The 144179-nt window shown below is 42.5% G+C and overlaps 5 protein-coding genes and 1 long non-coding RNA gene across 7 annotated transcripts in view; 5 read left to right on the forward strand and 1 right to left on the reverse strand.

Annotated features, from left to right (window-relative positions):
- Positions 1-15403, forward strand: part of LOC146274011 (uncharacterized) — a 15960-nt gene extending 557 nt beyond the window's left edge. Inside the window, exon 2 of the mRNA XM_084704468.1 lies at positions 13376-15403. Coding sequence (XP_084560594.1) covers positions 13376-14613 — 1238 coding nt within the window. The 3' untranslated portion in view covers positions 14614-15403. The remainder of the gene's footprint in view (positions 1-13375) is intronic.
- Positions 15404-19859: 4456 nt separating this feature from the next.
- Positions 19860-25760, forward strand: LOC146274012 (uncharacterized). The gene is made up of 2 exons (XM_084704479.1): positions 19860-20107; positions 23776-25760. Exons 1-2 carry the CDS (start codon positions 19915-19917, stop codon positions 24834-24836), a joined length of 1254 nt encoding a protein of 417 aa, XP_084560605.1. The 5' UTR covers positions 19860-19914; the 3' UTR covers positions 24837-25760.
- A 14515-nt stretch (positions 25761-40275) lies between these two features.
- On the forward strand, positions 40276-52370 carry LOC146274013 (uncharacterized). The gene is made up of 2 exons (XM_084704478.1): positions 40276-40560; positions 50013-52370. Exons 1-2 carry the CDS (start codon positions 40368-40370, stop codon positions 51071-51073), a joined length of 1254 nt encoding a protein of 417 aa, XP_084560604.1. The 5' UTR covers positions 40276-40367; the 3' UTR covers positions 51074-52370.
- A 13829-nt stretch (positions 52371-66199) lies between these two features.
- Positions 66200-82725, reverse strand: LOC146274014 (uncharacterized). Of its 2 annotated transcripts, XM_084704484.1 has the most exons (3): positions 80919-82725; positions 75585-76024; positions 66200-66406 (listed from the first exon to the last, which is right to left on the reverse strand). In XM_084704484.1, exons 1-3 carry the CDS (start codon positions 81109-81111, stop codon positions 66374-66376), a joined length of 666 nt encoding a protein of 221 aa, XP_084560610.1. In that variant the 5' UTR covers positions 81112-82725; the 3' UTR covers positions 66200-66373. The 2 variants fall into 2 exon arrangements, with proteins under 2 accessions (XP_084560610.1, XP_084560609.1); XM_084704483.1 differs by lacking the exon at positions 66200-66406 and having other exon boundaries at positions 73802-76024; positions 80919-82047.
- On the forward strand, positions 76577-78336 carry LOC146274015 (uncharacterized). The gene is made up of 3 exons (XR_014766538.1): positions 76577-77278; positions 77361-77415; positions 78202-78336. It is a non-coding gene; the product is annotated as an uncharacterized LOC146274015 (long non-coding RNA).
- A 51433-nt stretch (positions 82726-134158) lies between the features above and the next one.
- LOC146274016 (protein NLRC3-like) lies at positions 134159-139196 on the forward strand. Its single transcript, XM_084704035.1, has 7 exons — positions 134159-134163; positions 134369-134485; positions 136030-136093; positions 136204-136432; positions 136727-138536; positions 138657-138828; positions 139065-139196. Exons 1-7 carry the CDS (start codon positions 134159-134161, stop codon positions 139194-139196), a joined length of 2529 nt encoding a protein of 842 aa, XP_084560161.1.
- The last annotated feature ends 4983 nt before the right edge of the window (positions 139197-144179 follow it).

Consider the following 144179-nt stretch of genomic DNA (forward strand, 5'->3'; position numbering starts at 1 on the left):
AAAGTAGGCCAATAGGCTACGTGCGCACTACATTAGGCTACCATTTGCGACAAAATAAATGGAGACAAAATAAAACATTTGCAGGCTCGCATGAAGTGGGATTCGAACCCACTAGAGCAAAAATACGTGCTCACGTGAGTCCGTTGACTTACAGAGTGCCATACCAGCTCCGAAATGTGAGCAATATGATTACGTACTTGTCAACAACGTTGGCCTTCACAGGTAACATTTTGATTTGGCTACTTCTGAATCAACTGGTTCCCATAGACACTACCCGAATGTAGGCTACAATCACGTATTTCGGGTTTGTTCCGAGGCAATAGCCGTATTCGCCACGACATCAAAGCTCCTTCTGACACCACATAATAAAAATTCATACGAAGAACGTCGCTGCTAACCCAGACAATACAATCAAAATAAGCGTAACACAACATGGAAACATTCGTTTCCTATGCGATTTGTGTAGCCTATGGCTGAGTGTTTCTTCACTGTATCTTTTGAAATCAATTCATTTCATAATTGAATATTCTGAACAAATGTAATGAGCGCTACATTACAGCCAAGCACACCATAATAAATGGAAGCTAAGAAAATAAAAGACGCGCGTTGGATTCAATCCCACGAGCTAAAACACCTGCATGATTACAAACCATTGCATTATACCGTGAGCCACTGAAGCATATGCACGAAAGGGTCACAATTTTAAGTATGTTGGCCTTCAGGCAACATGTTGTTTTGGTTCTTCTGAATCAACTAGTTACCGTAGACACCACCCGAATGTAGGTTATTCATCACGTATTTGGAGTTGTCTCAAGGCAATAGCCATATTAACCACCTATCTTTTGGGGTTAGGCTACTGGAGTTCACCCAAAACAGCTGGTTACCTAGGTTACTTTGCCATGATTATCAGAAGTATGATCATGTCTGTGCCCACGTTTCTATATCAGGCAGCGACGACTTAAGTATTACTTCGCAATATGTGGTGTCATTAGCCTAAGTGTCTGTGATACCGTGTTTTAGACAACTCCAAATACGTGATGAATTACCTACATTCGGGTGGTGTCTACGGTAACTAGTTGATTCAGAAGAACCAAAACAACATGTTGCCTGAAGGCCAACGTACTTAAAAAAAAATTGACCGATTCATGCATGTGCTTCAGTGGCTCACGGTATAATGCAATGATTTGTAATCATACAGGTGTTTTAACTCGTGGGATCGAATCCAACTCGCGTCTTTTATTTTCTTAGCTTCCATTTATTATGGTGTGAATGGCTGTAATGTAGTGCTCACTACATTTGTTCAGAATATTCAATTATGAAATGAATTGATTTCAGAAGATATAGTGAAGAAACACTCAGCCATAGGCTACACAAATCGCATAGGAAACGAATGTTTCCATGTGTTACGCTTATTTTGATCGTATTGTCTGGGTTAGCAGCGACGTTCTTAGTATGAATTTTTAATATGTGGTGTCAGAAGGAGCTTTGATGTCGTGGTAAATACGGCTATTGCCTCGGAACAAACCCGAAATACGTGATTAGTAGCCTACATTCGGGTAGTGTCTATGGGAACCAGTTGATTCAGAAGTAGCCAAATCAAAATGTTACCTGTGAAGGCCAACGTAGTTGACAAGTACGTATTCATATTGCTCACATTTCAGAGCTGGTATAGCACGCGGTGTAAGTCAATGGACTCACGTGCGCACGTATTTTTGCTCTAATGGGATCGAATCCCACTTCATGCGAGCCTGCAAATGTTTTATTTTGTCTCCATTTATTTTGTCGCAAATGGTAGCCTAATGTAGTGCGCACGTAGCCTATTGGCCTACTTTCATATTTGCCGCAGCAAATATGAGATCCGACTTGAAAATCGCCAGTAATATGTTTGTGAATTTGTGACAAATCTGGCGATAGAGGCGGACTGATAGGTGCACGCACAGCTGGGAAAACCAGTTGTCTTGAAAACCAGTCGGCTTGTAACACTGGCCCAAGCCTTTATGGGGTTAAGCTGAATTGATTTCGGGGGCCCCCCTGTGACACCAATATTATTGATTATTTTTAATGCCTGATTATTTGCACACTAATCTAAAGCACTATTTAGCAATGTTATTAGTTATGTTGCTTACATGATAACATTGATTTATTTCACCCTTACACAGTTTTTAATTTTAACAGAAGCAAACCCAGATTGGTCATGTGATGATTTGAACTTTAAGGCAATTGAATCAAGTACAAAATGGCTGAAAGGGGTGTATTTATGTAAATGTCCACATGAACTCAATGTTTGTGTCAATAAATCAAATGTCATTTTGAATGATGGTTTTTCAAACCTAATAGGCTTTAAGGTGACATCACTGACGTACCGTACACAATTTCACCTTGATATGTCAAAATGACTGAATTACAGCTGTTTGAACTTGGACCAAATCTGACAATGCTCACCATTGGAGAAACAACTTACTTTTTTGTACAGTAACTGAACAATACTCAACACTGAGAATAGCTCAACGAGCTGGAACGGTGACCTGCAAAGTATAAGGTTGTAGGTTAGAATCCAGCCTGTCTTAAATTTGAATATATGTTTATCGATTACATCGAAATACCATGCGCAATTTCACCTTTTATGTCAAAAGATCATTGAATTACAGCTGTTTAAGCTTTGGCCGAATCGAACAAGCCATGCTACAGGATATACAGCTTTTTTTTTATTGACAGAAACTGACCAGAATTTCTCAGCCTTGCGGGTAGCTCAATTGGTTGAAGGGTTGTACTGCAAAGCATAAGGTCACAAGTTCGAATTCAGGCACAGTCGTATGGACTGTCATAATTTTGATTACTTGTTTAGTTAAACTGGCAGACATCATTCTGAAATACCATGGACAATTTCATGCAATTTAACCTTGAAATGTCAACTGTTTCTTAACCTTTGTCCCAAAGCTGACCACAAACTAATACTCATCACGCAGTCGGAGCACTGCTAGATAATCAGCGTCAGATCCCTTGGGTACCCGGCATGCAGTGCGGCATGTCCAAAAAACGCAAAGACTTGTGGAAAATAGTTTGGTTGCAACAGCCTTGCGAGGGATTTCAGTTGTTGTGTTTGTTCAATTAGATGTTTGTAATGTTATTGTTGGTTAGTTAATATAATCTTGTTGGTCACCCTGATTGTGTATGTTGTGTAGTTTAATGGGACCAGAGAGTTGGCTGCTAAACAGTCACAGGCTATTCTTGCAAGGAACTGAATATGAACGCTTCCCTATCCCAGTTGCCCACATGACTAGTTAGTTGTGCATTGACTGAGAGTCTGGAACTGTTTTTGGCCAAATATGAAGTCGTTTTGCTCTCTTGTTGTCCAAGTCTCGATCTTCTGCAGTGTACATGTTTATAATATTTTGCCATTTTGCGGAGGAACCCGCATCGCTGCTTGCAGCTATATCTTTTTGTTTTCTTTGTTAAGATAGCAGCCTTATGACCGACTGCTATCTGTTGCGGAATTTTCCTCACGTTAAAGCCGATTTATACTTCTGTGTCTCCGTTAACGGACAGACGCACTGGTTGAATTTATACTACTCCGATGGCTCTGCGTCCTGAAAGCAATTCACAGCCAGAACAGTAGATGACGCTGCACTGCGATGCTAGCTAGGTTATCGAAAGGTCGGAGCAGATGAACAAATGAACCATTTCATCAATAAAATAAGCAAATTTTCAGCAACTACACTGCCCATTTCTCGTCAAATTTTAATTCAGATGCTGATTTACATGAACTTTTTAGCTGAAATAAGAGTTGTAAAAACTTACAACAATGGCAATCAAAGGATTTTGTTCTCTTGTTGGTCACGGCAACCCCACCCCCACCCCTGACGCAAGCGGTTCTTAATACGGACCAATCATAGCCAAGGGGTATCCGTAAAAAGACGCACGGACCGACGGACAGACAGGAAAATCAGGAAGCTTACGCAGAGCTCTGCGAGGGCTCTGCGAGGACACGCAGAGAGCATTTGACGGAGAGGGCGTTCCCCGTGTGCGTGTGCGTAAAAACGCAGAAGTATAAATTGGTCTTTACTCTGTCTGTAACAGTCTACATCTAGAAACTGAGCTTCATGGTGCAGGGAACAACTGACTGGCTCATGGAGGCACGTGAACAGACATTCGGTGTATTGGACTCCACGCAGCGCCGCAGCCTGCAGATTGGAGAAAGAGTTTACAATAGCCCAATACATAAAATGACAAATTTTCCGACTTAAGGAGCCGTTTATAACTCCTCCCCGACAGCAAGCGGCAACTCTCGCTGGTCGTTTCGTGCAGCAACAGCCGATGTCGAACGCACCTATTGGTTTACGGAGCGCTAGATTGGCTTTGCAAAAAAACATTTTGATACGGAGCGTTCTATGAACGGAATGACGCATTTTAAATATCGCTCGATCTTGCGAATTTGATCGTGGGAAGCCGAAATTTTTATCGTGATTAATCGTGCAGCCCTACTCTTTACTGTTTTCAACATTAAAGCCACAGGCCAGAACCAAGCCTCCCGCATGGGATGTCTTCAACTTACTTTTTAGGCAAGAACACAACCTAAGTGATACCCAAAACAAGCAGTGACGTGCAGTGATGTTAGTAAGAGGCAAGTGTAACAAAGTTGAGAACTATACTAAATGGAAAGAATAGGCCAATTGATCAGAAGAAATTAGATGCAAACAAAAGGTAGCAGCAGTACCGAGTTGCAACATGTATTATGATTTTTTACCCTCAAGACAAAGCAACGATCTTACATGCGTTAACAATCTCCCACAGATATCAATACAATCAATTACTTTCTGGGTGCACCCTTTGACTCCAATAACATCCGTATTACACAATTTGGATCACACAGAAACAAAACAATATTCATAAATGTTGGTTCCAGCTCAATTAAATTATACCAAAGAAAACAAATCACCACCATTGGTGGTTTCAGAATCAGCTTGTTACCAGTCCAATATGAAAGAATAGAATAGTTTGTCCTCAAAATGAAGGTTCCAAATCTTCCAGCTTTATCCTCGTGGGTTGGCTCGCCATCCATTCAACGTATCCCAACAAAAAAACATGACCAAGACGGTCAAGTGTGCAATTTTCGTTTCCCAATACCGATGGTTCCAGGCTCTAAAAGATCATTCTCTAATAATAATAAATAATAATAATAAATAATTATTATAAGTTTGTTATTATTACTTAGTTTGAGCACTGATTTCGTTTATAATCGTTTACTCTTTTTTTCCTTTAACATAAGGAAATCTTCCGTTTTTCTCATAGGGTTTTTCCCCACTCTTTTCCAAGGGCGACCCTCAATATCTAGGTGTCATTTAATTGGCCCAAACCACCAAACCATCTTAATCTGATAGGTTAACTCCACAGTCACTTAAGACTAACATCCGTTTAACATTAACCCTTTAGTTTCCCTGCGTTACACTAGGCACTGAGTTATGAAAGCCAGATTACCTAATTTATTGTTAGGCTAATATGTAAAAATAGTAAACGCAGTAAACAGTACAAGCAATAGCCTACAGCTGCTGAATGTTAGCATAGCCACACAGCCAATCTTTTCTTCCATACCAGTCTGTTTGAAACGATCGAAAACATGTTGTCACTTTTGTTGCAGTAGTCCAAGTTTTCCCATTTTAAGAGGTCTGTAATTGGCTGAGAGTACTTTGAGCCATTGCCTACTAACCTGGGGGGTATTCGTCGTAGCTCGCTAAGCAGTTTAGCGAGATTTTCAGGGTAAGATAAAACACGCCCCTATTTTTGGTTCGTGGAAGCAAGTTTAGATAAATCACCATAGTAACATATCAATTAGCACTAACCTGCTCGAGAGCAGGCTAACGTAAGTGTAGCTGGATAAGCTTGCCACACCCCCGGAAAATAATTGGCAGCTCCCTTTTTGAGAGACCCAGCTGACCAAGGAGATATAGTTCGATTAACTTTCCATACCAATATAGTTCTTCACGATCGCCAAGATCCTTTTTCACACGGATGAGTTCTTGTTTGAGCGATATCGATTCAGCCGACAAGGACTCATTTATTTGCAAGACCTTCTCGGGCCGTACATTGCAAATATCACACACCGCAGCAAGCTATGCTTTATGAGCTTATGCTGCTGTATGTGAATATGTAACGCTATGTTCTAAGAAATGTCTTATCTGTTGTGCCTGTGCTTTTTATGTTTCACTGTGGGAGAGTGGAAAACGTCATATAGATTCCTTTTTATGTCTTGACGTGAAGAAATGGACAATAAAGCTACTTGAAACTTTTACTGTGCTTCAGACTCTCTGCATAGCCTTGAGGTTTTTCGCGTCAGGTAGGCTACATTTTTATACAGTATAGGCGATGCAGAAAACATTGGCAAAGCCACAGCATGCGTTGGTGTAAGAAAAGTGTACTTGGCGCTTAACCAGCTGATGAATCAATTCATCATATTCCTGGCCATGCCCCAGTCAATGAAATCAAAGAGGGATTTACACATAGGCCTACATACACATATATAGGGTGATATCAGGTAAAATGGGCCATTTAAGGTTTGGGGGTCCCAGCCCTGACAAGTAACAGGGGATTTGATTGCTTTATGGTTGCTATGGTGGGCCAATAATTCAAACAATACTGCACCAGAAAGCTGCATGGTAAGTAGCCTGGCATACCAAATCTAATTAAACTATTTTAAGGATGATACATCTTAAAAAAAACTATGCATATCTGTCTTGATGGCATCAATCACAAATAATGTTGTTAGTTTGGTATATGAACATATTTTTTGAAAAAGTTGTTTTTCTTGGTGGTCCAATTTACCTTAACCCACTGAGGTAAAATGGGCAACATGGTTTCAGATAAAATGAATAAAATTCAGATAAAAATCATCTGTGTCACTCACAAACGTGTGTGTGTGTGTCACACCATGACCCCCCCAACAGTAATAATGGTAGTAGATATTTTATGTACAGTGAGTATGGTGAAGGAGAAGGAAGCGAGAGGAGAGGAGAAAGGGAGAAGGAAAGAGAGAGAAAAGAGAGTAGGAGCAAGGACCAGAGAGGAAAGGATACAATGATAAAACAGGGATGTAAAGGAAGGCCAAACAATTATAATCTGTGGAAAGAGGAGAGGATGAAGGGGGCCTTAGATGAATACATGGAGGGAGAGAAGAAAGGAATTACAGTGAGTGTGCACCTCTTATCAAGAGCATGGGGTGTGCCGCAATCAACACTGCAAAGACGCATCAGTGGAAAGGTGACTGGCAGTGAACAAGTGTCAGGGCAGAAGCCCTACCTTCCACAGGAGACAGAAAGGGAGCTTGCTGCCACCCTCAACACATTGGCGCAGAGGGGGTTTCCCTTCACAAAACGTGATGTCCGGCAAGTGGCTTTTGATTTTGCAGCCAAGAACAACATATCTGGTTTCTCCAAGACAGCAGGGAGGGCCAGATATTACTGGTTTAAGAACTTTCTAAAGCACAACCCAGAGCTTGGGATGTGCAAGCCAGAGGTCCTGTCTGCAGCATGGGCTGCTCGACTCAAAGAGGTGGTTAGCCAGTGGTTTGACCAGTATGAGAGCTTTTTGGTCAAGCTGGGTATTGAGGGCACACCGTCACATATATATATGGAACTGTGACGAGTCTGGGCTTCAGGATCTTTTTTTAATTTTTATTATGGCACATATGAATATGTTTGTTTAATGCAGTTTAAATGTTTTGTGGCTGTATAAGCAACTGTTTTAAAATTAAAATTGATGATAAATTACTATTTCCCTTTGCAGTTTCACTGGCCCATTTTACCTGAACAGCTGGTCCATTTTACCTGTAACTGCTTGTGCCAAAAAAGTTGGCACAGCTGATGTTTCAGCATTTCACATTTAAAGAAATGTGATCTGATTGATTGGGGTAATAAGGCACTAAAGATGAGCCTATAGCCTACATTTTACCTAAATACGCATTTAGTTTATCGGTAATTTTTTTGCCAAGATGCCTGTCTTGCTCTGGCAGCGGTGGCGGTGTTTGACTTAGCAAAGATAATATACTTATTGTCTTCGGAGAGACTCATTATAATAGTTTGCTCAGATGGCGAGAATATCATAGCTCTCTCTTTCGTCTTTTCCGCCATTTCACCGTTAGAAAATCACGGTTTTGGTGATCGACCTTTGCTGCCTTGAAGTAGGGCGTGGTCGTGCACTTGCCCTGATAAGTTTTGCCTGATAGAAATTAACCACATGATTTGGATGCGGATCAGCCGTCGACAAACCGATATTTGCGGTTCTAAGTTAGCTCGCTAATGTTAACGGGCTAAAGGGACAAATGATTATCTTAGCTTCAACCCTTACGACGAACGGGTCCCTGAACTTCAATGCCACAGCCTCAATTTGATGTCATTGTGTTCATGAAGGTCTCCTCTACAAGACTGAAAACCGCAAACATTTCCCAGCTGGGGGATTTTTTAATAATCGAGCTTATGTCTGAGGAGTGCCCCTGATTTATAGCTACATTTTGAGAGCAAACAAACTCCTTCACTCCATCCAGCTAGTTAGCTTGCCACGAGCGTTCCTCTCCCTGCTTCACTAACAAAATATGTACAGATGTGCCTTGTTTTCGTTCATTTAATCGGATCGACCTCAAAATACGTTAACATATAGTGGAAACGTACATCTACGAATGTGTGGTCTCAAATATACATAAAGATAAACATTTTGGAATTCCAGCGTGTTCAGTCCCCTCAGTTAAGGTTGGCTAGCAAGGTACAGCAGCAGCCTGGCCCTGTGACAGGTGGGGGGAGGGGCGCAAAGGGCAAATTTAAGTGGTATCTTGCTTCCAACTCATTTTTTAGACAACCCATTCATTTGTAGCAGATAAGCATTTAAAAACATGCAAGCTAGTAGTGGGACTGAAAACTATAGGATTGAGAGAGGATTGATATAAAAAGAGTATAAGAGAAGCTGACAATGCTGAATGAGTATTTAATTTGTTTGATGTGCAAGGCAACTAAACACCTATGGGAAAATGTAAATCTCATGTAATGAGATCCAAAATTACTGAAGAGCTCTGGCAGTAGTGCAATGCTTTGATAATGGTTTACTACATCAGAACTTGATGACTAACTTGTTGTATTAGATCGAGTACAACATTTAAAATATAGCTGCAAGCAGCAATGGCGGATTCCTCAAACATTGCAAACCATTGAACAATGTATATTTTTCACAAATTGTCACTATAGAAACATCCATGCTGCAGAATTACCAAGGGGATACCAAATCTGACCAAATCCAAATATAACTGCAAGCAGCAATGAGGTGGCCAAGCAGTCAAATAACCCAGAAAACATTTGACATCCTCAGAAGAGGGTAACGAGTACACGCAGCAAGTTTGGTGTGAATCCATCAAATTTGCTGAGATACATCCCAATTTCCTGTTTGCTGGCTTAACGGCGCATTTTGATTGCCTGTCCCGGCAAAACGGTTTTGAAAATCAGAACCATGTGATAGCTTTTGTGAGGCTTGGTCTGAAGATAATCTCTTCCAAATTTGGTGAAGATTGGACAACATGTGTAGGAGGAGTAGAGAAACGTTTTTCAAATAATTCAAAATGGCGGCCACATCAATTCGGCTATTATCACAAATTATTATGAGTCACACACGGGATGTCCAAAGATATCATGAGACAAGAAATCACTTAATAAAAGCAAACAAATCAATAGTTTTTGGCCAAAACACATTTGCTTCCTGCGGCCACGCCCAGTGATCACATGACACCAAATTGTGTGGACATCCTCAGAAGAGGGTTCTGAGTCATCATACCCAGTTTGGTGTTGACGTCTCAAAGATTTGCCGATATTTGATCCAATTTCCTGTTTGGTTGCTTTGTTGCCAACCGGTTAATGTAAGTCTAATAACAAATGTAATATTGCATATATTTGTGTCCTATTTTCCGTAAAGCAATACAGTTAGGCTACTTAAAGTGGAACAGAACTGATTTATTAAGTATGGCTCATAATTATTAAAATAAGATCCCAAAACTTCATCTGACAACTAAGAGCAAAATGTTCCATTTGTTAATAAAAACATTTCAAACTACTACTTAACTACTGGGCGCGGCCATCTTTGAATCGTCATGTCTGTGACGTCACGAGAATGGTTAGGTACTGTAACTGCCGCCTGCTAGCAGTCATCAAGATTGACATTGATAGATTGCAAGGCACTTCACCCTACTTGCCTCGGGGGGGAATGTCCCTGTACTTACTGTAAGTCGCTCTGGATAAGAGCGTCTGCTAGATTACTAAATGTTAAATGTAAATGTAGATAAGAGGTAGAAATGGCTTTAAAACAAACCAGCTAAAACAAGGTGCAAAGTAGGATCTCATTGGCTGGTTGTACAAACACATTTTACAAGACAGAAGACATTCACTATCATGTCCTACCCAAGCAGCAACCGGTTTTACGAAAATGGCTTGTATCTATACAGCGCCAAAGTCCGCCAGTTGCCCCCCGATTCAGAGTTTGCAGGGATCACTTTACAGAAGTGGATTATATTTACAAACTTAGAATACGATAACGTTACACACACACACACACACACTGGCGTTTGACGCTAGCTAGCTCTTGCTCCTAAATTCACATCTGATTGTAGCCAAAGCTAGCTCCGTTACGTAACATTTCCTGTAGTTTGTTTAACCTAGCAGCGAACAAGTTATCAATTCAACCAGTGAGCATGTTTCACACAACTTGAAGGGGCTACTAGTAACTGAAACTTACCAGTTATGTATAGGGCACTCCAAACTTTCAAGTTCAAGTATTTTATTGTCAGATGAACCGAACAACACAGGGTCAGACTGTTGGCATTGTCCTGCAGTTAGCTAAAACAAGTAGCTAGCACTCCACTCGGTGTTGTTGAACCCGTCAGTGTTAGGCTAACTATATTTATATCTTCCGACAAAACCACATATTCTGCATCATATAGATTTCTGTAAGTCTTTAGCAGACACTCTAGGGTTCTTTTTTTTTACCTCTCTGAGTATTCTGCGCTGAACTGTTGGCATCATCTTTGGTAGACGGCCACTCCTTGGGAGAGAAGCAACAGTGCCAAACTCTCTCCATTTGTAGACTACTTCTCTGACTGTCGATTGATAAACATCCAGACTGTTAGAGATGGTTTCGTATCCTTTCCCAGCTTTATACAGATCAACAATTCTTGATCGCAGGTCTTCAGACAGCTCTTTTGAGCGAATCATGGTGCACATCAGACAATGCTTCTCATCAAGACAATTCTTACCAGGTGTGTTTTATAGTGGGCAGGGCAGCTTTAAGACACTCATCAGTGATTGGGCACACACCTGACTTAAATTGTTTGGTAAAAATTGGTTTCTATTGCTCTTTAAGTCTCCCTAGGCAGAGGGTTCAGTTACTTATTCCTCGCCCTTCTGTCATTGTTTGCATGCTATATGAAATACAATATGAAAACCTATAAATGTCTGTGTGGTTTTAGTTAAAGCAGACACTAATTTTTAATCTGTGTGATTTTGACAAAGATCAGATCACATTTGACGGTGATTTTATGCAGAAATATGAGAAATTCCAAAAAGTTCAGATACTTTTTCATACCACTGTAGCCGAGTAGTGCATTGTGTGCAGCAAGCTTGGAAGAAAAAGAGGGATATGAATAAGGGCCTGTGCCCCAGTAGAGGTGTATGTCTAACAACGCCCCTGGCATGGACATTGTCAATAAGATGCTTGCATTTGCCTTACTGTACTGAATCTGATCCAACTCCATCAACTGCTGGATGTCTGGCAGAATAATGTCTCGAAGCCCAAATCTCAATCAACCTCCTCCCTTGATGTATCATACTCTCATCATGTCTGCTTTATCAAATCTTTCTCAAAAGATTGCTGTAGTGCTGTAGGCCTGTTGTAGATGTTGACAACACCCTGTCTTGTGTATTAGAAGAGGTAATTTAGAAATGTGTACTGTATAGGTACCATCACTATTCACTGCAGTTACACTGGTGTCTGCCGAGTGTGTGATATAAAGTGTAAATGAGAGCCATTTCCTAAGCAAACTAATAGACAAATGTACTGTGTCACTATTTAAGCAAATCCACAAAAAAACTCAAACGTAGAATTCCAAGACAACTGTAATTAACCAAGTGGTCTTTACACCCTTGGCTACTAACCTGAACTTCAATGCCACATCCTTAACTTGATGTCAATCTGTTCAGGAAAATGTCCTCTACAGGACTGTAAAACTGCTAACATTTCCCAGTTGGAACTTCTGAGATATTTGAGTTCATGCCCAATGAGTGCCCGCACCCATTCACTGCAATGAAAAGCTTAATGGAACTCCGACTCTGAATTTGAGCTTCAGGGACGCATGACAACATTTGGCGTGTCGGACGTTTTAGAATTGTTTATGTGATGTGTTCCAATCGTATTTAAGACTACATATTTTACAAACAAGAGGTTTGTTAATTTAACTGTATACTTATCTCACTCGTAACGGCTAATCAGCTAACATGTTAAACTAGAGTCACTGTCGTCCAAAGTCACTGTCGTAAAACTAGCCTCTTTTTCACAAACTGCTGATTAATGGAAGTAGGTTCGAGGTAAAATTTAAAACCTTTAAAAACGTCTAAATTGAGCAAATATTGTTGATATTATTGTGCACACGTATTTCAGTCTAGTTAATATGTAATTTAATTACATAATTTCCCCAGCAATAACTGTTACAACTTATTTCAGGAAAAACGCTCAAATGGGTTTGTCCTCTCTACTGTAAGTGCCATACTGTTTCTGTTAGGCTACTGAGGGGATCAAAAATGTTATGTTTTTTAGTTTTTTTTTAAAGATTTAACATTTAGATGCTTGAGTTCTAAATATTTCCGACGGCCCCCACAGTGCAAGGTTTTTTCCCCAAAACGTTAGTTAGCTAGCTTTAGTTAAGAAAGTGCAACGCACATACATTTAGCTTTGATATACCAAAATATTATAAAAAAGGTAAGGCGGTATGTTTTCCTTAATTTCTATGAACTTTGTGTTATGTTTCTGACTGGAGATCAGTAGTATATCTATATTAATAATAAATCATATAATAATCGCATATTAAATAGCAATGGCAATATTAGTCAAAATAATCGCAATTAGCTTATTTTCTGAAATCGTTCAGGCTTTTTTGGGACAGTCCATGTGTGAGGGAGATCACAAATACTCCTAAAATTATTTTGAGGTCACAATTTTGGGAGCATATGCGGCAGAACTTTCAAGCCTTGGATGTGTAGCATATTATGCTAAGATTACCACAATTGGTCTGGTTTTAGCTGTTAGACATGCGGGTTGCATAATGATTAAGTTGATCACAAACCTACTCTTGTTTCCCCAGATGTGCAGCGTCTCTCTCTCCCGGAACTCCAACAGATTAAAGAGGAACAGGAGCTGTGGACCAGTCAGGAGGAAGAGCAGCTCCAAGGACTGCAGTCTGAAACTACACGCTCAGTGTTCACTTCTACCAGTGTAAAACATGACTGGGATCAGGAAGCCTCCTCTGAATGTTCACATCTTGACCAAACTGTTAAAGTGGAAAACAGAGAAGGAGACTCTCTACCCAGCAACACAACTGAGGAACAAATCAAAGCAGAGCCTGATGGACAAGGCTGTGCAGTACCAGAACCAGGCAGTGACTCTCAGCCCCTCTCTGTTGAAGCTCCAGACTGTCCTACAGCTCAGAGTTTGGAGCAAGAAGAACATGAAGGAGTTCAGCTTTTTCTGAACAGAACACAAGACAGTGAAGCTCTGCTAAGGGAACATATGCCACAGAGACGTCACACAGGAAAAACAAAACATCAGTGTCAAGAATGTAACAAAACTTTTAGTGGAAAAGGTGCTTTGGTTTCTCATATAAGGAAACACACAAAAGAGAAATTGTATCAGTGTCAACAATGTAACAAACCGTTTGCTGAAAAGGGTAATCTGGCTAAACACATGAAGACACACACAGGAGAGAGACCTTTTCAATGTCAGGAATGTAGCAAACTATTTGCTCGAAGGGATACTCTACGGGAACACATGAGGACACACACAAGCGAGAAACCATATAAGTGTCAACAATGTAACAAATCATTTAGTCGTCATTATGGTTTGGTTATACACATGAGAGGGCACACAGGAGAGAAGTCTTTTCAGTGTCAACAATGTAACAAAACTTATAGTGAAAAAAGTGCTTTGTTTTTTCATATGCGGATACACACAGGAGAAAAGCCTTATCAGTGTCAACAATGTAACAAACAGTTTTCAATGAATAGTAGTTTGGTCGTGCACATGAGGACACACACAGGAGAGAAACCTTATCAATGTCAACAATGTAACAAACAGTTTTCAATGAAGTGTAATCTGGTTGTGCACATGAGGACGCACACAGGAGAGAAACCTTATAAATGTCAACAATGTAACAAACAGTTTTCAATGAAGTGTAATCTGGTTGTGCACATGAGGACGCACACAGGAGAGAAACCTTATCAATGTCAGAAATGTAGCAAACACTTTTCTAAAAGTAGTTCTCTGTCTGCACACATGAGGACACACGTTTTTCCGTCAGAGCTTCCTCCTTTATCTTACCATTAAGAGTTCTCTTAAATAGCAGTAAAAGTTCTTCAGTAAGAGTTTCGTCTTAAAACATATTCTCAAAGCTGCTGAGACCAACTTTTGGTGGGAATGGGGAAAAATTTTGAGCTAAAAAAAGGAACTTGTTGCTATGGATGATGTCAAGAAGCAGAGGGGGTTCAGATGGCTGAGCAGTTAAGGAAAGGGGCTATTAATCAGAAGGTTACCGGTTTTATTTCTGGCCATGCAAAATGACGTTGTGTCCTTGGGCAAGGCAATTCACCCAACTTGCCTCGGGGAGAATGTCCCTGTACTCACTGTATGTCGCTCCGGATAAGAGTGTCTGCTAAATGACTAAATGTAAAATCCGACCACTGTCGCAAATGAAACTAAACATTCCAGGGTGCAGTATACACATTCCTCTATCGCTATACTAGTTATAAACGTTACTGAATTGAATAATGTTAAACAGAGGACTAATAACAACAACCAAACCATTTACTTACTTTTATCATGAACGCACCATTTCACTACTTCACCAGAACAGCTTGACTTGTTCACATCCGGTAAGAAAGAATGCGCATGAAGGAGAAAGCGAATCGAACTACTGTTTTGTACATTTTCATTCCCCTCAAATAAGAGAGCGCTAAAATAGATGGGGAAAAGAGAGCTGAGTGTGCATGGTGAAATATTAGCCCCAGACAGAGAAATGTTTCATTTTGTATCCATTTATTTTGTCGTGAATGTCTGTAATGTCGTGCTCACTTATACTTTCACATTTGCCGCATTAAATGATGATATAATTTGAGAATTGCCTGTAGCATGTTTGGGAATTAGTGACAAATCTGGTGATAAGAGGCAGACGGCAGCTGCTGCTGTTAGGTGAACACACAGCAGGCATGCTTATGGAAACTAGATAATCTGGAAACCAGATAATCTGGAAACTAGATAATCTGGAAACCAGTTTGGCGATTTGAAAGAAGTGTCATTTTATTTAGATTTGCTGAAGTTTCTATAATCTACAAAAGTCCTCCAACAGTCTTCAACCAATTTTCAAGTTAGGAACAGCACTGGAATGCAATGTTCGATGCAAAAATGTTTATTGAGCTTCAAGGTGACACACAAATCCCAACAATTCTGAGCTGGTCCCGGGAGCAGACTGACATTTTTCATCCGGATATTTCACTTATATATTTACTCCCTATTATTTTGTGTTACTTTGCTGTTGGTACTTTTGTGATGGTCACAGATTCTCTGCATCCTCAACCAATTGGGTCAAATCCCAATACTTTGTCTTACCCCTAGCCCTTAGTTGTGTGCCTTCACGTGAAAGTAAGTGGTGTCCCAATACTCTTTTTGATTGAGGGGTTGGGCCAAGACGAAGGGGCATACACCCCTTAAAACCAAGTGTTTTCGGGAGCTTACTTGAAACCTAGTGGTATGTGATTCCTGGTTAACCTGCAACAATGGCGGACAGATCATCCAGAGAGTCCCATAAAATGTAATATTTTAGGCTTAATAATTGATAACAAAATTGACTGTCTGGTTTTGTGCTCTACACAGTCCTGTACATCATGTAAAAACTGCCAGTTTACACTACACCGAGAGCCCCGGAGAGCTTGACGTGCACCTCCTAAATTTCCAAACTATCCGTCTTAATTTCGGATACCCCCCTGGCTGTGATTGGTCCATAGTAAGAACTGCTTGCTTCAGGGGCGGGGGCGTGGTTGCTGTGGCCAACAAGACAAACAGAATCCTTTGAGTGCCATTGCTGTAAGTTTTACCAATTCATATTTCAGCTAAACAGTACATGGAAAACAGCATCTGAATTAATGTGACGAGAAATGGGCAGTGTAGTTGCTGTAAATTTGCTATGACTTTTCGATAATCTAGGTAAATAAACACTCGATGACTTCCACACAAAGACGGTTTCTCTAAGGTCGTCTTCAACAAAAAACACTGCGCCACCTACTGTTTTGGCAGTGAATTGTTTTCAGCATCCACAGCCTACAGAGAACCATAAACAAAGTCTATCTGTCCGTATCCGTCGGCCCGCCCATCCGTAAACGGAGTCGGAGAAGCATATTGCGGCCTTAGCCGTAACCAAGTGGGGTCTCATTTCGCCATTGGGGATACCAGGGGAATCCCCGGTGGGCCGACGGGGTTGTGATGGTCCAAAATACCGGCCCACTTTCATCACCAACTGGCCCTCCCTCTGACATTGCCGGCACCTCTAACTACAGGTGCTGGGGCCTGTTCCATAAAGGCCGCTCAAAAAAGCTAGACTTAAAGTCCTAAACCAGACTTGAATAAGTTTAATTATAAAGTGCTGAAACGATTCCATAAAGGCCAATTTCAGCTTACGCAGTCCTACTAATTCAAGTCATATTTAAGTAGTCAAGCTAATTGCGTGTGCACCCTATTCTTAAGCAGCCCGAAAGGTAAAACATGGATCATACAATCCACCATGTCAAAAGCAATGCACACGGCCATGTGACTTCTTCCAGAAAAAACGTTCCCTTTAAATCGTGTACAATGACAGCTCCCTCATCCACCTTTTCAATCAAAATAAAATGACACACCATGATTGACGTTGTGAATGACAGGCAACGTAGGAGGACCTTTTTAGACCTTTACTTCGTTGATCAAAAAACACCCTCTAAACTCATCTAAATTAAATTTTTTGAAAAAAAAAAAAAAATAGCCTATTATTAATCAATACATTATCAAGTATCAACATCCATACATTTAACGGCTGTCGTGCAGCCTATCAAAGCATTGTTCTTCATTGTTTAATGCATTAGGCTAAATGTAGCTATGTAGGCTATTTAAGTTGATTTTCTATAAATGTTGAACATATTGAACTGATGAGAGTAAGAAAATTAGAATATACGTGGTAAATCATCGTTTTCCCGTTAGGGTCAGTGTTACAGGAACGTCTGGTTAAGCACCAAGTCACGTTAAGCCTGACAGTTAGTCTGACCCTGACCAGACTAGTTTTGCAGCCTAAGTTGCCATAGTAACCGAGTTCGAACTACGTTGAGCTAGCTTTATGGAACCGAATTAATTAGAAATGAGTCAGACTAACCAACATAAGTTTGGCTTATTCGGTAAACTCGCTTTATGGAACAGGCCTCTGGTCATATAATTAGAATGTCATCAAAAAGTTGATTTCACTAATTCCATTAAAAAAGTGAAACTTGTATATTATACTCATTCATTACACACAGACTGATATATTTCAAATTGTATTTCTTTTAATTTTGATGATTATAACTGAGTAAGGAAAATCCCAAATTCAGTACCTCAGAAAATTAGAATATTACTTAAGACCAATAGAAAGAAAGGATTTTTAGAAATATTGGCCAACTGTAAAGTATGAACATGAAAAGTATGAGCATGTACAGCACTCAATACTTAGTTGGGGCTCCTTTTGCCTGAATTACTGCAGCAATGCAGTGTGGTATGGAGTCGATCAGTCTGTGGCACTGCTCAGTCGTTATAAGAGCCCAGGTTTCTCTGATAGTGGCCTTCAGCTCTTCTGCATTGTTGGGTCTGGCATATCGCATTTTCCTCTTCACAATACTCCATAGATTTTCAATAGGGTTAAGGTTTTAACCCTATTGAATGTGTCCGTATCTGTTGTTCTGGCTGTGATTTGCTTTCAGCACGCAAAGCCTTCGGATTAGTATAAATTCAACCAATCCGTCCGACTCCGTGCGTGCGTCTGTCCGTAACGGAGTCGGAGAAGTATAATTCGGCCTCGAGTCTGAAATTTTCGTATGCGTTTTTTCGCAATCGTCAGCCTCAAAATTCGGTGGCTCTGAATTTTTTTTAAAAACTATCAAAATGCTGGCTACGGATGCAAAAAACGCTGAAAATCGAACCCGATCCTAACTTTTTTTTGACGGACGAAAGTTTCGGAGGCAGTGTGCAAGCGCGATTGACATAACATGAGGTTGTATTAATTTTTTAACGTGCGAACATTTCGGATATGAATTTCGGACTCAGTGTGCAAGGGCCTTAAGGGCTAGGGGTAAGAGGTAGGGGTATTTGGCCTAAATCCCTTGTTCTGGGGGTTTTAGATTACAGATGTTTTTTATACAAAGACCTTTCTCCCAATACGGGCTGGTAGTACTGACCACTCAGCTGCAGATACTGGCATAGGGACGTAAACGTGCCTCTAGATTTATAGCTGGGCCCTTTTGCCTGTGAAGGAAGAAGCATAACTGTAGCATCCCCGGTTGAATAAGATGGTACCATCTTCTCTTTCACTGATGGTTCACAATCCTTTATTAAAACCTTGTGTTGGGAACACACCGTAAGAGCTGAAGATACAAATACATTGAAATTAGTGACTCTTACGTGATGTGCTTCCATTACCTTTCAATATAGCTAGCGACAAAACGACACGTTTTATCAATGGCATTTGCAATAAACATATGCGCATAGCAAATTATTATAAACGTGAAATATTAACAACTTAAACACATTAATCAAACAAATCTTGTTCCCTCATCAACCAGTTGCTAAATATGAATGATCTTCTCCGTATTTATTACACTTCTACTAATTATTTTACTCATGCGCTATCTTTCACAAACTCTTCTTCGACTTCTTCTTCATCTGCAGGGAAGTCCGATCACAGCACCTAGAAGCAGCTTGTTACGCCATCATTTCAAAATAAAAGCAAATACCATATAAAACGGGAAATAAGGAAACAAAGCATATCAAACATTTGCAACCGTAAGAAATGGTTGTGAAGTCATTTACAATAACTACAACTAGTCTTCTCCCGCATTCCTCAGCCCCTAATATCCAAATCTTCACACTTTAGGCTTAATATCTTCTACCGTTTAGTGGTAATAATAGTCAACAGCTTTAGATATGGTTTCCAGTAATTTAGAATTTAGTATAATAATAAAAAGATGAATGACAGTTTCATTTTAAATCAGACAAATACATAATCATAACCCATCTTCATCATTTTAAGAGTGTGATGTTAAATTCCACTCACTAGCCTACATCAACACAAACACGTGTCAGAGTTGAAACTTCACTGGACCCCTGAGAGAACTTAGCATGGTGAAATATTTTGTTTGTTTATGTTTTTTTGTTTGTTAATGGGTTTATATTTGTTTACGTACTGTATCAATACTGTATTGTAATTATTTGTGTTTTTGCAACAACAAAAAACGTTGGGCGGTAACACCGGAACACCTTGACTTGTTTACATCCGATTAGAAAGAACGCGCATGAAGGAGAAAGCTAAGTTCATCTAACTACAGCTTTGTAAACTATACTAGGTTTTTAACCATCAAAATGTCTCAACTAAATGTGTTCAGGGATTTTCTCAATGAGCGATTAACAACGGCAGCTTTGGAGATATTTGCGGCCGCTGAAAAACTGTTTGCAGAGTACGAAGGGGAGATTTATCGTTCAAAGGAGGAGAGCGCGCGACTGCAACGCTTGTTGGACATTGTTACTCAACCTGAGATAAAGCTTCACCCAACAGGTTCGATTAATAACTACAGTTGATTATAATCTGCTGTATCTATATTCATTATATCCTGAATTATATGTTTGGTCTAGCACGGCCATACCCAGGTGTCGTGTCAAAATTTGAGTATTAAATAGATAGAAGCAGAATGTAGTGAGACCCGTTTCAGGTGTTTGGTTTACTAGCAGAGAGCACTAACGCTCGCTGTGTCCCTAGCTGCTACTACTACTACTACTGCACAATAATATCAGCAATTTTTGCAAATATTAGGCGTTTTCAAAGGTTTTTAATTTGACCTCGAAACATCCGTTAAACAACAGTTTGTAAGAAGAGTTCAGTTTCACGACAGTGACTTTGGATGTAGACTATAGGGCTGCAATAGACTATTATTTTGATAATCGACTAATTTTACTTTTATTTGAACAATTAATCGTCAAGACAGTGTCATTCACTATTTACTTAACTGTATTAACAAGTAACATATATATATTTTGTCACTTAAACATGGAGTAAAGGTGAGTGATGTTTTATTTTTGGATATGAAAAAATAGTAAAAATATAGCTGCAAGCAGCGATGCGGGTTCCTCCTCAAAATGGCAAAATATTATAAAAATGTACAATGCAGAAGTACTATTTTCCACAAGTCCTTGCCTATTTGACATACCGCACTGCATGCTGGGTACCCAAGGGGCGCTGACGCTGATTATCTAGCTGTGCTCCAACTGTGATTTGAGTATTAGCTTTGGTCAGCTTTGGGACAAAGGTTAAGAAACAGTTGACATTTCAAGGTGAAATTGAACATGGTATATCAGAATGATGTCATTCTGTTTACCTAAACAAATAATCAAAATTATGACTGGCCAAAAGACTGCGGATGGATTTGAACCTGTGACCTTGCTCCTTGCAGTGCACTGTCTCAACCTACTGAGCTATTCTCAGTGTTGAGAACCATTGTAGTCAGTTACTGTTTAGGAAAGTAAGCCATTTGTTCTGTGGCAAGCTTAATAAGATTTGGCTGAAGCTTAAACAGCTGTAATTCTGTGATCTTCTGAGATATCAAGGCAGGGACAGGCAGGCGTCCAGGCCAGCTGGATGAATCTGTCTTGGGGGCAGGGCTGAAGAGGAGCTATCCAGCAAGGGGTCTGTGTTGCCCTCAGCATTCTCTATTGCATCCTTCGTTACACTCAGCATCCTCTCCTGTTGCTCTCATTATGCTCTGTTGCACTCTGTTGAGCAGGCCTCTGCATGACCTGTAAAAGTGAAAAAGGTTCCATGTCAGTGGTGAAAAATAAAGCTTTTCCCATCTACACTTGACACAGACTTCAGTTTTGACTGAAATGCAGTGGCAATACTTGAACTTGAATCCAAATGTGTTGGAACCCCATGCAAAGTCACTCAAAACACAGGCTGTAGCAAGAGTATTTAGCTCTAAAATGGTCAATATATACACATCTGACCAAAGACCAGCTCGACCTTTGCCTGTAAACAGTGATTCTGACTGTCAGAGACCTTTAAATAGGCCGAGTTACATCAGTATCGTATCATCAGAGAATGTCATGTAGCGCATGTCGAGCTAACTTCGGGTTTTTGGTAATATCATTATATTTGTAAGTTTACCGAGAGGCACACGGAAGAGAAGTTGCCTTTGTTACCTGTTTGTTTTTACTCCCCTGGAGTTAACGCGGCCAATGAGGTATGCATAGTTTTTCAATGTGTAGTTATCAATGTAAACTAAAGCATAACTGTGTGACGGTTTATTAACAGTCAATCTAACGTTGTGTTTCTTAATTATTAATGCGCTATTCTCTGTGAGAATATTCTTATTTCTGTGACTTATGTGATAATTTTATGTTTTATTTAGTTCTCACTGCATGTTTGATGACATCGAGGATGACATGATTGAACTAATAAATGCCCGTAGACAAGAACGCCTTGTGTCCGTGTCTGTTAACTGGAGGGAGCTACACTTTGTGTATTTCCGACGTTGGTTGGAATGTTTGAAATCGCACATGTTCTGTGAGACCCGCATTCGAACTATCACATATGTGACCATTTTTGTGGGGGAGATCAACTTGTGCAAGTTTATCCATTACAATTAAAAATTGTTCAATGTGAATGTGATATTGGATACTATAGGTGGGAATTATTTTAATTGCGGCCATGGGAACACATTCTTTTGGGAACTTGCATGCGGTTTAATATTTCAGAGTCAATTGATTTCACCTACCAATCATATGAGAGAAACGCAGCTATAACTAACATTACAAGCCTATCAGAAGCAGAGCAGGGGGGTCCTGGCAATACAGTGTGAACGAGATCCATACGTCACGTTAGCGTTGCCGGTGAAAGCATGGAGCGCAAAATCATGAAGCCTGGAAATTACGTCCTACCCATAGATAAATGACTCAAAAATAAATGGCGCTGGGCATGGATAGAAGAAGATAGAGACGGCGAGCCTTTTGGCAGTCGGTGCAAGAAACTGAGAGAGCCTGGTGCTCGTTTCTGCACGTTTTGCTTGAGGAAGCTACTATATGCCAGCAGCGGTAAGAAAGTGCTTGCTCGTCATGAGTTAGACCCCGGTCATAGAGCCGCTGCCCGTGCACTCAAACTTACCACAATGTAGCCGGGAACAACTGTTACAGCTGACACAACGTTGTCTATGACTGACCGTGTCTGCCACTTAGAAATACGTTTGTGCACATTTATTGCGGAACATGACTTGACATTAACAATTTCTTAGCCACTGTTCACCCTGTGCGGATTTTTTCTTCTTCTTCCCTTTAACCCATGGAGATGACAATAAAGGAATGGAAATTTTAAAAAAATGTCCACCGGTCACTGTGGCTGGTGGATTTCAAAATCTACCAGCCACTCAATGTTTTTACCAGCCACTTTCTTGTTTTTAACCAACAATGTGTAACTGCATGTGAAAATTACAATCTACAATATTTAAGCAGTTTATTTAATCTAAAGTCTCAATGAAACACTGACACTTTCTCTTTATTTCTTTTACATACACAAACCACAAACTGATATACATTTCATTAAATGAGTACGGCAGATTAAACAACAAACTAACATTCCTACACCCATCCTCCCCACTCCCAGTACAATTTACAGCAGCTTTGCTCTGAAGGGGCTTATTTTCCCGATAATGACAACATTATCCCGCTTATAACACGGCTACTTGCCAAAAAATTACTTAAAACAGTGTGTCTTTTTACAATTTATATGTTACCATTCGTAGTGCTCATCAGCAGAGAAATAGTTCGCAATAGACGTTGAACATTCTTTAGGCTTCAAATCAGCTGACGTCGCTAAGCAACGGAGTACGCTGGGGTTGAAAAGTTACCGGACGACTTGTGGAGTGCTACATTAGACGTGAATCCGAGGCAAAAAGGCCACTTTTCTTGACAGCGGTCGATAATACATAGCAACGGTCTTTTATCGATAAATAATAGACCGCAGAATGAAGCATGAAGAACAGCCGTGTAATAATTTAATTTACCCGCCACGGTGGCTGGTAGGTGAAGTGAGTTTACCCGCCAGAACACAAAATCACCCGCATTTGGCTGGTGGCGGGTGCTAATTTCCATCCCTGTCACAACATCTGGTCTAATTGTCAGACATGTTGAGTTGCAAAATGACTTAGTTGATCACAAACATACTCTTCTTTCCCCCAGATGTGCAGCAGCTCTCTCTCCCGGAACCCCAACAGATTAAAGAGGAACAGGAGCTCTGGACCAGTCAGGAGGAAGACCAGCTCCAAGGACTGCAGTCTGAAACTACAGACTCCATGTTCACTTCTACCAGTGTGAAACATGACTGGGATCAGGAAGGCTCCTCTGAATGTTCACATCTTGACCAAACTGTTAAAGTGGAGAACAGAGAAGGAGACTCTCTACCCAGCAACACAACTGAGGAGCAAATCAAAGCAGAGCCTGATGGACAAGACTATGCAGCACCAGAACCAGGCAGTGACTCTCAGCCCCTCTCTGTTGAAGCTCCAGACTGTCCTACTGCTCAGAGTTTGGAGGAGGAACATGGAGGAGTGCTGCTTCTTCTGAATAGAACACAAAACAATAAGGCTCTTCCAAGGGAACATATGCCACAGAGAGGTCACACAGGAAAAACAAAACATCTGTGTCAAGAATGTAACAAAACCTTTAGTGGAAAAAGTGCTTTGGTTTATCATATGAGGACACACACAGAAGAGAAACCGTATCAATGTCAGGAATGTAGCAAACGGTTTGCTCAGAAGGGTCATCTGGTAAACCACACAAGGACACACACAGGAGAGAAACCATATCAGTGTCCACAATGTAACAAATCATTTACTCGTCCCTGTGGTTTGGTTATACACATGAGGGCACACACAGGAGAGAAACCATATCAGTGTCAGGAATGCAGCAAATTATCCACTCGAAGGGAGACTTTACGTGATCACGTGATGACACACAGAAGAGAGAAACCATATCAATGTCAACAATGTAACAAATCATTTGGTCGTCCATATGGTTTGGTTAGACACATCAGGGCACACTCAAGAGAGAAACAATGTCAGTGTCAAAAATTTAACAAAATCTTTAGTGACAAAAGTGTTTTGTTTTTTCACATGAGAAAACACACAGGAGAGAAACGTTATCTATGTCAGGAATGTAGCAAACGGTTTGCTCAGAAGGATAATCTGGTTACTCATATGAGGACACACACAGGAGAGAATTTATCAATGTCAACAATGTAAGAAACAGTTTTCTATGAAGTATAATCTGGTTGTGCACATGAGGACACACTCAAAGGAGAGAAACCTTATCAATGTCAATAATGTAACAAACAGTTTTATATAAAGTATGGTCTGGTTGTGCACATGAGGACGCACACAGGAGAGAAACCCCATCAATGTCAGAAATGTAGCAAAGGAAATATTGTTTGATGCATTGTTATATGTTCTATTGATGGATGGCTGAGGTATACCTAGTTCTTCTGAGCTGCATAGCTGCAGTGTCCCTGTGGCCAAGCAGTGTAGAGTTGTCAACCTTGATTTCCAGTGTTACTGGGTTGTTTCTATAAGTGACTTTATCCTTGGGGTCCGTTTTTCGTGTTGTCACTAACTGATTTAATTAATGATGATTTGACATGATCTTGGATTGTTAGGTTCTTCGACGCCCCTCCTGGACTTGCTGTCATAGCAACATGTCCCTTAACTTAGACCTGCTCGGGAGCTGGCTTATTTTATGTAAACCTGATTTGATTGTGGCTTTTTCAGCAGAGATGATACAGGGAAGTGTGTCACAGCCACGTCTGGAAGCCTGTTATAGAAGGTGCTGCATGATGGACAGGATCCTTTAGCACAGCCTGATACTATACTTTTTGAGAAATTTCGATTTTCTCAAGAAGGTGTTATTTATATCATTAATTTGTTTGAAGCACATTAAATTATATGACATTAAAGATGATAAAGTGATTATGAAAATACAAAAACATACAGGCTTAGCATACTTTAATATGTGATCAAATATGTAACGTGATCACTACTACACATTAAGTTTGTCTGCTACTTTTTGCCAGCCCAACCCTCCTTTGCAGACTTTGAGGTGAGGAGTAACCTTCAAGCAAACTCTTTCTCTGTTTGGTTCTGTTGTTGTAAAAACAGGATGCCCTTTTGGTGTCCACTGGTCCTGGAACAGCTCTCACCTCTGTACCCAGAATGCAACGAATATAACTACAATTAAGCTAGTTGTCAGCTCAGCTTCTGTCTGGAACAATGTTCCTTCTAATGTCTTGCAGCACTGAGCAATTAGAAATCTGCACTGAGCTGTTTCAAACCTCAGTACTCGGAGCAAAGTTTGCAGAGAACTCCGCTAGCTTCTTCGTAGCTAAATATATCAGAAAACTTCACCAGCCTACCTGGACCATTGCTTGTGTTCATTTGAACAATTTCATCAAGCCATTCGTGTTTAAATGTAAAATTGCCCTTTTATTGGGCGCCTGCAAAGGTAATGTTCCTGATTTTCGTTGCTAGTCAAAGCTTGAGCTGAGCCAGGGTTGTCGTTTTGTTAAAAGCTTGCGTGGGCTTCGCCGCATTTAACTGATCAACTGAACATTTATAGTTCTTATAAAATGATAATTAAAGATTTATTTTGTGCCCGGGTCCTTCAACTGGTCTGCAGCTTAGAGGTAACATTGTATGTAAAAATGTCTGTGCGTAGGTACAATTCAAGTTTTGGCCGTACGCCATGGTATGTAAACTGCCCAATAATTTATACATGAGGCCCCAGGTCTTTAACAAAACCAGCCATATCTCTTCCCTCAGTGTCTTCTGGGATTTGAGAGATCCTGATATTATTTCTTCTCAGCCTGTTTTGGAGGTCATCACGCTGTGTCAAGAGCTCAATATCACGGTGCAGTAGGTACCTAAATGCCCTATGACATCTGCGTATCCTCAGATGTGCTGATTCTCTCCTCTATTCTTCCCATTCTTTCTTCGTGTTCTACCAGCTGGTCTTTCATGTCCGAAATAGATAGTTCCACATGGCCAAGGGCCGGTTAGTGTGGTTGTCTTGATTGTCTTTTCTGAGTTTTATTAATTCAGTACCAGTACCGTACACAGTCAGTACAGTACAGTACCGTACAGTACCATACAGAGTCAGTACAGTACCGCACAGAGTCAGTACAGTACAGTACCGTACAGAGTCAGTACAGTACCGCACAATCAGTACAGTACAGAGTCAGTACAGTACAGTACCGCACAGAGTCAGTACAGAGTCAGTACAGTACCGCACAGAGTCAGTACAACACAGTCAGTACAGCACAGAGTCAGTACAGTACAGAGTCAGTACAGTACCTTGCAGAGTCCGACTGACACGAGTTGTTACTTGCCGTGTTTGTGCAAGTTGGGCTCGGTGGATTCAGCTTATTAGCTTTCCCTATTAGCTTTCCCTCGTGAGGGGTGAAGTTTCTGCTGTCTCCTTTGCCCAGCGGAGGAAGTCATGTTTTGTGAGAGTATTTTTTATGTTTCAGCGTCAAATTATTGTCTCATTTTCAGTAACGTCTAGCTGAGTCAAGCTACAGTGCTGCAAGCGCATCCATGGCGTCAAAGGAAGTACTGTGCTGCTTTAATGTTGAACTTTACCTGCCAGTAACACCGAGACACAACCACAACAAACTACCCTGAAACAAATGCAATTATGCAAGCCATACCATACTATCATTAGGTTACTCCATGTCTGTGCAGACAAATTATTCAAAGCTGCTCTCTCTAATTCAGTAGAGACGAGAGCAAACTCCAGGATAAACCTGTGAGTTACTTCACCTTAAAAGACTAGACATTTATTGTAAACATGTAATTTTGTTATAATAGCTTTACATACAAATAAAATAGATCAGTGCAGCCAGAACAACTTGGAGCTAAACGCTATCAAGACAGTAAAGATGTTTGTGGAAACAGCTCCACCCACCCCCATTACCCTGTGTGACTCCCCAGTCAACACTGTGGAGTCCTTCGGCTTCCAGGGCACTATCCTCTCCCAGGACCTCAAGTGAGAACTGACATCGGCTCCGTCACCAAGAAAGCACAACAGAGGATGTACTTCCTACGGCAGCGGAAGAAGTTCAACCTGCCAAAGACAATGAGGGTGCACTTCTACACAGCCATCATTGAGTCCATCCTCACCTCTTCTATCACCATCTGGTACGCTGCTGCCACTGCCAAGGACAAGAGCGGACTGCAGCGGATCATCCCCGCTGCTGAGAAGGTGATTGGCTGCAATCTGCCTACCCTCGAGGACATGCACACTTCAAGGTCCCTGTGGCGAGCAAAGAAGATTGTGTCTGACTCCTCCCACCCTGGACACACGGTTACAGTCACTTTCCCCTGGCAGACGGCTGCTGACCATCAGGACCCAAACCCTACACCACAAGAACAGTTTCTTTCTGTCTGCAACTGGCCTCATCAACAAAGCCCAGAACTCCCAACTGCCACTAACACTGTCATAAAGTTCATCCTTCACTTATTGCTCATTGTACATTGCACAAATCAAATTGCAATTTTCTTTATATCTTATTTTTTTAATGTATATTTAATATAATATACATTTACATGACCAGACATTGCTATATATAGGGTACATGACCAGACACTGCTACCTTGTCTATATATAGGTTACATGACCAGACACTGCTACCCTGTCTGGTTATATAGCTGCACAGCCTCCAGTCTTCTCTTGTATCACTCTTTAGAATGGGAAGGAAGGCAGTGGCTGAAGGATAGGTAGATGAAGAAAAGGGCTTCTGTTTTCAGCCCTTTGCCATGTCTGCTGTTTCCAGGTAACATGCTGACACGTTCAGAGGTGCAAAACCTCTTCCTGCCTGTCTGCTTGCTGCTCATTATCATCCGCAGCAGTGTCTCTATTGCTCTATCAACTCTATAGTGGATCTTGGTGGCGGGTTTCTGTTCAGGGGGGTTTACTACCTTGCAGACAGTGCTCAAAACAAGAAAACATACATTTCTGCCATTTATGCATATTCCACAGAAATCTACAATATAAATCAGTTGTTCTGAGGTTAGTGTTTTTATCTGATAGGGCAGACCAAATATGACAATTACATATTTTATTCACAAGGACACAGTGGACGTCAAAAGATGGCTGCCCATGCAGGTTAAAGCTAACTGTGACTCCATGTATATGAACCAGTTCTGTACATGATGTTACTCACATTGAGGTTTCCCTTGTTCATCAGTCAGACAGCCAGAGATGGGAAGTAACGAAATACAAATACTTCATTACTGTTGATATTTATGATATGGGTAAGCTACTTTACTGTGTCTGGTCCAAAAATATTTTTACAAAAATTGCTGTACTTTCTACTTACATTTTAAAACCAGGCTTGTTACTGTACTTCAGTTTTAATCTGTATTTGGTGGCATGATAAATATTATTTCATGCCACTTTGTTTTGTTTTTTTGAAGAACAGCAGCAGTGACTAAAAGGAAAGATAGACAGAAAAATCATTTTGGGCAAAGAGAGGAGGGGGATGTGGGTGTGTGAGACAGAGAGAACATGTAGAAGAGGGTAAATCTGTCAGTGTACCTCATAGACAGTAAACAGTCTACAGTCAGTGTACCTCATAGACAGTAAACAGTCTACAGTCAGTGTACCTCATAGACAGTAAACAGTCTACAGTCAGTGTACCTCATAGACAGTAGAATGTCCAGTCAGTGGTGTAACTGAACAGTGAGGGTGCAGACAGCTGACTCAGATGTTGAAGTCTCAATGTGACAGATGCAGCTCTCCACACTGAATGTCCTCACAGCTTCAAGAGGATGATGCCTCACACACTCAAATCACAGTAACATTAAAATACTTGATCAAGCACACTGATTTTGTATGCTTTGGTGTAATAAATATAATACAATAATCTAGGGGATTTACAAACAATCAAATATATCCTATCTTAATCAACCCCATTCGGCAGCACTGATATTTAAGGGTAAATACAATCAATGATGGTGGAAGCCATGTTGGGTCAGGTGCAGTATGGGCACACACATAAGGATACACACATAAAAGTACACACATAAGGGTACACACAAACTTAAGTAACAGTAAAGTATACCAGAGAAACCCTTCCAATTTAAAATGTATTGAACCTATTTTTTTTCTTTATATTGCATGTGTGGCGTTCAGAACACAGAGAAAATATGTAACATATTTGGAGATTGCTATTGAAGATAACATTTTTCAGAGGTTGCTTTTCATTTTGGTAACACTTTAGATGAGCTCACCAAATTCATAATTTATTAACCAATTTGTTACCTATTAGTTAACGGTTTGTTCACCATTAGTTATTTATTGTTTATACAAAATGTATCATTAGTAAAGCATTTGTTCACACAGTTAGGGTTAGGGTTCGGGTTTAGGGCTAGAGTTTAGGTTAAGGGTTTACGTTTTGGTTAAGGTTTAGCTTTACTAATGCTTTACTAATGATACATTTTGTATGAACAACAAATAACTAACGGTTTGTTCACCATTAGTTATTTGTTGTTCATACAAAATGTATCATTAGTAAAGCATTAGTAAAGCTAAACCTTAACCAAAACGTAAACCCTTAACCTAAACTCTAGCCCTAAACCCGAACCCTAACCCTAACTGTGTGAACAAATGCTTTACTAATGATACATTTTGTATGAACAACAAATAACTAATGGTGAACAAACCGTTAACTAATAAGTAACAAATTGGTTAATAAATTAGGAATTTGGTGAGCTTATCTAAAGTGTTACCATTATTTTTTCTAGTCTTGTCTCAATCTTCCTAACCGAACTAGTAGTGATTGAGGCTGCCATGATCTTGAGTGCTATGCCTTTGACAATTATAACTTTTGTGATTATTATGGTATGGCAGCTCAAAGTGTCAAAAAACAAACAAACAAATAAAAGACAGTGGTTTTCAATTAGATTTTTCATTTTCAAGTGTTCGTCGAATATAAGTGTCTTTAGGCTTACCAGCTGTTTACAGCTGTACACCCCCATCTTTTATAGTTTATACTTTTCATGAAAAAAATGAATGGAACACATTATTTTCATCATATTTTATTATTTTTTCAAGAATAAGGAACTGTCACACTTTGCAAAACAATGACATTAATTCTTCCCTCCTGCATGTTGAATTTGATTGCAAGTACCTTTTATATTATTTATACCTTCATCCCGATTCAAGCTATCAAAAGAACATTATTTCGAGCGCTTTCAGCAAACATGCACATTTTCTTCAGAAAACATACCACCTCATGTTAATTAGGCTATATGCTTTGCCACTGACCACTTTCTATAGAAACTAACAGGACACCATCTGTAAACAGCTTTGATGCTTGGTCTACTTAATCATTGGTCTATGCAGAGCCATTGAAATGGAAAATTGCATGTTTTTCTAAAGCTCTGGGTCTATGCAGTCAAGCAATGATTTAATAAACTCCACCACAGCAGATGACGCCAGAATCTGTTGGTTCGAAGAACCCAGTGAACTAATCACCGAAACACCTTGACTTCTTTACATCCGGTTAGAAAGAATGTGCATTCAGAAGGAGAAAGTTAACTTCTTCTAACTAAATTTTTGTAAACTATACGAGGTTTTTAACCACCAAAATGTCTCAACTAAATGTGTTCTGGGATTTTCTCAGTGAGCGACTAACAACGGCAGCTTTGGATATATTCGCAGCCGCTGAAAAAATGTTTGCCGAGTTCAAAAAGGAGATTTCTCGCTCAAAGGAGGAGAGCAAACAACTGCAACACTTGTTTGACATTGTTACTCAACCTGAGATCAAGCCTATAAATAGTGAATTTTAATATAAAATGTGAATGACTGACGATCGATTAAGACAATTTAATCGAATGCCCATCCCTAGTTGCTAGCTACGATGGCTGACTGTACTAAGCGGTCAAAGGCTTGGCTACATTTTAATAAAGCCATAGATAAATACAAAACATTAAAACATGTATTAATATATCGTGATATACATGATATTGCAAAATCCATATCATGGCACAATGCCATAGCGGTATTCACGTTCATACCGGTATGACTGCCCACCCCTACGCCCTAGGCAAGATCATCAGCACCCCCACCCCCCCAGGGGGCGCAAATTGGGGCGCCGCCCCCCCAACCACAACAAGGATGTATGATGTGGCACGGTTGGCGCCCTCTGCTGGTAGTGAAGAGGGTTAATTAATGGATGCACTTGGGAAATTGCCACCCCCTTCTTCATGCCGCCCTAAGCGGCTGCCTATGTCGCCTATAGCAGTGGTTCTCAATCCTGGTCCTCGGGACCCCCTGCCCTGCATGTTTTAGATATTTCCCTGCTTCAACACACCTGATTCAAATAAATGGGCCTGATAACAACCCATTGATTTGAATCAGGTGTGTTTGAGGAGGGAAATGTCTAAAACATGCAGGGCAGGGGGTCTCGAGGACCAGGATTGAGAACCACAGGCCTATGGGAAGGACCGGCACTGCGTGTGGATGTCTGTCGTCCATCTTGGATTTAGCGGAGGTTCACTTACAACAACTAACCACCGAAGGGGGGAGCAGAGAGCATTCTAATGGCTGATATGCAATTTCCATCATAGAAACAATTACATTTTGAAGAAAACAGCTGTCTGGCTGTATAGTGACCGCTATGCACCAGAGGGTGCTGATCCAATGTAAAAAAAAAGTCTGTTTTCCTAAACTGTTTCACTTGGGGGCACATGTACCCCTGCAAAAAAAAGTTCGCGCACAACAGTGTTCACATCTCTGGAATATGGCAAGTTATATGTGCCAAAACCTGTAATTTTGCGTTCGCACACCCACCCCTTTTTGAAATTGGGACCAACATACCCATCCGCTTTTTGATGTAGTGGCTGCGTTGGGCTCAAACGTAGGCCAAGCTATCATGTTTCTTACATGCACATGTGAAAAAATATACATATATTCGAATATATTCAAATTTCTGGTTGCACATTAGGTATGTCAATAACAGGATAAATTAATACAACGAAACACAACTACTTGTATACTGTAGGTTGGTAGGCCTAATTTATTTAAGTTTAAACATATTTGACAAATTACCTACACAAAAATAAGTTAATTAACTCATGGCGAAAACTGCAGACCTCGGCCCCTCGATCGCACACACGCACTCTCTTTTTCTCTCTCTCTACCGCACCGTCACGCTCTCTGAGCATAGCGGTGTAAAATGAACGACAACAATAAACAAATGCTGAGTTCTGAGCAAGCAATTTAAGGTCGCGATTCTTCTCCCAAATATGGCAATTCAGTGATTGAAAAAAATATTAACATTAGTTTTACAGTATACCGCTCCAAGCGAGCTGTGCTGTGGTAAACATGGAGATGTAGCCTCAAGTTGCTACATTTACATTTATTCATTTAGCAGACGCTTTTATCCAAAGCGACTTCCAAGAGAGAGCTTTACAAAGTGCATAGGTCACTGATAATAACAACAAGATAACCCCAAAGCATTGCGGGTAGCTAAAACAAGAAGTGCACATTGTGAACAACCCAAAAATAATTGTTAAAGGGAGGAAACCATAAGAGCATGTAGTTAAACAGGTTACAATTAAACAACATGAAACTCTAAGTGCAAGTGTACCTGTAGGAAAGCAATAAAAATAGGGTTAACTAAAATAGAAAACAGTTTAAATCAGCTACTACTAACAAACAAGAGCAACAGTCTAAGCAAGAGTCTTTGTGATCCTTGAGGAAACCAGTGTTGGGTTCAGCAAACCATTCCTAAGTACCGTTGTACTCCCGGAACAAGTGCGTCTTGAGCCTTCTCTTGAAGGTGGAGAGACAGTCTTTGTCTCTGATGGAGGTGGGGAGTTGATTCCACCACTGGGGGGCCAGGCAGGAGAAAAGCTTGTGTTGGGATCGGGCGGTCTTGAGCGGTGGGACCACCAGGCGGTTGTCTGAAGAAGACCGTGGGTGGGGGTGTAAGGCTGCAGGAGAGACTTGATGTAGTCGGGTGCAGTCCTGTTCACTGCTCGGAAGGTCAGTACCAGGGTCTTGAATCTGATGCGGGCCGTTATGGGTAGCCAGTGGAGGGAGATGAGGAGCAGGGTAACGTGGGAGCGTCTGGGTAAATTGTAGACTAGGCGGGCCGCCGCGTTCTGAATCCTCTGAAGAGGGCAGGTTGCGCATGCTGGGAGACCGGCGAGCAGCGAGTTGCAGTAGTCCAACTTGGAGAGGACAAGTGCTTGGACAAGCAGCTGGGTGGAGTGCTCAGAGAGGTATCTCCTGATCTTCCGGATGTTGTAGAGGGTGAATCTACATGACCGGGAGACCGCAGCAATGTGGGCCATGAGGGAGAGCTCGTCATCCATGGTAACCCCAAGGTTCCTGGCAGAGGATGAGGGGGTCACCGTTGCAGATCCCAGGGTGATTGAGAGGTTGTGGGAGATGGAGGGTTTGGCCGGGATGATGAGAAGTTCTGTTTTGGCGAGGTTCAGCTGGAGGTGGTGCTCGGTCATCCAGGCGGATGTCTGCGAGGCAGGCCTCAATCCTAGCTGAGATCCCCGGATCGGTCGGGGGGAACGACAGGTACAGCTGCGTGTTGTCAGCGTCGCAGTGGTAGGAGAAGCCATAGGAGGTGATGATTGGTCCAAGTGAGGTGGTGTACAGGGAGAAGAGGAGAGGTCCAAGGACGGAGCCCTGTGGGACACCAGTGGAGAGCAGGCGAGGGTCTGACAGTTTGCCTCCCCAGGAGACCTGGTATGATCTTCCCGACAGGTAGGATGAGATCCACTGGAGTGCAGTGCCAGTGATGCCCATCTCAGAAAGTCTGGAGAGCAGGATCTGGTGGTTAACCGTATCAAACGCTGCAGAAAGGTCCAGCAGAATGATGACGGATGACCTCGAAGCCGCTCTGGCAGACTGGAGGGCAGTGGTGACTGAAAGGAGGGCAGTCTCTGTGGAGTGGCCGGTCTTGAAGCCCGATTGGTTGGGGTCAAGCAGGGTGTTCTGAGAAAGAAAGTTAGACAGTTGGTTAGATACAGCACGTTCAAGTTATTGCTAGTTGTTGAATGGTAAGCTAACTCCAGCTTACATAGTTTACACACTACTTTAGCTGCAGGCTCAACAAGTGTACCATCAACTGACCAAAATCCGAAATATTTCCAGACATCACTTTTTAGATTTTTGGGGGGTTACAATCACTTTCTCTGCTGTGGTCAAGCTGGGTTCTGCACTTTCTGCCATCTTCCACGTAAGTCAACTGTCAGCAGACGCTGAGGCGCGCGCCCACCCGCAAAGCAGACAGACGCGCTGCAGTTGTGTATTTTACATTCAAATATTAATTTTCACATTCGAAATTTGGTTTTTAACCACTATTCAAATATATATTCGAATTTAGAATATGCGTTGACAGCCCATGTCTGGAGATCAACTTGTTTAGGTTAATCCATTTAAATTTTAAATGTACATTTTTATTTAAATGTGAATATGATATTGGATACAAGCTTGATTTTTTAAGTAACCAGTAGCTCACAAAATAAAGTTATCCTTAATGTCACTGCCAATTCATATAATTTGTAAACCTTAATTAAAACAAAATAGGGAATTGTTTTCTCTCTTTTAATGCTAAAAATGTAGTTTTCCCTTCAGAAATGAATGAAGTTGTAGCACTCAATTTTAAACGTCAAGCAGTTTCTGTCAACATAAGACCGCCATGTGTCGTCTTAACCCAAATGTTAAATCACAGGTAATCACAGCTTTCTATAGTGGAACAGCACATAACCTACCACCAAAATCACACGTTGACCAATGCCTACTTTAGAATTTTTTTTGGCCATTAGTCTAATCCTGTTAATAAAAAATGTAATTGCTCCCCAAATTTGTTTTGAGGTCACTGATACATTTTGGGAGCACATGCAACTAAAATTTATCCATTTTCAAGCCTTGGATGTGTAGCATATTATACTAATATTCTCATTATTGGACAAAAACTCTTAGAGCTAACAACATTCTGTTTATTTCCTTTCTCCACACCTTTCTCTCCGTCGCTGTCTGTGCACGTTATCAACATACCACACCGTTCAACAACAACATTATAACTAACAACCTGCAGCACTGTATATTTCAACTCTACATTACCCATAATAAAAGGGGCATTTTGTCATTTGAAGTTTTAGTTAATGATAAAAATAAGAGAAGCTTTTTCTTTAATAATTTAAAAGAAAACATTTCTGTTTAATGTTGTTTTACATGGGGTACTTCCATATTGTGTTGAAATGCAAGCTGCATTGGTTATTGCATTGTTGATAGAAAGTCATATTTGTGACAGATTTTCATAAAAAATTTGAGAAGGTAATTCATCTGTTGATTTTAGATGTTCAAATCATCAAACAAAGTAGGAAGTAGCAAACTCAGATTTGAGACTCTGAGTAGCAAACTCAAATGTTTTAAAAATCGAGATGCATTGATAATCATTTTATTGGTTTAGAATTTATATCAATAATTGGTATAGAATCAATCATTAGTTTAGAATCGAATCGTTGACCTTGTGAGGTGACAAGATATTCCCACCCCTACTAAGATCACTACAATCGGTCTGGTTTTAGCTGTCAGACATGTTGGTTTGCACAATGACTATGTTAATCACCAACATACTCTTCTTTCCCCCAGATGTGCAGCAGCTCTCTCTCCCGGAACCCCAACAGATTAAAGAGGAACAGGAGCTCTGGACCAGTCAGGAGGAAAAGCAGCTCCAACGACAGCAGTCTGAAACGACACACTCTGTCCAGTTCTGGTGCTGCATAGTCTTGTACATGAGACTCTGCTTTGATTTGCTCCTCAGTTGTGTTGGTGGGTAGAGAGTCTCCTTCTCTGTTCTCCACTTTAACAGTTTGGTCAAGATGTGAACATTCAGAAAAGCCTTCCTGATCAGAGTCACGTTTCACACTGGTAGAAGTGAACACAGTGACTCTCAGACCCTCTGTGTTGTAGTTTCAGACTGTCCTACAGTTCATAGTTTGGAGGAGGAAGAACATGGAGAGCTGCTTCTACTGAACAGGACACAAGACAATGAGGCTCTGCAAAGGGAAAATATGCCACAGAGACGTCACACAGGAAAAACTACATCAATGTCAAGAATGTAACAAAACTTTGAGTGGAAAACAAGCTTTGGTTTTTCATATGAGGACACACACAGGAGAGAAGTTCGATCAATGTCAACAATGTAACAAATGGTTTGCCCAGACTGGTAGTCTCGTTATTCATATGAGGACACACACAGGAGAGAAACCTTATCAATGTCAACAATGTAAGAAGAAGTTTTTTCAGAAGTGTTATCTGGTTATTCATATGAGGACACACAGGAGAGAAACCGTATCAATGTCAACAATGTAACAAACTATTTGCTCGAAGGGATACTCTAGGTGAGCACATGAGGACACACACAGGAGAGAAATCCTATCAATGTCAACAATGTATCAAACGTTTTCTTCAGAAGAGGAGTCTGGCTAAACACATGAAAACACACACAGGAGGGATCTCATTGGATCTATCCATCGGCTGTGAACCAGGACAAAGATGCAGCCTCCTGGTTGGATTGGTCCAGTGTGGGCAGCAAGGGGAGATGCAGTAAGACAGTGGTGGTGTGTTTGGTAGAACAGAAAGAATAATAGAATTGCGCTAATAAAAAAAGCGCAAAAAAAACTACACAGTGTTTCCCCTAGGATTTTTTTTAGCAGTGGGGGCAGGTCTGTCCGACCCCTCACCCCCCCCCCCCCCCCCGGCCGAAATAAAGTTCTAACCCTATATTTTGGAGTAGGTTAATGTAATAGTCTAATAACAAATGTAATATTGCATATATTTTTGTCCTATTTTCCATAAAGCAATACAGTTAGGCTACTTAAAGTATGTTCTAAATGGCAGAAACATGCTGCCAACTAATAATTGACGTAACAACTTGTAAATGGTCAGTAGCCTAGCCTATCGATCAAGGTACTCTAAAGCATGTACACTGTCGGCTTCATTTGATCTTGATAGGCTAAGCATTCTGTAGCAAATAATAACAATATACCCACTATTAAATTAAAACTACTTCAGCATGATAATGCACCTAAAATACAAACGTGAGCAAGGGCAGCAATCGCTATCGAAATCAACAGGCATGCAATTATGCTAGCAGGGGGAGAATACAAACAACGAAAATCACCAGTTAACTTAAATTTGCAATAACTGACTAATACAATAACAGGCTTTAATGAACTGAAAACACAAGCTATACGACTTACAGTTCTCAAAGACGCACACACGCAATCTCAACTGCGCTGTGAAGCGCGTGTTCTTGCTATTCTCCGACATGCACTCTAACAATCACTGCTGATAGACGGCCTAAAATCTTGTACAGCCTTATTTCTGATACCGTGGCGGCAGAAATTTTGCCGTGGCGGGCCGCCACGACAAAATCAACATAGGGAAACACTGCTACACCTTGACTCAGTACAAGTTTGTTTGTGTGTATGTGTGAGTGTGAGAAAGTTAGTTCTCAAACAAGTAAGTAAAAGTACAAACGTTTAACTATTTGTAAGAACTGAACAATGTAAGAATACACAATTTAAATATAAAATATATATAAAAATAAGAATAAAGAATGAGCAGCATGGATGGTCAACATAGTGCAATCGGATATTGAGATAATGTGGCTTATGCGTAGTGTAATAATAGATAAATAAATTAATGTCAGTGGAAGTCCCTGGCCTTGTTGAAGAGGCCAGTAGCAGATGGAAAGAAACGGCTCCAGACTAACTTTTACCCTTGGTTGCACTGGTGTGCCTAACTTATTTTTTATTTAGGTGCACCAGCTAAAAATTTAGGCACATCCAAATTTGTCTTTGCGTGGCCATAATTTCAGGGTGACCTTTTTATCACGCTCTATATACATTCATTTATATTATGTAAATGATCTTAAACAAGAATAAGGTGTAGGTAAATCTTTTTTTTATTCGAAGCACAATTACACTGTGTATGAATTTAAAGTGAAGCACTTAGTCTTTCAAGTGCTTCACTGAGGTGCCAAGCTAAAACATTTTAAGCAAAACAAAACATTTCAAAATTGAAAGTGCTACTATTTAAAAGTGCTTCCCTGAACTGAGACCTAACATTTCATGGCTCAAAGTCTTATAGCAGGTCCCCACTTGCTGTCGTGTGCCCTTCATATGACAACACTTGTAATTCTGCCTTCTTGCCCTTTGGCCTTGGCTAAACCAGCTTGCCACACTCTCCCAAGCATCAAAATCCTACCTCCATGGGCTAGCTCCATGGGTTACCTCCATGGGCTAGCTCCATGGGCTACCTCCATGGGCTACCTCCATGGGTTACCTTCCAGGGGTTTTTCTGGGTCAAAATGGGTCTTTGGTGCTCCAAAAGTGTTTGGCATCCCCCCCCCCGTCAAAACTAAACCAATATTTCGGAACAGGTTAAAGTCTAACGTAATATTGCACATATTTTCGGCCTATTTCTAGCCTGACGTTGTCATACTCATAATTCTAGTCTAGTAGAGTAGTAGTAGTAGTAGTAGAGTCTGATAACTCTCTGTTGGGCTGTGACTATGGGGTGTGTTTCAACCGAACTTGTTAAACAAATGCCTCTTCGCTCAATTGGATAGACCTACAACCAATCAGAGCAACATAATATGTTGTTTGTTGAAAACAAATTCAACCCAAGCGTTTCGTGACGTTGTTGATTACGTTACCGTTGATCATCTGTCCATCATCGTATAAAGCCCGCCATGGCAATTTCATTGGTCCGCCCAGATCCTGGTTTTATATAGTTTGTCCCCAATACGAGTAGCCTGGTCCTAACCAGACCCTCGTACATTTCACTTGTACAGAGGGTCTGGGATCTCTCGATTGACAAACGTTAACTTCCTTGAAGGCGGGTCCTCTGTTGAAGTTTAAAACTATTGGATCCGCCCAGAGCCACTCTGATTTGCCGTAACCAATCGCAAGCGTTCGCCTTAGCCAACTCCTTCACCACTACTGTAACGGAGCTAGCTGCCGTAGCTGGAAAATCCAACTTTTCCCGGACCCCGTGGGGAGGAGGGCTACAACATCATGGCCACCTACAAAACTCAGCAAGGAATGTTCTTGCTCCGGCTTTCACCTATATTCGCCAGCGAATTGCCACAAATGCGCAATAGTTTCGCTTGCATCTTTCTCCGCCGCCATTACTCAACTAATCAAACAAGTGCACGACGTCATCGTTCTCAGCCACTCCCTCTGTTCGCTGATTGGACCTACAAAAAAATTGTTTCTGGAAACCAACTTCAGAGCCGAGCTCCCAGACCTTGTACAGAAGCGAAATCCAAATTGAGCGGAAGTACGTAGGAGGGCAGAGCCAAGCTACAATACGAGCCTCACCAGACCCAACTTCCCGACCAACTTTTTTTGTGGGCGGGGTGAATTGGGCTAACGGGCTAACACAAACAAGTGTCAGAGCTGAAACTTAACTGGATCCTTGAATTAAGTTAGCATTGGTGAAATATATATATATTTTTATATTAGTTTTGTTGTTGTTGATGAGTTTGTTTAATTACGTACTGTATCAATACTTATGTAATGATTTGTGTTTTGCAACAAACAAACAAAAACGTTGGGCGATAACACCGGAACACCTTGACTAGTTTACATCCGGTTAGAAAGAAAGCGCATGAAGAAGGAGAAAGTTTAAGTTCATCGAACTACAGCTTTGTAAACTACACGAGGTTTTTAACCATCAAAATGTCTCAACTAAATGTGTTCAGGGATTTTCTCAATGAGCGATTAACAACGGCAGCTTTGGAGATATTTGCGGCCGCCGAAAAACTGTTTGCCAAGTACGAAGAGGAGATTTGTCGTTCAAAGGAGGAGAGCGCGAGACTGCAACGCTTGTTGGACATTGTTACTCAACCTGAGATCAAGCTTCACCGAACAGGTTCGATTAATAACTAGTTTATTATAATGTGCTGTGTCTATATTCATTATATCTTGAATTATATATTTGGTCTAGCACGCCAATAACCAGGTGTCGTGTCAAAATTAGGGTAGTAAATAGGTAAAAGCTGATGGTAGTGAGACCCGTTTCTTGCGATTGAGTGGTTTACTAGCACATAGTACTAGTAGGGAGGACAAACGTTCTGCTCTCAATGTGATCACAACAGTGTTAACAAATGCTAAACTGAACTTATTGCTCATTTAACATTGTGATTAAAAACACAATTGGGATATTTAATGTACAATACGATGTACGCTGATATTATTAGTACATTTACTTTCGAAAACAATAGTCAATTTTCACATATTGACTGAGGCGTTAGCATAATTGACCTCTGTTCAACGATAAACGATAGCGGTCTGTGATACACCCGTTTTCAATAAATAAACATGCCTCACATATCGATGAATGTTTTATGATTTATTATTAACTAACCTACTTACTAACCGAGAGTGAGGTCATGCCGGGAAATAGCAAACTGAGACTGGAACGTATCGACCGAGCGATAGCGAGCTGAGGTTTGATATTTCCCGGCACGACCGAACGGTCGAGGTTACTAAACTAAAGTAGTTTATTATATGCATTAGGCATTTTTAGCTTTTTTTCATTTTGTAAACGAAAATAAATGGTACCTCTAGGCCAATTGTAGCTAGCTCTCAAGTCTTCTCACGCTGTGTTTCATGTGTTGCCTAGCAACTCATTACTTATAGAAAGCGGACAACATGGTTCTGCTAAAATGGCTTTAATTTCAACACAAAATAACGACACAAATGTTAAAAAGAGTCTAGTCTTCATCCTCACTTTCGATGACAAGTCTTTTCAGCATCATCTGTATAGTAAAACTCAGTAACTGACCCGTCGTTCATTTTGAAGATGACGTCAGAGGGCAATACGGAACTGTATTGACCGCTGAGGAGGGCAATCATAGAGTTAATATAACTAGAGACAGCTACTTCTGTCTTCCAAGATGGCGTCCCAATTCATTTCTATGAAAAGTGCTCAGTGGCGCAGTGAGGCAAGCGAGAGCGCGAGACTGGACGCAGCCGTCTTTCCACTTCCGTGTCTTCCGGTCTAGCTTTAAACAGTGGCTCTTTTTTTCCCTAGCTCCGAGACCTCGTGCACGCTTGCAATTAGCTGTACACGTCATACTTTGCGACAACCAGTCGCGAGCATAGATTGAGATGGTTACGAGCCTATGTTACGAGCGTGTGAGCTAAGGCATTGCAGTGGCAGAATGGGGTACAAGTCCGATAAGAATCAGACACATGATGCAAACATAACAGAAATTTATTCTGTCACTGTATAGTATTCCTTTCACTTGTTTTTTAGAAATAGGCTATAGGGCTAAATATAGGGCTATTCTAGATGGAACTCATCACATAGGTTGCTTTTTTTCTTTGTGATATAAGTATGATTTCCAACGCATTGTATCGGATGAAATAAACTGTTAGCATGAACAGCTCCGTCTTTGTTCTCGCCAGCCAAAGAAAGCTTTATAGTTATTTTGGTAACCGAAATCTTCCATAATGCAGACTTAGCTTAGCTTACTTTCTTCACACTGCCTTCAATTTAACATCAGTGTAGAAATATGGCCATGTGTTTTATATGTTCATCCTAACCAAACGCCTATTAATGGATATAACGTGATCTAACAAGACTTGGTAATAATGTAATAAATATAAGCTTGAGAACTGTGTCTAAAATATACTTTGTTGGACATTTGCCTTTGAAAGGGGAATATTCGAAGAACCATATAGGCTACACAACGTTTCCATCAGATGTAAGTGGGGGTGAAACATTTAGTCACCGAGGACCTTCATTGTCCCACAAAAGCAGTCTGGCTTGATGACACGATCAACAAAAGAATAATGGGTGTGTTTAACAAAAGCTTCTGAAGGCAAGACTAATATGATTTAAATATAGGCCTATATAATTTCCTATTGTGGTTACCGGTTAAAGTATTAATCTTTGTCTTAGCTCCAGATAGACGTCAACAATCTATGCTCGCGCTTAACATATTATATTTGCCATCATGTCATGAACGTTTTTACGAAAAATCAAATCTGTTTTAAAATAACGGGAATAAACTATATTAACAACATGTCATGTATGTGTGACATTTGCTTAACTTGCTGCAACAGGGCAGGCAACTCAAGCCAGTTCTCCCTGTGCTCATTCAATATAAGTCTATGGCTCATTCAGCTCCATGTAAATCGGCTATCGGCCAATGTGAACTATTGTGCTCGTGCCCTGTTAGGATCCGCAAGCACATTTGCAGGCAACTTTTATTGACGTAGGCAAATAAATGGGGTGCTAGTTTACACATTTCGGATTGGTCTCAAACTTAGCAAAAATCGGGATAAATTATTCTATGAAAAAGCTAGTAGTATGAGCCAGGTTCGAGAATCGAACAAAAATTATTGGGGGAGATAGTTTTGTAAATGTTGACTGGAGTTAATAGAATAAAAACGACCGGAAGAGTCGGAAACCTAACCGTAATGCAATACCACCTACATCCACCGGGGCCGTTGCTTCAAGCCGAGGGGCGAAGGGTGGGGGCTTGAGGGCAATACGCGTCTGGCATGACTACCCATTAGCCAATCAGAAAGCTCGTACCGTCGTTGCCATATAATAAGACATTATATTACTAATAAACAACTCATGTGTACAATTGTCCTTATACCTATGGTTTTAAACCAGTGCAGCCCACTAATGCTGTACGCCAGAGGTCTTCAACAGGGGGTCCGCGACCCCCAGGTGGTCCACAGAGGTACTGCAGGGGGGTCGCGAAATGTTTGGTTGCAGCAGCCTGGGCCTGTGACAGGTGGGGGGAGGGGCGCAAAGGGCAAACTTAATAGTGGTATCTTGCTTCCAACTCATTTTTTAGAGAACCCATTCTATAGGATTGAGAGAGGTTAAAATAAAAGAAGTTTAAGAGAAGCTGACAAAGCTGAATGAGTATTTAATTAGTTTGATGTGCAAGGCAACTAAACACCTCTATGTGAAAATATAAATCTCATGTTATTAGATCCAAAATTACTGAAGAGCTCTGGCAGTAGTGCAATGCTTTGATAATGGTTTACTACATCAGAACTTGATGACTAACACGTTGTATTAGATCGAGTACAACATTTAAATTAAAGAAGCCAATGACAAAAGGCTCTCACAAACAAGCTACAAGTGGGTAGTAGCTTACTTGTGCTTTCCAATCAGAATCTAGTTTTGATTGCTGTTACCAAGACTTGTCCTGCTTGAAAAGCATCAAACTCTAGTCTGCTGTTTTTATACCTTGGTTCTATGAGAAGCCTTTAACAAAACATGTAAGTCACATTCACTGTTGACCATTCTCCTTAGAAGTTGAGGCAAACTGACCCTCCACATCCTCAAACACCAAAGTGCCATGTGCTCATAACTGCTCATCTGTAAATGTAACTGTTTCCTCTGTGTATGTAAAAAAACATTGATTTCCCACACTGACAATAAGACTTATGTTTGTCTAACATAAGTCTTACAATAACTTTGATCAGTGCATCAAGCATCTTGACAGTGTGGGAAATGTACACAGTACCATTTACATGTACACAGGGTGATGTATTGTGCTATCAGTGTTTCCCCTAGGATTTTTTTTAGCCCCTTCCGGCCAAAATAAAGTTCTAACCCTATATTTCGGAGTAGGTTAATGTAATAGTCTAATAACAAATGTAATATTGCATATATTTGTGTCCTATTTTCCGTAAAGCAATACAGTTAGGCTACTTAAAGTATGTTCTAAATGTCAGAAATATGCTGCCAATTAATAATTGACGTAACAATGGCAACAAAAATGGAGACTGGAGGGTTGGATGCTTTTCAAGCAGGACCAGTCTTGGTATGGCCATCAGAATAGACACTGGCTGTAAAGCACAAGTATGCTACTATAACTAGAGCTTGTTTGTTGGAGCAGAGATCATTTTGTCATTCTCCTTTTTTAATTCAACCTAATCAACACAATGAAGTAGGCTCGTTTTGTCCTTGGCTAATGCATGGACCAGGGGCGTCGTTAGACCCTTTTTAATGGGGCACAGCCGATATGTGAAGAGGTGTTATGCCAAAGCATTATCCCAATTAGAGGTGGGCGATTTGGCCAAAATCTCCTATCACGGTCTGAGTAATTTTATATCACGGTTACGGTATATATCACGGTATAGTAATTGATATATTAAATTCAATTAAGAAATGGTACGAAATAACCATACCGTACTTCATCATCACACTTGATTATTTATTACAAGAGTAAAAAAAAAAGTTTAGTATGAGCATTCCGATCGGCTGATGCGCAGTCATGCCATCCGCCGTTATGCCCTCAGACAAACGGGGGGAAAATAATTCCTTTGTTTATAATTTGATACACAGAACTTTATTATATTAAATATTCATCCAAAATGATTCACACCTTCACAAAATCAACTACAAACAAATAATTTCCATGATGCCGGGTAAGTAGCTAGCTCCTGAGACTTTTCACTAAAAGAACAAAGGGGAAGTGCAATGAAAAGCTTAATGGAACTCCGACTCGGAATTTGAGCTTCAGGGGCGCTTGACAAAAAATAACAACATTTGGCGTGTCGGACGTTTTAGAATTGTTTGTGTTCCCATTGTCTTTAAGACTACATATTTTACAAACAAGAGGTTTGTTAATGTAACTGTATACATATCTCACTCGTAACGGCTAATCAGCTAACATGTTAAAGTACACTACATCCAAAGTCACTGTCGTAAAACTAGCCTCTTTCACAAAACACTGATTAACGGAAGTTGCTTCGAGGTAAAATTAAAAACCTTTTAACATCTAAATTTAGCAAAAATTTTACTAAAAATAAAATAAGACAGTATCATTCCAGTACCAACTATTTCAGTTGTAATAGAAATTAAAATATATAATTTGGTCAGCTCAGCAGAGGTTGTTTTAACATCTGCTGTTTTTGTGTTTGGAGCAAAAACTGATGTTAAGGAAGAGCGCCCGGCAGAACTACTATCATCCTTGTGCCCTTGCGTAGAGCAGGCATGTCGCCCTTAAGCCCCTTTCCCCCTACTACTCACGTCTATCAATGCAACAGAGATTACAGAAGGCATGATATTGATCTTTGCTGCTCTTAAAGGCAAAGTGGAGTTCATAAAGCCTGGGGATGATGTCCTACCCATAGATAAATTATTCTAAAATAAATGACGCTGGGCGTGGATAGAAGAAAGTACTCTCATCTTCCGAATAAACGTAACGGTACGTTTATTTTTTTTACCCGAAAATGTACCGGGTGGATTTCTTATTTTGGACGGTACGTTAATTTTGGGGGGGGGGAATCGAGACATGATTATAGAAAATTCCATGCATTTTTTTCGGAAGGGAAGATAAATTTGAACTCTTTGATGTGAAAACGTTAGCTACCTTAGCTAGCTAGCTACTGGCAAGTAGCTTACATTAGCCGATGACATTATCTACCAACTGGTTGTCAGTGCAAGCTAGTAAATGTTAGCCAGAGCCTTATTATGGCTCTGACGTTAGCTCTGGCTACTGTACACTTACATAACGGTTCCCATTCAGCACACCAGCATGACAGTCACAACCTAAAGACAACGACCCTCTCGTCAAATAGAAATCCCAGGGCATTTACTTCTTTATATTTTGCAAACTCAAGTAAAGTAGATACTTTGAAGGTGTAACTAGTACTGGTGCAAGTTCAGGATTTTATGCCGCACAAGACGCGGAATATGAGGTGCTGCGAGATGATGTCATTAGGAATATCACAGCACCTGCAATTGTGCTGTGCGGGAGTTGCGTCTAGTTTGTTGAGGTACCGTATACCAGTAGTCATGGCATGTTTGTTATTTGACAGATTTGTAACTGTATTTCCAAGCTACAAGCATTGAAGTATTTTCCTAGCAATGCTTTATTTGGTAGTGGTTGTCACGTTGACTGTAAGCTGTTTAAGGAAAAGTGATAGTACTAGTACATGTATGTTTGTAACTAGACAGCCTCTTTTTTTACTTTGTAACAACTAAGTATGTCCAGTGGTTTTCATGTTATGTTGCAGTCATGTTGACTGTAAGTTTTTGAGGAAAGGTACTACCATATATTTGTAACAGCTTCTTTTTTGAAAATTTCTAATAATGATTATGTATTTCCAAAATACAAATGTTGAAGTTTTTTCCTAGCAATGGTATATTTGCTGTCCATTTCTATTCCTGATTGCAAGTGACAGTAAAAGATGCACACTTACACTGATAGGAACACATTTTGATCGCATATGGACACAGTTTGCGGGGGGTACTTTTATTAGATTGAGGATTTGTCTGGGGGGTACTTTTATTCCGGGGTGTACTTTTATTAGGAAGATAAGAGTAGAGACAGCGAGCCGTTTGGCAGTTAGTGCAAGTGAGAAACTGAGAGAGCCTAGTGCTTGTTTCTGCACGTTTAGCTAGAGGAAGCTACTATATGCCAGCACGGGTAAAAAAGTGTTTGCTCGTCATGTCATAGAGCCGCTACCCGTGCACTAGGGGTGGAACGGTACATGTATTCGTACCGAACCGTACGGTACGGGTGTCACGGTTCGGTGCATCAAATTACACAGAGAATACACGGTATAAAAATAAATAAAATTTGCATGCAAATTAATTAATGTAATGCGGAACTACTATTACATACTCGTGTTCTCTAGGAACATCTAATCTGTCGTTCTAAAGCTCTGATTGGTGCCGCCGTGAGTCAGAGATAGCTAGCAGCACTAAGGATAAGTATGATTGCAAGTTTGGGAAAACTTTGGTTTCCCATTCAGGTACTGTAATACAGGCGAGAGCACTGTGACGAGCACTGTGTGTCGGCGTTGTTCAGCAGTTGTGGTCAGTGACGTGCAGTCTGGGTGGGCAAGGTAGGCACTGCCTACCCTGCCAAAATTCAAACGTAAAAATGTTTATTAAATAATTTTATTTAAGAAACTTGTATATGTATTTTTACTGTTTATTCTTGTGATTTATATATGCAATATGTGTGTTATTCCAATTGTTTAGACGTTATAATGACAAGTGTAGCAGTTATGCATAATCAACTACAAAAAAGTAAAATAAGCAGTGCTTTTACTTTCCGTTCACTGAGGACGACAAGAAAAAAACTCAGTTGCGCACATCGATCCTGTATCTTTCAACATGTACGTTGAAAAGCACAACTCATTACACCAGCTACATTGTAAGCGTAATCCGAGCAAAATTCAAGTCAAAATGACAGCAGTGGTGTCTGCCGATATCACGGAGTTGAGGAATATCTCTAGGCTCGATTTTATTCAAAAAATGATTTAATAGCAAGAGGGAAGTCTACGCCAGACCTAGATGGACTACTGCAGCAAAAGAGACAACATGTTTTTGATTGTTTCAAACAGACTGGCATGAAGAAAAGATTGGCCATGTGGCTCAGCGGCTGAAAGCTACTGCTTGTACTGTTTACTGCGTTCACTGTTTTGACATATTAGCCTAATTAGGTAATCTGGCTTTCATAACTCAGTGCCTAGCCTCTTACTGACATAACCGCACGTTACTGGTTGTGGGGTATGTGAATGGAAATACATCGAACATGCTAACGCATGTAACTCATCTGGTGTGTGCTTAATGACAAAAAATATCCGACGCCACATCACCCAGGTGTGCCAATCACTGGAACGTGACAAAAAAAAAACTTCTCCTCGCTACAATGCTTAACCAGCTATTAGATACACATACAAATAGAGCCAAAAAAATCACTGATGCCATCGGAATTTACATGTCATATTCAACGCGCCCGTATAGACGAACCTGCTTTGTTTCGCTTTTCCCTCCTTTGTACCGAACCGTGATGTATGAACCGAACCGTGACTTCAGTGTACCGTTCCACCCTTACCGTGCACTAAAACTTACCACAACATTGCCGGGAGCAACTGTTACAGCTGACACAATGTTGTCTATGACTGACAGTGTCTGCGACTTAGAAATACAAATTACGTTTGTGAACATTTATTTTGAAACATGACATGTCATTCACAATTTCTTAGCCACATACATACCACATACACCCTGTGCAGATTTGAGTTTTTTTCACTTTAACCCCTGAAGATCACAACAATTGGTCTGGTTTTAGCTGTCAGACATGTTGGGTTGCATAATGACTACTAGGGCTGTAGTCAACCAAAGAAATGCTTAGTCGACCAAAGTCTTGTCCTGCCCAACGATCAGTCGACTAAAAAAAGAAAAGAAAAAAAAGAAAAAACAGACGCGATGTTTTGCATTTTGATTGACCATTTATTAAACAATTGTCATAGAGCTTTTATAAAACAACGAAAAAAACAGCAATAATACATAAAACTTTAATAATAATTTAAAAAAATGAAAATTAAGTGATTTTTTTTTAACTGCAAAGTGAGGAGCTCTGTCCTAGGTCTATAGTGACCGTCACAATCGCGCACCTGACCAACTCCATTCTAAGCGAAGACCACAAATCAGTTGTGAGGCTTACCGCGAATGTAGCGCACGCATGACAGTATCCCGTGCTGGCACAGTATATCTTGGCTCGACGATTTTAAACATGTTCTTAAAGCCCTCTCCTTCCACTGTGTTGACTGGCCTCATATCTTGGGCAATGTAATGCACAATCCCCGTAGTGATTTCCTCCTTTCTCTCCGCAGACAGAGGATGGACCAACTCCAGTTGCGTCTGGGTGCTTCCTGACGCCTGTGGCATGGCCTGGGGATGCGCCTAGTACATAACCAATACAATATATAAACTTTTAGACATAGCAAGCTCAGCTGTCTGACACGTGTATAAATCGCTTACCGCTTTTAGGTGATAGGCCATATTGGTCGTTGAGCTATGGTAAATTAGCTTTAGGCCGCATAGCTTGCACTCCACAGTCTTGTCGTCTTTTTTTGTAAAATGCAGCCAGACAAAAGATTTAGATTTCTTGGACATTTTGTCGACTAAAGACAAAACACGAAGCGTTCTAACTGAATGAATACAGCAAAACTACCCATTTTCCTTAGGCTACTGAGCGCGAAGCAGCAGTGCAGCCAGCCACGTGCGGTTCCCGAGTGTTCTACGTGGTGCGCTAAACTGTGGCGCTGTTACGAAATAGCCTAAATTAAAGCATTTAAAGTTGGGGATAAAACATAGGCTAATTATATTTTGAATACAGTAATATATAACTGCTTATAAAGGAATAAATATCAGAGTAAATCAATGAAAATTTCTTTACTGGTAAAAAAATAAATAAATGCAACTGGTCGACCAATGAGAATGTCAGTCGACCAAGACGAAATCGACCGATTAGTCGACTAAACGACTAAAGTTGACAGCCCTAATGACTACGTTAATCACCAACATACTCTTCTTTCCCCCAGATGTGCAGCAGCTCTCTCTCCTTGAGCCCCCACTGATTATAAAGGAACACAAGCTGTGGACCAGTCAGGATGAAGAGCAGCTCCAAGGACTGCAGTCTGAAACTACAGACTCCATGTTCACTTCTCCCAGTGTGAAACGTGACTCTGATCAGGAAGGCTTTTCTGAATGTTCACATCATGACCAAACTGTTAAAGTGGAGAACAGAGAAGGAGACTCTCTACCCAGCAACACAACTGAGGAACAAATCAAAGCAGAGTCTGATGGACAAGACTATGCAGCACCAGAACTGGACAGTGACTCTCAGCCCCTCTCTGTTGAAGCTCCAGACTGTCCTACAGCTCAGAGTTTGGAGGAAGAAGGACATGACAGAGAGCTACTTTTTCTGAACAGAACACAAGACAGTGAGGCTCTGCCAAGGGAACATATGCCACAGAGACGTCACACAGGAAATACAAAATATCAGTGTCAACAATGTTACAAAACCTTTGGTAGAGAAAGTGCTTTGGTTTTTCATGTGAGTACACACACAGGAGAGAAACCGTATCCATGTCAGGAATGTAGCAAACGGTTTACTCAGAAGGGAAATCTGGTTATTCACACAAGGAAACACACAGGAGAGAAACCATATCAGTGTCCACAATGTAGCAAATCATTTAGTCTTCTATCTCGTTTGTTTAAACACATGAGGGCACACACAGGAGAGAAACCATATCAGTGTCAACAATGTAACAAAAGCTTTAGTAACAAACACATTTTGTTTGTTCACATGAGAACACACACAGGCGAGAAACCTTATCAATGTCAGGAATGTAGCAAACGGTTTGCTCAGAAGGGAGGTCTAGTTGTTCATATGAGGACACACACAGGAGAAAAACCATATCAATGTCAACAATGTAACAAACTGTTTTCAATGAAGAATAATCTGGTTGTGCACATGAGGACACACACAGGAGAGAAACCTTATCAATGTCTGGAATGTAGTAAACTGTTTGCACAGAAAGGTAGATTGGCTATTCACATGAGGACCCACAGAGAAACCTTATCAATGTCAGGAAGGTAGCAAACTTGTATAAAAGTTAGCTTCTATAAAATTGGCAAGTATTTTTATGTACGTTCTATTTGCTTTCTTGCTTGTAGCACAATTTATCAGGGTCAGCTTCTCCATGCAGGGCTCTAGACTGAGACCAAATGGTCACAATTGCCATTGTTACTGATAATGATCACTTCCAGCAAACTTATTTTTTTGAATGAACAATTTCCCACTAAATACATTTCAAGTTTATTTACGTTTTTGGGGGCATATTTCAGTTAGCAGATGGTACTGTTTGAATCGCGATTCCATTTGAAATACTGCTGGTGACAACATCGTTAGAATAGCTTGTTTCAGAGGGGGTTCAGCTTGTTTCAAATGATGGTTCTTAATGAATGAATGCAATATGAGTAGGTTAAATGCTTGAAAATATCAGTAAAAAGGGAAAACTTAAGGTGACATTTAAGTCACAATATATTACTTATCATTATCATTCACACTGGAATGTCTTCCTCTTCGTGCCCTCCCCCTTTCATTCTCTCTCCCTCATTCTCCCTCTCGTGATATCTCACTACCACTCTCTCCACTCTTCCTCTCTCCCCACCCTCCTGACCTCTTTCCACCCTGACCCAATGTCAACAATGTGACAGGGACCATATTACATTAGTTTAAAACAGGGAGGGGTTGACCTTGTTGCTATGGATGATGTCAACAAGCTTTGGTTACAGTTATTGCCTGATAGGGGAATGGATTTCAGTCAATTATTTTATCTACAACATTTTGTATAACAAGTTATGTTGCAATACGATTTTTTTTTTTTCATATTCAAATGAAGATTTCAATCGTAGGTTTTAAGAGCGTCTGCTAAAAAAATGACTAAATGTTCATTACTACTTAAACAAGTTTATGTGTAACTTCAGGCAGTGTTTTCCTGCTCTGTCAAGTTTTATGTGTAATTCAGTCTTTTACCTCAAGGTGGACTCACTTACTATTTTTTGTAAATGTAACTGTTGCTTTATTTCTTTGTCTTATTCGTTGTTTTTATCCGGAAGTTGTTCCGAAGCTAGCGAGGCAACGGCAGACGAGCCACGTTGTTATTTGTTAAGGTTTATTGCTAAGATTTCCTCCAAGCAAGATTTTTGTTTAACCCGATTGCTACAAGCAGGCAAAGTGGTCTGTTTTGTGTATTTGTTCATTTTAATTTGCTGTGAAGAACTTATGTGCTCTTAGATAATTGTATTAGTATTAAGCTAATTTCATGTCTATCACCAGTTCTACGGTGTGATGATGTCTACAAGACTGCGACATTAAAGCATCAGTAAAAGGATCCAGAGTCTCGTGTAATCAATGGGCGTTATAATATGTTTAGCCAATTGTTTCTTACACGAGCATCTAATAAACAAATAGCTAAAACGCATAAACACAGCTACATGAATTGTGGAGTCTGACTATCCCTGATACAATAATAGAATAATAAAAAGAATACCCAGGGCTTGGTTTACACCTTTCGCAATTTTTTTAGCCACTGGGGGACCTAAGGCAGGCTTGGGGAACTCATATCAATGTTAAATAACCTCCTAAAGCAGATGAATGATTTTACAAGCCGCTCGAAGCACTTCATGATGACGGAGGTCAGTGCTATTGGGCAATAGTCGTTCATGCAGGTGACCTTGGTGTTCTTGGGCACAGGGACGATGGTGGTCGTCTTGAAGCAGGTGGGGAGTACAAACAGGCTGAGGGAGAGGTTGATAATGTCACTGAAAATCCTTATGTTGTCATAAGGAAGAAATGTACCTCCCCTTCTCTGCTTTGCCCGCCCAGAGAATCTGACCCACTCATGAGAAACTGAGCTATGACCGTGAGAGCGCGATATCTGTTTTCCTCGAGAGACATCATGGCTTGCAAACGAACGAAGCATAACAGTTGCTCAGTGTTACGGTGTCTGTTTCTCTTCTCCTGTCTGTCAGCTCTCAGGTGTGGTGCGTTCCTGGCCTGATGACGTGGGCGTGTCCAGCAAGGCTCATCGTTATCCAATCGGAGGAGCTCATCACACTGTATTTAGCTGTCAGTATGTGTTTGTGTTGTGTGGGGAGAGGTTGGTGTTTGTTGGTAACATTGAGCATTTGAGCATACGATTACTACTGAACATTGAGCGTTGTTTATCGTATTCGGTTATTGGTTGTTGAGAACCGTAGGAGTTTTGTGTTACCTGTATTCTGGCCCTTGCCCTGGACGTCTGGAGTAGGGCTAGGTAAGATACCCTGGGGTATACATACACCCGTAGGTAACCCTCTGTTATATACACTAGGTTAGAAGCTAGCGGCTGTCACCCTGTGTCTTGTAGCAGTGAGGTTAGTTGTAGTTTAGTTGGTGTTAGGAAAGAGTATAGGGGTAGGGAAGATTAGGGACCTTTTGTATTATTTCTTTGATTTGACAGACCGCTGGCACTGCCCTACTCCTACCCCGTTGTTGTTGTCCCTCCCCCATTGTTTGTTTTGTTTGTTTGTGTATGTAAATGTACATGCGTACTTATTAAACCTGTGTACACGGCATCCTTGGTTGTGGCAAACACGTTTGTTGGGGCTACCCTCTCGCATCCCTCACCACTGTGCGGCCTAGGGCAGTTGCGTGCTCCTCCTCACCCGAGCCATTGGAGGGGGCGTAACAGTTGGGGGCTCGTCCGGGATCAAGTGCAGGCCTTCGGTCCGCACGTTGGTGAGCGCTGAGGGTGGTTGGCGTGGTTGTGAGCCACGTTAGTTTGTTGGGTTGTTGTGTGTGTGTGTGTGATGGCTACCTCGGCCGTGTCCTCTTTTTATTGAGGAGCCTTCCGTGGTTCTGCTAGAGACGCTGCGTGTTGAGGACCTTCACGCCATAGCGGACCACTACGGTCTGGAGCCCCCGAAGCAGGCCCGTAAGGCTGAGCTCCTGGCCTTGGTCAGGGAAGGCTTAGAGGAGAAAGGGGTGTTTGTTGAGGGAAAGGAAGACGTGGAGGAGTTTAAGAACAGCCTGCCAGAAAGGCTGGTGGTGTATGTGAACGAGCAGAAGGTAGCGACATTGTCCCAAGCCGCAGTGCTAGCTGACGAGTTTGCCCTAACGCACAGGACAACGTTTAGCGCGCCCCGTCCCGAGTCTCGGGGTGTTGCAGCCTCTAGTATCACCACCACACCGACCAAGAACGCTTCTTGGCCACTCCCCCCCCCAGGTCGTCGCAGTGAGGAACGCGAGTGCTATTACTGTCACCGCAAGGGACATCTCTTGGCAGACTGCAGGAAGCTGCAGAGACAGAACGCGCCTAACGCGCCGTCTACCAAACCCTTGGCGTTGCTCCAGACCACGTCTGACAACAAGGGCCAGTCGTGCATACCACGTCAGTCACCCGATGCTGGTTATGGCCCATTTACATTTGCTGGGTCAGTCTCGTTGACTGGTGATGCCGAGTCTCAAGTCCCCGTTCAGATCCTGCGCGACACAGGAGCTTCCCAGTCCGTAATTCTGTCCGATGCGTTGCCATGGACTGATGGGTCGTATTGTTGTGGAAACGTTCTATTGCAAGGAATAGAAATGGGCTACGTCCCAGTGCCTTTGCACTTTGTGTATATCCAATCGGATCTAGTTAGTGGACGTTTTAGAGTCGCTGTTGTGCCTAGTCTCCCGGTAAAAGGGATCACCTTAGTTATGGGGAACGACATTGCAGGAGGCCTGGTGAAGCCAGTGTTGGAGGTCCTCGATGTCCCTGAGGTACCTGCTACCTCATCTGGTTCGTGCGCTGTGTTCCCAGCGTGTGTGGTGACGCGAGCACAGTCACGGCGGTTGGGTGGTGTGGTTGGGCTGGACGACACCATTTTTGCCCCGGTCTTTCGTGCTGACGAAGTACCTAAGGAAGCACCACATAGCCTGGATCGGTCTTCCACGGCTGGAGAGTCCATGTTGTCAGCTACGCGGGACGACTTGGTTAACGCGCAAAAGACAGATCCCACACTCAGGGCTTGTTTTTCTGCGGTTGTGCCTCGTGAGCGGGCTGATGTGCAGCCCTTGGCTTACTTCTTAGAGAACGGAGTTCTGCTACGAAAATGGGCTTCACACCAGGGACCCGACACAGAGTGGAGCACGGTCGTTCAGGTTGTTGTGCCGACTCTGTTTAGGTCACAGGTCCTGTCCTTGGCCCATGACACTCCCTGGTCAGCACACATGGGCGTTACCAAGACACACAACCGTGTCCTGCAGCACTTCTTTTGGCCGGGTTTGAAAGGTGACGTGGCCCGTCACTGTAGAACCTGTCACACGTGTCAGCTCATGGGTAAACCCAACCAGGTTATTCCGCCGGCTCCACTCCACCCTATTCCTGTGATGGGTGAGCCTTTTGAGAAGGTGATAGTCGACTGTGTCGGTCCATTGCCCAAGACGAGGTCTAGAAACCAGTACCTCTTAACTGTTATGTGTGCTGCTACTAGGTATCCTGAGGCTATACCGCTGCGTAACATCACCACCAAGGTAGTGGTTGCAGCCCTGTTGAAGTTCTTTTCCACATTTGGTCTGCCGAAAGAGGTACAGACAGACCAGGGTACCAACTTCACTGCTAAGTTGTTCGCCCAGGTGCTTAAAACCCTCTCTATCACACACAGGGTGTCCAGCGCTTACCACCCGGAGAGCCAGGGTGCTCTAGAACGCTGGCACCAGACTCTGAAAGCGATGTTGAGGAAGTACTGTATGGACACAAAGAACGATTGGGACGAGGGTGTTCCTTTTGTTCTGTTTGCGGCTAGGGAGGTAGTACAGGAGTCAACAGGTTTCAGCCCTGCTGAGTTAGTCTTCGGGCACACAGTTCGAGGGCCCCTAAAGGTTCTAAAAGAACAAGTACTAGACACGTCAAGTCCTCCAAAACACGTCTTGGAGTATGTGAGTGTGGTCCGCGAGAGGCTGCATTCAGCGCGCGCTCTCGCTGCAGAGATGTTGTTAACCACACAGGGGCGGATGAAGGCGCGGTTTGACCGCAAGGCTGTGTACCGTTCCTTGCAGCCTGGTGACCGTGTCTTGGTCCTACTGCCTGTGCCGGGCTCATCCCTCTCTGCCCGTTTCGTTGGTCCCTACAAGGTAGAAAGAAAGCTGAGCGAGACAGATTACGTGATCAAGACGCCTGATCGTAAACGTCAGAGCCGTGTCTGTCACGTAAACATGCTGAAATTGTACCACTCCAGAGATGACCCCCCAAACGCGACTGAACCTGCGGTCTCCTCGGTGGCTGCAGTGGTGCTGTCCCAAGATGCTATTGACGCACCTGTGGACGACGAGGACGGGTTGAGTCCTCGTATGGCTTCAGCTCAGCTCAGTGCGCGGTTGGCGAACTCCGAACTACTGCCAAACTTACCGGCGCTATTAGTGCATCTGTGTGGGGAGCAACAAGCCGATATTGTGAGGCTAGTAGACGCTTTCCCATCTATATGCGGTGATGTCCCAAGCCGCACTACCGTGCTAGTGCACGATGTTGATGTGGGCGATGCCGTCCCGATAAAGCAGCATCCTTATCGGGTGAACGCAGCAAAAAGGGAAATAATGAAACGGGAGGTTGCTTACCTGCTGGAGAATGGGCTAGCCACTCACAGCTCCAGTCCTTGGAGCTCACCGTGTTTGCTGGTACCGAAACCTGACGGCACCCATAGATTTTGTACAGACTATAGAAAAGTAAACACTGTCACAGTCCCCGACTCCTTTCCGTTGCCGCGCATTGACGATTGCGTTGATACCATCGGTTCTGCTACCTACGTTACCAAGCTGGACTTGTTAAAGGGCTACTGGCAGGTCCCCTTGTCTCCGCGTGCTGCGGAGATATCTGCTTTTGTGACACCTGACAGTTTCATGCAATATACAGTGATGGCTTTCGGTATGCGTAACGCTCCAGCCACCTTCCAACGCCTAGTCAACCTGGTGTTGGCTGACGTCCCTGATTGTTGCGCCTACCTAGACGACTTGATGGTCCATTCATCCACCTGGGGAAGCCACCTAAATACCCTACACACTGTATTCAGCCGCTTAGCAGCTGCCTCACTGACCCTTAATCTGGCGAAATGCGAGTTTGGGAAGGCAACTGTTACCTACCTCGGGAAGCAGGTGGGGCGTGGACAGGTACGTCCAGTTGCCGAAAAGGTCTCTGCAATAAGTGCTTTTCCTGCCCCTACTACAAGGAGAAACCTGCGTCGGTTCCTGGGTATGGCGGGCTACTACCGTTCCTTCTGCAGGAACTTCTCGTCTGTGGTGGCCCCGCTGACCAGCCTACTAAGCCCTGTCCGCCAGTTTCAGTGGACTGCTGAGTGCCAAGCTGCCTTTGACGCTGTGAAGGTACTGTTGTGTAGTTCCCCTGTTCTTGCAGGTCCCGATTTCGGCAAGCCTTTTAAAATGGAGGTTGATGCCAGTGCTGTCGGGGCAGGGGCTGTCCTGTTGCAGGAGGACGACGAGGGGGTTGACCACCCCGTGTGTTACTTCTCAAGGAAGTTTACTGGTGCTCAGACCCGCTACTCCACCATCGAGCAGGAGACTCTGGCGTTGTTGTTGGCGCTGGAATACTTTGAGGTTTACGTTGGTTCTAGTGTGTTACCAGTTGTGATATATACCGACCACAACCCTTTGGTTTTCCTGAATCGTATGTACAACAGCAACCAGCGCCTTATGCGCTGGGCGCTGTTCGTCCAAGGGTACAACTTGGTTATCGAGCACAAAAAGGGAGCTGATAACGTGCTCGCTGATGCCCTATCCCGTGTGTGGAGTCCTTAGGCAGCCCACGCAGTGGTCAGTATCTGTTGTAGGTATACTTTTATCTGTGGCACTTACGATGATGAGCTAGTGAGTGGTACATTGTTGTGTATGATGTGTACTGCGTATGTATGTTCTGGCGTGTGTTCTGATGTGTGTTAACGTGCTTGTTCTGCCCTTTATGTACCCATCCTTGTTTTTCCGGGTCGAAAACCCTGGGTTTTCTCTTTTTGGGTGGGCGTGTTACGGTGTCTGTTTCTCTTCTCCTGTCTGTCAGCTCTCAGGTGTGGTGCGTTCCTGGCCTGATGACGTGGGCGTGTCCAGCAAGGCTCATCGTTATCCAATCGGAGGAGCTCATCACACTGTATTTAGCTGTCAGTATGTGTTTGTGTTGTGTGGGGAGAGGTTGGTGTTTGTTGGTAACATTGAGCATTTGAGCATACGATTACTACTGAACATTGAGCGTTGTTTATCGTATTCGGTTATTGGTTGTTGAGAACCGTAGGAGTTTTGTGTTACCTGTATTCTGGCCCTTGCCCTGGACGTCTGGAGTAGGGCTAGGTAAGATACCCTGGGGTATACATACACCCGTAGGTAACCCTCTGTTATATACACTAGGTTAGAAGCTAGCGGCTGTCACCCTGTGTCTTGTAGCAGTGAGGTTAGTTGTAGTTTAGTTGGTGTTAGGAAAGAGTATAGGGGTAGGGAAGATTAGGGACCTTTTGTATTATTTCTTTGATTTGACAGACCGCTGGCACTGCCCTACTCCTACCCCGTTGTTGTTGTCCCTCCCCCATTGTTTGTTTTGTTTGTTTGTGTATGTAAATGTACATGCGTACTTATTAAACCTGTGTACACGGCATCCTTGGTTGTGGCAAACACGTTTGTTGGGGCTACCCTCTCGCATCCCTCACCACTGTGCGGCCTAGGGCAGTTGCGTGCTCCTCCTCACCCGAGCCATTGGAGGGGGCGTAACACTCAGTGTTTGGATATACAAATGAAAACAAAATGTATTTTTTTGATCCTTCATCCGAGCCTCTGAAAAACACATTTCTTAATTTTATTGTTGTATGTCTGCGCCAAACATTTCAGCCACTGTTTCCTCAACTTGGGCCAATACAAAGCTGGCCTTGCTGACCGTCTGAAATTAAATTCTGGATCAGGACCAACCCTTCTCGGTCCGGCTACAAACCTCGAACAAGTACGTCAACTAACGCTGTATCATTTTGTTGCTTTACTGTTACCTAGCTTGCTACCCTTGGAATGTGGCTGTAACATTAGCTCTGCAGCTAACAGCTAACTGAATTTTGTGAAAGAGACAGTATTAGGGGACAACTATGGCCCATATAAAAGCATCCAAAAACAGCATGCCATGGGACCTTTAGGATAGCTCCAGCCCCCGAGATCTGTTCCAGGGAAGAGAAACTCTAAAACATGAATAAGAAGCCCCGTCTCCAACTAGCTACAAACACAACAACAGGAACAAGATACAGTAACAGGTTTACTTTATTTGTGAATTCAAGTTGGGCCTCCAGGGACATATAGATGCTTTATTTGTAATTGAAGTTATATATGATAAATATACAAACACACTCTTCAGGTTTACAATAAAAGTACACACATTTAGTCATTTAGCAGACGCTCTTATCCAGAGCGACACACACACACACTTTATCAGTCGTGAAGATGATGCTGAAAAACTAATTCATGCATTTGTTACATCCCAATTGGACTACTGCAACGTATTATTCTCTGGCCTCCCAAGCACCTACATAAAATATTTAAAGCTGGTGCAAAATGCAGCTGCTAGACTACTGACCTGAACCATAAAGTATAATCACATAACATCTATTCTTGTCTCTCTACACCAGCTCCCAATCCAAAGCAGAGCTGATATCAAAGTCCTATTACTAACCTACAAATCTCTGCATGGAGTAGCACCACTCTACCTTTCTGGTCTCCTTGCACCCTATCACCCCGTAAGGACACTAAAATCCCAAGATGCTGGCTATCTGGTGGATCCCCAAATTAATATAAAACTGCTTGAGGCATAGAGTACCTCTTCTCTGGAACAAATGACCTGTCTCAATTAGGGAGGCTGATTCTGTTTCAACATTAAAAGTTAGGTGTTTTTTTTGTTTTTTGTTTAGTCAGTTCTACGACTGCTAAAGTTTGTGTGTTCTTTTAATGTAAACCTGAAGTGTTTGTAAGTGTCTTCGTCTCTTTGTCTACATGAAGCTAGGTCACTAAAAACAACCCAAGTATATTTGTACTTAAAAATAAACCTATATACCTAAAATGTCTGGTTCTGTTTGAAACATTTTATGATAATGAGCTGCAAAAAAGGTATTGTCAGTTTTAATTATTGTAGTAGCGTTATCAGGGATGGTTCCTTACAGAAACAACCCAGTCAAGGTCAAGGTTGACAACTCTATGCTACTTAGCCACAGGGAACTTAGCCACACTATGCAGCACAGCAGAACTAGTTATATCTCAGCCATCCATCAGCAGAACACATTACAGCATCAAACAATATGCTCTCTGCAGACCCCACAATTCATACAGCTGCCTTTATGTATTTTGGCTAATTGTTTATGAGATGCACGTGTAAGAGACAATTGGCTAAACACATACTTGTTTAATTAGTGACCCAACCTACAATTGAACACCTTCATTTGAATATGAAAAATAATAATAATCGAAAACGTAATATATCATAACATAACTCATTATACAATATTTCTAGGATTAAATAATTGACTGAGATCCATCCCCCTATCAGCCAATCATTGTAACCAAAGCTTGTTGACATCATCCACAGCAACAAGGTCAACCCCAACCTGTTTTAAACTAATGTAATATGGTCCCTGTTACATTGTTTACACTGATACGGTTTCTCTCCTGTGTGTCCTCATGTGTTTTATCAGAGAACTATTTTGAGAAAAGGGTTTGCTACATTCCTGACATTAATAAGGTTTCACTCCTGTGTGTGTGCTCATATGAAAAACCAAAGCACCTTTTCTACTCAAAGTTTTGTTACATTCTTGACACTGATGTATTGTTTTTACTCTTCCTTTTCGTCTCTGTGGCATATGTTCCCTTGGCGGAGCCTCATTGTCTTGTGTTCTGTTCAGAAGGAGCAGCACTCCTCCATGTTCCTCCTCCTCCAGACTCTGAGCTGTAGGACAGTCTGGAGCTACAACAGAGAGGGGCTGAGAGTCACTGTCCAGTTCTGGTGCTGCATAGTCTTGTACATGAGGCTCTGCTTTGATTTGCTCCTCAGTTGTGTTGCTGGGTAGAGAGTCTCCTTCTCTGTTCTCTACTTTAACAGTTTGGTCAAGATGTGAACATTCAGAAAATCCCTCCTGATCACAGTCATGTTTCACACTGGTAGAAGTGAATACGGAGTCTGTAGTTTCAGACTGAAGTCCTTGGAGCTGCTCTTCCTCCTGACTGGTCCAGAGCTCCTGTTCCTCTTTATCTGTTGGGGTTCCGGGAGAGAGAGCTGCTGCACATCTGGAGGAAAGAAGAGTATGTTTGTGATCAACGTAGTCATTATGCAACCCAACATGTCTGACAGCTAAAACCAGACCAATTGTAGTGATCTTAGTATAATATGCTAAACATCCAAGGCTTGAAATTGTGACCATTTTGGTTGCATGTGCTCCCAAAATTGTATCTATGTGACCTCAATTTTTTCTTCTTCACATAATTAATATATAATTAATATATAATTTTCACAATTAGGGGCACTGAGCAGCCAGTGATTTTTTGGTTCTGTGTTGATTACCCTTTGGAGGGCTCTCGTCTGCTGCAGTGCAACCGGAATACCACACAGAGATGCAGTAGGTTATTATACTTTCGATAGTGGTGCGGTAGAAGGCCACCATCAGTTTACACTCCAGGTTGTTTTTCCTGAGTCCTCTCAGGAAGTGTAGTCGCTGCTGTGCCTTTTTGACTGTCTCTGAGGTGTTGGCAGACCATGAGAGGTCATCTGAGAAGTGAGCTCCTAGGAACTTGAAGGTGTGGACCTTCTCCACCCAATTGTGGTGGGCCTGTTGACCTCGAAACGGGCAAAGAAGTGATTAAGTTCCCCTGCCAGTGAGGCATCAGCGTGGACAGTGCTGGCGTTGCTGTTCTTGTAGTTTGTGATGTTTTGGATTCCCTGCCACACTCTCCTTGGATTAATATTAGTGAGATGGTCTTCCACTTTTTCCTTGTAAGCCTTCTTGGCATCTTTGATGCTTCTCATGTGCTGAGCAAATTGTGTTTTCACTGAGTGTGTATCGTGACGGTCTCCTAACGAAGTAAGTGACTTTAAATTTGTAGCTTCTGTTGTGTTTTTGCTAAATCTTGTGTCTGGGTAGAGCTGAGAGACAGCAGCTATCCAACCCGTTTAGTATCTAGCTAGAGTTCGAGTTTCAGGGTACTCGCCGCCGCGTAGCACTACAGAGGCAGCCTTGCCTGGCAGCCTCGGTGCACGAAGACTTGGTCGAACAAAGACAGGGAGTCTACCTATCGAGGAAGACCGACGGGGCCGGATCACCTCTTTTGATAAGTATCAACCTATTTATATTTTATTCTACCTAGAACTTATTCATAGCTAGCATGTGTTTCCTTAGCATTCCTGTTCATTACACTACCCGTAGACGTAGATATGTCACAAAGTATATACGGTCAACTTCTAACCTTCACTACCTATCCAGATCTTCTCCACCTGCCCTCTCTCTTTCTTTAGGGCTCTGGAACTGCCAGTCTGCTGTGAACAAGGCAGACTTCATCCCGGCGTTTGCATCTCATGCTTCTTTTCATGCCCTTGCACTGACAGAGACATGGATCCACCCAGAGACCACTGCAACTCCAGCTGCTCTCTCCGTCAACCACTCCTTCACTCACTCACCCCACTCAACCGGGCAGGGTGGTGGGACAGGTTTGCTTATTTCCCCACATATTAAATACACATCCACACCACTCTCTGTTACTGCCAAATCATTTAAACACCATTATGTGATGCTAACTGATCCTATCAAAGCATGCTTAATTGTTCTTTATCGCCCACCAGGACCGCTAGCCAATTAATAATTGACGTAACAACTTATTGTAAATGGTCAGTAGCCTGACCGATCAAGGTACTCGAAAGCATGTACACTGTTGGCTTCATTTGATCTTGATAGGCTAAGCATTCGGTAGAAAATAATAACAATATACCCACTATTAATTAAAACTACTTCAGCATAATAATGCACAGAAAATACAAACGTGAGCAAGGGCAGCAATCGCTATTGAATCAACAGGCATGCAATTATGCTAGCAGGGGGAGAATACAAACAACGAAAATCACCAGTTAACTTAAATTTGCAATAACTGTAGACTATTACAATAACAGCTGTTATTGCTGTTACAGTAGGCTTTAATTAACTGAAAACAAGTTATACGATTTACAGTTCTCAAAGACGAACACACGCAAGACGAACACACACAATCTCAATCTGTCTTTGCTATTCTCCGACATGCACTCTAACAATCACTGCTCATAGACGGCCTAAAATCTTGTACAGCCCTATTTCTGATACCGTGGCGGCAGAAATGTTGTCGTGGCGGGCCGCCACAAAATCAACATAGGGGAAACACTGGATCTGCAAGTCCATCGAGATGGATATGCTACCCTTAAGTATTGTTGAGGGTGAAGGTTTTTATGAAGCTTTGTTAATTAGCCGGAAAAAAACGAGGGTCAGTTGTGTTTGAGCACCAACTTCTAGCTGTCGGCATTGCTAGGAGATACAGAAATAGTTATTCTTCTTGTAATACAGATCTCAATGCGAAAGCAGGTTGTGTTTTTTCTATTTTCACTGCATTTTAATATAGCCTATAAATAGTGAATTTTAATATAAAAATGTTAATGATTAATCGAAAATCGATCGTTAGTTCTCCAGACGTTCGATTAAGACAATTTAATCGAATGCCCATCCCTACCTCATATATTTCATTTGTACAGAGGGTCTGGGATCGCTCCATTGACAAGCGTTAACTTGCTTGAAGGCGGTCCTCTGTTGAAGTTTAAAACTATTGGATCTGCCCAGAGCCACTCTGATCTGCCATAACCAATCGCAAGCGTTCGTCTTAGCCAATTCCTTCACCACTACTGTAACGGAGCGTAGCTGGAAAATCAAACTTTTCCCGGACACCGTGGGGAGGAGGGCTACAACATCATGGCCACCTACAAAACTCAGCAAGGAATGTTCTTGCTCCGGCTTTAATTTATGGATATTCGGAAGCATTGCCACAACCACAGAATAACTTAGCTCGCATCTTTCTCCGCCGCCATTACTGAACTACTCAAACTAGTGCACGACATTTACGTCATCGTTCTCAGCCACTCCCTCTGTTCGCTGATTGGACCTACAAAATATTGTTTTTTTCTGAAAACCGACTTCACAGTCAAACTCCCAGACCTAGAACAGAAGCGAAATCCAAATTGAGCGGAAGTACGTAGGAGGGCAGAGCCAGGCTAGGTATGGCCGTGCTAGACCAAATATATAATTGAAGAATTAATATAGATACAACAGATTATAATCAACTGTAGTTATTAATTGAACCTGTTGGTTGAAGCTTGATCTCAGGTTGAGTAACAATGTCCAACAAGCGTTGCAGTCGCGTGCTCTCCTCCTCTGAACGAGAAATCTCCTCTTCGAACTCGGCAAACGATTTCTCAGCGGCCAGGAAAATCTCCAAAGCTGCTGTTGTTAATCGGTCATTGAGAAAATTCCTGAACACATTTAGTCGAGACATTTTGATGGTGAAAATCGTAGTAGTTTTCAAAATCGTAGTAGTTTACAAAACCGTAGGTCGATTACGTTTTTTTTCCCCTTCTTTGTGCGCGCTTTCTCTCTAACCGGATGTCAATAGGTCAAGCTGTTCCAGTGATCAGTTCACTGGCTACTTCGATCCTGGCACTGGCCATTTGCTGTGGTGGAGTTTGTTAATTCGTTGCTTGACATAGACCCAGAGCCATAGAAAAATATTCATTTTTCAATTTCAATGGCTCTGCTGCATAAACCGATTATGAAGCATGTAGCCCAGTAGCGGCCTAGCTGGCCATCGGGAGCACCGGGAGAATTTACAATGGGCTAAACAACTTCTGGGCCGGAGGGCCACTTGCCTTATCATTTTTTGACTACTAATAAAAATGTCGGCAGAAGATTGAGTGACACAGTTGGCCAGCAACACGGCTATGCAGCCCATTGTGCCGCTTATACACAACAGTGACACTGACCGATTGAAAGCTAGCTAGTAAAGACAACCTAAAGATGGAAAACCAGGCTAAGAAACGTAAACACCTTCACTAGACAATGTTTTATAAATTGAAAAAACGTCTATGTTCGTTTGTTTTACATAAAGTTCCAAAAATGATTTTTCGCTCCAATCAGCCCCAAAAAACGGCTCTCGCGCTACACATGCTCACATTAAGTGTGGAAGTCCCTACCTAGCATCACATCAAACAGAAATTGCATGCATTAGCAGGGCGCTCGCTGTGGTGGCATATGCGGGACCGGTTCTGGTGGGCCGGTCTGGATCATAGTGCAGGGCCTATTTATACTCCCAGTCCGTCCCTGATGTAGCCTAATTAACTTGATGAGGTACGTTTTCTAAAGAAAATGTGCCTATTTGCTGAAAACGCTTGGAATGGAGACAAACACTTAAAAGTACTGTATGATTATCTAGAAATGGTAATCCCCATCTCCTTACACTGACTGTCAAATGATGCAATGGTGGATGGTGTTTATGTCAAGGCTCATGCCCTTGTCCATAGCTATTTATGGATTCCATTCACTTCTATATAATCACCTCATGTGGGTGATTTCATTGCTATCTGGGGGTTTATCTAATGCCCTCATTTGGCCCAAGTGTTGCTCCACTAGCCTATATTAAGGTGATGTAATGTGTAAGTGTGATTCTGTATGGATTCTCGAGCCGTGGTGTCATATTGATGGTATCATGAGGTGTATTAACCCTTGTGCTGCCTTTGGGTCACATGACGACCCGAAGGCAGAAGAAAATGCTTCACTTTGTTTTTGAATGCGGTAACGGTATCGCAATATGACGTTGGGTCACAATGACTGATGGGTCAGAATGACCCAAAGCTAACACAAGGGTTAATTTAGGTAGGACTAAGTATGACGTCACTGAAGGCCTAGGCGTGAAATGCACAGCCCTTCACTGCATTTGGGTGATTTCATTGTTTATCTGGGGGGGGTTATCTATGTATCCCCTCATTAAGGTGATATCATTGCTCATCTATGGGTTGGTCTGATCACTTCATTTCAGTGATCTCATTGTACTGTGTGTGTCATATGCATGTCAGTCCCCCTCTGTTGGCAAGGTCGGATTAAGAATAACAGGGAAACAAAACAATTTGAACACATTTCCATCTTTATTAATTACCTTTTTATTTTATTCAAGATAAACCACCTTTTGTGACAATATACTTTATTTAAACAACCTGCAGTCTCCGTTTATCCCTCTACTCTCCCCGCCCAATCAGAAGCCAAGAGGCACTCCACTTCCTGCGGAACGCCCAATCATGCTTCATTTCTTCATTTTGTGATCTGTGGGGCATCCCTGATAAACAGAAAAAATATTTTTCTTGTCAAAATGCTCAAATATGCGTTTTATTTGTTCATAACATTTGATGCACCTTTGATATAATTTGGTTCTTGGTCTGGGGCACCTTCACTAGGCCTTAAAGCAAAAACAATGTTACATTTATGTATTAGTTCCACCTGACAATTATTTCTTAAAATGACCTCTTATCTAACCTATTTTAAACATCAACACATGATATTTTAAGTTAACATGTTAACTGTCCTGTCGGGTACCTCACTCAACGCTTAGTTTGGTACCTTCAAGTGCAACCACCCTTTGTTCTCTTGTTATTCTATAATGTGTTGACGTATTAGCATACTGATGAAACAAAAGTTCTGCACGACTTCAGTCACTTCTCAAAATTTAAAAACAGCACTGGAACTCCGCAGGGTTGATGCAAAGTGTTTTATTGGTTCTCAGGTAACAAAGATTGCCAATAGAACGTGAGCGTGATCCCGGGATCAGACTGAAGTTTTCTCCGGACAATTTAACTTATATAGTCTTCTCCCCATTGTATGTTAATATGGTACGATATTTTGTTGGTTTCATAGACATTATGCATTCTTACAAAGCGGATCCCTTGTGTCAGGGGATTAAAACAGGTACTTTCCTACATAGACACTTCTTCCAATTAGGCTCTTTCTGACCTTGAACAGCCAGCTGCATTAGGCTTCTGGGCGTAAGGCCACAAATATGTCTCATAAGTTACAGCTATGCATCCTGGTCCTTTATGAAGGCATACACATGCTCCTCTCCCCCACTCATCCTTTAAACCTTATTTTTGGGCTTCATGTCTCCGACTATTGTTTAGGAATAACAATAATCAGCAAACAGCTTTGCATCTGGTTTCCTATAATATAACTTGTAATAATATGGTTTCCAATAATATATCATATACCAAAGAGTGATTACAAATATCTTTAAGTCCACAATCATTAACCATCTTCATAATTACAACAGTATGGTGTTTTTTTTCCACAACAATACAAAACTACTAATTTGCAGACTCCATATCCTATTCATACATTCAGTACAATCATTCACTAAACGTTCACCATGCAGTCAGTAGTATACATGGGTTTCTTTTGAACTTAATTCCTTCAGCATTCCCTTTCACTCTTATCTAAGTTAGACAATCATACATTTTTGACAGCTTATTTGGTTATATTATTAGACTAACAAAACAAACGCAGATTTTTACCTCATACATCAATAGCATCGTGCGTTCATGCAGCAGCACACAACCACTGTTTTGCCAGATTTATATTTCAGTTATTCTTCATGCTTGGTTACTCTGCACTCACATGCGATTACTCATTCATTCATATAGCCGATGTTAGCCATGACACTTAATGCTAGTCCTGGCATTGATGCTGATTCCTTCAGTAGCATGGTTTCCTCCGGAGACAGTCCAGCTGCCTGCAGTGTTCACACATCAACCAAAGCCTTCCTAGCGAATCCTTGGTCATTTGTTCTAAATGCTGGCCCTTCATTTAGCTCTATACTGTGCCTGCACACTTGTTCAAGTTCAAGTCTTTTATTGTCAGATGCATAAAAAAACAAAGGGTCAGACTGGGCACTGAAATTCTTTGGACAAGACAACCTAGGTTACAATGTTCCCTCTAAATTGCCGCGCAGACCAGTTGAAGGACCTGCACACTAGATTTTTCAGACCGCGCACAAAATAAAATCTGTTTTTTTATTATTTTCGTAAACTAGTAATGTTCAGTTGATTGGCCAAATGCGGCGAAGCCCACTTCATACATTACTTTTACAGGTGCCCCAAAAAAGGGGCAGTCTTACACTTTTAGACACGAATGGCTTGATGAAATTGTTCAAACGGACACAAGCGATGGTCCAGTTGGTATTCTAAACCTATAATACACACATATCCTATAATACACATATATCCTATACTCAGGGGTGAAAGTAGTTTTTATTTCTTGGTGGTACTATGATACAGGTGTAATGCGCGCGCGCCGAAAATGTCACTTAGCCTAATTATTTATCATTTATTTATTTGTTTATTTACTGTATTATAGTCTACTTATCAAGCATTCACTAGGACTTCTTATCACTCTAGTATCACTCTTTAACCCACCTGTATCTGTTTTTGATGATAGTCAGGCAATCAGGTACAGCACATGCGAGTGCGCAATCGGCAGAGACAAGTACCATCATATGGCAGCTTTGTTGATTTGGGCAGAAAAAAATGTGTCCCGCAGCCCGCTCCCGCTAGAATGACTGTTGAATGTCAATTGTTTTTTTTTTACTCCGATCTATTGAAACAACACGGGACACAGCACTGCGGCATGTTCAAACTAAGTCTCTGTTTAACGGACTAACATAAACATATTTTTGCTAGCCTACCTGCTGCAAAATTACACCAAGACAAGTAGGGCTATTTTATCCAGTGTAGGGCTTAATTTATCACTTACCACGATCCAGTGCCGCTGCTAGCCATTTTGGTGCCCTACGCATAATTCCTTTCCTTTATGATGCCCCGCCCCCCCTCCCCCCCCCCCACCACAGCTACCCTGTCAATGCATTCTGTGTTTGATATGATGCTAGTTACGTTGTTAATGCGAGCGCGCAATGCGCGCGAGCAACATTTTGGGGCCTTTATTTGAGTGCATAATAGTTTTTGGAGCATAAACAAAATATGTTAAATAAACAGCTGTTTTTCAATTGGTAAAACCTTGTCTAGTGAAGGTGATGTATTTTTGTCTCTTAATTTTTCAGCCCCACCCTTACGTTTCTTAGCATGGTTTTCCAAATTAATTATAAACATTTAAAACTGAAAGCATGCAGCCAAGGAGCTCTCCACCTTTATTACTCATTTAAAAACTATTTGATCAATCGAATATAAAAGTATCATAGAATGTACAGTAAAGTAACATCTAGCTGGCGTCAGTTATTTCAAATGCATAGATAACATATTTGAGTATGCTAAAATTAGCAATAACGTCAGCTAGTTCGAGGTGTATGCATAGGCTAACTATAAGTTAGCAGCACATTTCCCGTATTTAACAATAATTAAACATGGACTTACCTGAAAGTGATGCACGGGCATCATCTCGCAGTTTATTTCTTTTTCTGCCCCTGACTCCTGTTGTCTTTTTGAGGCCATTTTCGAAAAGTTTACCTAGCCTACTGTCAAAATTCGTCAGGCCACTGAGGTAGGAAAGGGCACCCACGGCGAGCTTGGAAAGTTGAGTGTGTATTTGTTTTTTTGTGGGGTGGGGGGGAGGGGGGGTCACCGTCGTAACATTTTTTGAGCAATTAAATATATCTCTTGTTTTGCCTGTTTTGTGATTTACATGCCTAAAAGGTGCGTAATAGTTATATAGGCCTATTGAAATAATATCGGCATTATAATTATAATAACTATGATGATTTTTCAGTTGGCAATTTTTTGGTGCCCCCTCAGGCTTGGTGCCCTACGCACAGCGCGTAGTGCGCGTTATGGGAGCGGCGGCACTGCCACGATCTTGTTTTTTATTATCCTCCTCTTCCTTTCTCTTCTTCCTTTTTTGGCTTCCTGAAGCATAATTCCGCTTCATGATGACTGCCGACCGACGAGGTTTTTGTATTTTGCCAGCAGCACAGATCATGAGAGGGGCCTCTTGAGGGGGATCCAGATAACGGTGTCATTGCACTTTACTGCATTGACTATCAAAGGGGCGCTCACACGTTTGTCGTTGCATTTTATTCTTAACCAGTCGTTGTCTTGGGGCCCCAAGCCAGCTCGGCGCCCCAAGCAATTGCTTGTTTTGCTTGCTTTGTCGCAACGGCCTGTGAGTGTGTCGTAATTTCTTTCCGGTACGGCGTACCGGCCAGTACCGGTGTTACGTCCCAACTGGTTCCCAATTTAACTGGTTCCCCAGCTGTGCGTGCACCTATCAGTCTGCATCTATCACCAGATTCGTCACAAATTCACAAACATATTACTGGCGATTTTCAAGTCGGATCTCATATTTGCTGCGGCAAATATGAAAGTAGGCCTATAGGCTACGTGCGCACTACATTAGGCTACCATTCGCAACAAAATAAATGGAGACAAAATAAAACATTTGTAGGCTCGCATGAAATGGGATTCGATCGCACTAGAGTAAAAACTTATACGCACTAGAGTCTGTTGATTAACACCACGAGCTATAACAGCTCACAAAATGTGGCTGAATCGTTAGGTATTTTTTAACTACGTTGGCCTTCAGGTAACATTTTGAATTGGCTTCTTCTAATTCAACTGGTTCCCATAGACACTACCCGAATGTAGGCTTACTATGCACGTATTTGGGGTTGTTTCGAGGCAATAGCCGTATTTTCCACGACATCACAGCTCCTTCTGACACCACATATTACAAATTCATACTAAGAACGTCGCTGCTAACCCAGACAATACGATCAAAATACGCGTAACACAACATGGAAACATTCGTTTCCTATGCGATTTCGTGTAGCCTATTGCTGAGTGTTTCTTCGCTATATCTTTTGAAATCAATTCATTTCATAATTGTATATTCTGAACAAATGGTGGTTGTGGTTAATATGGCTATTGCCTTGAGACAACTCAAAATACGTGATGAGTAGCCTAGCCTACATTCTGGTAGTGTCTACGGTAACTAGTTGATACAGAAGAACCAAAACAACTTGTTGCCTGAAGGCCAACGTAGTTAATAACTTTTTCACTGAATTCATGGAACACTCACGTGCTTCAGTAATTCACGGTGTAATGCACAGGACTGTAGCTTTGCATGTGTTTTTGCTCGTGTGATCGAATACCACTCGAATCTTTTATTTTCTTAGCTTCCATTTATTATGGCGTGAATGGCTGTAATGTAGTGCTTACTACATTTGTTCAGAATATACAATTATGAAATGAATTGATTTCAAAAGATATAGCGAAGAAACACTCAGCAATAGGCTACACGAAATCGCATAGGAAACGAATGTTTCCATGTTGTGTTACGCGTATTTTGATCGTATTGTCTGGGTTAGCAGCGACGTTCTTAGTATGAATTTGTAATATGTGGTGTCAGAAGGAGCTGTGATGTCGTGGAAAATACGGCTATTGCCTCGAAACAACCCCAAATACGTGCATAATAAGCCTACATTCGGGTAGTGTCTATGGGAACCAGTTGAATTAGAAGAAGCCAATTCAAAATGTTACCTGAAGGCCAACGTAGTTAAGAAATACCTAACGATTCAGCTACATTTTGTGAGCTAGTATAGCTCGTGGTGTTAATCAACAGACTCTAGTGCGTATATGTTTTTACTCTAGTGCGATCGAATCCCACTTCATGCGAGCCTACAAATGTTTTATTTTGTCTCCATTTATTTTGTCGCGAATGGTAGCCTAATGTAGTGCGCACGTAGCCTATAGGCCTACTTTCATATTTGCCGCAGCAAATATGAGATCCGACTTGAAAATCGCCAGTAATATGTTTGTGAATTTGTGACGAATCTGGTGATAGATGCAGACTGATAGGTGCACGCACAGCTGGGGAACCAGTTAAATTGGGAACCAGTTGGGACGTAACACCGGCTTACTTTCACCCCTGCCTATACTAACCTATAACTTATACTAACCATGAGACAAGTAGGGTACAATTAGTGCAATATTGTTGATTGTGCAACCAGTAGCTGAAAGTGCAACCAGTAGCTGAATTTACAGTGTGTAAAGTGACTAGTGTGAGTGTCGATAGTGTATCAATGTCCATATCAATGTTCATTCAGACGCCTGATGCCCCTTGGAAAGAAACTGTAGTCCAGTCTGCGTATATATAAACCTTATCGGTTTATAAGGTTGGTATAGGTAATTATGTGTATTATGGGTATTTAGAGGTTTAGTAAACTGTATTGAATAGTGTATAATATTTGTATATTAGGAGATTTACTAAATGTTTGCATATCATAGATGTCATCAATGTTAGGTATACTTATACTTATATGTTATGCCAGGTTGCTTCGCGTTGTCTTGTCCTAAAAATGTCAGTGCCCAGTCTGACCTGTGTTGTTCTGTTTATCTGACAGTAAAAGACTTGAACTTGAACTGAACTTGAAACAGGGTGGGGTGTACTCAGCCCATAGATAGAGACTGTGCTTCTGTCCACAACCAACACATCACTGATTCACAGACTCTGAGAAAGGAACAGGGCCTGCTTGATTGAACTGCTTTGAGTTTGCGCTACTCATGATGAGCTTCGTTCTGCATGTTTGTGACCCAGTCCAAACACCCAAAAAACTTCCAGTATACTTAAAATGAACTCTGTTACAATTAGGATACTAACTACAGGCCCGGTGTTGATTACCATATGGCAGACCACATTTGTGCATACCTGCATTAGACAGCCACTGCTCCTCCTCCCCTTCTCTTCCCCCACTTTCTCTCTCTCCCCGTCTCCTACCAGCTGCAGCAGAGCCAGCTCTAAGGGTCATTACCAGCTGCAGCAGAGCCAGCTCTAAGGGTCATTACCAGCTGCAGCAGAGCCAGCTCTAAGGGTCATTACCAGCTGCAGCAGAGCCAGCTCTAAGGGTCATTACCAGCTGCAGCAGAGCCAGCTCTAAGGGTCATTACCAGCTGCAGCAGAGCCAGCTATAAGGGTCATTACCAGCTGCAGCAGAGCCAGCTCTAAGGGTCATTACCAGCTGCAGCAGAGCCAACTCTAAGGGTCATTACCAGCTGCAGCAGAGCCAGCTCTAAGGGTCATTACCAGCTGCAGCAGAGCCAGCTCTAAGGGTCATTACCAGCTGCAGCAGAGCCAACTCTAAGGGTCATTACCAGCTGCAGCAGAGCCAACTCTAAGGGTCATTACCAGCTGCAGCAGAGCCAACTCTAAGGGTCATTACCAGCTGCAGCAGAGCCAGCTCTAAGGGTCATTACCAGCTGCAGCAGAGCCAACTCTAAGGGTCATTACCAGCTGCAGCAGAGCCAACTCTAAGGGTCATTACCAGCTGCAGCAGAGCCAACTCTAAGGGTCATTACCAGCTGCAGCAGAGCCAGCTCTAAGGGTCATTTGCAGCTGAAGGTCTTGTGGGAAGGGATGATGCCGTAGCCCGTGGTAACAAACACCTTCCCTGAACTGATGGTCGTCTCCTGGGAGACGTTCACAATGAACGGAGCAAACAGGCCTCAACACGCCTCATCAGCTGGACACACTTCATTTGTCACTGTAGATGGCATCTGATTTAGTAAACGCGTTCACAACGGGTGAATGTGACGCTTCCTCGTGACAGTGAGGTCAGAGTTGTAGATGTGAGACGATGCTCTTTTACTAGTTGTTACGGAACATTACACTACAGTACAACACAGCACAGTACATGGTCTGATGTCTGCTTGATCAGCAGTGGGATGATGCTCACCTTACATTAGAATCAGAATCAGGTTTATTCATTTACTATTATTTACATTTACAGTAAGTGTACACAAATAAGGAATTTGCTTTACATTCCTCATCCTTCCTAGCGATGCAGTTGAGCACAACAGCATCATGGACAAAGACATCCATTAACCTCAAAGTAACTCCCTTCCACCCTTTCCAATGTAATACTGCACAATTCTTTTTTGAAACCAGTTTTTTTTTTTAAATGGGGTTTCATTTATTCAAGCAGGAATACATTTTTTGTGTATCAAATGGTCATAAATAACAAGAAAATGCATACATTTCTAGCATAGGTAACTTATTACCTTTACAGTTTGTGGGCCGTAGTCAGTTTGCATAGTCACCCCTCAAAAGCCCATTCTGAGCCAGGAAAACCCCTGGTTAGGCTTAGTGAAGCCAGGTAACTAAAAGTAAAACAGCCCAGGTATATTTGTACTTGCATCGTATAGCCTTCAGCCTTCCTGCAAAAGATCTGAAGCTGTTTTCACAAAACATCTTAAGGCTCAAAGGCGCCCCTAACTTGCTGATTTCGGAGAAACTCTTTAAAATAATGGGCGTGTAAGTCCTAACTTTAGGACTCCACATTTTTTACTGTAATGGTATTTCACAAAGCATTTCAGCACTAAAATCAGCTCCTAAATCTGTGAAAATTTAGGGATAGTCAAGCCATCCTAAAATGTCTGTTGCTGTCAATCCGCCTGGGAACATAAGACATTTTAGAAACTAGAGTTTATGTTAATGAGCTTAAAAATAATTTGGTTAAAAATAGTATTGTCAGGTACAGGTTGTAGTAGAATTATCAGGGATAAGGTCACTTACAGAAACAACCCAGTAACACAGGAGATCAAGGTTGACAACTCTATGATACTTAGCCACAGGGAAACTGCAGCTATGCTGCACAGAAGAACTAGTTATACCTCAGCCATCCATCAGCAGAACACATTACAGCATCAAACAATATGCTCTCTGCAGACTTTGTGTTTTTGCTATTTGTTTATGAGATGCACGTGTAAGAGACTGACAATGAGCTAAACATACACCTATTTAATTAGTGACACAACCTACAATTGAACATCTTAAATTGTATATGGAAAAAAATGTATGTCTAAAACTCAACATATTACTATTAACATAATACCTTGTTATATAATATTTCAATGATTAAATAATTGGCAGAGATCCATTCCCCTATCACTGTGGGCATTGTTAGTATTAAGTAAGCATGTTGACATTATCCATAGCAAGGTCAACCCCATCCTTTATTTTAGCTCAAGATTTCTCCCCATTCCCACCAAAAGTTGGTCTCAGCAGCTTTGTGGATACGTTTGTGATACGTTTTCTCTCCTGTGTGTCCTCATATGTGAAGACAGAGAACCACTTTGAGAAAATTGTTTTCTACATTCACAACATTGATAAGGTTTCTCCCCAGTGTGTGTCCTCATATGACTAACCAAACTATGCTTCAGACTAAACCGTTTGTTACATTGTTGACATTGATAGGATTTCACTCCTGTGTGTGTCTTCATGTGTTCACTTAGAGTATCACTTCGAGCAAATGGTTTGTTACATTCCTGACACTGGTACGGTTTTTCTCCTGTGTGTGTCCTCATATGAAAAAACAAAGCTTGTTTTGAACTTAAAGTTTTGTTACATTGTTGACAGTGATACGGTTTTTCTCCTGTGTGTGTCCTTATGTGCACAACCAGATTACTCTTCTGACCAAACCGTTTGTTACATTGTTGACATTGATGTATTTTTTTTACTCTTACTTTTCGTCTCTGTGGCATATGTTCCCTTGGCAGAACCTCATTGTCTTGTGTTCTGTTCAGAAGGAGCAGCACTCCATGTTCCTCCTTCTCCAAACTCTGAGCTGTAGGACAGTCTGGAGCTACAACAGAGAGGGGCTGAGAGTCACTGCCTGGTTCTGGTTCTGCATAGTCTTGTACATGAGGCTCTGCTTTGATTTGCTCCTCAGTTGTGTTGCTGGGTAGAGAGTCTCCTTCTCTGTTCTCCACTTTAACAGTTTGGTCAAGATGTGAAACTTCAGAAAAGCCTTCCTGATCAGAGTCATGTTTCACACTGGTAGAAGTGAACACTGAGTGTGTAGTTTCAGACTGCAGTCCTTGGAGCTGCTCTTCATCCTGACTGGTCCACAGCTCCTGTTCCTCTTTAATCTGTTGGGGTTCCAGGAGAGAAAGCTGCTGCACATCTGTTGGGAAGAAGAGGCAAGACAACAGTTAGATTTACATTTACATGCAATAAAAACATACAAATACATCTATTGTGTCTAGTCTACACAACACTGTTTTCAACAGATTGACTAGAAATCATTTGAAATGATTACGTTAGTGGTTTCCACTTCAATTGTCAACGCAAACAGGATCGCCTTAGGTGGGTAACAGCACTAGCCTACATCAGTACAGAAACTATTGTGAATCAACTCTAGCTATCGTGCTGTAAAATAGATCTGGACAAACATGCATCTTTTACATGACAACACAGGTTATCTATTTGAATGAAACAGTTAGGAACATGAAATAACGTTAGCCCCATTAACTGGCTAAATCATTAGACATTCTAGCTACTGTACCTATGCTCTTGCGTTAGCAAGCTAAACATGCTTACAGTCTAGATGTTCTCGCTATCTAGCTGTTCTTGCATTCCTTGCAAATCAGCGTTGATAAAAAGCAGATAAGCTGGAGTCTAGCTAACATTTGTCAAATGTGTACCCAGCTAACAAGGGACGTCCTGGGGACGTTCGGTGACGTTCCTATTTGGTCCCCTATAGGTTATACCGTGACGTTATCCTTAGGACGTCCTCGGGACGTCCTTAGGACGTTATTTAAGTTCCTAAAAGGTCACAATTTAGACATTTATTTTTAAACTTTCAGGGGACGTCCCAGGAACGTCCCTGGTTGGTTATGATACAACATTATGTTAAAAAATATCGGGGGACATTCGGGACGTTCCAGAAACGTCCCAGGAACGTCCCTGGTTGGTTATGATATGACATTATGTTTAAAACTTTCGGGGGGTTCCAGAACGTCATTCGTTGGTCATAACGTAACCATCTAAGTTCCAAACTGATATTTTCGTTTGTGTGTCATTCTGTGATGTGAATTGCTCGAGCTATAGCCTACTGTCACTCTGGAAACTGTACAGTATTAAATCAATTGTTTATGTATGGTACCAATAACTTGCATTTGAGCGAAGTAATACATTATAGTCATAAATAATTTGGGATGTACTGAAACAAAACATCTAAGCTGGATCCAGCCTATCCAAGCACCAGCTGTGTCTCTAGAAATGTTCCATACTAGCCTATTACAGCACATCTCTCGCGGACGTCACCGCTCGTGACGTGAGCCCTGTTGTTGAGTGAAGAAGTCGTTGAGAGACAGCAAAACTTTTTGATCCCGCATCCTTCATTTATAGCTATAATACCGTTGGATAATCAATTTGTGTAAATATATCTTCAACTTTAAGTTTTTGTGTTGATAGTTTTGTTCTTTGTTTTTGTGTTTTTAATAGTGTTTTTTGTGTAGTTGGCTATTTAGCGCACTCCTGTGAAGGTGGGCCACCCGAAGGACAGAATTTGAGGTAAATATGTTTTAATACAAACTTTAGCTCTATTATCTATGTATTTGTATGTTTATCCAACGTGAAATAGCCATATCGAAGATGAATGTATATTATTTTCTAGCCAATTTGAGTTGGCACTAGTTTTCTAAGTCGGCTTAGTTGAGACGTCGTACAGTATCATCTTAATTTGTACAGTAGTTAGTGTAAAGGTCCCTATTATCGTCCACTCTAAATTTCCAACGTTCGGGGCCCCATTATCGTCCACAACCGTTTCTTAGGTTAATTTCTTAAAGAAGATATGCAGTAGCAACGAAAGAAAGTAACTCATCGATATGTCTACATCTTATATTGCTAACAATGTTCTCGATAACACTAGCTAACTAGCTAGCTTGAAATCGGATGCCTACACACTAGTGGTGTCTTGTCTTTAAGGATACAGAAAATACAAAAAGGCTAAAGCTCTAGCAAGTCAAGTAGCGTTAGCTCTATTGTAGAGTAGTAAGCTACTTTTGGACAGTTATCTCTAGACTAGAGCTACAATAAACCAAGACGTTTTGCAAGAAAAGTAGCATAATGATATGCTACGTTGCTACGTCGGACAAATGTTCACGATGAGTATGAAGGAAAGTTGATTAGCACTAGCTAGATGGTTGTAAATATCTGGATACTGAAGGTCAGGGAAGTTTTCCGTTTCACTTGTTACGGTCCTAAAAATAACTCCAGGAGCATATAGATAAAATAAACTTCCACTTAATGTTCTTTGCATTTGAACTGCTGTCTAACTGTAGCTAATTCATGTTGCAGGTGTTGATTCCGCACGAACTGGTGGAGGACGAGGAGGAGGAGTCGGGAGACGATGAGAAGGGGTTGACACAATTAAAATATAAGAAAATTAATTCAGGCTTTTATAATGCATTTGAATAAAGTGTTTGTTTATACTGTAAATCGTGTTTTTTCTTCTACAAGTATACTCATAATAAGTTACAATACACAATACTTAGCAGCAGCCTGTTATACTTAAAGTTGATTTTTTTAAATAAAGAAGTTAAATTACCTTGTTGAGTTTAAGTGAACACATTCAGTTTAGTTTTGCACTATAGGCTAATATGCATTTTATACTTTGTATACAAAAATATACATTAAATGCATAAATGTGACTATAAATTAAGGTTGAGAAATTGATTCTGCATTTGGTATGCGAAAGTTGAACGTCCACTAAATGTTATGAGGACGTTACATGGACTTTCAGGGGACCCTACAAAAAAACATCATGGGGACGTTCCCTTGCGACGTCCTGATAACATTCGGGGACGTTCAGGGGACGTCATTTTGTTAGCTGGGTAATTGAGGGTTGAACTGTACAGGGATCTTCTGAATAACAACATCCCACACTAGCCCGTCGAGTGTTTGGTTCCTTAGGAAGCCTCTGAAAAGTGTCAATTTTCAATATGCTAGAAAAACGTTATTCTTTGTAATTCTGTGGAAGTACAGAGCAGCGCGCCGCTAGCTAAAAAAGTGTTGGAGATCTACGCAACATCCGTTTATATTCCCGAACCAGAAAACCAGAGGGCGGAATGTTGATGCTGCACGGCACAACTTGCACTGTTTCAAAAGCTAGCGTTTGCAAGTTGCAGTTTCAAAAAGTGAAATTTTGATAGGAAAGAGGTTTCAATGGACTTTGAGGTTCACTGTATGTCTATTTTACCCACCAAACTGTCATTCTTCAACTATGACAAGGTAAAATCAGTTTTGCAATTAATCGCCCCTTTAAGCTATTTTCAAAGATTAGTGATTTTCGATCATTTTATTTGAAACTTCATTCAAAAAGTAAAGGCTGTTGAAGTATACCAGACACTGTTAATATACTCTGGTGTCTGTTTGAGGTTTTATATTCCCAAAAATATTATAAAAGTCTAAATTTTTCTAAATGGTACGAGTTGTTTTCACACGGCACACGATTGACATTCAACGTCGAAATGCTGGTTGGCAGTCACTCGCTAGCCATACAGTAAATGTGTAGTGGCCATAACCGAGCGAATGTTACTGGAAAAAATGTTTGAAGTTCTGTACAGTACTGTAGCCTATAGCCTAGTTGACATGATCATGCAACATCTCGTCAGCGTATCCGATTCCTTGCATCATGTTGTGTAAAATCTGTATTTTGATCAAGACATGAGCACCTATATCAATAATGATCGCTATTATAAATACATGAACCCAAGTGTGCGCACTTGTCCATGACACCGTTTTACACAAACTACAACAGTGACCTTACTAGAGAACTACAACTCTTCATTAACTTTTTTAACACGCCCCCGAGCGTGGAGCACTGTGGGAAGGCCAGCGGTGCAGAGCGGTAAAAAAAGTCTGCAGTGTGAACGCACCGTAAGCCTACGCACATTTTGGAAACTGTTGTAATTGGCAACGCAGATGACCGTACTGTAGTCAGACTGCAGAAAGTAAATAGAGACACAGACTGTCTCTCCACCTTCAAGAGAAGGCTCAAGACGCACTTGTTCCGGGAGTAAAACGGTACTTAGGAATGGTTTGCTGAACCCAATGCTAGTTTCCTCAAGGATCACAATGACTCTTGCTTAGTTCTCTTGTTGGTTAGTGGTAGCTGATTTAAACTGTTGTATTCTATTTTAGTTAATCCTATTTTTATTGCTTTCCTACAGGTACACTTGCACTTAGAGATTCATGTTGTTTAATTGTAACTTGCTTAACCACATGCTCTTATGGTTTCTTCCCTTTGGCACTTATTTTTGGGTTGTTCACAATGTGTGCTTCTTGTTTTTGGCTACCCGCAATGCTTTGGGGCTATCTTGTTGTTATTATCAGTGACCTATGCACTTGTAAAGCTCTCTTGGAAGTAGCTTTGGTTAAAAGCGTCTGCTAAATGAATAAATGTAAAGTAAATGTGGGAAGAACAATTACTCGTAATATTTATATATTTTGTTTTCCTCACACACGTTTTTTTCACTCGATTTCATCATTATTATGAAGATTAAATCCAGCAGTGTTATTTGCGATTGCACTGTGTGATAATTGTTCCATAAACACCTTATATCCACCTCAAATGTTAAATCAAAATTCAGTGCTGATTGTTTACAGGAGTGCAGGACGGGAGATGTCCTGACAGCATGGAATACAGGATAACGTCACATGTCCTACCTTTAGATAACTGCAGAACAATATATTTCTTTAATACTGTGCATATATCATCATATGCCAAAAACTGGAAATACAGTCGTTAAGCTCCCTCGCAATCGCTATATTCTACGTCCTCGTTATCAGTCCAGACTATAATAGATTACAGGCTTCAAATCAGCTGACGTCGCTAAGCAACGGAGTACGATGGGGTCGAAAAGTTACCGGACTACTTGCGGAGTGCTACGAAAGACGTGAATCAGAATATCAAACCTCGGCTTTGCCGTATCGGTCGATACGTTCCAGCCTCAGTTTGATATTTCCCGGCATGACCTCACTCTCGGTTAGTAGCTAAGTAGTTAATATCAAACCTGTTCGGTGAAGCATGGTTTCAGGTTGATTAACAATGTCCAACAACCGCTGCAGTCGCGTGCTCTCCTCCTTTGAACGAGAGATCTCCTCTTCGAACTCGGCAAACGATTTTTCAGCGGCCCCGATTATCTCCAAAACTGTCGTTGTTAGCCGCTCAGTAAGAAAATCCCTGAACACATCTAGTTTAGACATTTTCGTGGTGAAAAACTCGGAAACGAGCTGGAGGAAGTTTCTGCTCGGTCTTTCTAGCCGGATGTAAACAAGTCAAGTTGTTCCGGTGAATCACTGGCTTCTTCAAACTTACCAGACCCCTCTGCTTGAGGCAACGGCCCCGGTGGATGTAGGTGGTATTGCATTTCCCTATCGACATACCCAAAACTATCTCCCCCAATTTTCTTTGTTCGATTCTCGAACCTGAGTCATAATACTAGCTTTTTCATAGAATACATTTTCCTGTCAAGTTCAAAACCAATCTGAAATGGGTAAACTAGCAGACCATTTATTAAGCCCTCTGTGACATGCTTGCGTGTAAAAAGGGCTATACAAATAAATTGATTTGATTTATTTGCTTACGTCAATAAATGTTGCCTGCAGATGTGCTCGCGGATAGGCTCAGGGCACGAGCCATATTTTATTCCCGTTATTTAAAATTATCCGTTGATGACATGATGGCAAATATTATATTATGTTAAGCGTGAGCATAGATGTTGACATGTATAGGGTGATTTCAGGTAATGTGGGACACTTTTTGGTAGAGGCTCCAGTAGACTTACAAAATAACTGGTAACTCGCCCCAGTGGTGTTTTTGTAAATCGTTTTAGGGCTTAGGAACATTTTCATGCTGGAATGAAATGGGAATACACAATATTTTAGAAGCTACACACTTTCAAACATAACATGACCCCCTCTCTCACTCAGGCAGCATTTTCAGGTAATGTGGGACAGCTTGTCTGGTAAAGTGGGACAGTCATTGTCTGTCGTCCTAGTCTGCTGATATAATAATTATTAGTTTATATACAACACTACTAGGTGCAAGGGTGTGGCAAGATTAATTTAGTTGTGGGGGTTGACTTATACAATAGGCATAAAGTGTAACTGATGTAAGCCTTAGTGATCTGCAGTCTATGTGCTAGCTAGCTAGTCCCGCTGCGTTAGCATTTTGTTGGACTAACGTTTGCGGTCTGAAGTCTGAAAGCGCTGGTTCAATGACAGTGTAAGTTGTTATTTAGTTGGGAACTTAAGTGCAGTATGATGCATTGGTATAAAACATTTGACAACTGTCGAATTAAATTATTTTTATAGCATAAACACAGCAATACTAGATGTCCCACTTTACCTTAAAAATGCTGTCCCACATTAACTGACATGATTAGGTAATGTGGGACAGTCACATTAAATGCTTTTTTTCTTCTAATAAAGCATTATTTTACAAATGTTTTTGTGTGTTTCAATCAGTGGTTAAACCCCTTCAATATGCTGCAATAGTACTCATTGTAACTTCATTTAAATTCCTTTCCCAGCCTTATCATTGAGAAATATAATGTCATGCCGCTGAACTTTCGATGCGTTTTTTCTGTATAGACCTCTTGTCAAGCCAGATCACGCCTACTCTGATGATGTCAGACAAATAAAAACCACTGCATAGTGACTAGAAGTGTTGTATTTACGAGTCAAGATCAGCTCTGGTGATGGGATGTCAGTTTTGCACATATTAAATCATCAAAATGCATAACTGTCCCACTTTACCTGATGTCCCACATTACCTGAACTCACCCTATCTGGAGCAAAGACGAAGATTAATACTTGATAACTGATAACCACAATAGGAAATTATATATATTTAAATAATATTAGTCTTGCCTTCAGAAGCTTTTGTAAAACCCACCCATTATTCTTTTTTTTATCGTGTCGTCAAGCCAGACTGCTTTTGTGGGACAATGAAAGTCCTCAGTGACTCTATGTTTCACCCCCACTTATATCTGATGGAAACGTCTTGTATATAGGTCTATTAATATGGCCCTTTCAAAGGCAGATGTTCAATTAAATATATTTTAGACACACTTCTCAAGCTTTCATTTATTAAATTATTCTAAGTCTTGTGAGATCACGTTACATCCATTAATAGGCATTTAGTTTTGTAGGTTGAACATATAAAACACAGGCCACATTTCTACACTGATGTTAAATTAAAGGCAGTGTGAATTGAAGTTGACAGTAAGTCTGCATTATGGTAGATTTCTGTTACCAAAATAACTAAGCTTTCTTTGCAGTGATGGTTTTTCATGCAGTAAGCGCTCTTCTGTTGGTCAACAAAACTCAACACCTGTCAGCCACTAGAGCACAAATTATGAACTGATTTTATTGACTCAAAGTAACTTTACGATCTATAGATGCTCCCCATTGAATCCAGCTTCATTGTTGCCCACCTCAGATGATGGTGAACCACATGACTGTGAGATGGTTGTAGGGCTGTTTTGTCAGAGACCTGAATGATACAGTCCCTTTGTCACTGGTCACCCAGACACTCGTCTGGGACAGTCATTTTTGGCATGAATGCTAAAATGACAATCACACCTTAATGACACACCTCTGGAGAGGTGGTCTCAACAGTTGAAGAGGAAGGTGGCCCGAGGAAGACTCTGAAATTAAAAGTTGTGTTCTTGTAAATATAGTTCTAAACAGCTTTTAATGTTTGATATGATTTTGTTGATTATTTTATGTATCACATTTTAGTAATACTTTTAATGTTGTAAAATGTATATTTACAGGGTTTACAGAGATTGTGCCTGCGGTGGTTGTCAGAAATATTTATCTATCAAGCATTGCACAGTCAGTCAGTGAACAAGTTTAAGAAAGCTTTAATGCTTGCTGCCGACCAACAAGGAGACAAAAACATCACATGCCATTGTGCTACAAATTTAGTCTGCTAGCCTGTTGTGCTAGCTAGCTATTTAAACAGAACCGCTCTTGACTGTTATTGGCTAAGACAAAGGCATGCAAATGTCCCATGGCTCTTCTTCATTGGCTCACTTGCATAGACCTGGCGCACATGTGTGCGTGCATGTTTGAGTGTGAGTTTGTTTGTGCTCTTTGACCCCTGTCAGCTTGACAACATGATTCACCCAACACATATGAGGCCAGACATCTTGTATGGCCTCTCCAGTAAGAGAGAGTGGTCAGCCCAGGTCACCTTGTTTACATATGCCTCATGTTACCCAAAATTCAGATTTGGGGGTAACCCTTTCTCAAGGAATGCTGAACACAGAATCATTCTTATACAGGATAACAGTTACATCTTTAACTTTCTAACAGTGGTCCAACATGTTAACATATTCCCTTGTCTTGCAAAGGAATCACACCTGGCCTACTGCAGCGTTGAGTGATGGTCCAATTTGAATTTGTATGCGTTAGACCAGTGTTTCCCAAACTTTTTTTCTGGGGACCCATATTTTAAAAGTCACAAGCCTTCGCGACCCAAGCCAATAGAGATGATTCGTAAATCACAAAACAAAGGTGGATTTGACCATTATTGCACAATAATGAGGATATTTTACTGTTATTTTATAGTTATTTCAGAACTATTTTATAGTTATTTCAGTACGCCTACTGCCATTGTTAATAAGCTATCTCAGACTGAGTGATCACTTCTCTCTGAACAATTGAACCAGCAATGTTTAAAGAAGGTATCCAATAAGTGCCTAATTGGACATACAATGTAGGCTATAAAAAAACATATAACCCATGTATTCTTATTTTCAACATTCAATTGAACCAGCAATATTGGAACAAAATATGAAATAATTACAAAAAGATTACAAATTATACAAAACATGTTGTACCATTTCAACATTGCTAATGGGATAGCTGGGCCTGTCTGCCTTTTTGTAGTGCGTTTCAGTCCGTGGTGCAGGAGGAGAGCGCAACACGCGTATCAGACGCAGCATTCAGTCAGTTTCTGTGCTTGTCTTCATTTTTATGAGCACAGAAAATCCCAATTTGCACATGTACGTGGTAGTGACAGGAATAAGCATATAATTAGAAATACTGGCCCTACTGAGGACAGGATATTCTGACTATATGCTTATCCAGAATGATAAGGTCACAGATCCATAGCGTCAGTGCGATCGCAGCTGAGCTGCAACAACTCGGTTTCTTCTGCAGGTCTAAGCATCAACTCAAGTTAAGCCTGAGGACTCTCAGGAGGACCCTATTGTAATTGTTGGTATTCTTATTATTATCAGGGTTCCTCCGTCAGGAGTACCCTATTGTAATTGTTGGTATTATTATTAGGTTCCTCCGGTAGGAGGGAACCTAGTTAGGGTTCCTCCGTCATATTGATATGACTGGCCCACATCAGATCATAGGGGGCGCCACATGCGACGCCCGAATGTCCGATTTTCATGGCAAACAAAAAAGCCTCAAGGACCCATAAGGTCTGCCTGATCGATTTTCCTGTACAGTGATAATTTGGGAAAACCTTCAAAATTCCTCTTCTCTTGAACCAAAGGTCTAATTAACTTGAGATTTTGTACAGATATGTATCATTGACGTATTAAAAAATGTTACTTATAGCAATTGAATAAAATACTAAATAGCTGAAAGGGGTGTATTTATGTAAATTTCCACATTGCCTCAATACGTTTGTGTCACTAAATCAAAGTTCATTTTGAATGATGGGTTTTCAAACCTAATAGGCTTTAAGGTGACACGCCCATGACGTACCATAAACAATTTCACCTTGATATGTCAAAATATAACTGAATTACAGTTGTTTGAACTTGGACCAAATCTGACAATGCGTGCCATTGGAGAAACAGCTTTTTTTTGTACAGTAACTGAACATGTCAATACTCAACACTGAGAATAGCTCAATGAGCTGGAACGGTGACCTGCAAAGTACAAGGTCGTAAGTTCAAATCCAGCAACACTGAGTCTGTCTTAAATTTGAATACATGTTTAGTTAAAAAGGATGACATCCTTCTGAAGTACCACGCGCAATTTCACCTTGATATGTCAAAAAATCATTGAGTTACAGCTGTTTAAGCTTTGGCAGAATCAAATAAGCCATGCTACAGGATATACAACTTTTTTTGTGGGGACAAAAAAGCCTTGTGGTAGCTCAATGGGTTGAAGTGTTGTACTGCAAAGCATAAGGCCACAGGTTCGAATCCAGGCAGTCTTTTGGCCTGTCATAATTTTGATTACTTGTTAAGTTAAACAGGCAGACATCATTCTGAAATACCATGCGCAATTTCATGCAATTTAACCTTGAAATGTCAAACTTTTCTTAACCTTTGTCCCAAAGCTGAAAAAAAACGAATTCTCATATCACGCAGTCGGAGCACAGACAGATAATCAGCGTCAGCACCCTTGGGTACCCAGCATGCAGTGCGGCATGTCCAAAAATGCAAAGACTTGTGGAAAATAGTTTGGTTACAACAGCCTTGCGAGGGATTTCACTTGTTGTGTTTGTTCATTTAGATGTTTGTAATGTTATTGTTGGTTAGTTAATATAATCTTGTTGTTCACCCTGATTGTGTATGTTGTATAGTTTAATCACATCAGAGAGTCGCCTGCCAGATTGTTACAGGTTCTTCTTGCAATGAGCTAAATTTGAACGCTATCTTAGCTCAGTTGCCCACATGATTTTAGTTAGTTGTGCATTGACTGAGAGTCTGGAATTGTTTGTGGCCAAATATGAAGTTGTTTTGCTCTCTTGTTGTCCAAGGTCTCGATCTTCTACAGTGTACATGTTTATAATATTTAGCTATTTTGCGGAGGAACCCGCATCGCTGCTTGCAGCTATATTGTTATTGTTGGTATTCTTATTATTATTATTTTTCTTCTCCTTGCGCCCCAATATCTCAAAAAGTCCTTGGTCATAAATTTTCTAATTTGGCACATTGATACTATATCCAAGTGGGTACCCCCACACCAAATATTGGCCACATCGGACCATAGGGGGCGCCACAGGCCACGCCCAAAAGTCAGATTTTCAAAGTGATGGCATTTCCACCCCATTGCTCCAATTTTTCTGAAACTTGGTGTGCATGTCTCATTTTTCATGAGGAACAAAAAAGCCTCTAGAACCCATAAGGTTCGCCATGATGGATTTTCCTGTACTGTGATAATTTTAGAAAACCTTCAAATTCCTCTTCTCTTGAACCAAAATTGAAATTGACTTGAAATATGGTACAGATATGTATCATTGACGTATTTAAAAACGTTACTTAAGGCAATTGAATCAAGTACAAAATGGCTGAAAGGGGTGTATTTATGTATGTTTCCACATTAACTCAATATGTTGGTGTCACTAAATCAAATGTCATTTTCAATTATGGTTTTTCAAACCTAATAGGCTTTAAGGTGACATCACTCTGATGTACCGTACACATTTTCACCTTGATATGTCAAAATATGACTGAATTCCAGCTGTTTGAACTTGGACCAAATCTGACAATGCTCGCCATTGGAGAAACAGCTTTTTTTAATTATCCAGTTATTGAACTTCGTGTATTCCATGCCTGGGAATGGCTCAATTGGCTGAGATGTTGTGCTGGTAAGCAAAGGGTTCTAGGTTCAAAACCAGTCAGAGGTATTACATTACATTTAGTCATTTAGCAGACGCTCTTATCCAGAGCGACTTACAGTAAGTACAGGGACATCCCCCCCGAGGCAAGTAGGGTGAAGTGCCTTGCCCAAGGACACAACGTCATTTGGCATGGTGGGAAATCGATCCAGCAATCTTCTGATTACTAGCCCGACTCCCTCACCGCTCAGCCATCTGACTCCCAGAGGCATAGTTTTTTTTTTATTCTGACAAAACGGTTTTCTAGTTTTCCGATAAATCCTCCGGTTGTAAAACATAGCAATGCGTGTTTATTTGAGTCCATCACAACACTCCAATCATCTGTTTAGTGAGACTATGTAAACCCCTGCAAAACAAGCCAGGTTCACCACAGTAGCTAGCTACTTGTAGTCTACGCATGGTAAAGATAACGCTAATGGTTATCTCTAATTAAGTAAATTGACTGTTCAAGTGGATCCCTTGTCTGTTGCACAAATTCATTTCAGTAACCTAAGCCAAGACACATCCCCACTAATGCTAGGCATACTTTGAAATTCCCTTCCATGACAAGTTATGGCACTCCAAACAACCTTTTAAAAAAACTATAAGTAAGTTATTCTTTACAGCAGCAACCAAGTCATCCCGTTGTCCCATTTTCTTCGGAAATGTACAAGCAGTTTCAACTTTGGCTGAATCTAACAACGCTTACCACAGGAGAAACAGCTTAGTTTTTAATACAGTAACTGAACATTCAACACTGAGAATAGCTCAATGTGCTGGGATGGTGACCTGTAAAGTATAAGGTAGTAGGTTGGAATCCAGCCATTATGTTTTGGCCTGTCATCATTTTGATTATCTGTTTAGGAAGTCAGATGGCTGAGCGGTGAGGGTGTCGGGCTTGTAATCAGAAAGTTGCCGGATTGATTTCCCGCCGTGCAAAATGACGTTGTGTCCTTGGGCAAGGCTCTTCACCCTACTTGCCTCGGGGGAATGTCCCTGTTCTTACTGTAAGTCGCTCTGGATAAGAGCGTCTGCTAAATGTAATGTTTAGTTAAACAGGATGACATCATTCTGAAATACCATGCACAATTTCATGCAATTTCACCTTGAAATGTCAACCGTTTCTTAAAGATTGTCCCAAAGCTGACCAAAACTAATACTTTACCCTTTCTATTCATACAATCTCAACAGTTGTTGTTTAGCAGAGAGGATAGAGAGACTGACTTGTAACCTCATGCTCATGAGTTCAAATCCCCAGCCTGTTGTTATAGATGTAAATTATGTAATATTATATATTAATATTTTGTAATTTTGCAGAGGAACCTGCATCGCTGCTTGCAGCTATATTTATTATTATTCTTCTTGTAATTTATCTCATGAACACATTGGTAAAAAGTTTTGAAATTTGGCGTATTGATACAACATGCCACAACTACGGCCCAAACACAGACTGGCCCACATCAGACCATAGGGGGCGCCACAGGCGACGCCCAAATGTCCACTTTTCAGAGTGGTTGCATTTCCACCCTTATTGCTCCAATTCTTCTGAAACTTGGTGAGCATGCCTCATTTTTCATGAGGAACAAAAAAGCCTCAAGGACCCATAAGGTCCGCCATGATGTATTTTCCTGTACAGTGATAATTTGGGAAAACAAAATTCCTCTTCTCTTGAACCAAAGGTCTAATTGACTTGGAATTTGGTACATATATGTATCATTGACGTATTGAAAAATGTTACTTAAGGCAATTGAATCAAGTACAAAATGGCTGTAAGGGGTGTATTTATGTATATTTCCACATTAACTCAATATGTTTGTGTCACTAAATCAAATGTCATTTTCAATTATGGTTTTTCAAACCTAATAGGCTTTAAGGAGACATCACTCTGATGTACCGTACACATTTTCACCTTGGTATGTCAAAATAGGACTGAATTACAGCTGTTTGAACTTGGACCAAATCTGACAATGCTCACAATTTGAGAAACTGAACATGCCAATACTCATCACTGAGAATAGCTCAACGAGCTGGAACGGTGACCTGCAAAGTATAAGGTTGTAAGTTCGAATCCAGCCACACTGAGTCTGTCTTAAATTTGAATATATGTTTAGTTAAACAGGATGACATCGTTCTGAAGGGCCATGCGCAATTTCACCTTGATATGTCAAAAGATCATTGAATTACAGCTGTTTAAACTTTGGCCGAATCGAGCAATCCATGCTGCAGGAGAAACGGCTTTCTTTTTTTATGCAGAAACTGACCAGAATTTCTAAGCCTTGAGGGTAGCTCAATGGGTTGAAATGTTGTCCTGCTAAGCGTGAGGTCACAGGTTCGAGTCAGGCACAGTCTTTTGGCCTGTCATAATTTTGATTACTTGTTTAGTTAAACAGGCAGACATCTTTATCATGCGCAATTTCATGCAATTTCACCTTGATATGTCAACCGTTTCTTAACCTTTCCCAAAGCTGACCAAAAACTAATACTCATATCATGCAGTCGGAACACAGCTAGATAATCAGCGTCAGCACCCTTGAGTATTCAGCATGCAGTGCGGCAAGACTTGTGGAAAATAGTTTGGTTACAAAAGCTGTGCGAGGGATTTCAATTGTTGTGTTCGTTTAGTTAGATGTTTGTAATGTTATTGTTGGTTAGTTAATGTAATCGTGTTGGTCACCCTGATTGTGTATGTTGTGTAGTTTAATCGGATTAGAGAATCGGCTGCATTACCGTCACGGGCTATTCTTGCAAGGAGCTGAATATGAGCTCTGCCCTAGCCCCGTTGCCTACATGACTATTGTTAGTTGTACATTGATTGAGAGTCTGGAAAGAGATCAACTTAAGAAGAGTTTCAATATCCTATAAAAAGTTAATACTTAGCCCTTAGTAATTATATTATACAGTCTCAGCAGTTGGTGTATAGTAGATAGGCTAGAGAGACTTACTTGTTACCTTACGCTCATGAGTTCAAATCCCCGTTCAGCCTATTGTTGTTGGCCAAACATGAAGTCGTTTTGCTCTCTTGTTGTCCAGGTCTCGATCTTCTGCAGTGTACATGTTTATAATATTTTGCCATTTTGCGGAAGAACCCGCATCACTGCTTGCAGCTATATTTTACATTGTTTTTCTAGTTCACTGGCTAGTTCACCCTTACGACACTTGCCTAGCCTACTGTATGTATGTATGAATGAATGAATGAAGGAACGATCAAAGAAACAATATTAAACTCGAAGAAAATGTGGGAATTTGGTTCAACTGAAACAAGGCATGTGGTGTATAATTATATGAAATGTATGATGAAAACTTGCTAGCTACTTCGCCAAGCAAATACCAACAAATAGGATGCAGCAGCTCTTTCGACTACACTTACAGAATCCGCGATGGGACTGAGCTTGAATAGCTTCGGTGACCTTTTATAGTACAAAATGATTGTCAATCAAAATAAGTCTTTCAACAGACTCTCCAATCATCACGCGGAAGCCCTGCATCCAGGCCAGCCCATTCCTCCATTCACCCCCACCTGAGCGTCCATGGGCGGGACATAATCGCAGCATTTATCCAATGACCGTATTGTTTCGAAGCACTGAAAAAAACTGTTCAAAGCAGAAGTCCATAGAAGCTGAGCTTCAACACGGAAATGCACTGTGGTGCTACGGGAATGTATGAGAAGGAAATCAGAGGAAAGCAGAGATTCAGATCGTGACTAGGCGACCCCCAAAAAATCTCTTGCCACCCACCCGAGGGTCACGACCCAGTCTTTGGGAAACACTACGTTAGACAACCTTTCTTTCATATGGCCGTTGTCCCCATTTTAGTCAGGTTTGGGTGTGTATAGGGAGAAGTTTTACCAATCACTTTGAGTTCTGTTTAGGATACAGCTCCGGTGCGTTGGGCGCCTAGTCTTCATGGTAACCCTTCCTTTTACAGTCCCCTAAGTACTGGGTATTTACATAGAAAGTAAAGGGTATGTTTTGTGTATTATTGGGTATTACCGATTGGTACCAAGATGGTAAATACCTAGATAATTCGAAGTATTTACCCACTAACTTGCTGGTCATTACTGGGTATGTTTTGTGTATTATTGGGTATTACCGATTGGTACCAAGATGGTAAATACCTAGATAATTCGAAGTATTAACTAAATACTAACTTGCTGGTCATTACTGGGTATGTTTTCTGTATTATTGGGTATTACCGATTGGTACCAAGGTGGTAAATACAGAGATAATTCGAAATATTTACCCATTACTATTTACTAACGTGCTGGTTATTACTGGGTAATTTTCATTGGTCCTAATTAGGTAAAGACAGACGACAAAACTTAGTATTTACCTGTAAACTTATAAATATTACTATTTAAATACCGCTGGTAGTAAGTTGGTATCTACAGGAGATATATGTGGTAAATTATAATGTGTTCTTGGGTAAATACCATGTTTGTTTCCATGGTGGTACCAGGTTCTTACCGTATTCTTTGTAAGCGAATACCACTTTGCCAATGTTACCCTTAGTATGAACTTGTAATATAAGTTCCAAGGCGATACCAGGTAAAACATGGTTATGTTCTTAGTAAGTAATCTGAAACTGGACTGTAAAAGGAAGCCGTGTTTGTTTCCATGGTGTTACCAGGTTCTTACCATATTCTTTGTGAGCGAATACCACTTTGTCAATGTTACCCTTAGTATGAACTTGTAATATAAGTTCCAAGGCGATACCAGGTAAAACATGGTTATGTTCTTAGTAAGTAATCTGAAACTGGACTGTAAAAGGAAGCCGTGTTTGTTTCCATGGTTTTACCAGGTTCTTACCGTATTCTTTGTGAGCGAATACCACTTTGTCAATATTACCCTTAGTATGAACTTGTACTATACGTTCCAAGGCGATACCAGGTAAAACATGGCTATGTACTCAGTAAATAATCTGAAACTGGACTGTAAAAGGAAGCCGTGTTTGTTACCATGGTGTTACCAGGTTCTTACCATATTCTTTTCAACTGTTCATTCCCTTTTCCATGCAATAAACACAAACTTGGATTATGTTACTAAGAAAAACATGACACTTCACTCTCCAAATTGTAACATTATTTAAAATTAGAGCACTGTTTCCATGGCATGACATGAACAAATACAAAGGTTACATCGCAATTGCCCCAATGATGGCAGTCAAAGTGTGCTCTTGTCGACATTCAGTTTTCGGCAGAGGGTCATGCTCCTGGTGCGCCGAACACGATAGCGGTGGACATCATCCTCTGGACTGTGAACAGCAACGTGGACGAGCAACCAGGCAATTTCGACTGAGGTAGCTGTCTAGCAATGTGCTAACATTAGCTATAGTTTATTTTCAAAATACATGTTATTAGCACAAGATCAAAATACAATCATTTAATATGCATTTCTATACTTTCTCTTGACAAATAAATGATGTAATTAGGCTGTGTGTTACTTTGTGACTTGCCTAGTAATGCAAGACTGCTGCTGGAGTTAGCTCACGAATCCAACCAACTGTCGAAACCACTCATTGATAACAGAAACCTTTCAGAATAAAACCCGGAACTTCCATATATTAGTTGCAGGTGATTGGATGAACCATCGGTCTATTATCGTCCATTACCTACTAGTAGAACGATGATTGGTCCAGAACATATTTTCAGGCCAAAATTAGCCATTTAAACCTTTGCTAGCCAGTAGCCATTTTAATCTCACGATGCGTGATATCTGCGTCCACACTGTTTTTCTCGCTAAGAAAAAAAAGCTCCTGAGTGCTAATACAACTTAGACTCATTGAACGTCTGTTTTAGTAGTATGACATTTACAAAAATATTACTTCAGAAGACGGCTCAAGGCGGTAAAAGCTTAATAAGAAGGCTCCAAAGGGAGAGGCTGCTGGCAAGGAAAAAACGATGCCCAGTGTGCAACCACTTCTAAAGAACCAAAACTACCACAGCATCCTTGGCTACCACACAGGATACAGTCAGATAAATGTGGCAATCTATTATTCTATATTCTAAAATAAAATAGGTAGAATCTTAGATATTTGTAGACTATGTTTTATGTTACAGGAGCTGTAGAAAGACAAACCATAGGAACCAAACTAATACTGACGTGTTCTATGGTATGAAGTTATTGAATTTTGAGTTTTAATATGGAGGTTTGTAGGCTATAGATTTAACCTTTGTATTTGTTCATGTTTTGATTTAACCTTTGTATTTGTTCATGTTTGGTCAATAATGTTACAATTTACAGAGTGAAGTGTCACGTTTTCCTTTGAAACATAATCCAAGTTTATGTTTATTGCATGAAAAGGGAATGAACAGGATATAGTAAGAGCCTGGTAACACCATGGAAACCAGCACGGCTTCCTTTTACAGTCCAGTTTCAGATTATTTACTGAGTACATAGCCATGTTTTACCTGGTATCGCCTTGGAACGTATAGTACAAGTTCATACTAAGGGTAACATTGACAAAGTGGTATTCACTCACAAAGAATATGGTAAGAACCTGGTAAAACCATGGAAACAAACACGGCTTCCTTTTACAGTCCAGTTTCAGATTACTTACTAAGAACATAACCATGTTTTACCTTGTATATCGCCTTGGAACGTATAGTACAAATTCAGTGGTATTCGCTTACAAAGAATATGGTAAGAACCTGGTATAACCATGGAAACAAACACGGCTTCCTTTTACAGTCCAGTTTTAGATTACTTACTAAGAACATAACCATGTTTTACCTGGTATCGCCTTGGAACTTATATTACAAGTTCATACTAAGGGTAACATTGACAAAGTGGTATTCGCTCACAAAGAATATGGTAAGAACCTGGTGACACCATGGAAACAAACACGGCTTCCTTTTACAGTCCAGTTTCAGATTACTTACTAAGAACATAACCATGTTTTACCTGGTATCGCCTTGGAACTTATATTACAAGTTCATACTAAGGGTAACATTGGCAAAGTGGTATTCGCTTACAAAGAATACGGTAAGAACCTGGTACCACCATGGAAACAAACATGGTATTTACCCAATAACACATTATAATTTACCATATATATCTCCTGTAGATACCAACTTACTACCAGCGGTATTTAAATAGTAATATTTATAAGTTTCCAGGTAAATACTAAGTTTTGTCGTCTGTCTTTACCTTATTAGGACCAATGAAAATTACCCAGTAATAACCAGCACGTTAGTAAATAGTAATGGGTAAATATTTTGAATTATCTCTGTATGAACCACCTTGGTACCAATCGGTAATACCCAATAATACAGAAAACATACCCAGTAATGACCAGCAAGTTAGTATTTAGTTAATACTTCGAATTATCTTGGTATTTACCATCTTGGTACCAATCGGTAATACCCAATAATACACAAAACATACCCAGTAATTACCAACAAGTTAGTATTTAGTTAATGGGTAAATACTTCGAATTATCTAGGTATTTACCATCTTGGTACCAATCGGTAATACCCAATAATACACAAAACATACCCTTTACTTTCTATGTAAATACCCAGTACTTAGGGGACTGTAAAAGGAAGGGTTACCGTCTTCATTGTGAATACCTTTGTTAACCATGGCTCTGAAAGTATGTTTTGTATTTGATTATAATTCATTATTATTGTATTGATTATCTTACTATTTAATAAACAATTTAAATGTGCATTTTAAGTTACTTGTTCTCCTTGGAAGTATCTATCACGCTACAGTGGTGAAAACCTTGATCTAGAATTGATGATGCGGCTAATACTGATTATATACATACAGTTTTGAAGTAGGTTTAAACTTAAGGCCTCTGAGTCACATACAGTGGACTTCCATGCTCTGAAGGTAATACCTTAGCCTCTGAGGGGTCAGTTTGCATACTGTGTTGGTGATTAAATCCACATCAAGGTTACAGGTAATGCACTTGTGGACATTTCTATAATTGGAGTCAGATATTAACGAGTCAATGATCTCCTTGAACATAAAACCAAATTGTTTTGAAAGCTGATAGAAACGCAAGCATCTCCGGCCTTACAATTCGACACTACAAGGTTATTGAATGTTATGTAACTTGTGAAATGTAAAGCACTACAGCAGGCCCCAGTTAAACAGTTCATGAATGTTTGTTGTGTTGACATTACATGTCAAAAGGGGGGACTGTGGAAGGAATTGGGATTTCCTGTGTGCTTACATTATTCACTAATCAATAGAACTAGTCATTGGATACTAGTTAGTATGTTCTCATGTGAGCTTGCTATTAATAAGAGTATATTGTGTCTATGTGTCAGGGTTAATAGATGTTCAGGGTCAGAAGAAAGTTCTGGCTAAACGTTCCTTGTCATGACTACAAGGAGAGTTCCAACTATGAACTCTCTAGTCTGAGTGGTCATGTGTTGGGAGCTGTTAATCTCTTTCTCTGAGACTGTTGTAACGTCATTACTGCCTGACTGTCACTATCTATGTTTACATTCTTGTGCCCTATAAAAGATGGTCCTCCGGCCTTCAGAGCGGAGAGAGACATGATTGAGACCTAAGCCTGGTGTTGTGTTGTCATTTATTGTCAGAGGTCTGGTTTTCTCTCCCAATCTGCAGATTGATAAATATTTATTAAAATTCAGAACTCAACTGAACTTAGTCAGTCCGTTTATGAAGAGACGTACGAAACACTTTTTTCATCAGGCACAAGACCAGAGTGAGGCACAAGACCAGAGTGAAGCACAAGACCAGAGTCAGGCACAAGACCAGAGTCAGGGACAAGACCAGAGTCAGGCACAAGACCAGAGTCAGGGACAAGACCAGAGTCAGGCACAAGACCAGAGTCAGGGACAAGACCAGAGTCAGGCACAAGACCAGAGTCAGGCACAAGACCAGAGTCAGGCACAAGACCAGAGTCAGGCACTAGACCAGAGTCAGGCACAAGACCAGAGTCAGGGACAAGAACAGAGTCAGGCACAAGACCAGAGTCAGGCACAAGACCAGAGTCAGGCACTAGACCAGAGTCAGGCACAAGACCAGAGTCAGGCACAAGACCAGAGTCAGGCACAAGACCAGAGTCAGGCACTAGACCAGAGTCAGGCACAAGACCAGAGTCAGGGACAAGACCAGAGTCAGGCACTAGACCAGAGTCAGGGACAAGACCAGAGTCAGGGACAAGACCAGAGTCAGGGACAAGACCAGAGTCAGGGACAAGACCAGAGTCAGGCACAAGACCAGAGTCAGGGACATGACCAGAGTCAGGCACATGACCAGACAAGTGGAGAGTGAAGCAAAATAGCACAATGTAAGAGAAGAGAGGGCAGAAATAGAGGAGAGTGGAAGATCAAAATCTATCTAAGCACAGGCTCTCAGGCTGGGATCCTGCATGGGTACACAAACCAAGGTTCCACCCATGGCTGTACCACACAGAACATGGCAAGTACCCAGCAGTACATTATATCAGGCAGGCATTTCTGTGATTTTCAGTGTAGTGTTTTTAAAGTAATACCAAAACAAAGACACTTTTTTCTTGTCAGCCTAGAACTCAATTCTAGGCTGTTCAATCAGTGCACATTACCTAAAAAAAACTTGAGGATTGTGCAACTGCCTTTATCAGGTTCCAGTGACTATGACATGCCTGAAGAACATCAAAGATGCAGGTGATGCACAGCCCCCTGGCTCATTCTTGGCCCAACTGCATAGCGACCTTGACAACCCTGCATGATTGGGTGCATTTAACATAGTCGAGGAGGAGGAAAGGGAGAGCACAGGTAGAGACCAGGTGAAAGAGGAGGAAAGGGAGAGGAGAGGTAGAGGCCAGGTGAATGAGGAGGAGAGGGAGAGGAGAGGTAGAGGCCAGGTGAATGAGGAGGAAAGGGAGAGGACAGGTAGAGACCAGGTGAAGCACACAAGAGAGGTTCATTGGTCTCGGTACAGGACACAGGTACATTTGTTTTGATTGGCTGCTAAGTAGTATTAGTTTAAGACAAATAAAATAACATGACAGAGTCTTAGTTTGATTGAAATGTTATTTCCACATGGAGTCAATCAATAAAGCATAATAATTTCGGTATTATTTAGGTAATGGAACCTTATCTTGATGGCCTCCAGGACAGCCTTGACAGAAGGTTCCAAAACCTCCATATCATGGGAGCCTTTCATGTCTTGGTGCCCCAAGCAGTCAACGAGGAGGATGATTCCATCAACGTGGAAAACATCAAGACCCTGTCCACCACATTCCTGCAGCAACCAGACACTCATGCACTACAAGAATGGTCATCTTTTAAGCAGCATGTACTTACTGGAGCTTTCAAGGTCAATTAGACACCATTTAAGTTCTTCAGAAACATGACTGAGGAACCCAGCTTAATCTACTACTGTCTGTGTTGTAATGTTTCAGGATATGGACCAGCTTGCCACAATGACAAAACTGGCTGAAATATTGTTTGGCTATCAATATGAATTACACCACTCATTAAAAAATATATTTTATAGGTGAAAACAGACTTAAAAAACAGGCTGCATGGGGACCATCTAGCAGCCTGTATGCTGGATGGGGACCATCTAGCAGCCTGTATGCTGCACGGGGACCATCTAGCAGGCTGTATGCTGCATGGGGGACCATCTAGCAGCCTGTATGCTGCAGGGGGACCATCTAGCAGGCTGTATGCTGCTCATAATCAATGGGCCACCTCCTTCTCAGTTCCCTTACAACCAAGCCTTGGAGTTGTAAAACTTACGTTTTTTTTATGGGGGGGTGGGGCTTTGGACAGACTTGCCCCCACTGCAACAAAAAGATCCTAGGGGAAACACTGAAGAGCATACAGTACATCTAGCCCTTTCAAAAAGGGTTCTCCAGTTCTGCTCAGCAGTGCCATTCTGGTGTGGTGATTCTGGTGCTGATGGTTCATGTCTAATTGTATTTCCAGGCAGTAGACGTTGGTAACCCTGCCCTGTGGACTCTGTACCAGTCAGACCTGATACACTTCACTTTCCCATGTGGGGCTGTGTCGGCTAGAAACCTCTCTGTGGCTTCTACAGTGTCCCTCTTGTGCTTTAGACAGGACACTGTAGCGGGGGTATCGTCGTGTTAAAATAGAAATACTTAATTTATCATAAAGTTCGGGGCACCACCCTAATATTGGTTTAGGACATTAGGGAATCCTATATTTAACATGTAATAATCAGTCTCATCTTTAGGAATGAATTCGTTCTAAGTGTAGAGCCAATCGTAACATCAGTGAACACGCACGTCAAAATATCTTTACAATGAATTTATTCAAGTAAGGTAAACGGATCTTATGAACAAGTTAGATTATGGATTTGAAATGAGTTATTGGTTTCAATGAACAGAATGAAATGGACTAACTTAAAGAAATACAGAAATGGTAAGTCAATGATTACATCCTTACAAATCATAAACAGAGCTCACGCCAATGCCATGTCTGGGAGGAAAGAGCGTTAGCCATAGTTACGTTTGATCAGGGATTGATCAATGAGGTTGAGGGCGGTTTGCGCCAAAGGTCCATTTGAAGAATCGGAGGTGAAAGCGCGGCTGCGCTGCCGGGTCATGTGGCTGAGTCTGCGGGATCTCAGTCAAGTCGCAATGATAATTGTGTTTTTGGTTCTTCTGTTGAAACGTCCAGATAGTGTCGCGATCACTATAAAGTTGAATCTCAGGAGAAGCTTGGAGACGTCCTTTGGAACGCCAATCCCAATGGCGTTCATGCCATGGTTGGTTTCGCTGGAGTTCGTCCTTGATGGTCATCTCAGATATTTATACAGTTCAGAGTTCGAGGGAGGACCTGTCTGGGGTCAAACGTTGATTGGGGGAAGCTGGGTTGTCAACTCCCCCCTCCTTCCTTCACACCTACCAAAGGTGTGATCTGGTCTCTGGCTGGTTCAAAAGATCATTCAAATATTGTTCTGGGCATCTTGGTACAGTTACAAAATATAGTTGAATGATTGTTTTATTATGAGAGCTTTGTGTAGACACCAAGAATGACATGGTTATCTTTCAGGAAGAAGGAGTAGTTACTAGAATCAAGATTTCAGTGAACACAACATTAAAACAAAGTAACAAACATGACACAAATATCCCTCTCATAATTCTCCACCTTGTACTCTCGTGGTAAAGGTGAAGTCTGAAGAACGTTCCTCAAAAGTTCTAATTAAGATATGTTCTTTGTTCAAATGCCGCCAAAACGGATGCAAATGGTTGCTGGAGACGTGTTGTCTCAAGCACGCCCTTTGAAGCTTGCAAGCTAGCAGGAGGGCTGAGATTGGGGAGGTCCCCCCCCCCAGTTCTATGGTTCCTTTGCATCGACGTTTGGTGGGTAATCAGCATACTGAGGGTGTCACAAGGGCTGATTAGGTTTGTCTGATGTGATTGAATCACTCTTCAGGTATGGCAAGATGTTGGCTCCGTGTGGTCTTGCTGACCTCACTACAACACAAACACGGCACTCGAATAGTCATCAGTAAAGGAAAGTGTATACCTGTACCCAGGGCCAGAGTGGGGTCACTTTTCAGCCTGGGAGTTTCAGGCCCAAGACCGACCCACTTTTGTTTGTACACCAAACAGGGCCGGATGCAGCCTGCTTTGACTGAGGGTGCAGTGACCTTTTCTGGGGGGTATCATGATTACAGAAAGAGATGAGATTATTTGTTTATATTGATACAATTTGAGTAACAATCCGAGTCTTAATCAGGCACGGAGCCAGACGTTGTAGACATTCTGGGCTTTGACCCAACCTAGGACGTATGGGTTTGATGTGATGCAAGATGGGGACTTCTACACCCAAAGCGAGCACACGCAGCAAACAGTTTTGGCCATTATTTGAGCGCAAAATAGTTTTTGGAGTTTTGTGTCAAATAAACAGACGTTTTTCAATTGGTCAAACCTTGTCAAGTGATGCCATCACTCCGGCCCTGCTCCCATCCATCCTCCCTGAGTAGCCAATCTGAGAAAACTGTTTGGAAAAGACGTGCTATGGACCCAACCAAATCTATTTGGGAGGGGAGAACTCCCTCACATGGTACAACCCATGCAGAGGCGTCAGAATGCGGAAGGTGTGTAGCCTACTTTAAGAGAAGATGGACTAACGTGACAAATGTCAACAACAAAAAACCCTCGACCGGCCCAGAAGTGAAGCGGCCCACCGGGAACTCTCCCGATTCTCCCGATCACCCACCCCAAACCCTTCCTTGCACTCCGGGTCAATGGGTCCTGCCCAGTCAGTGTGAACCAACTCTAAGGCTGATTTGGCCCTCACATCAGGCTTCCTGTTCCTGCTCTGAGTCAACTTGTCCTGAGTCACATCACATATCATGGATCTGGACTGAGTCAACTTGCCCTGAGTCACTTCACATATCATGGATACGCTTTACCCCTGATTGACTTTCCATCCACAACATTCTCCAACTTGATGACATCATCAAAATGACAGTGCCCCAAAACCTCGTGCCACGTCTGAATATCATGACAGCTCATACATTGATCACCACAGTCCTTGTTTACTGGTACAGTAGGTAAACAAAACAGTCTGTTCTGCTCATGAATGAGGAAGCGCGTACCGTCTCTGTACTGCAGACGTCTTGTCCTTCCTTGAAGATCCCCGTCGCCCCACTGGAAGTGGCAGCCCTCACGGAGAGGATGTCCTGGGGATAGGAGGGGATGTACAGAGGCCCCGCCCCCTGCTGTCCACCAGACACACCTCAGCGTCTCCTCTGGGGATAGGAGGGGCCTGGCCATGCGGTCCTCTCACCCTGGCTGGACCACTGCTGACCACGCTGACAGTCTCTGACCTTGTGAGCTCTCTGACCACAGAGGAAACACACAGTGTCCCTGCTCTCACTGCTGCACACTTGTGCCTGCTGGGGCAGCCCTCCTTGGAAGAACACAGTCCCCCAGGACGTTGTCGTCGGCAGCAGCTGTGTGCAGACTTTCAGTGCTCTCATACCTGCGTTTATTCACGGCCATCGGCGGGCCGATTCAAAATTGTGTCCTTCAGTTTCTGCAACCGCAGACGGCCCGAAAACCTTGTCTCCCACTGTTCATAGTTATTTTCATCTCAGTCAAACACAAGACAAGACCAACGTGAACTTGTACGTTCGCTCATGGTGCTGGCTCTCCAATCCGTGAAAAACACATTCAAACAAACGTCTCTTGGTGGCTACTCACGCCGGATATCTCTGCGCACAAACGTCAAACGCATCTGGGCCCATAACCTGTTAAACGGAACTTGACTGCTAGATATACTGACTCAATATAAACTTGGGAGGACAAATAACATCATGCAGAGACTGGATGCAAGTTCTGAGAATACACTCAAGGTGGAAACAAATACAAAGCTCTATACAGGGTATAGGCATAAAGACAAAAATAAACAAACAAACATTTTCCTACCAAGTACAAACAAAGTCAACACAAAACACAGTCCTCATACAAACAGCTGTTTCCACATCATGGATCAGTTCTCTCTCCTGGGGCTGAAGAAAGGAGCAGCTTTTATGGGAGGCAGGTCGTGCTGATGGTTGGGATAGTGGACACTGGCGGTTGATTGGACCAGGGAGGCGACCGGAATGGACCAACCAGACGGGGAATTGGGACCTGAGAGATTGAGTGAGAGGAAGGGAGTGAACAAACAAAACACAGACATCATCCAGACCAGAACTAGAGACATGATGTCTGCTGATGGAACAGTGTACTGTATGTGTGTGTGTGAGGGTGTGTGAGTGTGTGTGAGTGTGTGTGAGTGTGTGTGTGTGAGTGTGTGTGTGAGTGTGTGTGTGTGTGTGTGTGTGAGTGTGTGTGTGTGAGTGTGTGTGTGAGTGAGTGTGTGTGTGTGTGCAGATGTCTCAGCAGGCTCTGGTCCAGGAGCTGCTGTGTCCAGAGGGGGGCCATGGCCAGGCTGCAGCTGCTGAGGGCAGAGTACAGCAGTGCCCAGCTCAGCCTGCAGGAGGCGCTCAACCACAGCTTCCAGGAGCCTCAAACAACCTACAGACCAGGAGCAGCTACTGACACATCATGATGGGCTCTTTGTTTTAGAAATGAAGAAGAATCATTTGTAGTGAGCCTAGACTCAGCAGAGATTGTAGGGAGATGTCCATTCAGAACCTGCAAGCACACCACACATGTGTTAACCAGATCAGTCAGATGTTGATCTCTCTCCTGATGGTTCCCCTCTCTCTCTCTGCAGGACCCAGACGTGTGGCTCTGGGTGGTCACCTGCACTACCAGACTGGGGAGAACAGGAAGGCTCAGGAGGGCTATGAGAGGACCCTGGACTTGGTGGTGGACGCCTCAGACACACATCCCATCTACCTGCACCTGGGCTCCATCTACCTGGAGGAGGCCAGGGGGAGATGGGCGGGGTCACACACACACAGGAACCAGTCACATGGTTAAGGAACTTCACTAGGAGGTCGTTCAGGGACAATCATTGTTTTGCTGAAACCCATCTGTTTGTATCTGTCCATTTGTAGTGTGAGAAGGTTCAAAGGACATATTTAGGTGCCTGCATGAGTACCTGTCTCATCTCTTGTTTTCTCTCGCTGGTGTGAAGGACAAAACGTTGACCCAGTCTCGTACCGGATCAAAACGTCCGGGTGCTTTTTACACTCACTGTTAGACAGGAAACTGTGGGTAGTGTCAGGGTATATGCAACAGCCGTCTCAGCTTGTCATGAAGGTGTTGCCAGGACGACTGTGTTCAGCCACCTGTTGGTTAAAGGTTTCCTGTCTGGTACGTACAGGCTCAGACCCCCTCAGAGAGCGTCAGTGCCCCGGTGGGACCTGTCCATGGTGCTGGAGGCTCTGTGGAAGCACAGACAAGACAGGGTCTAGTTATGTTAGACTGTTTGAACCAGCTGCTACCTGTTCTATACCATGACCTCTAGAAACACCCAGACCTGCCCTGGACCCCCACTCTCCTGCCTGCTTGATCCCTCTCCAGACCTGCCCTGGACCCCCACTCTGCTGCCTGCTTGATCCCTCTCCAGACCTGCCCTGGACCCCCACTCTGCTGCCTGCTTGATCCCTCTCCAGACCTGCCCTGGACCCCCACTCTCCTGCCTGCTTGATCCCTCTCCAGACCTGCCCTGGACCCCCACTCTCCTGCCTGCTTGATCCCTCTCCAGACCTGTCCTGGACCCCCACTCTGCTGCCTGCTTGATCCCTCTCCAGACCTGCCCTGGACCCCCACTCTGCTGCCTGCTTGATCCCTCTCCAGACCTGCCCTGGACCCCCACTCTCCTGCCTGCTTGATCCCTCTCCAGACCTGCCCTGGACCCCCACTCTGCTGCCTGCTTGATCCCTCTCCAGACCTGGACCCCCACTCTCCTGCCTGCTTGATCCCTCTCCAGACCTGCCCTGGACCCCCACTCTCCTGCCTGCTTGATCCCTCTCCAGACCTGCCCTGGACCCCCACTCTGCTGCCTGCTTGATCCCTCTCCAGACCTGCCCTGGACCCCCACTCTGCTGTCTGCTTGATCCCTCTCAAATCAAATCAAATGTATTTGTATAGCCCTTGACAAGCATGTCACAGAGGGCTTCACATACGCCCATAGAACTGCCCCTCAACCGACCTAAACCCTCAAGGAAGCTCCCAACGGGAGAACAAATGGAAGAAGCCTTGGGAGGAGCAATTCAGAGAGGAATCCCCTCCTCCAGAGACGGTTGGTAAGAGAGAGGAGCAGAACACAGTTTTGAAACACCAAAATCCATTGTTCAGCTTAATAGATGTGGAAAGGGACCGGAAAACTCGCTGTTGGCCGTCATGGAGACTGGTTTCCGGTTGGCGACCAGCTCCAGCGTTGGCAGACCAACGACCAGTCAGGTGCTGACAGCTCAAACCCCCCACACCACAGGGGATGTGTGGGGGGGGACAGAGAGAGGAGAGCAGGGATTAGAGAATGCCAGGAGCAGCTAACAGTTACACTCATATTGGAATGAGATTTCCCACCGGTCAAGTGTGGACTTGTGCAGCAATTTAGCAGAGCAAAAAGGGGTTCTTTGATGCAGCCCCACACACCAAGACAGCGACTGTAAATAGGTTACATTCATCCAACATTAGTCAGGATTGACCCCTGGTTATAGCTACTCAGATACAGACATCTAACATTAGTCAGAATTGACCCCTGGTTATAGCTACTCAGATACAGACATCTAACATTAGTCAGAATTGACCCCTGGTTATAGCTACTCAGATACAGACATCTAACATTAGTCAGGACTGACCCCTGGTTATAGCTACTCAGATACAGACATCTAACATCAGCCTGGATGTTATCAGTGGGTCAGGTGAAACACACCACAGCTTGCCCACAATGTGTTCCTGACAATAAAGGCCTTGTTTACTGTGAACATGTTGTGACTAGTCTTAGTGGTGATGTATTGAGACATCACCCTGGTCTCTGCTCCAAGACTAGTCAGCATCATTATAGGCCTCATCAAGTTTCCCTTCCTGAAATGCTGTCCGTGTCAGCACGTTCAGGATCATTGACCTATGCACTTTTTGTAAAGCTCTTTCTTGTAAGTCGCTTTGGATAAAAGCGTCTGCCAAATGAATACATGTAAATGTAATTTAGGTGAGAACTGAAAGAACTGGTTAGACTAAAACAGGAAGTCACAACATTCTCAGAGATGATGTATCTGATCCTTTATGTTGTTTTCACTATGAGTTAAGCACACCTCACCTGCTCATAACTTAGTGTCACTTCTGTGTATCTGTTGTGAATCTGCAGGTGATCGTTTCATTGTGTTCCCTAATTATGTATAATCAAGTCATGAGTTGCTGTCCATTCTGCCAGCCTCTGGTATTACTGTAATGTAGTGCCTCAGCAACACTACAGGAACACAGTGTTAGATCTCCCTCATACACAAACACATGCAGTAAACACACTTCACCCTGACATGATCCATCTGGTGTCTGAGCAGCATGTTCTGTGCAGCAGTCAGGACACACAGGCTGCACAGTTATTCAGCAAAGATCTAGATCCTCCTGACACCCAGGAGAAAGCTCTTTAGAGGTTTACATGTTACATGACATGCCTGTTTGGGGTTGGTTAGTGAACATATTTGAAGGAAAAAAAAAATCACAAATATTTTATCTGTTATAGTTATGTATCTATAACTTATTTATGTACCTAACTGCTTTTCTTGATGTTATTCACTATTGTGACATCATTGGAAAGCCTAAGATGTCCTCTCTAATGGACAAAGTGTAAAATAAATACAATGGGCAGTATGGTTGCAAAGTCACTAGTCCAAATCCAATATCAATGACAGAATAGACCAAACACAAACTATTACCAGACAGCACCATTGTGTCAACCTTTCTAACTGGATGAATCCCTCAGTGTTGAACCCTGGTCTCAACTTGTGTTCTTTCTGTTGGTTTCCCTCTTCCTCTTTATGTTCCTGCTCTGTTCCAGTAACACAACTCAATGAGAGAACTGTTTCTCAACAGGAAATGTCCACTCCCAACCTGCACTCATAAAGAGAAGACACAATACTGTAAGTGTAACGTACGTTATTTTATTGATTTGATTCACTATGATGGGCAGTCACCTGAACAGTACTGTTGGGTGCTTGTTGTTTACTGTGCTGATTCACTATGATGGGCAGTCACCTGAACAGTACTGTTGGGTGCTTGTTGTTTACTGTGCTGATTCACTATGATGGTCAGTCACCTGAACAGTACTGTTGGGTGCTTGTTGTTTACTGTGCTGATTCACTATGATGGGCAGTCACCTGAACAGCACTGCTGTAGACCTTCAGACCTTCAGTCAACATAGATCTAGTTCAGACGCATGTTCTGGTGGGTCAACAGACCAAAAGACTGACTTCACCAGACTCCAGACTGTGGTGTGTGTGAAATATTTACATTCAGTTTTCAAAATAAACTACTATGTGTTTTTGATATTTATCTTCTGAAAGTTATGGTGACCGATCGTTATTCAGACAAAGTGAACCATGTTTATTCTACATGAGTCTTTAGGTTACCTCCCATCTTGGTCAATGTTCAGACCTATTTGTAGATCTAGCATGTTCTGAAGAGGTATTTGATCTGACAACCGACCAAAACTTTACTAAATACCTTTGGAGTGACATGCTGTATGCCCCTTCAGTATTGGCATTGAAAGGAAATATATTATAACTGACAGTGCATGAATCGGTTGTAAATGAACAAAATGCTAAAAAAAAGTATTTCATGTCCAGGCAGAGACAACAGACAACCACCCCCACCCCCCCCCCCCCCCCCAACAAAATAATAACAAAATATATATATTGATTATTGTTCAAACCTATTTGTAGGACCCCCAAACTGATGGAGAGATGGAGCAGGGACCCCCTATTATATATGTTGCATAAAATGTTGTTTTATATTAAACTGGGCCTTGTGCCATGTATGAACATAGCTACCCTGTTGTTATAGATATATTTTTACAAAGGTATCTTCTTTTCTATGATATTAGGGCGGGGATCTTAGTCAGATGGGGACTGAATAGGCTCTCGGCCAATCACGTGGAACCTGACAGAGCCACCGTGTAACATGTGGCCTTGTGATTGGCACAGCAGTGATAGGGGCAGGTCCTCCTCTTTGTGTACAGCAGGCTTGGAGGTCCAGCAGGAGGTCTCCTGCTGTGAGTGAACCACTGCTCAACTTGAGAGAGCTCTTGTGAGGAGCAGAATGGGTGCACTGCTGACTGAAAGATAACGTCTTCTGCCTCCATTTATCTGTTACTGCTGACTGAAAGATAACATCTTCTGCCTCCATTTATCCGTTTGCTACAATATGTAGGGTACATTTTAATGTGTATTTACAGACATTAAATAAAAAATACAAAAAAAAAAAAAAAACTAATCTGATCAACAACAACAATTGCGACCCCCCAGCAGTACCTCCCTGGTCAGACAGAGTTGACAGGTGAAAGGTCATGTTGAGAGCTGTCATGTTCTGAGGAGAGAGTTTCATCTGATACAGCAGACTTTAGCGTGTTCAACTTCCTCATTTGAACAGCAGTCAGGGGACAGTATGTAATATTCAGGCTGCTATTCTGCCTACAAAGAAAACTATCATCATATAAAACTTTGTATTACTCCTGTTCATAAACAGTGACTATTCAATATGTTATTCAGACTGACACACTAGAAGGCTGATAATGGCAGCCCATGCAGGTTGAAGCTATTCGTGGCTCCATGTACATGAGCCAGTTGTGTACGTGCTGTTTCTCACCTTGTGGTTTCCTGTCAGCATCGGTCACACAGCCTGAAGAGAGATCTGTCTCTCAACAGGACATGTTCACATCTGCATTGCATGGACTTGGTAGTTAATGCCTTCCGAACATCCCTTCAATACAGAGCACCCAGATCCTCAAGACAATCAGATATGATTCAAGTCAAATAAGGTAAGTGTGATAATATGTCATTATTCACAGTAGCATATTGATTGATTGGTTCTGTGGTCAAAAGAGCAAATCTTCTACTCTCGTGGGTGTAGAAATGGGCTTGTAATTATTTTTTGATTTGAGCAATTTGAATTAAATAGATGTTTTAGGCTGGTGTTTTCACATGGTTGAAAATGACACAAGCTGCTCTATATGTGGTGAGTCAGACCATGTGGACAGTATATAGACCAACCCTGCTATCCATCATCACACTGTATATGTGGTGAGTCACACCATGTGGACAGTATATAGACCAACCCTGCTATCCATCATCACACTGTATATGTGGTGAGTCAGACCATGTGGACAGTATATAGACCAACCCTGCTATCCATCATCACACTGTATATGTGGTGAGTCAGACCATGTGGACAGTATATAGACCAACCCTGCTATCCATCATCACACTGTATATGTGGTGAGTCAGACCATGTGGACAGTATATAGACCAACCCTGCTATCCATCATCACACTGTATATGTGGTGAGTCAGACCATGTGGACAGTATATAGACCAACCCTGCTATCCATCATCACACTGTATATGTGGTGAGTCACACCATGTGGACAGTATATAGACCAACCCTGCTATCCATCATCACACTGTATATGTGGTGAGTCAGACCATGTGGACAGTATATAGACCAACCCTGCTATCCATCATCACACTGTATATGTGGTGAGTCAGACCATGTGGACAGTATATAGACCAACCCTGCTATCCATCATCACACTGTATGTGTGCTGAGTCAGACCATGTGGACAGTATATAGACCAACCCTGCTATCCATTATAACACTGTTGTTGTTTTGGTGTTGTTGTCACTACTGTCATCGACACGTCATTGTTTGAATGTAGTTGAGGAATTGAGATGTTACTGTAATCGAGTTGTTATTGTTGCTATATACTGAAGCCAATTACTTACGCCTAATGTTATTGTTGCACTAGTTATTGGTTTTCCTTTGCGCTTGTTAGCCAAGATTCAGTTACTCTGTGATCTGGCTAACTGCAATGTTCCTTGAATCTGCCACTGAAATACTGAACAACTATTCACTTCTTATGAATCTTGATCTTCCTCGTGTACATATTCCACTCATTGTGGAACTATACTGTCTGTAAACAATGAGAAGTTTCCCTTCCTGATTCACTCAGCTCAAACTGAGAACTGGTTTTGAGCAGGAAATGAGACCAAGAGACCACAACGCTTCCTCTTGAAGAGAAGATGGAGCCTTGCACAACTAATCCTGTCATGGCTGGCTTTTAGTCTGTGACAAAAACGATTGCACACATGGGGTTGCAAAGTTATGCATGTACTGAACTAAACTGAGAAAAGCAGTGAACAATAACTAAGGGATGGGATGAGTCCATTAGTGAAACAGTGAAGGGAGAGTGAGTTTGGGTCAGGTTGGTTATAGGTGCTGGTCTGTGGTCAGCTGTGAAGCCCTCTGTGACACTGCTGGTTGGTTATAGGTGCTGGTCTGTGGTCAGCTGTGAAGCCCTCTGTGACACTGCTGGTTGGTTATAGGTGCTGGTCTGTGGTCAGCTGTGAAGCCCTCTGTGACACTGCTGGTTGGTTATAGGTGCTGGTCTGTGGTCAGCTGTGAAGCCCTCTGTGACACTGCTGGTTGGTTATAGGTGCTGGTCTGTGGTCAGCTGTGAAGCCCTCTGTGACACTGCTGGTTGGTTATAGGTGCTGGTCTGTGGTCAGCTGTGAAGCCCTCTGTGACACTGCTGGTTGGTTATAGGTGCTGGTCTGTGGTCAGCTGTGAAGCCCTCTGTGACACTGCTGGTTGGTTATAGGTGCTGGTCTGTGGTCAGCTGTGAAGCCCTCTGTGACACTGCTGGTTGGTTATAGGTGCTGGTCTGTGGTCAGCTGTGAAGCCCTCTGTGACACTGCTGGTTGGTTATAGGTGCTGGTCTGTGGTCAGCTGTGAAGCCCTCTGTGACACTGCTGGTTGGTTATAGGTGCTGGTCTGTGGGCAGCTGTGAAGCCCTCTGTGACACTGCTGGTTGGTTATAGGTGCTGGTCTGTGGTCAGCTGTGAAGCCCTCTGTGACACTGCTGGTTGGTTATAGGTGCTGGTCTGTGGTCAGCTGTGAAGCCCTCTGTGACACTGCTGGTTGGTTATAGGTGCTGGTCTGTGGTCAGCTGTGAAGCCCTCTGTGACACTGCTGGTTGGTTATAGGTGCTGGTCTGTGGTCAGCTGTGAAGCCCTCTGTGACACTGCTGGTTGGTTATAGGTGCTGGTCTGTGGTCAGCTGTGAAGCCCTCTGTGACACTGCTGGTTGGTTATAGGTGCTGGTCTGTGGGCAGCTGTGAAGCCCTCTGTGACACTGCTGGTTGGTTATAGGTGCTGGTCTGTGGTCAGCTGTGAAGCCCTCTGTGACACTGCTGGTTGGTTATAGGTGCTGGTCTGTGGTCAGCTGTGAAGCCCTCTGTGACACTGCTGGTTGGTTATAGGTGCTGGTCTGTGGTCAGCTGTGAAGCCCTCTGTGACACTGCTGGTTGGTTATAGGTGCTGGTCTGTGGTCAGCTGTGAAGCCCTCTGTGACACTGCTGGTTGGTTATAGGTGCTGGTCTGTGGTCATCTGTGAAGCCCTCTGTGACACTGCTGATTGGTTATAGGTGCTGGTCTGTGGGCATCTGTGAAGCCCTCTGTGACACTGCTGGTTGGTTATAGGTGCTGGTCTGTGGTCAGCTGTGAAGCCCTCTGTGACACTGCTGATTGGTTATAGGTGCTGGTCTGTGGTCAGCTGTGAAGCCCTCTGTGACACTGCTGGTTGGTTATAGGTGCTGGTCTGTGGGCAGCTGTGAAGCCCTCTGTGACACTGCTGATTGGTTATAGGTGCTGGTCTGTGGTCAGCTGTGAAGCCCTCTGTGACACTGCTGGTTGGTTATAGGTGCTGGTCTGTGGTCAGCTGTGAAGCCCTCTGTGACACTGCTGATTGGTTATAGGTGCTGGTCTGTGGTCAGCTGTGAAGCCCTCTGTGACACTGCTGGTTGGTTATAGGTGCTGGTCTGTGGGCAGCTGTGAAGCCCTCTGTGACACTGCTGATTGGTTATAGGTGCTGGTCTGTGGTCAGCTGTGAAGCCCTCTGTGACACTGCTGATTGGTTATAGGTGCTGGTCTGTGGTCAGCTGTGAAGCCCTCTGTGACACTGCTGGTTGGTTATAGGTGCTGGTCTGTGGTCAGCTGTGAAGCCCTCTGTGACACTGCTGGTTGGTTATAGGTGCTGGTCTGTGGGCAGCTGTGAAGCCCTGTGTGACACTGCTGGTTGGTTATAGGTGCTGGTCTGTGGTCATCTCTGAAGCCCTGTGTGACACTGCTGATTGGTTATAGGTGCTGGTCTGTGGGCAGCTGTGAAGCCCTCTGTGACACTGCTGATTGGTTATAGGTGCTGGTCTGTGGTCATCTGTGAAGCCCTCTGTGACACTGCTGGTTGGTTATAGGTGCTGGTCTGTGGGCAGCTGTGAAGCCCTCTGTGACACTGCTGATTGGTTATAGGTGCTGGTCTGTGGGCAGCTGTGAAGCCCTCTGTGACACTGCTGATTGGTTATAGGTGCTGGTCTGTGGTCAGCTGTGAAGCCCTCTGTGACACTGCTGGTTGGTTATAGGTGCTGGTCTGTGGTCATCTGTGAAGCCCTCTGTGACACTGCTGGTTGGTTATAGGTGCTGGTCTGTGGGCAGCTGTGAAGCCCTCTGTGACACTGCTGATTGGTTATAGGTGCTGGTCTGTGGGCAGCTGTGAAGCCCTCTGTGACACTGCTGATTGGTTATAGGTGCTGGTCTGTGGTCAGCTGTGAAGCCCTCTGTGACACTGCTGGTTGGTTATAGGTGCTGGTCTGTGGGCAGCTGTGAAGCCCTGTGTGACACTGCTGGTTGGTTATAGGTGCTGGTCTGTGGTCATCTCTGAAGCCCTGTGTGACACTGCTGATTGGTTATAGGTGCTGGTCTGTGGGCAGCTGTGAAGCCCTCTGTGACACTGCTGATTGGTTATAGGTGCCGGTCTGTGGTCATCTGTGAAGCCCTCTGTGACACTGCTGGTTGGTTATAGGTGCTGGTCTGTGGGCAGCTGTGAAGCCCTCTGTGACACTGCTGGTTGGTTATAGGTGCTGGTCTGTGGGCAGCTGTGAAGCCCTCTGTGACACTGCTGATTGGTTATAGGTGCTGGTCTGTGGGCAGCTGTGAAGCCCTCTGTGACACTGCTGATTGGTTATAGGTGCTGGTCTGTGGGCAGCTGTGAAGCCCTCTGTGACACTGCTGATTAAAAGCTTGCTGTTGAAAAGGGCTATATAAATGAATACAATGGATGAATGAGCATGACATCAGAATATAGGAATACCGGAAGTGTAAAAAACTAGTGAGCTACAAAAAAACAAAGTGCTGTCAGCAAAGCTGAGTGGTGATAGTGAAGGGAGGGTGAGAGAAGAGCCTGCTCTTCAACAGGTAGACAGGCTGCATATAGAGGTCTGTACAGGGTCCTGTACTACCAAGCAAGTTCAACAGATAGACAGGCTGCACATAGAGGTCTGTACAGGGTCCTGTACTACCAAGCAAGTTCAACAGGTAGACAGGCTGCATATAGAGGCCTGTACAGGGTCCTGTACTACCAAGCAAGTTCAACATAACCAGGATCAATTGAAGAGGTCAGATGGCTGAGCGGTTAGGGAATCGGGCTATTAATCAGAAGGTTGCCTGTTAGATTCCTGGCCGTGCAAAATGTTGTCCTTGGGCAAGGCACTTCACCCTACTTGCGTCAGGGGAAATGTCCCTGTACTTACTGTAAATCGCTCTGGATAAGAGCGTCTGCTAAATGTAAAAATGTAAATGTGAATTCTCGTTATCTTGCTTCACTAAACCCAACAACCGCTATCACGCTAAGCAGTATCACAATGGTGGTTATCAACTCTTTAACTCAACCCAGGTTTCCCCACTAGAGCGATGAGCGCATTCACATAAAAAGGGGTGTGCTTGCTAAATATGACCAATTACAAACATGGACAAGTGTAGAGTGCCATACTTCATACAAGAAGAGCAAACATTGATTTAGAACTAATATGAAGAGTTTGAGAGCATAATTAAAGCGAAAATCCTCACTGTTGTTGCTTCTAATAAAAAAAAAAGAATGTTGGGAGAAAATAGCAGACTCTGTGAATGCGTAAACTAAAGGCCTTCTCAATATCACTCATTAAGAAAGTAGTAGATCTGACTACATAGAGACCTGTACAGGTGTGGATTAGACTACATAGAGACCTGTACAGGTGTGGATTAGACTACATACACACCTGTACAGGTGTGGATTAGACTACATAGAGACCTGTACAGGTGTGGATTAGACTACATAGAGACCTGTACAGGTGTGGTGGATTAGACTACATAGAGACCTGTACAGGTGTGGATTAGACTACATAGAGACCTGTACATGTGTGGATTAGACTACATAGAGACCTGTACAGGTGTGGATTAGACTACATAGAGACCTGTACAGGTGTGGATTAGACTACATAGAGACCTGTACAGGTGTGGATTAGACTACAAAAAGACCTGTACAGGTGTGGATTAGACTACATAGAGACCTGTACAGGTGTGGATTAGACTACATAGAGACCTGTACAGGTGTGGATTAGACTACATAGAGACCTGTACAGGTGTGGATTAGAATACATAGAGACCTGTACAGGTGTGGATTAGACTACATAGAGACCTGTACAGGGGTGGATTAGAATACATAGAGACCTGTACAGGGGTGGATTAGACTACATAGAGACCTGTACAGGTGTGGATTAGACTACATAGAGACCTGTACAGGGGTGGATTAGAATACATAGAGACCTGTACAGGGGTGGATTAGACTACATAGAGACCTGTACAGGTGTGGATTAGACTACATAGATACCTGTACAGGTGTGGTGGAAAACAGTGACAAAAACACACACAAGTACATACCAACACTCACTACACAAGCCCACATAGGAACCCATGGATGGACTTACACCATACCACTGTGCACATGCTACAGAAACTGGCAGCAACTAATAAACTGACCACAGCTGGTTCTTGGAAGTGCATCAATGAGTAAACACAGAGGTAACACAGTATGAATGTTCCTCCCTCTAGCCTCTCTCTCCTTACCTCTCTATCTCTGTCTCTCTACCCTCTCTCCCTCTCTCTCTTTACCTCTCTATCTCTGTCTCTCTACCCTCTCTCCCTCTCTCTCCTTACCTCTCTATCTCTGTCTCTCTACCCTCTCTCCCTCTCTCTCTTTACCTCTCTATCTCTGTCTCTCTACCCTCTCTCCCTCTCTCTCTTTACCTCTCTATCTCTGTCTCTCTACCCTCTCTCCCTCTCTCTCTTTACCTCTCTATCTCTGTCTCTCTACCCTCTCTCCCTCTCTCTCCTTACCTCTCTATCTCTGTCTCTCTATCCTCTCTCCCTCTCTCTCCTTACCTCTCTATCTCTGTCTCTCTACCCTCTCTCTCTCCCTCTCTCTCCTTACCTCTCTATCTCTGTCTCTCTACCCTCTCTCCCTCTCTCCCTCTCTCTCCTTACCTCTCTGTCTCTGTCTCTCTACCCTCTCTCCCTCCCTCTCTCTCCTTACCTCTCTATCTCTGTCTCTCTACCCTCTCTCCCTCTCTCCCTCTCTCTCCTTACCTCTCTGTCTCTGTCTCTCTACCCTCTCTCCCTCTCTTTCCCTCTCTGCCTACCTCTCTACCCTCTCTCCTTCTTTCACTCCCTCTCTACCCTTCCCTCTCTCTCTCCCTCTCTCTACTGTCTTCTTTACATTTAAAGTACTTTATTGGCTACATTTTATATTTCATTGGAAATATTTCAAACATTGCTAAAGTAGCAAGTAGCTGGTAGTGGTCGCGCTTGGCAAGTCAGAGGTCGTGGGTTCGAGCCCAGCGAGTGGCAAACGACGCCTTGTAGTGACGGAGCATGGCCACGTCCGTTACATACCGTCACATATACATACAAGACACTTTCAAACATGTACTTTTGGATACATTTAAACACATAAAATATGAACACATCCATCACATCCAACACATCCATACATGCGCACACACACACACACACACACATGCATGCATGCACGTACAGAAGCACACACACATCCCACACACACAGCCTGTCTCACTCTTTCCAGACAGAGAGGACTGTGTGTTCTGTACAGAAGACATGGAGGAGTGGAGGGAGAGGAAGGATGAGAGAACAAAAGAGATGGAGGAAGAACAGAGAGAGAAGAGGTCAATATAATACACATGACTGTGTATACAGGACCATATGTACAGTAGCATCTCCAGTAGAGTCCTCCACTGCCACAAAGCTACAAACTCAGAGAGGCAGAGAAGCAGCTCATCTTAAATATGGACCAGCTGAGATGACCCAGCTTTTAGGTGTTTGGCTCAGTCACATATGAGGACCAATAGAAAAGCCCACACTCTCTTTACACCCATTCAGTTTGACTTGTTACAAGCCTGTGTGGATCTTTGTTAGGTTTGTAGACTCACACTTCCTGACTACCTCCACCTGTATCTCCCTCCAGCTCTCCTCCACCTGACTACCTCCACCTGTATCTCCCTCCAGCTCTCCTCCACCTGACTACCTCCACCTGTATCTCCCTCCAGCTCTCCTCCACCTGACTACCTCCACCTGTATCTCCCTCCAGCTCTCCTCCACCTGACTACCTCCACCTGTATCTCCCTCCACCTCTCCTCCACCTGACTACCTCCACCTGTATCTCCCTCCAGCTCTCCTCCACCTGACTACCTCCACCTGTATCTCCCTCCAGCTCTCCTCCACCTGACTACCTCCACCTGTATCTCCCTCCAGCTCTCCTCCACCTGACTACCTCCACCTGTATCTCCCTCCAGCTCTCCTCCACCTGACTACCTCCACCTGTATCTCCCTCCACCTCTCCTCCACCTGACTACCTCCACCTGTATCTCCCTCCAGCTCTCCTCCACCTGACTACCTCCACCTGTATCTCCCTCCAGCTCTCCTCCACCTGACTACCTCCACCTGTATCTCCCTCCAGCTCTCCTCCACCTGACTACCTCCACCTTTATCTCCCTCCAGCTCTCCTCCACCTGACTACCTCCACCTGACTACCTCCACCTGTATCTCCCTCCAGCCCTCCACCTGACTACCACCACCTGTATCTCCCTCCAGCTCTCCTCCACCTGACTACCTCCACCTGTATCTCCCTCCAGCTCTCCTCCACCTGACTACCTCCACCTGTATCTCCCTCCAGCTCTCAACCTGACTACCTCCACCTGTATCTCCCTCCAGCTCTCCTCCACCTGACTACCTCCACCTGTATCTCCCTCCAGCTCTCCTCCACCTGACTACCTCCACCTGTATCTCCCTCCAGCTCTCCACCTGACTACCTCCACCTGTATCTCCCTCCAGCTCTCCTCCACCTGACTACCTCCACCTGTATCTCCCTCCAGCTCTCCTCCACCTGACTACCTCCACCTGTATCTCCCTCCAGCTCTCCTCCACCTGACTACCTCCACCTGTATCTCCCTCTAACTCTCCTCCACCTGACTACCTCCACCTGTATCTCCCTCCAGCTCTCCTCCACCTGACTACCTCCACCTGTATCTCCCTCCAGCTCTCCTCCACCTGACTACCTCCACCTGTATCTCCCTCCAGCTCTCCTCCACCTGACTACCTCCACCTGTATCTCCCTCTAACTCTCCTCCACCTGACTACCTCCACCTGTATCTCCCTCCAGCTCTCCTCCACCTGACTACCTCCACCTGTATCTCCCTCTAACTCTCCTCCACCTGACTACCTCCACCTGTATCTCCCTCCAGCTCTCCTCCACCTGACTACCTCCACCTGTATCTCTCTCCAGCTCTCCTCCACCTGTATCTCCCTCCAGCTCTCCTCCACCTGACTACCTCCAACTGTATCTCCCTCCAGCTCTCCTCCACCTGACTACCTCCAGCTGCTGTTATTATCTAGCACACAGCCATGACTACCTGGCTCTCAACAGAATGTTAATAAAGTTAAATGGATTCAGCCCAAGGGACAAGGGTGTAATTATTCCTGTTCATGTGATCATAAAAACTCACTTGGTTGGGCAGAGAGAACCAGAGTGGAATCCAAGTGCATAACTTGTAAAAAGATCAAAGGATCAGAGGTACTAAGGGCTAATCCAGAATCATGGTTAGGAACAGGTGAGGGTCAGACCAGGTACAGCAGGTCTATAGGAGCATGGTGGTCAGGGACAGGTGAGGGTCAGTCCAGGTACAGCAGGTCTATAGGAGCATGGTGGTCAGGGACAGGTGAGGGTCAGTCCAGGTACAGCAGGTCTATAGGAGCATGGTGGTCAGGGACAGGTGAGGGTCAGTCCAGGTACAGCAGGTCTATAGGAGCATGGTGGTCAGGGACAGGTGAGGGTCAGTCCAGGTACAGCAGGTCTATAGGAGCATGGTGGTCAGGGACAGGTGAGGGTCAGTCCAGGTACAGCAGGTCTATAGGAGCATGGTGGTCAGGGACAGGTGAGGGTCAGTCCAGGTACAGCAGGTCTATAGGAGCATGGTGGTCAGGGACAGGTGAGGGTCAGTCCAGGTACAGCAGGTCTATAGGAGCATGGTGGTCAGGGACAGGTGAGGGTCAGTCCAGGTACAGCAGGTCTATAGGAGCATGGTGGTCAGGGACAGGTGAGGGTCAGTCCAGGTACAGCAGGTCTATAGGAGCATGGTGGTCAGGGACAGGTGAGGGTCAGTCCAGGTACAGCAGGTCTATAGGAGCATGGTGGTCAGGGACAGGTGAGGGTCAGTCCAGGTACAGCAGGTCTATAGGAGCATGGTGGTCAGGGACAGGTGAGGGTCAGTCCAGGTACAGCAGGTGTATAGGAGCATGGTGGTCAGGGACAGGTGAGGGTCAGTCCAGGTACAGCAGGTCTATAGGAGCATGGTGGTCAGGGACAGGTGAGGGTCAGTCCAGGTACAGCAGGTCTATAGGAGCATGGTGGTCAGGGACAGGTGAGGGTCAGTCCAGGTACAGCAGGTCTATAGGAGCATGGTGGTCAGGGACAGGTGAGGGTCAGTCCAGGTACAGCAGGTCTATAGGAGCATGGTGGTCAGGGACAGGTGAGGGTCAGTCCAGGTACAGCAGGTCTATAGGAGCATGGTGGTCAGGGACAGGTGAGGGTCAGTCCAGGTACAGCAGGTCTATAGGAGCATGGTGGTCAGGGACAGGTGAGGGTCAGTCCAGGTACAGCAGGTCTATAGGAGCATGGTGGTCAGGGACAGGTGAGGGTCAGTCCAGGTACAGCAGGTCTATAGGAGCATGGTGGTCAGGGACAGGTGAGGGTCAGTCCAGGTACAGCAGGTCTATAGGAGCATGGTGGTCAGGGACAGGTGAGGGTCAGTCCAGGTACAGCAGGTCTATAGGAGCATGGTGGTCAGGGACAGGTGAGGGTCAGTCCAGGTACAGCAGGTCTATAGGAGCATGGTGGTCAGGGACAGGTGAGGGTCAGTCCAGGTACAGCAGGTCTATAGGAGCATGGTGGTCAGGGACAGGTGAGGGTCAGTCCAGGTACAGCAGGTCTATAGGAGCATGGTGGTCAGGGACAGGTGAGGGTCAGTCCAGGTACAGCAGGTCTATAGGAGCATGGTGGTCAGGGACAGGTGAGGGTCAGTCCAGGTACAGCAGGTCTATAGGAGCATGGTGGTCAGGGACAGGTGAGGGTCAGTCCAGGTACAGCAGGTCTATAGGGGACAGGGGAGATAGGGCAGGGTTTATACAGGAGCGCAGAACTTCTGGTCAGAGAGTAATAATCTGCTTTATGATGTTCATGCTGTTAATGATTCAACATTCTAGAGTATGTTGCCACCAGGGCTTTGTGAAGTCACTGTGATCTCAGGTAACAAGAGCAGTGGAGAGGTGGATTCTGGGACCTGAAGTCCTGTATATATCCAGACCAACAACTATGCATCTATAAAACATCTTGTCTCAGGGATATTGTCTTTCTTCAGTTAGTCGTAGGTGTGTAACTTCACTTGTGTCTGATGTTCTGATGTGACAGTACACCCAGGGCCCTCCTACCTGAAGGGTTAACAGCTCTCATGATGGGATCTATATCTCTGGACTCTGACCTGTTTTATTCTACTGTTCAGTGGACCTGCTACTACAATGGATGATGGTGTATATGACCAGACTTTGACCTGTTACTGAACCCTCTTGTACAGACACTCCTTTTGAGGGGGCAGCACAAACAGCATCAACAGATTTCTTCTTCAGCGCGAAGGACAATGCCTGCTTGACTTGACGTTATGTTTGTGAATTCAGACCAGGAGAAAGCAGAGGTAAGTCCCTCCAGGGATCATGTTCAGGTCAGGTAGGAAGTGAGGATGATTCTAGTTGAACGCTCAGACCTACAATCCTCCTGAATGGAGGACCAGGGTGTGGTCAAGAGACACAGCTGAACCGTTGGAACATTTGGTTGGACACTCACATGAATAACTGTATCTAGTAGAGAGTGAAGGATTTTAATGGGTTTAAAGGTAATATTTGTTTGTCAGTAGTTCGTTTTTCATGGTAGTGAAGGTGATTTTGAGTACAAATGTACAGATCCTTGGTCTTTCCTGTTAATCATTGTCTAAAGTACAGATGTCTACTGGACTGGGTGTTATTACAGAACATGTGATGACGGAGAGAGCAGTTTCAGAGAAGGCAGTAAAGATATTTAGATAAGATTACACTGTTCATTAGGTCTCTTGAGTTAAGGTTGTTGAAAGTGATAATGTGTTAAATAATAGGATCTAATACAATGTTGATATAGCAGAGTTAGACTAAAGATGCTGTAAAGCAAATTCCATGATTTGCTTCTCAGTACATTATATATGTGTGAAAGGAGTAGTTAAAAGCATGTGCAAAGGGTGAAAACGTTGTGGCACTGAAACTTGGAGGTAGACCGTTTTGTATAGGCGGCAAAAAGCCAACCTGCATTCTGTTACTCAGCTGGTAGGATGCAAAGACAAAGTAATGACATAAAACATTCATAGACTGCATGTAGGTCTGTTCTGACATCTGCAATTGATTTAGCTCGTTGTTGTTGCTAAAATCAATACATTCGAGGGGGCAGAGCTTCACAATTTTCTCACAATTTCAAAGCTTAATTTACATTTACATTTATGCATTTAGCAGACACTTTTATCCAAAGCAACTTCCAAAAGAGAGCTTTACAAAAGTGCAAAGGTCACTGATCATAGCAACGAGATAGCCCCAAACATTGCGGGTAACCAAAAAATGAAGCATACATTGTGAAAACTAAATAAGTCCCAAAGGCAAGAACCATAAGAGCATGTAGTTGAACAAGATACAATTAAACAACATGAACCTCGAAAAGTGCAAGGCTTTACATGTGGAAAAATCCTGGTCCTGATCCTCGAGGAAACATCAGGTCCAGACAATAATTCTTAAGTGCCGTTGTACTCCCGGAACAAGTGCGTCTTGAGCCTTTTCTTGAAGGTGGGGAGACAGTCAGTGTCCCTGATGGAGGTGGGGAGCTGGTTCCACCATTGGGGCGCCAGACAGGAGAAGAGCTTGTGTTGGGACCGGGCAGTCTTTAGCGGTGGGACCACCAGGCGGTTGTCTGAAGAAGACCGTAGGTGGCGGGTGGGGGTGTAAGGCTGGAGCATAGACTTGATGTAGTTGGGTGCAGTCCCGTTCACCGCTTGGAAGGTCAGTACCAGGGTCTTGAATCTGATTCTTGAATCCGGCCGTGATGGGAAGACCGTGGAGGGAGATGAGGAGCGGGGTAACATGGGAGCGTCTGGGTAGATTGAAGACCAGATGGGCTGTCGTGTTCTGAATCTTCTGGAGAGGGCGGGTTGTGCATGCTGGCAGACAGGCGAGCGGCAAGTTGCAGTCATACATCTGGACCCAGGAGGCTGAACCTCAGGGGGAAAGTGGAGCTATGAGTACTGAGGAAGTCTCTTATCTTACCCAACTGCTGTACAAATTAAAGACAAAATCAAACATTTATTCCAGATCAGTTTGGTGCAGTTGTCTGATACACTCAAGCTGAGCATCTCAGAGGACTGGACCATGAATACAGGAATGAAGGGCAGTTAAATAGTATCACAATATGGGAGGTTTCACCCTCACAAGGAACATCAGGGGGTGACATCAACACAGCCTTCGTAAGCACAGCCAGAAGATGCAGCATTCATGGTGCTAGATAGCGTTTGTTTATTCTTTAGATGGTTCATAGAAATGGCAACATGGTGACCTCTGACCTCCACTAGTGTCTCAGACATTTCCAAGTCTCATCTTACAAAGAACTAACTTCTGGCCATGCAGACATGAGCAGCTTTAGCGAGCAGCATAATGACGCAACACTGCAACACTAGCAACACTGTCTAAACAGTCAGAGCTTAACGACCTCCCACCTGTGTTGATTGACAGGAAGAGGATGTGCTGTGTTATCAGTTAACAGTGGCCAGGGAAGGAGACAGGCTTTGCCCTTTGACAACAACACTGTACATGTGTAATCAAGGGTTTACAACTTATCAAATGGATATATCCTATTTAGAATACTTTGGTCGTCTATAGACTGGGGAGCTAGTGCTAACAGCTTTTGATTGTGGGTCAAAGAGATGGCTAGCCTATGACAACCCATGATGACATAAACCTTCATTCAATACACCATCTAGTGTAAACCTGTTCCATGTGTTCCTCTGTACATTGGTGAATGTTTCATTTACACTGTGCAAGAGTATCCTGAGCATGAGAAAGACCCTGATCAGAGACAGGGCAGAGAGAGGAGGGTTCTGGCAGGGCAGGTGATCAGAGACAGGGCAGAAAGAGGAGGGTTCTGGCAGGGCAGGTGATCAGAGACAGGGCAGAGAGAGGAGGGTTCTGGCAGGGCAGGTGATCAGAGACAGGGCAGAGAGAGGAGGGTTCTGGCAGGGCAGGTGATCAGAGACAGGGCAGAGAGAGGAGGGTTCTGGCAGGGCAGGTGATCAGAGACAGGGCAGAGAGAGGAGGGTTCTGGCAGGGCAGGTGATCAGAGACAGGGCAGAGAGAGGAGGGTTCTGGCAGAGCAGGTGATGTAGGCTGTATAGTTTATCAATAAGGCATTGCTTTTAAAATCAATGATGATCAAAGATGATGATCAAAGATGATGATCAAAGATGATGCCCAATTCCCTTCGTATTAATATCACCAGTGTCATTGTTTATTTGCATTGTTTTATCTGATTCTATCAAAGAACTTGAAGAGGATTAGATAGATCCGTCTCTCAAGTTATTCTTAATACTGCAATTACAATGACATTGTTGTAATCCTGTAAACTCTATAAACATAGATAATCAAACATCCACACAGACACACGTCATACCATACTGATCCATTATGGTTTTCTAAGAGGAAGTGAGGTAGTGCTCAGTACAGCTGATGGTGCAGTATGATGGAGTGGAGCTTGTTGTAAGAGGAAGTGAGGTAGTGCTCAGTACAGCTGATGGTGCAGTATGATGGAGTGGAGCTTGTTGTAAGAGGAAGTGAGGTAGTGCTCAGTACAGCTGATGGTGCAGTATGATGGAGTGGAGCTTGTTTTAAGAGGAAGTGAGGTAATGCTCAGTACAGCTGATGGTGCAGTATGATGGAGTGGAGCTTGTTGTAAGAGGAAGTGAGGTAGTGCTCAGTACAGCTGATGGTGCAGTATGATGGAGTGGAGCTTGTGGTTCTCTTATGTCAGTATGAGATACATGACAGAGATACTGAAGCAGTTTTTAAGCTGTTTTTGTCACAGCGGTGTGTTATCACTGAACAGGTTATGTTCTGTATGTGTTTTAAGTGACATATTTACATCATAGAGGGGTGTTATCAGGGTGAATCAGGGTAAAACATATTCTGATCCTTCCTCTCTTGAGGTAGTAGATTAATAAGGTTGGATTCTAACTTGTTTGTTTACAGGTCTACAGGTCTGGCTGTAAAATCCTTCTAATCAGGTCCTGAGGAGAGAAGCTCTGTCCTTGAAAGAGAGGAGGGGGCACTGCCTCTAAAATGAGTCTCTCTGGGGGGACAGAGGAAGGGGGCACTGCCTCTAAAATGAGTCTCTCTGGGGAACATGACATGGACACCAAAGCTAAGAGGTAAGATGAGAATCCAGACCTGTTCATGACTGTTCTCCATCTCAGAGCTCAGCAGTGATATTATGACATCATCATTAGTCAGAATAAATGAGAGACTGAAGGTCTGTCTCTGTTGTGTTGAAGCCCAATCCAAGAGAGACCAGCCTCACCTGTACCCAGTGTAGCGTGGTTTGCTCGTTTAAGATTAGTAATACTTAATTTCTAATAAAGTATAGTAGTTCTTGGGGCACCACCTCTGATTCGTGAAAGGGACAGAGGAAACCTTGTTTAATAGTATCGAATAATAGCACTCGTAATAATCAGTCTAATCTTAAGTAGTAAATTCTATGAAAGTAGAGCAGATCATATAACGTGAGAGATAAGCGAGTATTATACACAATGATTTATTTAAGAGAATGTAATTATAGTGAACACATACCAGACAAGTTATGGGTTAGTTGGGCTAAAGCAGTACAGTAGGCCTAAATTCTAATGAGAGCGCGCTACACAATGGTTGCGTAGAGCGCGTGTGGAGGGGAGGGGAGAAGTTGAGGAAGAGGTAGAGATAGGAAGAGGCTTTTATAGTAACAATGGACGATCAATGGAAACTGACCTAACGATGATTAAGTCAAATCATTTGTAGAATACAATCAAACATCAACAATTCAATCACAACATGCCAATATGTCACAAGTAAGAAATATTGCAAATCGCAGTTACTTTTGTCGGTTTGAAGAACGGAGTCAAATGGTTCGTTATGTCCAACGAACAGAATCGGAATCTCTCGTCAAAGTTCCGGGCGCTCAGTGAAGGTGCAGGTTAAGAGGAATAGGTTAGAGAGTGACGCGTTCACCCACAAGTTTATCCTACGAACAAGCGGGGGTGATTGTACGTTTGGGGGTTAAATACCCCAAAGAACAGGGGGTCATCCCTGTGAAGGTGACCTCTCTCATTGGTCAGTTACTTCCACCTGGGCGTCGTCCTGGGACCTGCCCAGAGGTGTGAAGTGGCTGATAGTTTTGAGTGTTATTATCTCAAATGTCCATGGAATGCTCAAACTTTAGAATATAACAATACAACGTTCATAACTGGTTTTGTTAGTATGATACAATTATTTTGATACCAAGATTGACTGATTTAACTATACCTGAAGGGAAGTTATAATCAAACATCAATTAACAACGTTCTAGGTAAATGAGACAAACACATTCTAACACATCGACTACTGTCCTTGAATTAGTGTCCATGAGCCATGTAGTCCTTTAGAAAATGTTTGTAAGTCCACACAAGTAAGTTCCTTCAAGTAATTCCTTTTGTTCTGACAATGTGAGACCATGGTCTCTGTTCCTGACCCCATGCTGGGTCAGGGCTTTGAAGCTCTGGGAGATAAGGACAAAGGGGGTAGGACCCTTTCCTTGTCGGGGGTAGGAGAAAGGTGTGGATGGTACCATGCTTTGTCTGTGGACTCTCTGCTACATATCCCCCTGCTGGCAACGTCCGATGACTCGACGTCGTTGGGCTGTTGGCACGTAAGAAGAGCAGAGAAAAGACAAACACGACAGTACGATAGCATTTCTACTGGACACATTGGCATGAGTGGACTCTAAACAAGGCAGGAATCAATGGGGCTAACTTAGGTCCTATTAATAAGTTTCTCTAGGTTAAGGTCCTATGCCTAAAATTGAAAGGAAAGAAAGAGAAAAAGAAAGGAGAAAGAAATAAAAAAATAAAAATAGAAATACAAAATAATAAAGTGGGAGTGGGCTTTGACTTCCTGGAGTCATAGTCGTATTTGTAAGGGGCCAGGGTAGTTTGCTCATGAGGCATTGTAGCATATTATTGTGGTCAGTCATGTTGGGTGTCTGGTACCGATTTATTTATTTTTGGTAAATTGGTGGAGCCATATTTGTCTTGTGACGGTATTTGGCTATTGTTTTGGTTTAAGGGAAGGTTAGTTTTGTGAACTTTGAGGCACTTGGGCAAGGCACCTGTTGTGCACTTGTTTCCTCAGCAGTTTGACAGGGTCAGGTTGCTGGTATAAAGCCAGGCCAGGGCTCTGTGCATGGCTTGTTGTCCGCGAGTAGTGGTGGTTTCTTCCGGGGTTTGTGCCACCTTGTCACCGCTGGGGTGCTTCTTCTGGGATGCTTATCGGCCATAGTAGGTCTTCCTACTTTCTGCGCTCTCATCCAGTTTGCATCATGTGACTTCTTTTGGACCTGTGACGCTTCTCGTCGTAGGTGGGTTTCTGCTGGTCGACAGTCATTGCGGAGTGCTGATTTTCCTCGAACTGTGTGTCTCGATGAGTGAGTGGCGTAGCTCTGGGGCGGTCTGGAGTGGCCATCTAGTCCATGGGTCGAGTCTCCTTCTGAGATATGTGGATCAGACGTAGGATGTCCCCCCCCTTCAACTGTGAAGACTGTGTTGTGGACTTCAGGGTGAGGCAGTGGATAGGGCTTCTTGACGTTGGTCCACATCTGGTTTCGTTTGAAGTCAATGAGGGGTTCCAGTCTGTTGAGTAGATCGTGTCCAATCAGCAGTTTTTCGGTCTCAAGCGGAGAAACATGGACGGGGTGGATTAGGGACATTTCCCCTAATGTTAGCTTCAAGTAGAGTGTTTCTGTGACTGGAGCTTTGTTTTGGGTGAAGCCTGTGATGTTGAACTCACTATTTTCACTTGTAATCCATCTTCTGTTTGACCTGGCTATTCCTTTCAGCTGGGCGGCCAAGGTGGGTGCAATAAGGCAGATTTCTGCACCCGTGTCCAGCAATCCTTCGCAGGGTACTTCATTTTCAAGTGTGACGGGGACATAGCTTCGGTGAGCTCTTCCTTTTCTGGAGAGCTTACCCAGAAATGTGTGTAACTGTGGCGCTTGTTTGTGTGTTGTTTCTGGAGGTTGTCTTCTTGTGGGTTTGTGCTGTTTTTGGGTCCTCTTTCCTTTTTCCCATCCAATGAGGGGCACTTGAGGTGTGTTATTCGCGTTGGGGCCTTCTAGTCATGCCGATTTCGATTCTTCTTTCTGGTTTGCGCTTTCCATGTTCCTAACTAAGGCAGTTAGGGTTTTCTTTATGATTTCCATGTCCTTGTCACGTTTATCTTGTTTTTGTTGGTACTCTTGGCGTTTGTTTGAATAGTTTTGTGCCTGATGGGGGTGTTGTTTGTTGTCGTAGTTGTTATTGGGTTGTCTGTTGTAATTGCTTTGATATTGTTCGGGTGTTGTTGAGTGGTCTTGTGCATTATAGGAGTGTTGCGTGTAGGCAGGTCTGTGTTCGTAGGGTTTTTGGAGTTCTCTTCCTTCTAGTTGTAGGTGTGAATTTGATTCCACCACATAGACATTTGGTTCCTGAGGTCGGTTGTTGTTCGCCCAGGATTTATATGCCATGTCCCTTATTTGCAGAGCCGTCATGGTTTCCTGGTCCGCGAAGGTCATCATAAAGGGTCGTATGGCTTGGGAAAGGTTGTTTATAAACATTGATTTGAACATGGGAGTTTCTTCTCCTCCGGGTTGATTCTCTGTTGTAAAGAAAGCTTTCCGGAACCTCTCATAGAATATTTTGGGGTTTTCGTTAGTTTTTTGTCTTGTGTGCATGGCGGTAGTGCAGCCAGAGCTTTTAGTTTCTGAGTGCCACGCTTTGAGGGCACGGCAAGCCATGTCGTAGCTGTCGCGTTCTCCTTCTGGTTGCCTGTCAAGCAGGGCTCTGATTGAGCTGGAAGAAGTGTTTTTCAGTAGGTACAGCTTGTCCGCGTCTGTAGCTGTCGGCAGGCGTTTCAGATTATAGTTTAGTTGGTCCAGATACATTTCAATGCTCTGAGTGGGATTTTCTGGATCGAACTTTTCAATGTGCCTGCTTACTTTCGAGAGCAGATCAAGGGATACTGCCGGTTTTGATTCTTGCCACTTTCTTGGATTTTGCTGATGGGTTGAGCGTGAGTCTTTACCATCATCCCATCTGTCTGGGGCTATGCTGTCAAGGCCTTGTTCAGGTTGGAATTGATGCTCATATTCCTGGTCCTCGCGTCGTCTGCTCAGCCGGTCTGCATCTTCAAATCTCCGTCTCCTGCCGGTGTTCATATCATCTGTGGAATGGATTTTGGCATTCGCTGCATCTAGCTTTTGGGTGGTAGATATTAGTTTCCTATTTGTTTCATACCACTCGTCCTTTATTGTCTCACGGGCCGCTGTGATGTGTTTGAGATCATTGTCCAGGCGTTGGATCTTCGTTTGGAGAGTGTTGTTCTCTTGTTTTAAATCTTCGTATTGTGATATTCTTTCATTCGTTTCATTCAATACCCTAGCTGTGTTTGACAGTAGTGATTCTGTGTCGTCCTTGCTTTTCTGAACCCCCTGCATTTCGTCTTTCAGGTTTTCTAGTTCTTCAGCAAGTTCCTCGCTTTCCCGTTGCAGCGTCTCTCGTAGTTCTCGTTCCTTTTTTTCAGCCTTGAGGGCATCCTTGAGGGCTATTTTCCGTTGAGTTAGCTTTGTTTTAACTTTTTGCAGTTTTTCGACTAGGTTGCTGGTTTCCTGTTCCTCAGCTGTCAGTTTGAGGGCATCTTTGAAGGTTGAAACCTGATGCGTTAGCTGTGCTTTAGCTTTTTCGAGTTCTTCGACTAGGCCTCTGTTGTCCTGTTCCAGACGTTTTCGTTTGTCCTTTTCTTTTTCTTTCGCTTTGAGGGCATCTTTGAGGGTGCTATCTTGTTGCGTTAGCTGAGTCTTAGCGTCTTCTAGTTCTTCGGCTAGGCTGCTGGCTTCCTGTTCTATTTGTTCTCGTCGATCTTGTTCTGTTTCTCTTGCTTTGAGGGCCTCTTTGAGGATTATTTCCTGTTGTATCAGTTGTGTTTCCTGTTCCGTTAGCTGTGTGTTAGCACTCTCCAGTTCTCTAGCCAGGTCGCTTGCTTTTTGTTCCAATTGTTCTCGGCGCTGTCGTTCACTTTCTGTCGCTTTGAGAGCATCTTCTTGATCTCGAAGAGCTTGTGCCCATTGTGTTTTGACATCCGCAATTGATAACCTGAGTTGGGCAGCATAGTTGAGACCGAGGCTGGATAAGCATTTGATGGTTTGGGACTTGCTCAATGTTTGACCCACATTTTCTGCAACCACTTCCAGGGTTTTCCTGGCGATCTCCTCAAACGGTAGACCGGTTAGAGTTTCCACATATTTGGGGTTTTCTTTCTCTGATAGGTAGGCCATCAATTTCTCAGCTTCCGTGAGGTGAGACATGATTAGTTAACTAAGGATGTATTTGGCTAATTGAGGTTATTAGCACAATGCTATTGTGGTAAAGTTCTTAGGCACTTTAGTTTGTAGTGTTTTTTTTTTTTGTAAAAAAAAATAAAAAAATAATAAAATAATAATAATAATTAAAAATATATAATATTACTTAAAATCAGAAATTAATATTCAAAGATTAGCAATCCAAAAGTGAAATTAATATTCAAATTAAAATTAATATTAAGGTTAACTGGCAGATCAAATCACAGATAATGAACCAAATTGCTGCTGCATCTTTGATGTAGCTTTAAATTGGGCAAGGCTTTACATTAATGTCGAATTGAATGTAAAACAGTGAAGCTTTTCCGAAAGCTAGGGTTTATCAATTTAAGAATTGTGTAACAATTTGTGGCAGTAGGCTGCGTTGTTTGGCTACTTCGAAACAAAAGTCCTTTTGGACTGCTCGCAGATATAGTGGGCAAACTAAAAATAATACACTTTACGTTTAATTATTATTTAGTGACTGTGTTAAAGTTGGTACTGATGAGGGGTAAATAGAATTACAGTTCAGGATGGTCAACAGCGCCGATATTCTGACAACTTTCCACTTTTAAGTGCGCGGAATGAAATCAAATTACAAGTTTTGCTGACGAAGCGTAACTATTTCCGGTTTAGCAAACAATAAAAGTCCTTAAATAAGCAGCGTCCACTGTCTCAATAATTATTTTACTGTTACTTTATTGATTCTAGAAAGTTGAGTGTTTACATTAATGTTGAATTACATGCAAAACAAAGTGAAGCTTTATTTAAAAAGCTATGTTAATCAATGGCCAATTGCTTAACAATATTGAAGCCTATAGCTTAGTAGAGAACTGCGAAGTGTCTTTCAACATAAAAGTCCTTTAGGACTAAACCGCATGTTTGTTTCTCGGAACAACTTATCAGTTTCAAAGTGAATTCGCTTAAGTCTCTTTCAAAATAAAAGTCCTGTAGGACTAAACCGCATGTCTGTTTCCTAACGAGACATGGAACAACTTAACAGTTGCAAGGTTAATTCGCTTAACCCAAAATAGTAAACACTACTAAGATACACCTTCAGAAGCGTGTATGGTACCAATATAAGTAGTGGTTACGACCCGTCAAAAGGTTCTTATGCCTTCTCTTGGAAGCGCTGCCTTCAAATTTACAAAATGAAATGAAACGGGACGCCGTGTCACTGCGCACGCGCGTACCTCCGCTCAATCCTAGCTCAAAGCTAGATAGCAACCACAAACATTCAGTTGTCACGACAAAGCCAATTCAATCAGTATTCAGTACACAGCGCAGTATTCAAACAGTGTTTAAAACTGTAGCTATTTGGGGAATAGTTAAATACAACGGACGTTTATTTAACCAAAAGGGTGGGAGGGTGGGTTCTGTTTCAGACGGAAAATCTCAGTTATAAATCGCTCGTTTTAATCTGTTTCAAAGCCTCGCACGGGGCTCCAGTATGTAGCGTGGTTTGCTCGTTTAAGATTAGTAATACTTAATTTCTAATAAAGTATAGTAGTTCTTGGGGCACCACCTCTGATTCGTGAAAGGGACAGAGGAAACCTTGTTTAATAGTATCGAATAATAGCACTCGTAATAATCAGTCTAATCTTAAGTAGTAAATTCTATGAAAGTAGAGCAGATCATATAACGTGAGAGATAAGCGAGTATTATACACAATGATTTATTTAAGAGAATGTAATTATAGTGAACACATACCAGACAAGTTATGGGTTAGTTGGGCTAAAGCAGTACAGTAGGCCTAAATTCTAATGAGAGCGCGCTACACAATGGTTGCGTAGAGCGCGTGTGGAGGGGAGGGGAGAAGTTGAGGAAGAGGTAGAGATAGGAAGAGGCTTTTATAGTAACAATGGACGATCAATGGAAACTGACCTAACGATGATTAAGTCAAATCATTTGTAGAATACAATCAAACATCAACAATTCAATCACAACATGCCAATATGTCACAAGTAAGAAATATTGCAAATCGCAGTTACTTTTGTCGGTTTGAAGAACGGAGTCAAATGGTTCGTTATGTCCAACGAACAGAATCGGAATCTCTCGTCAAAGTTCCGGGCGCTCAGTGAAGGTGCAGGTTAAGAGGAATAGGTTAGAGAGTGACGCGTTCACCCACAAGTTTATCCTACGAACAAGCGGGGGTGATTGTACGTTTGGGGGTTAAATACCCCAAAGAACAGGGGGTCATCCCTGTGAAGGTGACCTCTCTCATTGGTCAGTTACTTCCACCTGGGCGTTGTCCTGGGACCTGCCCAGAGGTGTGAAGTGGCTGATAGTTTTGAGTTCCATTATCTCAAATGTCCATGGAATGCTCAAACTTTAGAATATAACAATACAACGTTCATAACTGGTTTTGTTAGTATGATACAATTATTTTGATACCAAGATTGACTGATTTAACTATACCTGAAGGGAAGTTATAATCAAACATCAATTAACAACGTTCTAGGTAAATGAGACAAACACATTCTAACACATCGACTACTGTCCTTGAATTAGTGTCCATGAGCCATGTAGTCCTTTAGAAAATGTTTGTAAGTCCACACAAGTAAGTTCCTTCAAGTAATTCCTTTTGTTCTGACAATGTGAGACCATGGTCTCTGTTCCTGACCCCATGCTGGGTCAGGAATTTGAAGCTCCTACTCTGGGAGATAAGGACAAAAGGGGAAGGACCCTTCCCTTGTCGGGGGTAGGGGAAGGTGTGGATGGTACCATGCTTTGTCTGTGGACTCTCTGCTACACCAGCTGTTTGTCCATGAAGAGTGACTGGTCTATGAATCGACCTATCATGTTCAGTGATGGAGGAGGACCTTCTAATGAGGAAGGGTATGTACTGACCTCTGCTGGTGTTCAATGTTAAGCTGTTATATAGGTTGTGTGCTGGTACTGTGTGTGTACTGACCTCTGCTGGTTAACCTAAAACAGAGTTAGAGCTGCTGACTGTAGATACTAAAGCATCCCTCATCACATCCCTACTAAAACACAGGGTTAGATCTGCTGACTGTAGATACTAAAGTATCCCTCATCACATCTCTACTAAAACACAGGGTTAGAGCTGCTGACTGTAGATACTAAAGTATCCCTCATCACATCCCTACTAAAACACAGGGTTAGAGCTGCTGACTGTAGATACTAAAGTATCCCTCCTCACATCCCTACTAAAACACAGGGTTAGAGCTGCTGACTGTAGATACTAAAGTACCCCTCATCACATCCCTACTAAAACACAGGGTTAGAGCTGCTGACTGTAGATACTAAAGTATCCCTCATCACATCCCTACTAAAACACAGGGTTAGAGCTGCTGACTGCCAGCCTGGCTGACATACAGACCATGTGGTAAAGGTTCACAGTGAGAGATACAGAGTAACAACAGGTCTGGAAACTTGCCTGTCTGACTCATTCAAGTTGACCAACAATATTCAAGCCTGGTTCTGACCCTACTGATGAATGACTACAGCAACACATGATGGACAGTATGATATATCTGGTGTCTCCTTTAGTGATTTATGTTTGTAAGACACTTTGTTGTGTTTGTTGACAGGATGAGACAGCAGAGACCAGCCTCACCTGTACCCAGCTGTGTGTCCATGAAGAGTGACAGGTCCATGGAACCACCTCTCAAGTTCAGTGATGGAGGAGGACCTTCTAATGAGGAAGGGTATGTACTGACCTCTGCTGGTGTTCAATGTTATATGATGAAGTTGACATGGTGTGAAGAAGCCGTCTGTACTGTATAATATTCCTATATTATAATATATTTGTCTGAGTTTATACGTAATTAGAGTGATTGTGTTTAAATGTATTTGGGTCCACATGAATCAATGCAACATTACTTATTCATGTCAGAGCACAACCTGCCAGCCTCAATCTCTACTGTTTATTGTCTTTACTGTCTAATTGTTAAGTTTATACAGTTGGTCAGGCCAGACCCATTCATTGCCAACACCTGTTTGTTGGTAATACTGAGCTGTTAACATGTTTGGAAAAAGTCCATGAAAGTGGACACACTGGTAAATACATCGATTTTTTACAGTGAATCAAAGTATACAGTAGTATTTATAATCTAAAAATCCAATGTAGACCTTTGCTTTGTAATGTAAAATCTCTACTAAAACACAGGGTTAGAGCTGCTGACTGTAGATACTAAAGTATCCCTCATCACATCCCTACTAAAACACAGGGTTAGAGCTGCTGACTGTAGATACTAAAGTATCCCTCATCACATCCCTACTAAAACACAGGGTTAGAGCTGCTGACTGTAGATACTAAAGTATCCCTCATCACATCCCTACTAAAACACAGGGTTAGAGCTGCTGACTGTAGATACTAAAGTACCCCTCATCACATCCCTACTAAAACACAGGGTTAGAGCTGGTGACTTTAGATACTTAAGTATCCCTCATCACATCTCTACTAAAACACAGGGTTAGAGCTGCTGACTGTAGATACTAAAGTATCCCTCATCACATCCCTACTAAAACACAGGGTTAGAGATGCTGACTGTAGATACTAAAGTATCCCTCATCACATCTCTACTAAAACACAGGGTTAGAGCTGCTGACTGTAGATACTAAAGTATCCCTCATCACATCCCTACTAAAACACAGGGTTAGAGCTGCTGACTGTAGATACTAAAGTATCCCTCATCACATCCCTACTAAAACACAGGGTTAGAACTGCTGACTGTAGATACTAAAGTATCCCTCATCACATCCCTACTAAAACACAGGGTTAGAGCTGCTGACTGCCAGCCTGGCTGACATACAGACCATGTGGTAAAGGTTCACAGTGAGAGATACAGAGTAACAACAGGTCTGGAAACCTGCCTGTCTGACTCATTCAAGTTGACCAACAATATTCAAGCCTGGTTCTAAACCCTACTGATGAATGACTACGGCAACACATGATGGACAGTATGATATATCTGGTGTCTACTTTAGTGATTTATGTTTGTTAGACACTTTATTGTGTTTGTTGACAGGATGAGACAGCAGAGACCAGCCTCACCTGTACCCAGCTGTGTGTCCATGAAGAGTGACAGGTCTATGGGTCCACCTATCATGTTCAGTGATGGAGGAGGACCTTCTAATGAGGAAGGGTATGTACTGACCTCTGCTGGTGTTCAATGTTATATGATGAAGTTGACATGGTGTGGAGAAGCCGTCTGTACTGTATAATATTCCTATATTATAATATATTTGTCTGAGTTTATACGTAATTAGAGTGATAGTGTTTAAATGTATTTGGGTCCACATGAATCAATGCAACATTACTTATTCATGTCAGAGCACAACCTGCCAGCCTCAATCTCTACTGTTTATTGTCTTTACTGTCTAATTGTTAAGTGTTTACAGTTGATCAGGCCAGACCCATTCATTGCCAACACCTGTTTGTTGGTAAAACTGAGCTGTTAAAATGTTTGGAAAAAGTCCATGAAAGTGGACACACTTGTAAATACATTGATTGTATAAGTGAAGCAAAGTATAAAGGAGTATTTACAATCTAAAAGTCCAATGTAGACCTTTACTTTATAATGTAAAATCCCTACTAAAACACAGGGTTAGAGCTGCTGACTGTAGATACTAAAATATCCCTCATCACATCCCTACTAAAACACAGGGTTAGAGCTGCTGACTGTAGATACTAAAGCATCCCTCATCACATCCCTACTAAAACACAGGGTTAGAGCTGCTGACTGTAGATACTAAATTATCCCTCATCACATCCCTACTAAAACACAGGGTTAGAGCTGCTGACTGTAGATACTAAAGTATCCCTCATCACATCCCTAATAAAACACAGGGTTAGAGCTACTGACTGTAGATACTAAAGCATCCCTCATCACATCCCTACTAAAACACAGGGTTAGAGCTGCTGACTGCCAGCCTGGCTGACATACAGACCATGTGGTAAAGGTTCACAGTGAGAGATACAGAGTAACAACAGGTCTGGAAACCTGCCTGTCTGACTCTTTGAAGTTGACCAGCAATATTCAAGCCTGGTTCTGACCCTACTGATGAATGACTACAGCAACACATGATGGACAGTATGATATATCTGGTGTCTACTTTAGTGATTTATGTTTGTAAGACACTTTGTTGTGTCTGTTGACAGGATGAGACAGCAGAGACCAGCCTCACCTGTACCCAGCTGTGTGTCCATGAAGAGTGACAGGTCCATGGAACCACCTCTCAAGTTCAGTGATGGAGGAGGACCTTCTAATGAGGAAGGGTATGTACTGACCTCTGCTGGTGTTCAATGTTATGTGATGAAGATGACATGATGTGAAGAAGCCGTCTGTGTATAGTGTATACAGGTAGGTAGGCCACACACAGTCATTGACAACACACAATAAATAAGTATAACGTCATCATTAGATTCAGGATCATCATGTGACATTTCTACTAAACACAGTCAGAACTCAAAGCCTGGCTGATGTTCAGACCATGAGGTAGAGCTACACAGTGAGAGGGAGCTGTTATTTAATATTATGTCATTAACATGTGGAGTTGGTCTTCTCTTTATGGATCTATGGTTTAACCACTAGACCACCATCAGACACATCAACACCTTTGACCTCCTTGTTGTGTTTGATCAGTGAGAGACAGGACCACAACCTACCAGTCCACTGTGCTGCTTTAATGTTGAATGTTGTAATGTTGAACTTTACCTGACATTAACACAGAGACACAACCACAACACAACCACAACAAACTACCCTGAAACTAATGCAGTTATGCAAGCCATACCACACTACCATTATGTAATTTCATTTACATTTACATTTATTCATTTAGCAGACACTTTTATCCAAAGTGACTTCCAAGAGAGAGCTTTACAAAGTGCTCACTGATAATAACAACAAAGCATTGCGGGTAGCCAAAACAAGAAGCACACATTGTGAACAACCAAAAAATAAGTGCCAAAGGGAAGAACCATAAGAGCATGTAGTTAAGCAAGTTACAATTAAACAACATGAATCTCTAAGTGCAAGTGTACCTGTGTACCTGTTTCATGGTGGTGCAGACAAATTATTCAAAGCTGCTCTCTGTAATTCAGTAGAGAGTGAACTCCAGGATAAGCCTGTGAGTTACTTCTCCACCTTAAAAGACAATAACCTCCCTACACACACACACACACACACACACACACACACACACACACACACACACAGACACACACACACACACACACACACAGACAGCATGAGAGTCAGTGTCCAGCCCTGCAGGTACCAGGCCTGGTATGAGCACAGACCGGGCGGGGCTCAGCCCACTTAGACTGGTTGAGACCAGAAGGTCTTCAACTCCTGGGTGGAGGAGTGCTGCAGTGTCTAAAGCAGGCTGCTAGCAAACATGCAGCCCTGTGTGAGGTGGACCCTGATGGCATTCTTCAGGGTCTGGTTGAAACACAACACACTTGTTTACCTGGGGGTGACAGTGCTCCTATCTTTGATGAATGTATTAAAGGAATAGTGCCTTGTAGTGGTATAGAAGATGGTTTACTGGGTAGTGATGGTATCACTCTTATACAGTCTGTGTGTATGCATGAGTGGATACAGTTCAGTTTACCACTCATGCTTATCAAATCAAATCAAATTTATTTGTATAGCCCTTTTTACACGCAAGCATGTCACAGAGGGCTTCACATACGCCCATAGAACTGCCCCTCAACCAACCTAAACCCTCAAGTTATGTATGATAAACTCTTTAGTAGATGATCAGCCCTTGTACATGTGGTTCATGTGGTTAAGTAATGTCATCTCTTGTCCTCAGAGATCAACAGGAGAAGTCTGAGTCACACCAGAGTCACCATGAGGACTTGTCCTCCATATTCACAGTGAGTTTTGTGTTCATCTAAAGTACAAACAAGACAGAATCATTGTAGTCATCTTGTTCTACTGTGTATAGAGTTCCTGGTTCGTCTGATATCTTCCCTCTCTGTTTCAGGTGCTTGAGGAGACTGTTATCAAGTTTGTGAAGGAAGAGCTGAAGAGGATGAAGAGGATTCTGAGTTCAGATTTCCCAGAAGGCTTAGAGAGTCAGAGGGAGGACCAGGAAGTGGTGGACCCTGAATATCAGAAGCAGGAGAGCAGTGCCAGAGAGGGAGCTCTGAAGATCACACTGCACGTCCTGAGGAACATGAACCAGAAGGAGCTGGCTGATACTCTGGAGAAAAGTAAGAGACTCCATATTTAGTCTGAGTTGACCAATTGATAATACATGATGAAGGTTATAGATAAAGAAAGTTCTAAGATTCAGAGTAGCCCAATGTTGTGTAGATCTTCCTATGACCTTGTACTTTGAGTATACTAAGCTGTTTCATTATTGTGTACCTGATAAACGATCATAGATTTGAAAAGAAAATGTTTTGAATTGAATATAGAGGACACTTTGTCAGTTCATACTCTGTGAATAATCCAAACTACGTTTAACAAAAACACACACTTAACACGTGTTGTTTTTTGTTTAGATGAGCATGCTGAGATTTGTCGACAGAAACTCAAATCTGAACTAAAGAAGAAGTTTGAAACTGTGTTTGAGGGCATAGCTAAACAAGGAAACCCAACTCTTCTCAATAAGATCTACACAGATCTCTACATCACAGAGGGTGAGAGTGGAGAGGTCAATAAAGAACATGAGGTGAGACAGATTGAGACAGCATCCAGGAAATCAGCAAGAACAGAAACAGCCATCACGTGCAACAACATCTTTAAACCCTCAGCTGGACGAGACACATCTATCAGAATTGTTCTGACAAAAGGAGTTGCTGGCATCGGAAAAACTGTCTCTGTGCAGAAGTTCATCACAGACTGGGCTGAAGGAGTAGCCAATCAGGAAATCCAGTTCATCTTTCCTCTGCCGTTTCGAGAGCTGAATTTGTTGGCTGGACAGGAGTTCAGTCTGATGGAACTTGTCCATCACTTCTTCTCAGAAACCAGAGAATCAGGAATCTCCATCTACGACAAGTACAATGTTCTGTTTGTCTTTGATGGTCTGGATGAGTGTCGACTGCCCTTAGCCTTCAAAAAGAACAAGAGCTGGTGTGATGTCACAGAGTCCACCTCAGTGGATGTGCTGCTGACCAACCTGATCAGAGGAAAGCTTCTTCCTTCTGCTCTCATCTGGATCACCACTCGACCTGCAGCAGCCAATCAGATCCCTTCTGAGTGTGTTGACCTGGTGACAGAGGTACGAGGGTTCAATGACCCACAGAAGGATGAGTACATCATGAAGAGATGCAGTGATGAGATCCTGGCCAGGAGAATCATCTCACACATCAAGACATCAAGGATCCTCTACATCATGTGCCACATACCAGTCTTCTCTTGGATTTCTGTTACAGTCCTTGAACACATGCTGAGAACAGAGAAGAAAGAGAAGATGCCCAAGACCCTGACTGAGATGTACACAACCTTCCTGGTGTTACAGACCAAACAGAAGAAGGTGAAGTATGCTGGGAAAACTGAGACAGATCCACACTGGGATGAAGAGAGCATTCAGAGTATTCTGTCACTGGGAAAACTGGCCTTCCACCAGCTGGAGAAAGGCAACCTGATTTTCTATGAGAAAGACCTGACAGAGTGTGGCATTAATGTCTGTGATGCCTCAGTGCACTCAGGAGTGTTCACACAGATCTTCAGACAGGATGGTAAAGTCTTCCAGGAGAAGGTGTTCTGCTTTGTCCATCTGAGCTTTCAGGAGTTTCTGGCTGCTGTGTTTGTGTTTCTCTCATTCATCAACAATGATGAGAATCTGATGTCTGAGACTCCATCAGCTTCCAGTTCCAACAAACTGTTGGCTCTTTTCAAAGAGAAACCAGAAGTCCGATTCTACAAGAGTGCTGTGGACAAGGCCTTGCAGAGTAAGAATGGACAGCTGGACCTTTTCCTCCGCTTCCTCCTGGGCCTCTCAATGGAGTCCAATCAGACTGACTTACGAGGCCTACTGACTCAGACAAGAAGCAACACACAGAGCCATGAGAAAACAGTCAAGTACATCAAGGAGAAGATCAGAGAGGATCCCTCTGCAGAGAGATGCATGAATCTGTTCTACTGTCTGAATGAACTGAATGACCATTCTCTGGTGGAGGAGATCCAACACTACCTGAGCTCAGGAAGTCTCTCCAGTGATGAGCTCTCATCTACACAGTGGTCAGCTCTGGTCTTTGTGTTGCTGACTTCAGAAGAGAAGATGGACGTGTTTGACCTGAAGATATACTCCAGATCAGAGGAAGGTCTTCTGAGGCTGCTGCCAGTGGTCAAAGACTCCAAAACTGCTCTGTATGTATAAGGCTTTATTTTTTATCACATATTGTGATAGTGTTTGATTATCATATGTTCCTACAAAACATGACTCTGATGATGTCGGATGATGTCTCATGTTCTCCTTATGTCATGTAGGCTGAATGACTGTAACCTCTCAGCACGGTGCTGTGAAGCGCTGGCCTCAGCTCTCCCCTCCTCAGATCTGACAGAGCTGGACTTGAGTAACAACAACCTGGGGGATTCAGGCATGAAGCTGCTCTCTGCTGGACTGGGGAATCCACTCTGCAAGCTGGAGACACTGAGGTCTGTATTCATGTTCAACTTGACACAACTATATTTATTATCTCACACCACACACTGATCGTAAGTTTATGGTCTATCAAAGGTACAAGGGGTCCGGCCAATGAATAGTCAGGGCAGTCAAGGGTTGTAATCCACAAGGCAGAGTCATTCAGGTACAGGGCAGCAGGCAGGTTCAGAGTCAGGCCAGGCAGGAGGTCAGGACCAGGGGACAGTGTTGTAGTCAAGACCACCTAAACCCAGACCAAGGTGTATCGAGACCGAGAAAAGACCAAGACTTTGAGGGGTCGAGACTGGGTCAAGACTAAGACCAAGACTGGGCGATACCGGGTCAAGACCAGAACACTCAACACACAAGCAGTAGGGTTTGACTAGGTACAAAGTTAGATTTGATCTGTAACTGTAATTAGCACTCTTAAAGTAGTGCTGTGTCCTTGGCCAGGCAATGCAGCTTTTAAAATATTATTTTAATATTTTGTATTTTCTTAGAGGTGCATTAGTACTCGGTCTCTGCTTTCACATCTATCTCTCACTCAAGTGAAGGAGCGCGGTACCACAGTGTTTAACTTAGCTTTATTAAGTAGGGAGAGATATGCAGCTGACATGAGTTAACGTTGAGGTAACATAACTTTATATTCATCATTAGCTACATAGCTTTAGGTGGCCTGGCTAGTTCTCACAAACTAAATCTGGCAAGCAACTGAAACTAACGCCCTGAAACATACAACATGTTACATATCTAATACTTGCTAAATCTCTAGTTGGGGTGTGCTTGCCTTCGGCGAGCACAAACCATTGTTATCTCACATATATATTATTTATTATTTATTGTTTCTTTTCGCCCCCCTAAGGATGCCTCAATATTTGGACTACATAGACAATGGCGATGTCAAAAGGTTCGTCTCGGTAGCGATTGCGTTGGTTGTATTGGGATTTATGTTCCATTGCACGGTTTAAGTAGAAATTACGTTTTTGTGGCAAAAAGTGAAGCTAACGGTGGCTAACTTGCTAGCCACAGTCACTGACGCCACTAACGTCACCAACGTCACGAAAACTCGCGTGACTATCTCTAGCAGAACATTAGTTTCCCATCTGTTAACTTGGGGGATACTAATCTGCAAGGCAGCTGCAGAAACGCCACAAGCAAAGAGGCCAGGGTGATATTTAATCATTTTACTTTGTGGTGTGAAACATAATTGTGAAATGTAATGTACAATATTAGCTGATATTATTAAGTAAGTAGGCCCACATCTACTTTCGGAAACGGTAGTCTACTATTTCACTGAAGCATTAGCATCATGACATTAGCCTCTGTTGCTTGGGCAACACATACTACAGTGGTCATGATGCATCTGTTTTCAATCGTTAAAATAAACATTCCTCACAAATACGTTTTTGTTGTAGGATTTATTTTGACATTAATAAACGATTTGTTGGTGAAATGACCATTACCTGTGGTTTCAAATCAGTGTGGCGGCTCACTGCAACGCTGTAGCCTACCCGAGACACTAATGAGTAGCTAACAAAAACATCTCTTTAGAGATGTTTAGAAAGTCAAACGGCGACGGAACATGTTTGGCTTTCCCCTTACTCAAAAGTTTTTCAATAGGTGAAAGTATCTGACTACTAACCTGAACTTCATTGCCACAGCCTAAACTTTGTCAATGTCAAAACTTTGTCTGTTCATGAAAATAATTAATGTCAGCCTGCTTCAGCCTTGCTTAGCTGTAGGATATACATTTTACTGGGTCTTGCTGCGCTGCTTGATTTATTGAAATTATTATGAAATGTTATGTTTTACTAGCCATTTGCCTTCTTAAGCAAATCACAGTATTTCCCACCCCTCATGGTGTAACTGAGACGACCGTAAATAGCCTAATTCATCTTTCAAGTAATAAGCCCCCGTTGAAGTGTTGAGCAGGAAATTAGCTGGTCTGTAGAGATCTTGGGTTGGTGGTTTTACTGATGCAGAATTCGCTCAAATAAAATCGATAGACGTAACGAGTGGCACATAACGTGAAGTAGGCCTAACATTGCATTTTATTTTGTTTGAGTTTTAATAACTTGTCCAGTGCATCGGGGCAAGTAGCACTAGCCTAAATTGATCTTCCAGACTTGCCGTTAAAAAAAAATGTACTCTTCCCGGACAAGCCTTAGCTACATGGCTAGACTGTTGATCCAGATCAGAATCCATCATATCTTGGACACTCAAAATCAGCGAATCTTGCAGCCAAATCAAGTGGACTATATTTATAGTCCTTTATATGGCTACAAACTTCTGCTCGGTTTCTAGCTGGCTACTTGTTACCAAGTTACAACTTTGTTGCAGGGGCATTCTTTGTCTACATTGCGAGCTAACAGTGTCCGGTAATTATGTCGCTATAAATAATGATGTTAAACCGAGACCACTAAGCCCTCAAAGAAAATGTAAGGTCAAAGAAACAAAAGAAAGGTTTGAGGTTACTCTGAAAATTATTAATAAAATAGGCTTCTAATATTAAACTGCTAAATCCTTCTCTAACTAGGCTCCTCTATGATGCATAATGAAACTTAACGTTTTTTAAGTAATCAATATGCCTACGCTTGCCCTCATTACTCAAATGATGCCGTTCAGGGCGTTCAAATTACATAATAGGGCGATGATAGGAGGATAATAGGACATAATAGGGCAACCAACAAGTTGTTTATATCTGATTACAATTTAATAAGTTATCTAGCGCTGCATCTTCATGAGCTACATTTGGCCTCCTTCTCTTCCAACCAACCAGTATCACCTCTCCTCCATCTGAATGATGCATGTCATTTTTACAAACTTATTATCAAGGGAACACAATGGTCAGAACTGTAGTCATACACTTAAATGCTTTTTGAAATATGTAAACACCAGGAGTGTATGGAAAGCTGGGGCAGCCACAAGCACACCCTCACAATTTCCCCAGAAATTGTATGCTCTCTAGTTTTGCTTGTGTCACTTACGCCTAGGTGACCTAGGCCTAGTCCCAGCCTCATCAGTGAGCGTCTCATAATTACACATGGTGTGTTTTCTTTTGGACGTTACTGTAAAGTCTTTGTGGTTCAGGTAACCACATGTAATTATAGCTGATTTGGCCAACATCTTCAGACAGCCACTGTTTCACCTATCCTCCTCATTCCCTTTTGGGGTGCAAGGAGGGGTGATGGGTAATTTCAAATTAGAAAGGAGTTAAATTATTGGTTGCATTTGAACCGTGATGTTTTAAATCCAATAACATAATAACAAATTACATAATAGAAATACCTCAGGATGACCACATGATGTCTCAGTATACGATAGACAGGATAGTGTTCTGGAATATTCCAAAGGTTCAATCCAGCTCAGTGACATCAGCTTTTCAGGGAGGTTAATGTTTCACATTGGTTACTGACTACCGTGTCATTGTGTTCAAGTCCAATGTTATTTGTATAGCCCTTTCTACAAGCAATGTCGCAGAGGGCTTCACACACACCCATAGAACTGCCCTAAACCAACCTAATCTCTCAAGGAAGTGTCGAGGAAGTTTTGAAGACACTGTGTGCGTGAATAGTCAAGATGCCGGATTAATACAAATTCTTTATTCTGTACAGTACTTTACCAAACAGAGCGCTCAGTGACCAGTCATACCGGACATAGAAGTTGCTCGGCAGAGTGATGACGAAGTTTAAGTCTTTTATTGTCAGGTACACAGAACAACACAAGGTCAGACTGGGCACTGAAATGCTTGGGACAAGACAACACAAAGCAATCTGACATAACAAACATATAAGTACTTAAAACATAGATTACATCTATGATAAGCAAAAAAAAATTTGTGTTGAACGATGCGCTGGGCTCACAGCAAGTATGTGTGTGCGGCAATGATCGGCTTTTGGACCAACCCTCAACTTTACTGTCTGGCCTGTGTGATCCAGTCATGCTCGGGGTCTCACGGTTCCATAGGTTCGTGCGCGGAGATCGCACGTTTTGTTTTGGGTTTGCTAGCAGCTCCCTTTGAGGGAATCGACACCAAACCAAACCACAATGTCGTAACGTCACTGGGCTATATAACATATAACATATAACAACAAGGTTTTTTTTTTTATAGCAGCTTTAATGTTTTAGTATTTTATGACAACATTATAATGTATTTATCCCTTATTCCTTTGTTCTCACTCAGACCTATGAGTATTTTCCTTATAACAACGATTAAGAGCTTTGCTCGCCCATATTCCCCCCCGTTATTTAGGACACGACACCGCACCTATGAGAGAGAGTGAGCCTGAACATTGAATTTTCAAAATCCTGTTTCGCGTAAACACCAGTCCCTGTCAAAGTAGCTGTCTCTCAAGATCCAGAGATCTGGTTTTCTCTATGCAAGTAGTTTTTACCACATCCTATGTAAAACAGTTCCAAACAGTCACACTGAAAGCATTTTAACTCAAACTTTTTACCAGCAAGCAGTCATAACTCATTTTATCTAAAATATACATCTGGAGAAAAAAAAAATCATAACAAAAAGGTAAAAAGCTCTAAAACCATTATGCAAGCTATTGCTAACACATCTTAAAACATATGCACTCAATGTACATTGTGGGAGGCAGCGAGGAGCAGATAAAGGATTTGACTAGCCGCTCGAAGCACTTCATGATGACAGATGTCAGTGCTATCGGGCGATAGTCGTTCATGCAGGTGACCTTGGTGCTCTTGGGCACAGGGATAATGGTGGTCCTCTTGAAGCAGGTGGGGAGTACAGACAGGCTGAGGGAGAGGTGGAAGATGTCACTGAAGACCCCTGCTAGCTGCTCCGCGCAGCACCTGATATGTGTGGTAGAAAATTCAAGCTGGACTGTGTAGATATGAATAGTCGAAGATGGCGGTTTCAATTTAATTTATTTAGACTATAAAATTACATATGATTAAACAAAGCTTTGCTGATCACTCATTAACGAAGGAGGTGCCATCCACACAGATCGTCCGTAAGAGTGATAGAGAACTATCACACATGCACTGCCTTATATAAACTTTAGATCAAATGGCATTCTATAAGGTCAATCAATCAATGTAGCGAACTCTGTGATTGGCTCACTCAACTTAGTGACAGCTTGAAACAATACATCTACATACCAAGTGTCCCAAAGTTCTTTGATGTCACAGCTCTCTCCAGAGCAGTAGATAATAAAGCCACAGGGGTTGGCCAGCCAAATGGTCAACCATCCTTGGTGTGGTCATCTTCAAACAATACTTTTAATTAACACAAACAATGAAACAGGACACAGTCTTCTCTAGCCAAAGTTCATAGCAACTAAGTCAATAGACTGACCAGAGGACAGAAGGCCATATAAGATGCTTCACCCATCCCCCAG

Source organism: Hypomesus nipponensis, chromosome 9 (assembly GCF_054491055.1).
Source record: "Hypomesus nipponensis isolate SF chromosome 9, ASM5449105v1, whole genome shotgun sequence".
In the NCBI taxonomy this organism is placed as follows: domain Eukaryota; kingdom Metazoa; phylum Chordata; class Actinopteri; order Osmeriformes; family Osmeridae; genus Hypomesus; species Hypomesus nipponensis.

What these genes read in the sequence shown, in the direction of transcription:
- LOC146274012 (XM_084704479.1), top strand. Translation starts at nt 19,915, where the DNA reads ATGTCTCAACTAAATGTGTTCAGGGATTTTCTCAATGAGCGATTAACA. An exon ending in GATAAAGCTTCACCCAACAG is followed by an intron (nt 20,108 to 23,775) that starts GTTCGATTAATA and finishes TCTTTCCCCCAG; the next exon opens with ATGTGCAGCAGCTCTCTCTC.
- LOC146274013 (XM_084704478.1), top strand. Translation starts at nt 40,368, where the DNA reads ATGTCTCAACTAAATGTGTTCAGGGATTTTCTCAATGAGCGATTAACA. An exon ending in GATCAAGCTTCACCGAACAG is followed by an intron (nt 40,561 to 50,012) that starts GTTCGATTAATA and finishes TCTTTCCCCCAG; the next exon opens with ATGTGCAGCAGCTCTCTCTC.
- LOC146274014 (XM_084704483.1), bottom strand. Translation starts at nt 81,111, where the DNA reads ATGTCTAAACTAGATGTGTTCAGGGATTTTCTTACTGAGCGGCTAACA. An exon ending in AACCATGCTTCACCGAACAG is followed by an intron (nt 76,025 to 80,918) that starts GTTTGATATTAA and finishes TCTTCCCAACAG; the next exon opens with ATGTGCAGCAGCTTTCTCTC.
- LOC146274016 (XM_084704035.1), top strand. An exon ending in GGACCTTCTAATGAGGAAGG is followed by an intron (nt 134,486 to 136,029) that starts GTATGTACTGAC and finishes TCTTGTCCTCAG; the next exon opens with AGATCAACAGGAGAAGTCTG. An exon ending in AAAGACTCCAAAACTGCTCT is followed by an intron (nt 138,537 to 138,656) that starts GTATGTATAAGG and finishes TATGTCATGTAG; the next exon opens with GCTGAATGACTGTAACCTCT.